The sequence below is a fragment of the Rhinopithecus roxellana genome, chromosome 17, assembly GCF_007565055.1.
Source record: "Rhinopithecus roxellana isolate Shanxi Qingling chromosome 17, ASM756505v1, whole genome shotgun sequence".
Lineage (NCBI taxonomy): Eukaryota > Metazoa > Chordata > Mammalia > Primates > Cercopithecidae > Rhinopithecus > Rhinopithecus roxellana.
Window position 1 is genome coordinate 11,234,652 of NC_044565.1, and position 130,389 is coordinate 11,365,040.

A 130,389-nucleotide genomic window follows, 5' to 3' on the forward strand; every position below is an offset into this window, starting at 1 on the left:
AGAGTGTACTTAAACAAACCTAGATGGTAGAGCCTACTCCACACCCAGGCTGTGTGGTACAGCCTATTGCTCCTAGACTACAAACCTGTACAGCGTATTACTCTATTGAATACTGTAGGCAATTGGAGTACAATAGTATTTGTGTATCTAAACAAAGACAAGGTATAGTAAAAATATGATTTATAATCTTACGAGACTGCTGTTGTATATGCGGTCTGTTGTTGACTGAAATATTGTTATGCGGCACATGACATGTATACACACACACACACACACACACACACTGAACCATGCCACTGACCTGCTTAGTAACCTTTAGAGGGTTCCCATTGAACTTGGAATAAAAATCCCACCTTCCTCTCATAGCCTTTCAGATTCTCTCTGGAGCTGAGGTTCATCTCACGCCCCCTTCATCTATGCTGGCCCCACTCTACTTCTAGCAGCGGCATGTTCTTGCCAAGATATTTCCTGCTCCAGTGACTGTGAGCATGTGGTTCCCTCTCCTGCAAGGCTTTTTGGCCTCCACACTGCCTGGCACTGTGGGATGTCATGCACATTGTATTTTCATGAGCAATGTCCCCTAGAACTGTCCATCAAGGCAGCCCTCTTTCCTGACCATACAACCTGAAATCAGCTGCCGGCTTCTCACGCTCAGAGCACCACATTTTTCTCCCTCATAGCCTGTAACACAACTTGTAATACATATTTATTTGGGTTTTTACTTTTTAAATCTCTGAGGCCTGCTTCGACTGTAAGCTTCCTTCAGGTAAGGATCACACTTGACATGTTAACCACTGTATATCTATGGGCTTGATACCGTGCTTGGCATAAATCGGTGTTCTGTAAATTCTTGTGGAATGAATGAATGAAGGAAAACCCACAAGGCAAGGGGAACAGGGTCTCACAGGGCTGGGTGAGAGTGAATTAAGCAGCAATATGACACCAATACTGAGTGAACTCCAGGCTTGAGGGCATGACATGCTGGTGCTTCTCTGAGAGTCCCATCTGCCAAGGCTCTTAGAACTGTGTGCTGATAGCTCTTTAAGTGAGGGTAAATATTAACACACCAGGATTACCCCAACTGTGAACTCAACCTACGCGGTGGTCTGAGATAAAGGCCTTATCTCTTGCTACGATCACCAGACACAAATGAAGAGAGATCAGTATTCTCTGCTTCTTTCCCTCCTCCCACACTTCCACTCCATATCCTGGTATTCTTTGCCCTTTCAAGCTTCTGTGCTCTGCCTTCATTATTTATTTATTCTTTTGCTTCTCCTTTCTCCATGCCCAGGAGGCTGCCCTTTCTTTTTGGTCCCTGTATTCCAAAGGGATCTCAGGCATTCTGGCCCTTGACTTGAGTCACCACTGCTGAATCAACCACCCCATGCTCATGTCTTTCCTTCTGGTCTTTTGGGTAGTCTCGGCTAGAGAGTCCCAGCAACCTGCCTGCCCCTGCTGACCAGCATGGACTCCCACCGATCACCCTGTTATCTTTGTGCCCTGATCCTCCCTCTCTGAGGCTGCACGTAGCTGTCTCTCTAGAGGGAGGGAGAGCCATTTCTCATGCTTCTGTGATTTAAAAAGGCAGGCAATACTTTATCACAAAGTGCACAGGAAAACCATAGCCCAGAATAAAAACAGATCCCTTTCTCTGTGGTTTCTTTCTGCTTCCTTTTTAAACTTCTCTGTTTTTGGTTGTACATATAGTCAACAGAAATTAAAACCATAAGTCAGTGGACATCAAGTTACTATTGGAAAAACTACTGGTAGCATTATGTGTATTTACTTTTATTCAAAATGTCATTACATGTTATCATAATGCACATACTATAAACTTCAGTGGGTGTGAAAGGTGGACATGAAATGTTAAGTTTCCCTCCTGTGTCCACACTGCCCCACTTTCCCTTAGCAAGTTTCTTGCATAATGTTCTGAAGATCCCTGTGTATTTAAAAACATGCATATAGCTGCACTTTCCTTCCCCTCCTCCCACTCTTGCATTGTTCTGCACCTTGCTCAGTTCTCTAAACAATGTATACTGCATCAGGAATCCAAAAGTGTTCTAACCTTTTTTTTTTTTCCCCAAGATGGAGTCTTGCTCTGTCACCCAGGCTAGAGTACAATGGCTCAATCTCGGCTTACTGCAACCTCCACCTCACGGGTCCAAGCGATTCTCCTGCCTCAGCCTCCTGAGTAGCATGGGCACGTGCCACCATGCCCAGCTAATTTTTGTATTTTTAGTAGAAATGAAGTTTCACCATGTTGGCCAGGCTGGTCTTGAACTCCTGGCCTCAAGTGATCTGCCCGCCTCAGCCTCCCAAAGTGCTGGGATGACAGGCCTGAGCCACTGTGCCCGGCCTCAAAAAAGTGTTCTAACTTTTTATAGCTGCATAGTATTTCATTTTTTGGACAAATCATAATTTACATTAAGAAAATGACATGAAATTTCACACATATATTACAGTATATTTATGAATAGATTCCTCAAAATCGAGGGGTATAAATACATTCATTTTTAATTTGATAGAGATTGTTGAATTGCCATCTGGAGTAATTTATGACCGTGCCTACTCTATATATCTTTGTCAGTATAGTTTAAAAATTTTTCTATTTTGCCAATCTGTGAACTGAAAAATGCAGTTATTATAATTTTAATTTGCATTTTCTTTTTTTTTTTGAGATGGAGTCTGGCTCTGTCTCCCAGGCTAGAGTGCAGTGGTGCGATCTTGGCTCACTGCAAGCTCCACCTCCCGGGTTCACACCATTCTCCTGCCTCAGCCTCCTAAGCAGCTGGGACTACAGGCAACTGCCACCATGCCAGGTTAATTTTTTTTGTATTTTTAGTAGAGATGGAGTTTCACTGTGTTAGCCAGGATGATCTCGATCTCCTGACCTTGTGATCTGCCCACCTCGGCCTCCCAAAGTGCTAGTATTATAGGTGTGAGCCACTGCACCTGGCTGCATTTTCTTATGTGACTTCAAGCATATAAGTGTATGTTTAGAGCAGGCGTGTCCAATCTTTTGGCTTCCCTGGGCCACATTGGAAGAAGAAGAATCGTCTTGGGCCACATAGAAAATATGCTAACACCAACAATACCTGAGGAACTGTAAAACAAAACAAAACAAAAATCACAAAGAAATCTCATAGTGTTTTAAGAAAGTTTATGAATTTGTGTTGGGCCACATTCAAAGCTGTCCTACGCTGCATGTGGCTTATGAGCCATGAGTTGGACAAGCTTGATTTTGATCTTTTATATTTCCTTTCCTATGAACACGTCATATTCTGCTTATTTTTTCAAATGGAACAATAATTTTTTCCTTATTGAGTTGTAAAAGTTATTTATATTTTCAGAAAGTTTGTTTATGGTGGGCTTGTCTTGAGTAATTAAAAAAATTTTAATGTAATTCGATTCAGCCTTTTTTTTTTTTTTTTTTTGAGACGGAGTCTCCCTGTGTCACCCAGGCTGGAGTGCAGTGGTACGATCTCTGCTCACTGCAAGCTCCGCCTCCCTGATTCACGCCTTTCTCCTGCCTCAGCCTCCTAAGTAGCTGGGACTACAGGCACCCACCACCACACCTGGTTAATTTTTTTGTATTTTTAGTAGAGACAGTGTTTCACCGCGTTAGCCAGGATGGTCTCAATCTCCTGACCTGATGATCAGCCTGCCTCGGCCTCCCAAAGTGCTGGGATTACAGGTGTGAGCCACTGCACCTGGCCCAATTCAGCTTTCTTTTAAGGCATCTGGGTTTTTGTGTGATACTTAGGAAAGCTTTAATTGGAGGGTATTACATACATTCTCCCATTTTTTCTAGTAATTTGATTTTTTACACATAAATCTTTGCTCCATCTATAAATATCTTGTTGTAACAAATAAGCTAGGAATCCAAAATAAATTTTTCTTCCCAGATGATCACCTTGATGTTCCTGATGTTGCAACACCCTGATTTTCCAACACCATTTACTAGTTAATCCATCTTTTCCCTGATGACTTGAAAAACCAAAACTTTACCATATACTAAGCCCCTACATGGCTCTGGGCTTTTTACTCTGTCCACTAGTCTGTCTAATCATGTCTGGTGTCATGTTTTAAACTCTTTAACCTCTATTATTATGTCAAAGGGGTTACAACAGTTTTAGGCTAGCGTTGGGGGTGGTGTTGGTATCTGCCAAAGCTAATGGCGGGCTATATGGAGACTGACTCCTTAATTCTGGCCTAAATAACTCTTCATTCAGCTCAGTGCCAACTACTATAAAACAGATCCTGATACTTTCAAGGAACACTGGTCTGAGATGTCTAGACACCACATCCTGCTCTCAATTAAGCCCCACAACCATCCTATGAGGTAATGTGTTCTTTGGATTATTTTAGTTTCAAGAAACAGACTCACTGAGGCTGGTTCAAATAGTAAGAGACATTATACTGATGTGTGTATACGGGAGACATGAATCTCAGCCATTTCATCAGAAACCACGTCACAAGACCTCATAGGAAGGTCTCTCTTCTATATATTTATTTTTTTATTTTATGAGCTTCAATACTTGAATACAGTTTTTTTGTTTATTTGTTTTTTGAGATGGAATCTTCCTCTGTCTCCCAGGCTGGCGTGCAGTGGCCTGATCTTGGCTTACTGCAACCTCCACCTCCAGGTTCAAGCGACTCTCCTGCCTCAGCCTTTCGAGTAGCGGGGATTACAGGCACGCACCACCACACCCAGTTAATTTTTGTATTTTTAGTAGAGACGGGGTTTCACCATGTTGGCCAGGCTGGTCTTGAACTTCTGGTGTCAAGTGATCTGCTCGCCTTGGCCTGCCAAAGTGCTGGGATTACAGGCATGAGCCACCGTGCCCAGCCTTGAATACAGTTTTGAGACAGAGTCTGGCTCTCACCCAGGCTGCAGTGCAATGGTGTGATCACTTCTCTCTGCAGCCTCGACCTCCCTGGCTCAAGTGGTCCTCCCATCTCAGCCTCCTGAGTATCTGGGATTACAGTCATGCACCACTATATCCTGCCAATTTTTGTATTTTTTGTAGAAGTGGGGTCTCCCTATGTCTCAAACCAGCCTGGGCTCAAGCAATCCACCTACCTCACCCTCGCAAAGTGCTGGGATTACAGGTGTGAGCCACTACACCCAGCCTGAATAGATGTCATTTAAAGACCTACTTGAAACATATTAGAATTCTAGCCTATGACAAGGGCTGGGAAGAAAAAAGGTACAGGTATCAGGGTTGAAGGATAAAAAGAAAAAAAAGAAAATAAATGAACTGCAAATAGAGGGGCCTTCCCTGGGCAGATGAAAATGTGTTATGCCTTAAAGAATAGTGAACCACTTACATCTGAGGTCTTTTAAAAAATTAAAAGTCAAAATGTAAGACTCCAAATGTTGGGACATGAAAAGAGAAGCAGGAAATTAGATAGAGGAGAGCAAAAATGGGCCAATATAGGGAGGAGATGTAGGAGAAGGCAGATGACTGGAGGAGAACTAGCATTTCAGGTATTGTATCAGTCAGGATAAAATAGGTTATACTGAGTTAACAAATGACCTCAAATCTCAGTGGCTTAAAATTAAAAGGGTTTCTTGCTACTTGTCCATTGCAGGTGGATGGGGACTCTGTTCCATGTTGTCCTCACTTAGGGATCCAGGATGACAAAGGCTCTGTCTCTGTGCTTCCATGAGAGCCAAAGCTCAACTTTTTGTGTGCCCTTGCTCAATTTTTCATTGGCCAAAGCAAGTCACATGCCTGTATCTAACTATAAAGGGATATGATTATGCAATCTTACCATAAACTTAGAGAGAAAATTAGAAATATTTGGTGAATAGAACTAATGATTACTACAAGTAGTGACTGTAGCTTTTAGGGATATGAGACATAGGGTGAATTAATCTGACTTTAAATGTTAGGACAGAACTCTGGGATGAAGTCATGTTGGCTCAGAATCAGCTGATGTCCACTGGGGAGTGGTTGAGTCCTGGTGACACCAACTGTCTGCACCAGTTCTATAGGTATGAGTTAGTCCTCAAGGCCTTGCCAAAGGCTTAACAATCAGTAACATACACATGCATACATAATTCCTAGGATGGCATGTCAACCCTGATCTTTGCCCTAAAAAGCTGGTCTCTATAATTAATGATTTTGTTTTCAGTCTAAAGAGATAGTGGGTAAGTAACTGCTGCAGAAAAAAAAAAAAAAAAAAAAAAAAAAAAAGAACAGGGACATACTGTTCTTTTGGGTGTTTCAGCTGATACTTTAATCTTAACTCCCTGAGCTCCCATGTCCCCTTGGGATACCAAACAATGTTGCAAATGGGAGCAGCCAACCCCGCATTTTCCTTGCTGGCTAAATTCTACCAATAGTGATGTCATACTTTGCTCTCTGATAAGATTTAGAGAAGCAATTTTGTAACGTTCTCAGACTGACCAATAAGTAAGTGTCTCAAGGCCATTTTGAGTGCCAACCTTCTCGTTCTGCAGAAGTATAAATATTAAATAAAGAATGTTAGACTCACTGGGATGATAGAGTCATATAATCTATTGTAATGAGCCACCAATTTCTAGATTGTCTGTCTGGGTTACCCTGAAGGAGGCAGATGTTGAACCTTAGCACCTGTGAAGCACTGACATGGGGGACATTGCTGGCTGTCTACTACACCCCTTCTTCTCTCTAAAAATCCTAATACTGTTTGGGATCCATCAGTTCACTAAGGGGAAGTTGACCCCATCCTCAGCTCTCACAGTAGGTCCTGATTAGTCTAAGCCAGGGTGTTTCAGGCTCAGCACCATTGACATTCTGAGCTGGATAATTCTTTGTTGTGGGGGCCATAGTAGGTATTAGAGGATGTTTAACAGCATCCCTGCCAGGGGCATGCCCCAGTGCAGTTTAACAGCCCAAAATGCCTCTAGATATTGTCAAATGTTTCCTGGGAGTCAAACTCTCACCCAGTTGAGAGCCACTGGTATAAGCCCACCATGTTAATCCTCTTCCTTTTTCCAGGTAACTGGTTTAAGGATGGGCACGTGACAAGTTGGCTAATGAGATTAAAGGGAAAGAAAGCTGCTGAGGAGTTTCAGGAAACTTTTTTTCTTTATAAGAAAGAGACTCAGGAGGAGATGGTGTCCTTCTCTTTTTTGAGATCTTGTTGTTTACATTCGAAACCTGGTCACATTACAGTCATCTTAGCATTGGTTTGAAGATGAAGCCAACTCAGAGGGAGGCAGAGCCAAGAGATTCTCTGAGAAGCAGGGCCAATGCCCTGATGCACCAGTCTGGAGCCCAGCCTGGAGCCTGGCCCACTGCTGGGCAGCTTTTTATTTGAAACAACAAATATCCTTATTGTTAGAGGCCAAGTGTCCTGTTACTTGCATCAGAAGTGACATTCTAACTGAAGTCATTGAAAAAAAGTGTCACAGAGAGAGGTCCTGCCGGAGCTGCCAGAAATAGGACCCTCGCTCATTCCTACTGGGACAAGCGCCCTCCTAATTAGAAGCAATACATTGCCCATCTCTAAAGTGACAGGAGGTTAGGAAATTAACTTGGGTTTTGGCAAGTTCATAAGAAGGAAACTGAGCTCCCACTGTCTGGAGGGGAGGGATGAGGCAGCTACGAAGATAAGAAGCAGATGCTACTTATGCTGGAAGAGATATGGGCTCAGAGAAATGCAAAGGGATCAAACTAGTGCTTAGTGGGTGGAGGACTCAGATTTAGATGCTAAGACTGACGCTAACTCAACAGATCTCCCAAGCTCTGAATCCAAAGCACTCGCAGTCATGTGAGAGTCCTGGTTTTTACCACTGGCTGCACTTTGGAATTGCCTGGGGAGCTTTAAAAATATTGATGCCTCGGTCCCACCCACAGAGTTACTTAAGTATTGGACTGGGATGTGGCCTGGATATAATCCTTTTTAATTTTCAAATTATAACTTTTTATGGATTCAGATGTCTTTACTACTCTTGTCCTTTCTACTCAATTGTGCTGCCTTCACACCAGTAGGTCCTTTTCTTAATTTACTTCAATTTTGTATGTGTGTATGTGAAGAGATAATACTTGCAACTCGTACAAGACTATACAATAAGATCTCTCTCCCATGCCTGTCTCCCAGTCCCCTAATTCTTCCACCTAGAAGACGGTTTATGACTGTACACAGGTATATGTTTGTTTTATTTTCAGTTACTCTGTATATACCAATGGTGACTTCCTATGCACATTGTTCTACATCCCACTTTTTTTTTTTTTTTTTTTTTTTTTTGAGACGGAGTCTTGCTCTGTCGCCCAGGCTGGAGTGCAGTGGCGCGATCTCGGCTCACTGCAAGCTCCGCCTCCCGGGTTCACGCCATTCTCCTGCCTCAGCCTCCCAAGTAGCTGGGACTACAGGCGCCCGCCACCTCGCCCGGCTAGTTTTTTTGTATTTTTAGTAGAGACGGGGTTTCACCGTGTTAGCCAGGATAGTCTCGATCTCCTGACCTCGTGATCCGCCCGTCTCGGCTTCCCAAAGTGCTGGGATTACAGGCTTGAGCCACCGCGCCCGGCTACATCCCACTTTTTAAACTTAACTGTATTTTATAGACCATTCCATATTAATATTTTGAGAGCTTCTTTTTCTTTAATATGGTGGCAAGTTAATTGTGTGAGTATGCTGTAAGTTACCTAACCAGTCCCCAAATGGTAGCATTTAGCATGGCCTTAGTCTTTCTATGGCAAAAGATGTTGCAATGATAACCTTACACAGCATGTATGGGTGTACCTATAAGAAAAATGGGATTGCCGGGTCAAAGGGCAGGTGTTCTTATAATTGATAGTGTCAAACTGACCTCATGGAGGTTGTGTTCTCCCACCTACAATGTATTCTTCCATTATAATAGTGAACAAGACACAATGCTTGGGAACTTAAACTGTACAAGGAACTCAGAAGGCTAGAATAAGTAGAGAAGGTTAACAGTGCTTCACAAATTTCATTTCCTCTTAGGGAAATCTGTTTACTTTAAAGAGTGCCTCTTTCCCTATGGTAAGGTATGTTGTCATTATTTGATTTTTGTTCAGCTGATGGGCAAAAAATGGTATGTCAATATAGTTTAAATTTGCATTCATCATTATTCTGGGTGATGTTAATCATCTTTTCATATATCAAATAGCCATTTGTTCCTTTCCTGTTAATTCTCTAATGTGTCCCTTACTCAAAGATTGGATTTCTTTTTCTTAGTAATTTGAAAAAGCTCTTTTATATAGCAAGAAAATGAGCCTTTTGTTTCTGATATATATTTTTGTCTAGGTTGTTTTTTGGCTTTGCTTAATAGAGACTCTTTTATGGGTCTTTTATGACACTTAGGTTTTTAGTCTTAGAAATGACTTCACCAGTCTAATATTTATTTATTTATTTTTATCTCCAGTCTAATATTTAAAAAGCAAATGAACAAGCTTCTTGCCATGGTTTGCAGAAATTCTGGGGGTAGTCCTACTTGTTTACTTTTCCATAGGAACATTATAATCAGCCTGGTTTCTTTTTAAGTTTATTATTTTTATGTGGATTGCATTTAACATTTACAGATTAACCTAAGAGGAGGTGAAATTCGTGAAGTACTGTTGGGACTCCCTATTTGTCCTAGTTTTCTTCTGAGTTCCTTGCACAGTTGAAGTCCCCAGGAATTAATCTTTTTTTTCCCCACTATTATAATAGAAGAAAAGATGCCATTAACATCTTTAAAAAAATTTTTATTTTGGCCGGGCGCGGTGGCTCAAGCCTGTAATCCCAGCACTTTGGGAGGCCGAGACAGGCGGATCACGAGGTCAGGAGATCGAGACCATCCTGGCTAACATGGTGAAACCCCGTCTCTACTAAAAATACAAAAAAAAAAAAAAAAACTAGCCGGGCGAGGTGGCGGGCGCCTGTAGTCCCAGCTACTCGGGAGGCTGAGGCAGGAGAATGGCATAAACCCGGGAGGTGGAGCTTGCAGTGAGCTGAGATCCGGCCACTGCACTCCAGTCCGGGCGACAGATGAGACTCCGCCTCAAAAAAAAAAAAAAAAAAAAAAAAGATTTGGGAAGAAAAGTTAAGTTCAGCTTTGTACATGTTACATGTGATATGCTAGTCACTTCAGTGGAGATGACAAATGGCAGCTGGAGAAACAAGCCTGCAACTCCAGGAGAGGTCCTCGCTGTAGATTTACTATCGTGAGTCATCATCGTGTACTTGATATAACAGTCATGGGGCTAGGAAGTTAGTTTCTCCTCAGGGAGTCTGAAACTGTAACTAGTTCAGAGAAGAGGGTGGAGGGCAGCCCGGAATGCCCCAGCATTTACCAATAGAGCAAGCAGGGACTGAGGAGCCTGGGGAGTGAGGTTAGCTGGATACCAGCAGAGTGGAGCACTGGTGCTCTTACTGAGTGAGGAAGGTGTGTCCAGATGGAGGATGTGATTAACTGTCCTCAACATCCCTGAGAGGAGGCGTAAGACAAGGGCAGGGAAGAGAATGCAAGATTTGGCAACAGGTAGGTCATTATGATGACTATGATAAAAGCAGTTGGAGCTCAATTCTGTCTGGAGTATAGGGAAGGAGGGCTGAGGACGTGCATTTAGAAGGGTACATAGTTCTCAAGAAATTTTTCTGAGCACATTTGTAATCCCAGCTATTTGGGACGCTGAAATGGGAGGACTGCTTGAGCCCAAGAGTTCAAGACCAGCCTGGGCAACATATCGAGGCCCTGCTTTAAAAAAAAAAAAAAAAAAAAAGGAAGTTTTGTTGAGAGGCTAGATAGATCGTGGATATGTTTTTTTTTTCCTGTTTATGCATGTCTTTTATTTTTCCACAATGAGCATTGCTTACTTATACAGTAATAATTTTAAGTCTATACACATTGCAGACAGCACCCCACTGTTTGAGAGAAAAACTCCTCCTCAGCAGAACATGGCACACCTTCATCTTCCTTCCCTGAACCTTTTCCAACCTTAGGCTTGCCATTCTCCACCAGTGCTAATGTCATGTCTCTTGAAATCAGTATTGAAGTCAGTATTTCATTCTTGCCAGTTTCCACTGTGTGTTTAAATTTGGAGTCTGGTGTCTAGCATTAGCTGGGGCTGGGGCTTCCACTCCTCTCAGCATTGGTAAGCCCCCTCATCTACCTCATCCCATGTCCAAGATCATCCAGTTACCATCTACCCAGTTCATTCACGTCATCAGTCCCAGAGCTGCAGAGATGCTTTTTTTCCATCTTCTACTTCTCTGGCTTTTAGCAGCATGGGATAATGGAGCAAGCGAATAGGACCTTAAAGTAGAGGGACAGGGGTTCTCTTCCCCATCTGCTACTTATTAGCTATGTGACCTCGTTCAAGTCTCTTTTCTTTTTGAGACAGGGAGGGTCTCCCTCTGTCATCCAGGCTGGAGTACAGTGGTATGATCATAGCTCAATGCAGCCTCAAACTCCTGGGCTCAAGCGATCCTTCCACCTCAGCCTTCTGAGCAGCAGGGACTACAGGCACACGCCACCATGTCCGGCTGATTTATTTATTTTTATTTGGGAAGATAGGGGTCTCACTATATCTCCCAGGCTGGTCATGAACTCCTGGTCTCAAGCAACCCTCCAATCTTGGAGTCCCAAAGCGCTGGGATTACAGGTGTGAGCCCTGGCCTGGCCTCAGTTTCCTCATCTGTAAAACGGGGTTAGTGAAACTCACATCCTATCAGTGGTGTGAAGGATGGGCCGACTCTTGTATTGCCTGCTGTAGTGCAATCAGTCGCTAAGGCGGCTCACTTTCCAGCCGTGCTACAATAGGTAAGAACTAGGATGCTCTAGACGTGTGACTGGGCAATGGGAGCCCCTCACATGATCCCGAGATGCCAGACAGTGTCTCTCCGCACAGGGTGTGCGCTGGTCCAGTGACCCGTTTTTCCAGTCGTCCCACACCCCGGGTCCGCGATCACGCTCCCCCCACCCATAGCCGAGCCTGACGCGGCGGTGGCTCATGCGCCTTTCCGTCCCAGCCTTTAGCCACGGACCACACGTCCCATCCCAGGCGCCCCGCCCCGCCCCCGCCCCCTGTCCCCGGCGCGCCTCCGCAGGCAGCCGGCTCGGGTGTCTGAGCAGCCGCGCCCGCGAGCCGTGAGCGCTGATTGGCTGCGACGCGACGGGGGGCGGCCCGCGGGCGCACACACCCTCCCCGCGCAGCCAATGGGCGTGCGCACGTCACTGACCCGGAGGCCCGCGGGCCGGCAGTCCCTCAATAAGCCACATTGTTGCATGAAACTCCAGCGCAGGAGTCCCGGGCCGCCGCGGGCAACATCGTGTCACCCAGCTAAGAAAATCCGCGGGCCGGAGCCACGCGCCTGTGAACCAGAGAGGTCCCACTGCCGGAGTGGAGCCGGGCTGCGATTCTTCTCAAGTTGAGCCTCAGTGATCCTGTGGCCGAAGTTAGCGCCTTGACGTGGGAAAACCGGACACGTCGCCAGGAGAGAGCTGAGGCGCCTGCTAGCAGTTGTGACACCAAAATCCCGTCTCTGGTGACCCGCGCCCTCCGCCAGCCGGGCGCACTCTCGCCGTTAGCCCTCTTTGTACGTCGTTCGGACTCCCAGCTCCCGGCCCCGCAGCTGAGTCCCAGCACAAAGCAGTCGGACCGCGCCACCCGCCTCCCCGCTCGCGCCCCGGTCTCGGTATCCCAACTCTGCGCCGTCTGGCCGCGGCAGGATGATTGCCTCGCATCTGCTCGCCTACTTCTTCACAGAGCTCAACCATGACCAAGTGCAGAAGGTAAGTCAGCGCGGAAGGGGCGGCAGGCTGGGCTCCGGCAAAGTGGCGTGGCCTCCAGGAGTCTTTTCCTCGACCCTGCGGGGACCTGCTCCCTCCCTACTCGGGGCCCGGGACGCGGAAAAAGTTTGGGCAGCCGGGACACTCCTGGGCGCCAGGAGCCACGTCCGCTAGGCACTGCTGGGGAGTGCGCGCGGGCGGGGAGCCGGGGTCGCGCTCCGCCTGGCGCTCTCCCTCCCTGAGCTCCCGCACGCGCTCACGCTCTCTCCCCCAACCCCTTTTTCCCTGTTACTGGAGGGGCGGGTAACCCCGCAGGTACTCAGGGATTGCTGCGCCCATGTGGGAGGGAGCCCCCTTCTGCAGCGCGAGTTCCGGCGAGAGCACGTGGAGAGAATCGTGGCTGCGGGACGCTGCTCCGCTGCCGCGTGGGTCCGCCGGTGGCAGTCCGCGCTCGCGGACCGCCTGTAGGAGACCAGTGGTTCCCTTCTTCCTCGCGGCCCTGCGGGGGTGGGCTTGGGGAGAAGCTGACCCGGGAAGGAGTAGGAAAGGGGCAGAGGAACTCCGCCCGCCGCGCCCCCTCCCCGGAACTGTGGCGCCCGGAACTGAGGCTCGGCGAGAGGCGTCCCCCATCAACCCCCGCCCCCCCAAATCAACCTTGGGACCGCCCAACCTCGTGTCCTCAGGGCCTGCCTCCGAGTCTCAGGGGAGGACTTTGGTTGTTACTTTCTGGTTTGCCTCAGAAGTTACTCGGAGAGGGCCAACTCTACGCGTTCCTGGATTACTCGAGATTCTTGAGATTTGTGCCTTCCGAAAATGAGCTTTTTTCCCCCTTAGGCCTCGACCTGTCTGTGCCCACCTCGCTCTCCGCAGCTCCCTACGGCTGAGCGCTCGCCGGGGCCGGTTCATTTACATAAGAAAGAGCCTCAGGCCAAGCCGGGATTCTCTCGTTCCCCGCCTCAGGGTATGGGGGTGGGGTTGGGGCCGGGCAGGGCCAGGGGCGCCCTCAGAATTGAGTTTCTGAAATGCCTGGGATTAGGGGATTGGCTCCTGGCCCGGGCCCGGGCCTGGGCTACGATTTGAGGTAGGGGACAAGTTGGGAAGGGATTAGCGGGAGGGAGGTTGTTTTAGAGCTGTGAGGCAACTGAGCGTTGCTCAGTTACATACTTGAAATTTCAATGTCTGACGGGAACACATTTTTGGGAAAATGTCTTGCCTTTATCGTTCTGTGCGACAACCTGCTCATATTCGCATTCTGGCGGTCCCGAGGGCATAGGAGGCATATTAATGTAGCGATGGCGCGTGAACCTCCGAGAAAAGCAGGAGTTACCCAGCCTCAAGTCTGGAGGAGCGAGCAGAGGCGGTTGGTTTACTTGGGTTTTACTGTTTGTGAATGGCTGTTATTCTCTAATTCCTGGGATGTGGCTCTGCACCTTGATTCAGTTTACTTAAAAACGTGCCTTTCAGCTGGCAGGATCTTGGTAACTTCTCAACTTCCAAGAACTCTTGGGGAAGGCTGTCATCTCTTGGCAAGTCCTAAAATACACAGTGAAGCATCCTTAATCCCAGGGAGTTCTTCTCCTTTGGGGATTACCCCAGGACATTTGAATCCTTGCATAAATGCACTCTTCCTCAAACCAGAGGAGGGCACTAGGACTGGAACCCCGTTGGAGTTATACCACTCTCAATCGTGGAATGGGGGTCATCTCTCTGCTCCCAGAGTGGAACGGGAATTAGCGAGGGTATCTGGAAATGAGTTGTAATCCCTGTCTTGTGGTTTATTAACCATAGCACCCTGAGCCTCTTTGGACAGCCCGTTCGTTTCTTTTTGTAAAATGCAATAATAACAGTAGACTTTTCCACTTACGGAGTTGCGATGATTAAGCACTGCAGTGTGCAACTGTCATTCCTGTAGGCTTCTTTTCTCTACCCTTGCAACCACCTGTCAGTTTCAGAAGTGTCCCTGAGGACCCTTAGGTGTATTTCCTCTAAACTACCAATGGGGGCAGAATTGAATCAGGCCTTTAACTCAGTAGGTGTCTGAACCTGGGATTTGACTCCCAGCTTAGTGGCAGTTACATAGAAAGCAGAGAAAAACTCAGTATCTTGGAACCATCTTTCTGAGCTGCCATTGGAAAGAAGAATTAAGAGGGAAGAATGAAAATTTAGTATAACTTTAGAGTCTTTTGAAAAGACCTTTTGATTTGGACCCTTCTGAAATCTCCTGATAAGATATTCTGGGTTGTAGTGTGAGGACAAGGAAGGCTTGGGTTCACCTGCCCAGCGAGGTCACTCGTCGTATCCTGATGGACAAGCCCAGTGTTTTGGGGCATTAGAGATGAGAATAAGGGTTATTTGCTCACTTTTGCCAGTTGACACTTTGGAACTCAGGAGTGACTGTAGAGCACCTACTATGTACCTGGCACTGTTCTAAGCTCTTTAGGTATGTCAGCTTGTTAACATTCAAATCAATCCCATGAGGTAAAGACTGATTGTTATTAGCATCCCTGTTTAACTGAGGCCAAGGGGTAACTTGCCCAAGGTCACCAGCTTTTCGGTATGAGCTGGGAATTGAAGCCATGTATTTGGCTTTAGAGCACCACGCTCTTGAGCACGTACTCGCCTGTCTCTGGGGAACGTGAGCGGACTCCTGGCCTGGGCCTGTGCCCACTCCTGGCTGCTGGTAGCACCCCCACCCATCATGACCACAGGTGCAACTAGCTCTTCTGTTGGTTTGATAAGTGGTACCAGTACCCTCTGGCAATTCCAGCTGAGAGTCCTGGATTCATTTTCATCAACTCTCTAACTTTGTCAACTGGTCTCTGGGTTACCTTGGAGGCCTCCTAAGGGTGTCCCTAAAACTCTGGAGCCAGACTGGATCATTTCAGGAGCCTTCTACAGCTCTTCATTGCCTCTCGCTTCTACCCCCCAGCTCAGCCTCATCTTCCTCTCCATGCTTTCATTCCTCTGTCTTGCCTGTTCACACTGGGTCCTTTTGCCCTTGCCATTTTTGTGGCCCTGAGCTCTGCTTGGCTTCTTTCCACTTAACCCCTTCCAGCTCAAATGCGGTTTCCTCTCTTAATTTTCTTTCTGCCTCCTTCTCCTGCTCCTGGGTGCCAACATTGGTGTGTTTGAACCTTGCATGACATTTGTTTCATTCCACCATCTGTTAGAGTTGGTGGTTTTCGGTTCGGGTTCCCTCTTCAGGGCAGGGAGAATCTCGGCTGTTAGGTTTGTTGCTGCAGTTCCTGGCCACTGGTGAGGTGCTCAGTGAGTACAAGAGTAAAGGAGGAGACCTTTCTGGAGAAAGAAGCTAAACCAGGGCTGCAGGAAGTGGAGGAGCTGGCCGTGGGCGGCTAGTCTTAGGCTAAAGGGATGGTATATGGGTGGACACTTAGAGGGAGGGACAGTTCTCAGCTATCTCTTCATCCAAACCATGACCTGAGTCCAGTTCTGAGGTGGGAGAGAGAAAGGGAGGAGAGTTTCCTGTCCTTCAGTAATCAAGACTGTGTGTCCTCCCTGTGGACAGATAGAGGATTCTTTCTTTCTTTCTTTTTTTTTTTTTTTTTTTTTTTGAGACGGAGTCTCGCTCTGTCACCCAGCCTGGAGTGCAGTGGCCAGACCTCAGCTCACTGCAAGCTCCGCCTCCCGGGTTCACGCCATTCTCCTGCCTCAGCCTCCCGAGTAGCTGGGACTACAGGCGCCGCCACCTCACCCAGCTAGTTTTTTGTATTTTTAGTAGAGACGGGGTTTCACTGTGTTAGCCAGGATGGTCTCGATCTCCTGACCTCGTGATCCCCCTGTCTCGGCCTCCCAAAGTGCTGGGATTACAGGCTTGAGCCACCGCGCCCGGCCAGGATTCTTTCTATTAATTGAGATAAGTTAGTATACAAGATGCAGGATTTTGTCTCTTAAGAATGGAGAATCAGGGTTAACCATAGAGAAAAAATGAAGTATATACTCCTTCCTCTAGCCATGGACCAAATTGTTTTAATACACATAGACTGGTGACATTTGCACTGGAATCCTGTAATAGACATAGTTCATGTAGACTCCTTGTTGTATGAGCAAGGGGTGATCTTCAATGCCGGGCTTGAGAGGAATATCTTGGAAGCAAAAAGATTTAACAGAGACCCCAAGAGTCAAGAAAGCCAAGAATTTTAATGCTTTTTAAATGCTTGTACAGTGAGTGCAAGGCCCTCTGAGTGTGATGTGGGAGACAGAAACCCGGACACTTTTCAGTTGTCTAGAGAGATAAAGCTCCGGGAAGAGATAATTTATGGCCGCTAAGTCAAAAGAATGAATTACCATGAGTGGGGTGGGAGTTAGAGGCCTCAAGAAACCTTGGCACATTTTGGACACCTACTGTGTGCCATGAGTCCGCACGTATGGGATTAGACTATCGAGAGTAAATTGCTGATTAAAACCTTAATATTATTTTTGTCTGCGTTAATTTTGATTGGGCTAACTGACATTGACAGGTACAATTCACCCTATTTGTTCAATTTGTAACATCTTGGTAACCTAACTCTGTCCCTTTGTCTGCTCAGAAGACAACTGATGATAGTAGGAATACTTCGTAGCTTTCGTTAACCATCCATTTGTTTATATTGCCAACTTCTATGTCAGAGAGCTAAGAAGCACTTTGTGTGTGTGTGTGTGTGTGTGTGTGTAAGAGACAGTGTCATTCTGTCTGTCACCAGGCTGGAGTGCAGTGGTGCAATCTCAGATCACTGCAACCTCCACCTCCTGGGTTCAAGTGATTCTCCTGCCTCAGCCTCCTGAGTAGCTGGGACTACAGGTGCGCACCACTACACCCAGCTAATTTTTGTGTTTTTAGTAGAGACGGGGTTTCACCATGTTGACCAGGATGGTCTCGATCTCTTGACCTCATGATCTGCCCACCTTGGCCTCCCAAAGTGCTGGGATTACAGGCGTGAGCCACCGCACCTGGCCTTTTTTTTTTCTTTTTTTTTGAGATGGAGTCTTGCTCTGTTGCCCAGGCTGGAGTGCAGTGATGTGATCTCAGTTCACTGCAACCTCCACCTCCCAGGTTCACACCATTCTCCTGCCTCAGCCTCCTGAGTAGCTGGCGCCTGCCACCACGCCCGGTTAATTTTTTTTTTTTTTTTTTTTTTTTTTTTGAGACGGAGTCTCGCTCTGTCGCCCGGGCTGGAGTCCAGTGGCCGGATCTCAGCTCACTGCAAGCTCCGCCTCCCGGGTTTACGCCATTCTCCTGCCTCAGCTTCCCGAGTAGCTGGGACTACAGGCGCCCACCACCTCGCCCGGGCTAGATTTTTGTATTTTTTAGTAGAGACGGGGTTTCACCGTGTTAGCCAGGATGGTCTCGATCTCCTGACCTCGTGATCCACCCGTCTCGGCCTCCCAAAGTGCTGGGATTACAGGCTTGAGCCACCGCGCCCGGCCAATTTTTTTTATATTTTTAGTAGAGACGGGGTTTTTCACTGTGTTAGCCAGGATGGTCCCAATCTCCTGACCTCCTGATCCGCCTACCTCAGCCTCCCAAAGTGCTGGGATTACAGGTGTGAGCCACCGTGCCCAGGCTTTTTTTAAACATCACTTTTCAAAGATGAACTTTTCCAGTACCCAGGGGAGTTTGGGGCAATTGGAGGTCTTTTTCCAGGGGGAATCAGAGCAACACAAACCACAGTTGGCAGTGGGAGTAAGGAGGTCTGATGAACTGAAAGACCTTGGAGCCCCAGAAAACTGGCTTCCTTTGTTCAGATACTTCCGGTTTAAAAAACCAAATCTTGATAAGAGGTTCCTCATTATCGTCCGTTGAGCTTTGAAGTCAGCAGGTTTGGTTTGTTTTCCAACACTGTATGTTGACTGTCTTTGCCTTTTCAAAGCTGTGGAGGTTGGGGTGTGGCAAATTAAATCCCACAGCTCACTGGACACATCTTCATATCACACTCTGTGGATCACGCATCATTCTTCCTTGCGCTGGAGTGGCTCTTTCTGCTTATCTCTAAAACAGTTTTCTCAGCCTTGGTGCTATTGACATTTTGGGACAGATACTCTTTGTGAGGGGCTATCCCAGCCTATCATAAAGAGCAAGAATTTCCATCTTGCTCAGATTTCCAGAGACAAAGCCTATCTTTTTAAAATTCTTCATTTAGAGCAGTAGTTTTCAACTAGGAGTGATTTTGCCCCCCAGTGGACTTTGGCAGTGTCTGGAGACATTTTTGGTTGTCAAAAAGTTTTGGGTGAGTGTGTGTTATTACATCTAGTAAGCAGAGGCAGGTTTGGATGAGTGTGTGTTACTGACGTCTAGTAAGAGAGGCTAGGAATGTTGCTGAATATCCCACCATGCACAAGATAGCTCCCCACAACAAAAAATTACCTGGCCCAAAATGTCTACAGTGTCGAGTTTGAGAAACTGCTTTAGAAGAACATGGTCCATACCCCCACCCCCTTCAGTTTTCAGGTGTATTGCTGATGGTCATACAGCAAGTTAGTAGCCCTAGTTGGGACCAGAGCCCTGAGTTCTCAACAGTGTGCCATGTCATGGGATGGTCATAGTGGGAAATGGGCTTCTACAAAAGATGAACTTAAGATGAGGTCTACAGTTCACAGCAGTCTGCAGATCCCCACAGTCCCTTGGTGGGGGGCAGGTTTTCAGGGGACAGGAGCTAGTTGCTGTTTCTGTATTCTCAACCAGAGAAATGTGGGCAACACAAGTGCTCCAGAAAGCCAGCAAAGCCAGCAAAGCCAACAAGAGAAGTCTGCTCAGTTGTCCTTGGGAGATGCTCACCCTGGTGCTGCTGGAGTTTCCATGGAGGCTGGGCCTGAGCCATGCTTCCCAACAAGGCAGACATGTGAGCTGGTGGGAGCTCAGAAGGCACTTGAGCCGGGGAGCAGAGGAGAGAGGTCAGTGACATCCACTGAGGGACAGCCTGACAGTTACTGGGAGAGGCTGTTTGATGAGCTGGAGTCAGGCTCCCTGGGGTTGAACTCTGGCTCTCTGCATAACATGCAGTGTGAGCTTAGGTCAGTTATTCAACCTCTCTAGGCCTCAGTTTCTTTTCCTGATAAAATGTAAAGATTGTTTGGATAACACTTTAATATAGTATTTGTAAGAATGAAAGAGAAAGAGGGTTAAAAAGTGTGAAGCTCTGAGAACTGTGCCTGACATATAGTCAGTGCTTTACATATTAAGTATTGGTACTTAACAATGGTTCAACTTAATGATTTTTTTTTGACTTTACAACAGTGCAAAAGTGATACGCATTCAGTAGAACTTGTATTTTCGTGTTCATATAACCATTATGTTTTGTACTTTCAGTACAGTATTCAATAAATTACATGAGATATTCAGCACTTTATTGTAAAATAAGCTTTATGTTCGATGGTAGGTTAGGTGTATGAAATGCATTTTTGACTTACTAATCGGCACATAACCTCATTGTAAGTCGGAGCATCTGTACATAACGAGAGACACAGTCTTAGATGTCCCACTGCACTGTCCGCCTGGACAGGAGCAAAAAGAGGCCCTGCTTTACCCTGGATAATTCCCAATAGCTTCTTTTAGAGTAAGTGGTTTCAGGTCCATTTGAGTCTGTCTGACATTGGATTGAATCAGAGGACAGAGAAGTCAGAAGGATGGAAAGTTCCTGAAGCCAGGGAAGAAGGATGCGCCCACCCTTCTTCTTTGTAGAGGTTTCTAAAACCTTCTCTTTCCTGGGCTTAGGAGATCCATCCTTAAGCTCTTCCTCTAAATTGCTTTTCTTCTGGTCTTCTATGGAGGTGGCACCCCCATTCGAGGTCAGGTGGCACATCCCATTCTGGGATGCCTGGGACATTGCGCCTCAGGTTGAAGCATCCTTGTGATGCCGCAGGAGACATAGCTGTGCTGAATGATCAGTGTTAGTTCCAGCTCCTTTTCACTGGAGAAGCCTAACCTCTCTCTCCCCAGTAACTAACCCAGAGAAGAGCAGAGGCTTCAGAGGGCAGTTGTGGAGGCTGCTTACTTGGGATTTCGTATTCTGCTGTGGAGTTTGTCATTAAATACTTGTTCACTCATCCTCACATCTCTCCCAGACCCCAGCTTTCCACAGGGGAAATCATTTGCAGTGCCCTGTGCTGAAGAATCACAGGACCCGCCAAGATAGGTTTGGCCCCACTGACCCCTGGAATTTCACAGAAGGGAATGGTCATTCTCACATTCTTTCAGCAGATTGGGTGAGATTCCCTGGGCATCCTGGGCTTTGGCAGACAGCTCTTTGCCTCTCATACAGCTGTTGAGCTGAGCCCAGGGTGCTCTGGGTTCTTGATGAAGCCCAGGGGGATTCTGCATGTGGAACCCATACCCTCCATCCCACCTCTTGAACAGCCGTTGCCTTATCCACGTCAGGAGTCAGGAGTCTTGCCCCTGTTCCTGTGAACAGAGAATCTCATTTCCCCTAAAATGCTGCCCTCTTTTAGGGGTGGTCACTCATTTTGTTTGCAGATGGATCTCTAAGCATTTCCCCGACATTCTTTCCCGCCTTGGTTAAATCTTATCTCAGCATTAACCAGGAGAGTGAGTCAGGCTCTCAGAACCTGGCTCTGGAAGCCCTTGGGGCCCACCCAGCCTTCCTGCCTTTCCACCGTTTCTGCCCTGGATGCTTGGAGGTGGTCCATGTTCTTAAAAGGCCTTTTCCCCAATCCCTTCCTTCTGGCATCTCCATATTGTCTGAAGGAATAAAGCCAGATGAACCATCTGACAGCTTTAATTAGGGTTAAATGAGGGCAGTCGAAGCTTCCACTTTTCCTTCTTTCCCATTTGAGGGACTTCCTCTTCCTGCTTCCTGTTTCCTCCCACATTTTTCTGTCTCAGTCCCCTCCACGAAGTCCTGTAGCCTCTTCCCATCAGCTCTATGTATAGTAACACAGGCCACCCTCAAGCTGCCCTCCAGGTAGGTCCTGTTATTATCTATTATTCAGATGAGGAGACCAGGCACAGAATAGGATAGTACCTTGCCCCACGACAAGTCAGAATCCAGACCCACACAGTCTGACTCCAGAGCCAGTGCCCTTAACCCCCAGCACAAAGCTGCAGGGACAACTAGAGACTGTCATTTATGTTTCAGTTTCATGGGGTATGAGTCAGGTATCAGCTGGGAAGGGACCTTTGGGACCACATAGTCTAAACAAACCCTTCATTTTACAGTTAAGGAAACTAGATATTGTGTACTAAGGGACCAGCCCAAGCTCACATAGGATAAACCCCAGATCTGGAACCCAGTTTCTTGATCCCCATCATGTTTTCTTAAAACACCATTTGTGCAGCGTGAACTCTTATCATTTTAAATGGCAGTTTCCTAAGCTCAAAGGCAGGATTTACTTAGCTGTATCTAGGGGGCTGCCCTAATTAATTGTCCAAACTGAGCTGCTTTTGAGAATGGAAGAAAGCACTGTCAGTAGTAGTTATGCCGTGAGCACAGGTGTAAACTGAGATTGTCCTGGGTAAACAGGGAAGTGTGGGTACCTTGCCTGTGGTGGGTGTGATCTTGGGGTGGATGGGGCAGACTGGGACAGACCCAGAGGCATTTGGTCCAGCAAGTGGAACACTGGCAGCAGACAGGAGTGGGGAGTTCAGATGCCACTGTGGGACAAGAGGCTCAGAGGCAGATTCTGGTCCCTGGCCTGGGGCTGTCGGGGGGGTAGGCGGAGTCTGACTTCTAGGGGACCTAGCATCCTAGGCAGGGCAGACAGGTAGACCGGGAGGAAACCATGCTGCTGCGGGGATCCCATGCAGTGTGGCGCAGGCCTGAAGAGCAAGGTCCGACATAGAGCACCTGGTCAGTCAGGAGTAGCCAGCTCGTCCACTTCACCAAGTTACTTTTCCAACTTTTCTCTTTGGTGTTCCCATAGCCCCTTGTGTATAACTATAACAAAGGTTTCTTGAGCACCTATTATATCTCTAGTATTGAGATAGCTACTGCTGTGACTGGAGAGAGGCCATTTGTGCTGGGCTATGGAGGGTAAGTGGGAGTTTGTTAGACAAGGGGAGGGGACATTCTGGGCAGTGAGGCCAACACATGCACATTTCTAACCAAGACAAACACTACTCAGATTCACATTGATGTATGTGATTTAAGTGATTGTAAATCCATGTTTTATTACTGTAAAAGAAGCTGCCCACTGCTCTGCCCTTCCTGTCCGTTTGTAATTACTTATTAATGTATCTGTCTCCTGCCAATACACTGAGCCCCTTGCTGCAGAGGCTGGTGTCTCCTTTATACCAGTATCCTCAGTGCCCAGCCCTGGCACACTCAACTTGGCGCTCAGTCAATATCTGTTGGCAGGTGAACCGTGCCAGGGTCACGTGCATCTGGGACATAAGCCCCCTGCTGCCCCGCAGTTGGAGCAGAATGTCTGAGGACAGGAGGACCCCGGGCTGGATGTCCCAAATGTCCATCTCCTGGACCCTGGACAGGTGCTGCTGCTTAAGGTCTGTCTGGCTGTAACTTGATGCAGCTGAGAGTGAGAACTGGAAGAACAGGAAGCCCTGTGACTCACGACACTGCAACAGGATCCTGGAGGAGTGGCCCGTATGCCTCCCTGGTCAGCTCTGCGCTTACCCGCCGCCCCGGGCTTGTGAGTCTGCAGTGTGTCAGAGCTGGCATTGGCCTGAGGTGGCATGGCTGCCCTGGCGAGGATAAGTTCCTTGTCCCATCTGAAGAAGTGGCATAGCAGATCTGTCAGTTTCGGTCAGTGGGCTTTCAGAGGACAGGAGACTTACAGAATCCATGTTCTGCCGTGTGTCTTCCCCCGGCTCATCTTTTTTTTCCTTTTTATCCGAAACATCTCGCCCTGCCCTGGCAACTTTGTAGAATAAACTTGCTGCTCTTTGTACAGCCTCAGCCTTTCCAGGAGGAGTCTGTGAGGGCATTATTATTAATGAGGTCACTGACAGCAGTTGCCTGGCTTTCCCAGGATAGGCGCACCTGTGCCCTAGGTTAGGGCACTCAGCTGGTCACTGGGTGCTATGGGCCTTACAGGGACTAGGCCTGTGATTTGGGGATGCTTCTCCAAGCCTTGGTTTCCTTGTCAGAGATTTGTGGTAAAACACTGGCAAAGGAATAATGCAAAAATATGAAATTCTTTTGAAATTAAGTTGCAAGCATGTGTCAGCACGGGGTCACTGGAAGTGTTTGTGTGGCCAGATTTAAATGATGGGTCTCTCTTTGTTTGGCCTCTTTTGACCTCTTTAATCTTCTTTGGCTCCTTGACCGTGTATAGTGGGTAAACTAGGGCCAAGTCAGTGCCACCTGCCTTTTCTTCTTCCAGCGTCTTTTGAATTGAAGTATAATGTACATGGGAAACTGAACATAGCAGGTAACCACATCCAGATCCAGTAACAGATCATTACCTGAACCAGCCCCACATTCTCCTACCCACCACCACCAAGTGTAATCACCATTCTCACTAACAGCATAGGTCTGTTTTTGTACTTAATATAAATAGACTCATACAGGATATAAAAGACGCCTTTTGTGTCTGGCATTTTTCACCCAGCATTTTATTGTATTTTGAGATTCACCTATGTGGTTGCATGTGGTGGTAGGTGGTGCATTCTTGTTGCTGTATACTGTCTCTTGCACCACTCTGGCTTGTTTGTTTGTTTTTAAGAGACAGGGTCTTGCACTGTTGCCCAGGCTGGAGTGCAGTGATGTGATCATGGCTCACTACAGCTTTGGCCTCCTGGCTTCAAATGATCCTCCCGCCTCAGCCTCCCAAAGTGTTAGGATTACTGGTGTGAGCCACTGTGCCCATCCCACCACCCTGTTTCGACTGTGGTTGGTTTAAAGCAGACGAAAGTAGTCATAATAAGGCCCCTGACTTCCAGAAGGTATGGTCCTTTCTAAGTTTCTGTCAAAGGGGCCAAATAGGAGTGTTGACCTAATATATAGATGACCTGATTGTATCTTTAGGACAAGAACATGCATGTTAAGAAAGGTGAAGTTCAATCAATTGGTCTTCTAGGGTCTAGAAGCTAAAAGGTAGGATTTTTAGCTGTGGTCATCTAGGGCTGCCTGGAGAGAGGGTTCTAGATAATCAATTAGAAATATCCCAAGACCGAAGAGTTGAAGTTCAGCTGTGCCACAGGCATCCTGCATCCTTTGCTTTGATGCTTCTATGCTTGTGGAGTAACTTTCTTATCCTATTTGATCACTTGAATTCAGCCCTCTACCTGGAGGGTGTGCCCTGTAGACACGAGTGATGAACATTTGCTTATTCATGTATTGTGTATTTTCTACTTGCTTACTAAAAGGATTTGGTGATTTGGTTCAGCTTTCAGTAAAAAGATTTCTAGAACAAGAGTCATCAAACTGGCAGAGATGATTACTGAAAAACTTGACAGGCCAGGTGTGGTGGCTCATGCTTGTAATCCCAGCACTTTGGGAGGCCAAGATGGAAGGATTGTTTAAGGCCAGGAGTTTGAGACCTGTCTGGACAACACAGTGAGACTCTGTCTCTACAGAAAAAATTAAACTAAAAAATCAGCTGGGTACGAGGGTGCATACCTACAGTCTTAGCTACTTGGGAGGCTGCAGTGGAAGGATCACGAGCCCAGGAGTTTGAGGCTGCAGCCTAGGAGTTTGAGGCTGCAGTGAACAATGATTGCATCACTGCACTCCAGCCTGGGCAACAGAGCAAGACTCTGTCTCTAAAGTTAAACAAACTTGATGGAGCTCCAAGCTTCCTGATAGTCAAGGCAAAAAGGATAGCTCTCTTGGAGTCAGTCATTTTCATCCCATCGGCCTATAACAGGAAGCACAGTGTGTCTGGGCAGCCAGACTTTCTCCTGACACTAAACCCTACTGGGGACTGAATGGCTAGGGAAGCGTTAGTGAAAGACACAGCAGCTTTACACGGTGCAGTGGTCTGTATAGTCTTTCCTGTGAGCCCTTGATTAAAAGTGATAGAATTAAACCTGTGAAGCATTTCCTGGGGAGCCAATGTAAAGTTGTGAAGGTGAGGAACTTTCTGTTCTTGGAATTGGTAATTTCCCAGGGTCTTGGGGGCTTGTCCATGCCTCCTGAGCCTTTTCACACTGCTGTCTCTAAGTCAGCATTTATCTGCTGAGATGGCTGAGCTCCAAAACTATCCGCTTTGATTGCCGGTCTCTCAGGCCACTTAAATCTGTGACCCCTCCCATGGGCTGCCTTGTATTGTGCCTGACATTCTTATCTGACAAGATTTATCTCTCCACGCATTCTAGAGACACTCATTGGTCTTATAATATGAGCCAACTTCTTTGATATAAAGTCCTAGAGAGCAGGGCTGTTGATTTCTTAAAATTTTTAAAAATTATAAAAAAAATTAATCACAAAATTTACCATTTTAATCATTTTAAGTGTACAATTTAGTGGCATTAAGTGTATCATTCACATTGCTGTGCAACTGCCACCACTATTCATTTCCAGAATTAATTTCTTATAAAATTATGTTTCTGAACACTGTAGTGCTTTGTATATAATAGCTGTTCCATAAATGCCATAACATGGAAGATGTTGGGTTTGCAACAGTAGTCAGATTCAGGGATTGAATGATATGGATCTTACAGACTCAGACATTGAAATTTAAGGTTTCGTTTCTTCTACACTTTCCTTTTAAACCCCTTAAGGCACTAAGGGTAGGATCTGTAGTACTTTATATGAAAACTGTCAACATTGGAATATTGCTGTCTCCTGGATGTAAATAATTTGATCAAGGCCAGGTTCCCACAGGGACCAGATGGGGTGGGCTCAGGATCCAGGCAATGGCACCAATCTTTCAGTTGCATTGGGCCTGCAGAATGAGATGGGTGCTTCTGGACCAGAAGAGTTGACATTCATCCGGGTGATCCATATTCTAGTTTCAACTGTGTGACCTGGGTTGAGGCTGCTCCCCGATGGGCCTTGGTTTCTCTGAGATCCCTTTCTTGCACTCACCTCCAGGCCATTCCTGGGCTCCCCCATACCTGGCCAGGACTGTGTCTGGCCCATCCTGCCCACTGCATACTTCGAAGTGGAGCCTCCATGAGTGTCCTCTTTTGTTCTCTCCATTCCTTGCTTTCTGACAGTGACACAATTTCCTCTCCTTTTTTAAGTGCTGATCTGGAAGAAAATGCAGGTACTTAAGGGGATGGGTGTTAATGGCTTCCCATTTTGGATATTATCTTAATTCCTAGAGAGTATGGGGTTAATTTCTCTTTAGGGCTTACCCTGACACCATCCCCAATTCTGTAGAGGAAGCGGGCATGTCAGACTGGTATGTTATGGGAAAAACTGAAACTGACCAAAATTACCCAATGAGGAAGCTCTAATCTAACCCTTGCTGAAGAGATATCAACTAACAGTGCTATCTCTTTCTGTCTAACACACGCCCTCTCTTCCTGGACTCGCAGGTTGGCAGACGGGAAGGTAACTGTTCCTCAGCCAGGCTTTGCTCTGCCCTGCCTCTGATTCCCCAGCCTGGAATGCCCCCTCCCCCTTTCCTCCTCTCTCCCAGATAGAGATTTAAAGAGAAACAGCCTCGTCCACGCCTATCACAGAAAGAGAAGGAATAGTTTGGGGAAACAGCCTCTGCTTTGTGACTAAGGAGGGTTGAGAAATGTCTGATTGCCTGCAGGTGCCCCTGGGTGGAGAGAAGCCTTAGAAGAAAGAAGGGGTAGAAGGAGAGGGAAGGGTGATAGAGAACTCGTTTGTCCCCACAGTTATGCTGACTGTGTGTGGGGCTTTGTGGCGAGGAAACTGAGGTTCAGATTAAGAGTGAGTCCTCTAATGTCGCACACCTGTATGAATGCTACCACTAGGATTTGCATACTGGTGTTTCTGATGCCAGAGCACTCCCATCACCACCACAAGCTACAAATCAAGGGTTGACCTGAATGAGTCTGCTTTGATAGTTTCCAGAAACTTACATCTCTTAACAACAAATGTGGGGTTTGTCTTCCCAACTCCCAGCAGTCTGGATCAAAACAGGATTACTTCACAGGGACACACCTGGCCTAATATCTTACTCACCAATTCTTAAAGATCCCAGGTAGAAAAGTGGTATGCAGAGTTGATCAGAACAGGGCCAACCATGAGCACATTATTGGCATATTGGAAACCTGCCAGAAGAGAGGGGAAAGTGTTTGAGTCCCAGCTCTAGAGGTGTCATTTGGTTAGTCTGGAATGGATCCTTGGAATTCTTACTGTTTTTTTTGAAACTCCTCATGTGATTCTGATGTGCAGCAAGTTTGGAAACTCTTATCACAAGTGACAGGATGGAGATTAGGCAGAAGTATCAGAAAGCAGATTTATCTTTGATTGAGGAAACTCTTTGAAACAAGTAGAGCTGTTCAACAATGGAATTTAGAGAAATAGTGAGCCTCTCAGGCTTGGAAGTATTCAAACCTAGGCTGGATGACTAGGTGGAGAGAGACAAACTAGATAAACTCGAATACTATGTTTAGTGGGATTTTTGAATTAGTTACCCTAAGAGCCTTTCCTTTCTGAGGGTGAATACTTTTAAGCTGCATTCCCACTGCTGTGTGTACATCTGCTATCATCTGCTTGGCTTTCTCCCTTGACTTTGGGCCTGGTGCTCCCTCCAATGCTGGCACTGTGGGTGAAAGTTGGCAAGATTCTGAAAATTGCATTCATCTCCTTCCCAATCCAGGAAAATCATCTTTGTATGGTGGCTGCTTCTTGTTTCTGACTTCCACTTCCCTTGGCTACCAACACAGCAGTGCCCACCAACACAGCAATGCCTACCAGGGCTGGGTGGGCTCCACTGCTGTGTTTAGGAAGCTGTGACATCAAGTGATTAATTATTAATTATCCCTTCCTGAGTGGCCCCAATAAGCTGGGTGAACACATCATCTCATGCCCTGGTGCCAGCTATTCTCAAGTTTTGATAGTTCAAAGAGCTCTGATGTGAAAGAGGGAAAGTTTGGGCCAAGCTACTGGCCTGGGCACTTTTCCACTGTTTCATATCCTCTCTCTTAATCTCCTAATGCAATGGAGAGGAAACTAAGGTCCCGGGGTCATCCAAGAAACCACAGGGCAGGCAGGGAGTGCCCATCCACACTAAGAGGGGCCCACAGGACAGGCGAGGGTGGCTGTCCTGAGGGCCTGGCATTGGGGCCAGAGAGACCTCTGTGGAATCCCAGTTCTGCCCCTCATCACCCAAGTGGTCTATAAAACGGGGGTACAGAAGTTTTACAAAGATAATGGAGAACAGGTCAGTAAAGCCGGAGGATGGTGCCTGACAGGTGAGAAATGCTTGAGGAATGTTTAGCTGCTGTAACTATCACCACTACTGTTTTCATCTGTCATTGAACACGTGGAAGATGGTTATCTATGGGACAAAAGGCAAGGTGGATAAAGGGTGACCATTTAATTTGATTCTTCGAGGGTTAAGGATGAGAAGTGTCTGACTGGATTTCCAACAAGTCTTGAAGCAGTTTAAACATCGAAGATAAACTAAGATTGGCTGCTGTAGAATTAACTCTTTTGTGTGCACAACCTCATGCTTCTGGACGTGATGATGATAGGACCTTTTAATGAGGTGGTACAGCCTCAGCTTCTCAGTGCAGGAACTCCTGCGCCCTTTGCAAACATCTGAAGCCTTCTATAGAGGGTGGAGTTGGCGGGGAGGTGGGGAGCATCAGTGAGGCTTCTGGGCCTCTCTTCTCTTTGGGAAAGTAGTGAGGTGGGAGTGTCTTTGTCAGGTGTCACCCTCATGACAATGTTCAGAGACATGTCTGCTGCCCTCAACCTGCTCGGTCACCCCTGTGGGCCTCACTCTCCACTGTCTGCCGTTCAGGCCTGCATTTGGAGATGACTGGAATAGAAGATGGCCTTTTAATGGATATGGCCAGCCTGTATTCACTGCAATGCTGTTTGACCTGCATAGAACCTGCTGTATCCGGGCAGGTAGGGGGCAGTCATCTAGCAGAGTGGACAAGAGCACAGACCAGCCAGACTGCTCTGTCAAGCCAAGCATGGCCCCTTGTGTCTGTGTGACTTCCCCTTTCTGTAGAATAGAGGTGCTGACATTTCCTACCTCAGAGGGCTGTTCTAAGGATGAAATGAATAATCGGAGCAAACCTGGAGAATAGGATCTGGCGCAAAGCAGGAGCCACATGAGGGCTTGCCATTATTACAGTTGCCCATGAGTGCATCTCAGGCTTTTCCTGGATGTGGCCTCACATTGGCCTCTGGTCTGGGTAGCCCCAGACTTTGTACATTAACCCTGAGATGTGAAAGTTGTGAAGTAGCATTCCTGGGCCAGTCAATGTGTCACTGGATCTGGAGTGGGAGGCCTCTGGGGTGGTCAGTTGCCCTTAAACTAGGGTCACTGGAGATTGCTAGAGACTTGTCTGACACTTCACCAAAAAGAAGGGGGCTTGTCTAGTGTCAGGCTGAAGTGCACCCTTTATCCTCCTGGGGAGCCTCAACTGTCCTTGTGGGGGAGGCCCAGGCCTCCTCAGGAGCACCTTGGCTCCCAGATATTGTAGGAACTAGAGGTCAGGGACCCAGCTTGTGGGATGGAGGGTGGGGGGCTAGTGGCCCACAGCCCTGGAGGCTGAGGTAGATTCCAGGAGTTGGAAACAAGCTGGGCAATATAGCAAGACCCTGTCTCAATATAGCAAGACCCTGTCTCAATAATAAATTAATAAATAAAAGATTAAACAAAACAAGCAAGTGAGAGTTATCTGATGCTTCACATTCTCCTGGTTTAAATCTGGGAAAAGTTCATTGGAATTTATGTGGGAAACAGGTTCAGTGCAAGAGCTAGGGAGAGTTGCCTCCACCTGAGCACAGAGGCTGCATTGTCATTTACATAGAGCCTCTCCATTGTGCCAGGTACCTTGCCAGCCTCCAGGTATGCAAAGGTGAACAAGTAGACATTGTTCTTCTGGCCTTTGGTGCTTATGATTTGGACCCTAATAAATATTTAGTTCCAAATTGTGGATAGTCTTGTGAAGGGAAAAGCTCAAGTTCTTCGAATAACAGGGAGCCTGACTGTTGTGATCTGGAGGATGAGAAGAGGCCTCTATGGAGAGAGTCCTGAAGGACTGGTAGCAGATTGGCAGGGCATATACCTGGAGGGCCTGTGTGCATGAGCTCCAAGGCAGGGATGGGCAAGTTGGGGAAACTGGGGAACTGAACCAGGGAGAGAATCTACACAAAGAGTGCAGACCTTAACATAAGGTTAGGAGGTGGGGCCGGGCGCGGTGGCTCACCCGTTTGATCCCAGCACTTTGGGAGGCCAAGCCTGGTGGATTGCTTGAGTCCAGGAGTTTGAGACCAGCCTAGACAACATGGTGAAACCTTGTCTCTGCTGAAAAAAAAAAAAAAAAATTAGCTGGGTGTGGTGGCACACTGCTGTAATCCCAGCTACTTGGGAGGCTGAGGCACTAGAATTGCTTGGTAGGCAGAGGTTGCAGTGAGCTGAGATTGCACCATTGCATTCCAGCCTGTGTGACAAGGTGAGACTCAGCCTCAAAAAAAAAAAAAAAAAAAATCACACACACACACACACAACAACAACAACAAAATTAGCCAGACAAGGTGGCACGTGCCTGAAAGTCCCAGCTACTCAAGAGGCTGAGGTGGGAGGATCACCTGAGGCTGGCTGAGATCTCATCACTGCACTCCAGCCTGGACAACTGGAGCAATACCCTGTTCAAAAAAAAAAAAAAAAAAAAAAAAAAAGATTAGGAGGTGGCTAGAGGCCTGATTAGGAGGTGGGGCCCTGAAAGGATTTTGAGCTTTGTTCCAACGGAAAGCCCCGAAAGCCAGGGATCAGCTGGCTTTCAGGCTGAGTCTGGCTGGGCGTGGAAAGTGGATGGAAGAGGTAAAAGCCGAACTAGGGATTGTAGGAGTCCAGGAAAAAGGTGATGGCTACCTGGCCTAAGGTGAAGGGCAATGGGATTGATGTGACTGGCCGTGTCAGGTGCTAGGGGAACAAGAGGTGAGGGTAATGAACCCTGGCTCCAGTGATGTTGTCACAGGCCTTCCGACTCAACCATTCTGAAAATAACTCTCCTCTGCCCTAATAGGCCTTTCCTCTGGTATGCACCAGTTCTCCAAAAATTAGGTCTATTTTTATAATTTTAATTTTTTTTTTAAGACAAAGCCCTGTCAAATCGGTTGCTACTAATGGTCTTTAATAATAACTTTCTATACATAACAGATTTTGTTCTTTTGAAGGGCTGAGTGGTGTTCCATGACATAGACCTATGCCATAATTTATTTAACTAGTGGTCTTTGCTCTTGTCTTCCTCCCCTTTCAGGTTGACCAGTATCTCTACCACATGCGCCTCTCTGATGAGACCCTCTTGGAGATCTCTAAGCGGTTCCGCAAGGAGATGGAGAAAGGGCTTGGAGCCACCACCCACCCCACTGCAGCAGTGAAGATGCTGCCCACCTTTGTGAGGTCCACTCCAGATGGGACAGGTGCGGCACCTGGGGGATGGCTCTAGCTGCTGCGTTACTCGGGGGTGATTTAGTTGGCTTTGTTCAGGGACCCAAATAACTCAAAAGCCTCAGAATCCAACCCTGGTTAAGGGAAGCATCCAGGGAATTGAATGGAAGGCTGTGTAACGGATGGACAGGAAGCTTGGGAAAAGCTTTGTTTAGTCACCTTATTTGGTTACAGAATCCTTTTTTTTTTTGAGACGAGTCTCACTCTGTCGCCCAGGCTGGAGCTCAGTGGTACGATCTCCATTAGCCAGGATGACCTTAATCTCCTGACCTTGTGATCTGCCCGCCTTGGCCTCCCAAAGTGCTGGGATTTACAGGCATGAGCCACCGCGCCCAGCCCAGAATCCTTATTTTATGGTGCACCACCCAGCAAGTGATTTAATCAGGTAGGGGAAAAAGGATCATGGTGGAGATTCAAGTTGGAGAGGTCCAGTGGATTAGGGCTAGTCACTGAAGGCCTTGAATGCAAGCCTAAAACGTTTAGTCGGCCGGGCGCGGTGGCTCACGCCTGTAATCCCAGCACTTTGGGAGGCCGAGGCGGGCGGATCACAAGGTCAGGAGATCGAGACCATGGTGAAACCCCGTCTCTACTAAAAATACCAAAAAAATTAGCCGGGCGCGGTGGCGGGCGCCTGTAGTCCCAGCTACTCAGGAGGCTGAGGCAGGAGAATGGCGTGAACCCGGGAGGCGGAGCTTGCAGTGAGCCGAGATCGCGCCACTGCACTCCAGCCTGGGCGACAGAGCGAGACTCCGCCTCAAAAAAAAACAAAAAAACAAAACAAAACAAAAAAAAAAAAACGTTTAGTCTCTGCAGTAGCCTTGGGGAATAAACGCAAGTTTTTCAGGGGTGTCTTGGTAACATTACGTCTTTGGCAGTATAGGTAGAGTGGAGGGGGAGCGAGGCCCGACTGGTAGAGCACAAGACATGGCCCTGGTGGGTGGTGGTGGGTGGGCAAAAAGAGGATTCAAGGGTGGGGACTGGGTGTGGAGCCCAGCTGTCTGGGAATGGCAGCATCCCAGAGAAGGGGACCGAACAAAGTTGTGTCAGAGCTTTTATTTAATCCTCATAATAGGTGTCTCCATTTTAGAGATGAGGTGCTTGTGAGGCCTATGAGGGGGTGGAGGGTGGGGGATAGGTACTCACATCTAGAGGGCAGGAGAGAGAGCCCAAGGGGCAGCTGCCAGGGCAGAGGAAGAAGCAGGAAGCACAGTGTCCGAAAACCTAAGGGGGACGAGATCTCCAGGAAGCTGACAGGTCGCTGGTGAGGCATCCGCAGGGGCATTGTTGGGAGGGGAGTTAGGGGCAGGGTGTGGGTCAGGGCTTGCTAATGCCAAGTAAGTGCCTGTGCTATTTCCAGCACACGTGTGTCCTTGAGGCTCATCTCCCTAAGTGCCTCTAGGGACTGGATTTGTCTAATGAGACTGTATGGTTCCCAAAATAAGTGTTTGCTGAAGCCTTGGGACCCAGCCTGGACCCAATGCTGAGGGTATGACCTTGTTTAGGATTGTTTCCTGAGTGTGTTTCTTGGCCCTTCAAAGAGACCCTTGAGGTGAGGGGCCTCTTATCTCTTCCATGTCCTCTAGATTGGCATGTTTATCCACCACTCCCTCTGACTGTGACTGGAAACCACACCCATTTCTGAGATTTTTATTTGACATTCAGATAAATGTACTCCTGAAGGCCAGGGCCTTGTCTTTATTTCACCCAGCACTAGCACTAAGTAAGTACTCTAAATCTTTTCTAAATACATATGGGCTAAGGACTCTTCTGGGCACCTCAATGTATTAACTCATTTACTTTTCAGAAACTCTTATGGTAAGTACAAATTTTATCCACAATTTATAGATGAGGAATTTGAGGCTCGAATGTCAAAAAGTCGTCCAAAATCATATAGCCAGTGAGAGGCCGAGTTAGGAATCAAGCTTGCGGAAGTCGAAGTTCAGGCATCGGTACTACACGTGATGCGTTCTATGTGTTCATGTATGTGTTAGCCTGTGCACTTGGTGCTGGAGCACACTGCAAATGCTCAACTAAAATTTTTTGGAATGGAGTTGAGACTGATTGTTTAGTCTGTATTACAGGCAGGTGAATTAAGTTTGTTGGGGAGAACTAATTATGGGGCAAGCTTTCAAAATTCTCATTGCTTTCCTGAAGCTGGAGGCACCAAGACCTCCTATGCACTTTGAAGCTTGCACTGTTTGCAGCACATACTGGAATGTCTTACTCACTGAAACAAAGGAAGTGGCTCCTGGAATAATGGAGACCAGACTGCAGGAATCCCACACCTAATCCCTCCCTCCCCATCTGCAGGGGGTCCATAGGTTAGCTCCTCACCTCCATACTCTCTGCTACTCAGCCTTTGCTTTTGTAAAGTAAAGAGGTTGGACCCAGTAGTGCTAGTCTGTTCTGCACATCTACTAGAACTAGTGTGCTAGTCTATTTACACAAACACATCTGAGATCCTGTAATGGGAGATAAACCCTTGATGTTCATTGGATGATGTCTTAGTTCATTTTTGTGTTACCGTAAAGTGGAACATATGTATATATAACAACTCAGCAATTCCACTTCCAACTATATGCCCTGAACAGACTCCTGTATGAATCCACGGAGACATGGCCCAATAATGTTCATTACAGTGTTGCTGATAATGGCAGTGTATTGGAATTTTTTTTTTCTTTTTAGGTGGAGTTTTGCTCTGTCACTCTGGTACAATCTCAGCTCACTGCAGCCTCTGCCCAGGTTCAATCGATTCCTGTCTCAGCCTCCTGAGTAGCTGGGATTACAGGCACCCACCACCACACCCGGTTTCACATAGTGAAACCCTGTTTCTACTATAATCCCACCTACTATAATCCCACCTATAATCCCAGCTACTTGGGAGGCCGAGGCAGAGAGAATCTCCTGAACCCGGGAGATGGAGGTTGCCGTGAGCTGAGATTGCGTCATTGCACTCCAGCCTGGGTGACAGAATGAGACTGTCTCAAAAAACAAACAAAAATAGATAAATTAAAAAAAAATAAAGTGGTCAGCATCAGGGCTTTCAAGTTTTGTTTTGTCAGTTGGGGGTATGAGTTATGGATTATGGCAGTGAAAATAGGTGACTCCTAAGTTGATACAGACTATCAAAAATGAAAATTCTCTGTTGTCAGCACCCTAGTGAAGTGCTGAGAGGAAAGGCCAAGGTGAAGTTGTGGTAGCAATTCCCTCCCATGTGGTCGCACACAGCCTGGGTGCCTGCCATTGCTGCTGGGGGTGAAACTGCATCCCTCTCCCACAGAAGGCTCGAGGCAGTTGCTCCAGGGACACCTGTTCAGCGCCACCTTTCTCAGAACCTTCGTTTCTCAGCCTGTTCATGACTAGTATTACTTTTCAAATCTGAAAAATCAAACCCCAGATCTAGAGGAAGGCAATCTTTAAATCCATAGCTTTCTAACTTTTCTGGACTATGTCTTCACATCAAGAAACACATGCATATAAATATTTATATGAAAGGAAATAAATTTGTGGACCAGAATTTATTCTTAAACATGATGAAGTTGGGTTTGTCTTCTAGTCTTTAAGAAGGTTGCTAGTCGGAACCTACTAAATGTTTTTTTACCTTGCAGTTTGAAAGCCACTGCCTTAAATGATCCTTGGCCCAGTTTGGTTCTAGATTAGCATTTCATTTCTCGCTGGCATGAAATGTGTAGTTTCAGGACAGTGTGGGGTGAGAGGTGAGAATCAGAATTATAGGTTCAAATGGGTTTGAATTCAAGCTGTGTGCTCCAAAGCAATTTATGCTGTGATCCTCTATTTCCCCATTTGTGAAAAGGGGAAACTTCATGGAGATTGGTTTTCTGAGAATTAAGAGAGAATCAGATATGTGACTTTCTCACATATGCTACAAACACTCCTGCAACCACAAACCACCACTGCAAAAGTTACGCTCATTGCCAAATTTACCAAGAAAAGGTATGTGAGTTAACCATCCTGGCTAACACAGTGAAACCCCATCTCTACTAAAAATACAAAAAATTAGCCGGGCATGGTGGTGGGCGGCTGAAGCAGGAAGAATGGTGTGAACCCAGGAGGCAGAGCTTGCAGTGAGCCGAGATCACGCCACTGCATTCCAGCCTGGGCCACAGAGTGAGTCTCCGTCTCAAAAAAAAAAAAAAAAAAGAATTTATCTGATGAATTGACAAATACACTTGTTTAATACAACCTCCATCAGAAAAGGGAATGCTTGTATACTGTTGGTGGGAATGTAAATAAGTACAGCCTCTATGGAAAACAGTATGGACATTTCTCAAAGAACTGAGAATAGAACTACCATTCCATCCAGCAATCTCACTATTGAGTATCTACCCAAAGGAAAAGAAATCATACCAAAAGGACGCCTGCACTTGTATGTTTCTTACAGCACCATTCACAATAGCAAAGATGTGGAGTCAATGCCCATCAATGGACAGATGATGGGATAAAGAAAATGTGGCATATATACATAATAGAATACTGTTCAGTCTTAAAACAGAATGAAATAATGTGTTTTGCAGCATCATGGATGGAACTGGAGGCTGTTATTTTAAGTGAAACAGCTCCAAAGCAGACAAATACTGCATGTTTTCACTTATAAGTGGGAGCTAAAACATGTCTCCACATGGACATAGAAAGTGGAATGATAGACAACGGAGACTTGGAAGGGTGAGGGTAAGAGGGTGGGGGCATGAGGGTAGGAGGGTGGGGGACGGTGTGGATGATGAGAAATTACTTAACGGATACAGTGGGTGTTGGATACACTAAAAGCCCTAACTTCACCATTGTGCAGTATATCCATATAACAAAATTAGACTTGTATCTTATAAATGTATATAACTAAAAAAAAACCTCCATCAAGATAGAGAACATTACCATCATCCCAGAAAGTTACCTTGAGCCCCTTCCCAGTCAGTCCCTGTTCCTGACCCCCCCAGAGGCAATCACATCATATTTTCCACATATATCAGTGTTGCCTGTTCCAGAACTTCACATAAATCGACTCATACAGTATTTGTTTTTTATGCAAGTCTTCTTTTACTTTTCATAATGTGGGATTTATCTGTGTTGTGTCTATCAGTGTCTTGTTCCTTTTGGTTGCTGATTTCATAGTATGATTAGAATCTATGATATGAATATTGATGGACACCTGGGCAGTTTCCACTTTTTGACTATTTGAGTAAAGCTGCTATGGACGTTATTGCACGAGCCCTTTTGTGGACACGTTTTTAGTTTCTTGTATAATCAACTAGGAGTGGAATTACTGGGTCATTCATAGAGTTTGGTATACGTTTAATTTTTAGAAAATTGCCAGACCTTTTCCCCAAATTGTTGAACCATTTATACTCCCACCAATAATGTATGAGAGCTCTGCCTGCTCCATATCCTCAACAGCATTTGTTGTCTGTATGCCCTGGTTTCTTTTTTTCAGTGGAGAGTTGATTAAAGAAAGCATTCGTTTGTGTTTGCCAGGAATCACACCATCTTGACCTCTCTGTAGGCAGCCCCTAATCTGTGCCACGACCCTGCGTGGGACTGTGGTACCAGCCCTAACACAGTTCTGTCAGGGGCCCCACCACACATAGGGGCCACACATAAGGGCCTGGCTTTCAGAGGACATTTCCATCTTAAAAGGGAATGTAGGGGCTGGGCACAGTGGCTTACACCTGTAATCCTAGCACTTTGGGAGGCCAAGGTGGGTGGATCACTTGAGGTCAGGACCAGCCTGGCCAACATGGTGAAACCCCCATCTCTACTGAAAATACAAAAAATTAGCCAGTTGTGGTGGCGTGGGCCTGTAGTACCAGCTACTCGGGGGGCTGAGACAGGAGACTCGCTTGAATCTGGGAGGCAGAGGTCGCAGCGAGCTGAGATCATGCCGCTGCACTCCAGCCTGGGCGACAGAGTGAGACTCCGGAAAAAAAAAAGGGAATGCAGGAAGAATTGATAGCATTTAATGAGCACCCATGGTGTCTGTACTAGGCCATTTACATAAATCTATTTTACTCTCTACAAAAACTTTACAAGAGAGTCATTCTCACTTTAAAAATGAGGCAACCAAGGCTAAAAAGGATTGATGGTTGCCAAGGTCACCTGTGGTCAGATGTGATGGTGACAGTGATGATGGTGATGATAAAAATTGTAGACATCGTAAGTGCCAGGTACTGTGCTAAACGCTGTGTTTGAGCTATCTCATTTCTTATTGTCATCCAATGGTAGGTGTGCTGAACTCTACTTCACAGAAAAAGAAAATAGATTTGGAGCAGTTAGGCAACTTGCCCAAAGTCACATAGTGAGCAAGTGGCAGCATTGGGATTGGAACTCGGCCAGCCGAATTGCTAATGCCTGGGCTTTTAAGCACGCCACCAGTGGCACATTTTATGTACCTTCCATGCTGCTAGCACAATGTATGGATTCTTCTCTTACTAACCTAGGCCTAGTTGTTCGGTTCATTCAACATTCCTCTCCCAGGCTTGGTCCTCTGTGCAGCAGCAGTGTGCTAAGCTGCCTCGTGCCCTGCCTTTGAAGCGTGAAAGTTGTACTGGGGAGATAAGGCCCATGTAGACAAAATAATTAGAGATATCGGGCCATATAATGCAAGCACATGATATGATAAAGGGAGACCGGGCTGGTGATACATTGCATGGAAGCTGGTTAAACCCGAAAGAAGCCCTTCTCTTGGTTGCTCTGCATTATATTAACTACTGTACAGCAGAGACATACGTCCAGAGCTAGCACACAGCAAGTTAATTAGTGGACTTACGTAGTCCAGGCAATATAAATTGAAGATTGTACTGACAGATAGCCTCAGTACAGCAGATGGCACTTAACATTGTCAGGCATTGTGCCAAATGCCTTACACTTCCTTGCATTGAATCTTGACAAGGTGCGTGTGTGTATGTGTACATGTATATGTGTGTGTTTTCCTGTGTTCTTGTTCTGGGTTGTGGAGGCAGGTGCTGACTAGAATGAGGTTATCATAACCCTTTTAAAACAGATGAAATCTGAGTGTCAGATTTCTAATAAATTGCCCAAAGCTACATGGCTAATACATGTTAGAGTGGGATTTGAACCCAGGTCTGCCTGCCTAAAAAGCTGAACATGCTCAAAGCCTACACAATATTGAAACGTAATCGTGTTTTAACCCTTTGAAGAGTGGTTTCACACCTGTGGGGCTAATTACACCTTGCTGTGACTGGCACCTATTTTGAACTTAAGAAACACTTCCTGGGTAAAAAAAAGCACCAGAGTGATGCTTTCCAAGAGGTGTCCTAGGAGCTTTGGGGTGCCAGTCATGTGTTTTACGTGTTCCACACCCCTCCCTTCAGTTGGAGCAGCTCTGTTTTTCTCTATTTTACGTTGTGGTATTTGGCCCACCAATTTTATTAGGAAATAAGCATTCTGTTGTGTTTGAAAACAAATGATGTAGAAGATCAGCTCACTCCATTCCTAGTCTGTACCAGACACCAGCATTAACTGTGATTCAATGCCTTTAATGACACGGAGTATTGAATACTTCTGTATGGCTGAGCGCTTGAATGGTGGCCAGCACTGCATTGTAATGGAGTAACTGGAATCCTGGGGGTTAAAAAGAGGCTGCCAGGTGTGGTAGTGATCATGGCGATTCTGGGTACATGGAAAATACGTGCCTTGAAACCTGTGTCTTGCCTCATTACCTGCTTAGGACTTGGAGACGTATCTTTTGCGTCCTCATTTCATTTGGAGTATATGCCATACATTCTCAGAGCAGTCCACTGTTGTGTGCTAGCAGGTGCTTGAAAACTAAAGGAAAAAAAACAAGATCCCCTCAACCCAGAGTCACACCATAGAGAATGATTGGAATGTTCAGTGCAGTTACCTTGGGGCCACTGGAAGTGCTATTGTAGGGCAGGAAGGGCAGGTCCCTTTAGGGGCATTAAGTTATAAATATGGGACAGTTCAGGAACTGAATGTGAAAGTATGTGTGTGTGTCTTTGACCCGACTCCAAGTTTATGGCTGCGTGCCTCAGGCATTGAGTGACAAGGAAGAGCTGGAGGCTGTATGGTTGGATCAAATACAGTCCAGCATTCTGATTCCTGAGCCTGTCCCAGTTTTGGCATTGAAAGTCCCATGTCATAGGCAAACTGGGATGGTTGGCCACCCTCCATGGCCCTGGAGCCCATACCCTCACTGCTGCTCAGCTCAACTACGGCAGCAGCCCCTGAGCTGCCTCCCTTGTGCTAGCCCTGCCCTCCACAGTGCCATTAGTCACTAGAGCCCTTTTGGAAACAGATCTGACCTTCTTAAGAATGAAAGAAAGTCCTTGGCAATGGTATTTGCTGTGCGCTTATAGCCATGTCACATGAGCCCTATGTTGTAGCCACTCTGGACATGCCATTTTTTGGCACCCACAAATTAGTGCCAATCGTAGTTATACCAAACCTCTGTCCTGCCTTGCTGGACACCAGAGCATGCCACAAACCTCCACGGCCTTGACAGGGAGAAAGGGAACAAGTACCTTGATAAGATCTATTAATGGAGGAATAATTACTGTGTTTCTTCTTTGGGTTTTTTTTTTGAGACAGAGTCTGGCTCTATTGCCCAAGCTGGGGTACAGCGGAGAGATCTCACTTCACTGCAACCTCCACCTCCTGAGTTCAAGTGATTCTCTTGCCTCAGCCTCCCGAGTAGCTGGGATTACAGGGCTACACCACGATGCCCGGCAAATTTTTGTATTAGTAGAGACAGGGTTTCACCATGTTGGCCAGGCTGGTCTCAAACTCCTGACCTCAACTAATCTGCCCACCTTGGCCTCCCAAAGTGCTGGGATTACAAGCATGAGCCACCGCATCCTGGCCTGTGTGTTTCTGTATGTTCACATACAACATAGTCCATGTTTCACGTAAGCGTCACAATCGCTGTGCAACGTCGGAATTATGAATCCTGTTCTACAGGTGAGGTGAGAGAGCCCTGTGATGTGCCCACACCATACAGGTAGTGAAACCAGTGAGCTGGAATTCAAAACGAGGCCTGCCCACCTGTCTGAGGTCCAGTGCCTCACCACTGCTCTGTGGGAGCCTCTCATGCGTGGGCATTAGGAGAAGGTCCATCTCAGGACTGCCGAGTCACAGTGCTAGGCCTGCCTCAGATTCCGGGCTTGGAAGGAATGCAGTCCTTGGTTATGGTGGTTGTGGCTTCCTATGTGTGTGGAGGAGAGCTGCAGGGAGGAGGGGTGTCAGGGAGTGTGTGTTCCAGAGGAGTCCTGTAAGCAAAGGAAGAGAGGACCTCCGTCCTGGGAACAGGGTTATCAGCAATACTTTATTATTTGTGTTTTCCCTTCAGTCCATCAGAAAATCCTGCACACCACCCGTTCTTGGTGGAACTGTGGCCTCTGGTGAGTCCAGCTGGGCTGGCCTCAGATGACGACCCACCGGGGCAGCCTTGCTGCCTTAGTCCCCTGTGGTCACTGATTCAGCGGATCGCGTGTATCCTGGACTTGAGAGTGCTGATAAGGCAGTTCATCTTTGATATCCCTTTCATCCCTCATGACAGCCACCACATTGCGTTTCCTAGAATTTGGCTGAGTTCCCACTACCGGGGAAGGCTCAGGGCTGGAGTGTCTGGAAAAGTCAACCATGGCCATGAGACAGGCAGGCTAACCCCAGATGAGGGCGATGTTGCTGTAGTTAGCCCGCAGCTGTAGCTAGGGGTGGGGCCACCTGTAGTCACTGGGCAGGAAATGGAAAAGTAGGGCCCCTAAGGAGGAATGCTGTAGTCACTGGAGCTGATTCCAGTGACTTTTCTTGGACAGGTTTCTGCAATCCCTTCTGCTGTCGTTGGCCTGGGACACTCAAGTGAGGCTGTGGGACAAGGCTTGCCAAGAGCCCGGAGAGAGAGTACCTAGTACTTAGTGAGTATGTCCTGAGTTCTTGGTCCCGCACCACACTTGTCTAATTTTTCCCCTCACAGCAACCCAATAAGATGCGATGTTCCCATTTTAGAGATGAGGCAGCTGAGGCTCAGAGGCTCAGGAACTTGCCTCTGCTGGAAAGTGGCTGGGGTTCTGGAGCAGGTGATGTGGACTCCAGAGCCAGTCTCCGTGTGTCACGCTGCCTGACACACTTCTGCTTGTGTGGTCTCTGGTGGATGATATCTACCCTTTTTCCCCTTGGGACCCTGGGGACTGTGCGTGATGCTCTCAGGGAGCTGGGCAGATGTGGCTTTTCTCAGGGCCTAAGTGCTGGAGGTGCTGAGTGGATCTGGGTGTAAAACAGACATTCTTGGGTTATTGAGTCAGAGCCTCTCCCTGACCTCTGACCTGTTCCGCTTCACTTCAGTGCTGTTCTCCCACCGGGAATGGGGTTGAGTGTTGACAAACATGCCAATAAGTGAACCCCTGGGGAAATTAATTGCCTTGTATCCTTTGAGAAGGTTGTGGCAGGGCAGCAGAAGACTGGCGGTGCTGCTCGCGGTTGGCAGTCACCTGGGGATGCGCCTTGCCTGCTCCACCAGCCCCTGTCCCGCTGCAGGCTCCGCGCCTCTTCAGCACTTTAATTCTGTGCCACACAATGGGGCCCTTCCCCATAGTCGGTGGTATTATCACCCAGGATCTGGATGTTTCCTGTCTACACTGCTGTTTCCTGGAGGGTAGGAACTGCACCTTCCCAGTGACACATGACAGTCTTCACCCATCTGTGTCTGTGGCTCCTTTCTGGAGTCTCACTTCTCCTCTCTCCTGCTCTCTCAGAGCTTTTCTGTGGCATGAGTGACCTGACTCTTGTCGTACATACATGCTCTGGGGTCAGCGTTCTTTTGCATTCTAATAAGCCTGAGATCCTTTGAAGGGGGCACTTGCTTGGCTTATTCACCAGGCCTCTTAGTTTGTAGTGAATTGGACCTCATTCTACTCCATTACTTCACCCCTTTGATCTTGCTGCAGGACATGGGCCTCATAATATGCAAACATTAGAAAGTGAATTTAGTACTGCAATTGCAATACGCAAACATTATATGCAAACATGATATACAAACATTAGAAAGTAAATTTAATACTGTGATCGCAATTTGGTGTTCTGGGGGTAGGAGGAACAGGATGGAGGCATGGACCCCTGGCATGGGGCTTGCTGAAAGCACTGAGGAGATAGTCAGCTCTCAGGAGGGGTGAGTACATCGTTGGATGTAACTGTCTTATTGTTGATTGAATTATAAAAGTAATGCATATGTGATGGAATACTACTCAGCCATAAAAAGGAACAAATTAATGGCATTCGTAGCAACCTGGATAGGACTAGAGACCGTTATTCTAAGTGAAGTAACTCAGAAATGGAAAACCAAACATCATATGTTCTCACTCATAATTGGGAACTAAGCTATGAGGATGCAAAGGCATAAGAATAATACAGTGGACTTTGGAGACTCAGAGGAAAGGATGGGAAGGGAGCGAGGGGTTTAAAAAAAACTACCCCATGAGTTTCTGGTTTTAATAAAGCTCTTGAGAATTAAAAAAATAACAATAATGTAAAGGTGTATGGCATGAAATTAGACTATATACAATGTCTGTAGAGATAAGTGAATCCCACTGGCCACCCCTTACCCACAGATATTCCTGGAGGGACTTGGAGTTTTGAGTCTTGGTGGTTCCTGGAAGAGTTTTGCCCAAAATTAATAGTGGCCCTTCCTTTCTCTGCAGAACACGGAGAGTTCCTGGCTCTGGACCTTGGAGGGACCAACTTCCGTGTGCTTTGGGTGAAAGTAACGGACAATGGGCTTCAGAAGGTGGAGATGGAGAACCAGATCTATGCCATCCCCGAGGACATCATGCGAGGCAGTGGCACCCAGGTATGACCCTTCTCTCAGGGTGGCCCCTGGTGACAAAAACTTCCTTGGGATGTTCTTTCTGCACTTTCTCCAGCCGCTCCCAGTGTTTGGATAGGCAGTCATCCAAGACACTTGTGGATGCCAGCACAGCTGTAAGGGCTCCCTCTCGGCCGGAGCTCAGGCTGTTCTGGTTGTATTTTATACCCAACATGTACTCGTATTAAAAGGAGTGACTAGAGAAGAAGTATTAAATCCAAGTGAGGCACTGTTCAGTGTTGTCACATCTTGGGCCTCAGGACTTGGAAGAGGTCAAGCCCTCTGACTCCTGGTCTGCTGTTCTCTCTCCCACACAAGGCTCCCTCCTGGGAAAGGAATTTCTGACCATGAGTAGAACACGCGGGGTAGATATTTTTAGACTCATTTTGTCTTTGGGGTGGCCTTGAGGTAAACCTGCTTTCCTTGTTATCATGCTGGGGTTGGAGAAGGGAGGCTGCTTCCCTAGGGCTGTGGGCATTTGAGCTTTACCGAAGTTGTCACGTGTCTCCAGTATAACATCAGGAGGGACACAAAGGGTAGAGGCCCTTCCACTGCCTCTCCTATGCCTGCACCAAGCTGAGGTATTAAAGAGGTTGGTCCCTGTATTCAGGCACTCTAGCTATGTGATTCTGGGCAGATGATAGGGCTTGGCAGAGCCTCAGTTTATTCATCTGTAAAAAGGGATGATAATATACAGATTATGGTGTAGATTAGAGGAGATGATACCTGTTAAGTATTTGCTTAGTCCTGGTGCATAATCTAGTGCTCTGTTTTTTCACAGGGGTTTTTGTCTGTTTATCTAATAGCTTCTTGTGCTATCACTCTCTGTGGCTAGTAAATGCATTGTTCCCTGTTGGGGGATGTGGTTGCCTTTTCTTCCCATTGCCTCAATCTCCTGCCTTGGGCCACATCCCCCAGATGATAAATATTTAAGAAACAAGATAAGACAAAACCAACAAACAAAATAACATCTGAAGTTTGGCTATGATTATGTAAAAGACTTGTGACTTTTACATAATGATGTGTTAGGTGGATTTTTAAGTTTTACAAGAACAGCACCCTCCCTGTTGCTTGAACCCTGACAGCATGCAGGGCCCGGGCACCTTGCAGTCCCTGCAGCATCATCCTTAGAGCCTGGCAAGGACAATGAAGTGCATTGCTGCCAATTGAGAAAAAGAATCCATTTTAAACATTCAAGATGTGAGTGAAGTTTTTCTTGAAAAACTTAACCTTAATCGCTCAGACCACCTAGTTAGAGGGTATCAAGAAAATCTACTCTCATGCAATATATAAGCAAAACATTTTAGTCTGGATTAAAAACAAAAAACAACTATGAGACCCACCTTGAAGAACATTAAAACTGCTGGGATGTTAGAAAGATTTTGAGTAAGTGGAAAAAATGCTATCTAAAAATAAAACAGAAAGAAAACTAGAAGAAAATATAGGTATCTTTGATCCTAAGGAATAGAAAGACTACTATACCTAAAAGCAGCAGAAAACACTTGGAAAAAAGGCTGAAAGGAAGTTCATTGTGGCTATTTTAGTAGTGGAATTACTGGTGCTATATTTTCCCCATATTTCCCCCCCCTTTTTTGGTATTCGGTATCAGTATTTTACTTAAAGGAAAATAAATGGATTGTAAAAATACAATTTAGTTGAAACTAAGAACAAATGTTGAAATCCCAAACTTGCGAAGGTTTTTGAAGAATTGTGAACCTGGGCAATGGGGGTCCCTGGGTAAAGTCTGTCGTCCAGCACATTAACTTCTCCTGAAGACCAGTGGATTGCAAACCTGAATATCAGCCACTTAAGATTTTAAAAGTATATCTTGTGGAAAGGGAAGTGAGGAGGTTTTCAGACCAGTAAGGAAAAGGAAACCATTTTAATTTCATAAAATGATGCCCTTTGAGCCTTTTTATGACAGGAAGGTGTTAACTCTTTCTCTGCATCTTACCCTTAGATCCTCCTCAAAGAGGACGAGATAGTCTTTCAATTCAAGGAAGCAGAAGGTCTCCTCTTCTCACCTGAGAAAAGATATAGGTTCTTTGAACCCAGCACTAGCCAGTGGAACTTCTTGCAGCAATGGAACTGTCTTCTGTCTTCCCTGTGCAATGTGATAGGTACTGACCCCGTGACATCGAGCCCTTGAAGTGTGGCTGGTGTGACTGAGGAACTGAATTTTTAAGGTCTTTTCTTTTCTTTTTTTGAGACAGTCTCATTCTGTCACCCAAGCTGGAGTGCAGTGGCACCATCCTGGCTCACTGCAACTTCTGCCCCCCAGGTTCAAGCGATTCTCCTTCCTCAGCCTCCCGAGTAGCTGGGACTACAGGTGTGCACCACCAGGCCCGGCTAATTTTTTGAATTTTTAGCAGAGACAGCTAATTTTTTGAATCACCATGTTGGCTTTGAACTTCTGACCTCAAGTGATCCACCCGCCTTGGCCTCCCAAAGTGCTGGGATTGTAGGCAGGAGCCACCGCACCGGCCTGTTTTAAAAATTCTAATTAATTGACATAGCCACAGAAGGCCAGTGGCTACTGTATTGGGCAGAGCAGTATTTAATGCTTCTTTGCGGCCTATTTTTCTCTACCTTCCTATGTTAGGAGCGCAACTGGAAGGAAAGCAGTGATCAGAGCTGGGGGAGGAGAAACCATTTTGCTTTTCCCCCTTCTAACCCCCTCTCTTTGCATAACTTCTGCAACTCTCTCTCTTTTTTTTTTTGGATAAAAACTATTTGTACTAAAGATCATTTTGACTAGAGTACCAGGAAGAAGGTGCTGGAAATTTGTTTAATATACGTACCATATAATTCAACTCCAGTCACCTTCCCGACAGAATAGAATTTGCTGAATATTTCCCTATTTTCATGTTAAAATACTTGAACTCTGTTCAAGGGAGTTGGCTCACCTGCACTGGTGATCCCCATGGCAAGAGAGCCTTGTCCTCCCCAGCCTTTGCTCTTGAAAATGTTTTGGTTTGGAGGTCGAAGGTTCAGCCTCAGCTGTTGTTAACTTTGCATGGGATCAGACAGAGGGACAGACAGAATGGATGCGGGAAGTTTAGTTAGATCTGGCCATCTTCCAGATTGTGGTGGCCTTGTCTTCCTGGGTCCCTTCTGCTGACCATACCCTAGGCATCAGGAGAGCCAACAGGTCTGTCAGCTTTCCTCTCCCAGCCTCTCAGTTCCTTTATAAATGTAAATACTTTCTGTAGTTTGGCATAGTGGTTCTCAAACTACTGTTCCAGGATCACCTGGAGGGCGGAGGCCTTGCTAACAGATGACTGGGTCCCACCCCCAGAGTTTCTGCTACAGTCAGTCTAGGGGGGGCCCTAGACCCTAGAATGTGCATTTCTAACATGTTCCCAGGTGATGGGGCTGAGGTTGCTGCTCCAGGAGCATACTTTGAAAAGCCACGGTTTAGTTGAATCTTCTTACTCCTTCCTGGATAGGAAAAGGATAGCTGTCCTCTTACCCACCTTGGCTTTTAGATTTTGCCACGTAGTCAACCTGGCCCTTGGAATCTGCCCAGCCTCTTTGGCCTATGCTTACTTTTTACACCAGAATGCCTCTGGTCTCAGCCCTCAAACACCTAGAGGGGTCAGCAGCTTCTCTTTGAGGGTGTAGCGGGGGCAAGAATGAAGCCAGGAGATTGTGGGCTTTGGAGCTGATTGAAAGCCTGGTTTATTGTGAATACTGCTTTTCTAAGGCTTAGGAGCTCTGGGTCCTGCACAGTGAGTGTGTGTGGTCATGGTTGTGAGGTTGCTCACCCACAAAACGCTATTTATTTCTCAGCGCTCTTCATGAACTTACTGGATGTTCTGTTTAGAAAGTTAGAAAACAAAGATAACTTCTTTGAATTGCCCTCAGATTAGTTTTCTAGAATGGAGAAGAAAATGTAAAAATTGCTTGTTTTTGTTAAGTTGGTTCATAGAATGCCAACAGACAATGTTATCCCCGCAAACCACCCCCCACCCCATCACCAGAGACAGGGATACTAAAATACTTCTTGGCAGCAAGATAGGCTGGCCTTTCTGGTACGGTCGTCAACTGGGCATCCATGTCAATGGGTTTCTGACAGGGCCACCAAAGAATGTTCTGTTCCCCAGGCATGCAGTGACTTTGTGATTAATGTTGGCCATGATTTCCCCTACCTCACAGGGTTATCTTGACAGCAGTTTAGATAAATGGCTTAAGTAGAGGACAATATTTAGTGGGCAAAAACTAATGTTAAGCCTTTATATGTATTGACTCATGTACTCCTTTTCATAACTCCATGAGGACAGGTCCAGTTATAATTCCCTTTTTGTAGATGAGCAAATGAAGATATCAGAGGAGATAATGGGTTTTGCACACATTCAGCTAGTTACGTGCTGAGCCAGAAGTGCATGCCCTTAATCTCTATGCTGTTCGACCTCTCTGCTTACCACCCTGTCATGTGTCCTTAGCTGTTTGACCACATTGCCGAATGCCTGGCTAACTTCATGGATAAGCTACAAATCAAAGACAAGAAGCTCCCATTGGGTTTTACTTTCTCATTCCCCTGCCACCAGACTAAACTAGACGAGGTAAGATGGGCTCTTTGGACACTTTTGTTGGGGCTGGGAGGGCCAAGAGGGACTTCTGAGCCACCTGCTGTGGTGTTGGTGGTAGCACTGGAGGATTGTGGAGATGAAGTTCTGCCTCTCTGGGTGACTGTGTATGTCAGTGTGGGGGCTGGTGAAGAAATATTTGGGGGGTTGGGAGTGCTCTTTATCACTCTGTCTCCCACACACATTGCACAGTATCCTTATCCCATCCACAGTGAGAACTCAGGAACTCCCCAGTCTAAAGTGTTGTGATAAAGACACTTGGAAGAAAGATGCTTGGAGAGTTACTGATGTAAGGAAACAAGTACAGTCATGTATTGCTTAACAATGGGGACATGTGCTGAGAAATGCTTTATTAGGTGATTTCACTTATGTGTAAACATCATTGAGTGCACTTACACAAACCGAGATGGTACAGACTACTACTACACACCTAGGCTGTATGGGACTGCCTGTTACTCCTAGGCCACAAATCTGTATAGCATGCTACTGTACTGAATGCTATAGGCAATTGTGACACAGTGATATCTGTGTATCTAAACTAGGCAATAGTAACTATCGAGCTCTATTATAATCTTGTTACCACCACAGTATACACAATCTGTCATTGACTGAAACATTGTTATAGGGCACGTCACTGTGTCTTGTAGTGACGGTTGTCCTGAGTTTCTTTTTCCGGGGCTAGCCAGGAAGTAATACAAATATTCAACCACGACTTTATCCCAGTGGCAGAGGTCTCTGCCAATGACGGAGGTTTGAGGGGTATGGTGTGAGTTTCAGTTTTAGTGGGAAATCAGTATTCACTCCTTGGTCCTTTCCCAGAGTTTCCTGGTCTCATGGACCAAGGGATTCAAGTGCAGTGGAGTGGAAGGCAGAGACGTTGTGACTTTGATCCGGAAGGCCATCCAGCGGAGAGGGGTGAGTAGGGTGGCAGGAGCTTGGGGTCTGTGGGCTTTTCTGGGTCCACCCTGAAGACTCCTTGAATGTCCTTGACTCATCATGATCTGCTTGTGTGGAGCTTAAGGAGAGGTTCTCATTTCCCTGACACAAGTACTCAATAATTTTGCATATGATCTGCTGCTTTGGGGTTTTTTAGATTATTGCAATGGATAAATAATCTTAGCCTTGGCACAAGAAAAACTCTTTAGTTCTTAACCTGAAGAAGACTTGAATATCATTTCTAAGTAAGAAAGTTGGAATGATGTTGACATGGGGGTGGAATGGTACAGAGAGAGAATCAGTTAAAAGTCTTATTACAGGAGGAGTTCTGGGGAGGGAAGGGGAAAGAGAGAGGGAGAGGGAGAGAAGGAGGAGGTAGAAGAGGAGGAGTGATGTACAGCTGGTGTTAGGAAAGTTGCCCTCTGTGATTATGAAGGTCAGAGCCCTCCCTTTTATCTCCACAGGACTTTGATATCGACATTGTGGCTGTGGTGAATGACACAGTTGGGACCATGATGACCTGTGGTTATGATGACCACAACTGTGAGATTGGTCTCATTGTGGGTGAGTGAATACTGGGCATGAGGGCCCGTGCTGGCCAAGAGATGGGGGTGTGGGCCGGAAAGGGAGAAGGGGCCCATGGGTTGGTTGTTCCTTTGGTTCATATTAGGAGATAATAGTCCAATCACTTTGGAGAGCTGAACAGGGACTCATGGAGTTGGGGGTGGCAGAAGATTAGACCATGTATTGTGATACCCCCAGAGTCTGCAGTGAGAAATCCCAGCCACCCTGGCCGGGCAGTCTTGGGACAGTAGTGTAAGAGGGAAGAGGGATGGGAAGGGGCTGGAGCAGGTGTGTGCATAGCCATCCCTTGTTTTGGCAGGCACGGGCAGCAACGCCTGCTACATGGAAGAGATGCGCCACATTGACATGGTGGAAGGTGACGAGGGGCGGATGTGTATCAATATGGAGTGGGGGGCCTTCGGGGACGATGGCTCGCTCAATGACATTCGCACTGAGTTTGACCAGGAGATTGACATGGGCTCGCTGAACCCTGGGAAGCAACTGTGAGTAGGCCTTTCCTGTGTGAGTGGGCTTGGAGGGGGCCTGGAGCTGAGTTTGGGGCTGGTCGGGGCCAGGGGGTTGTTTCTTTACAGTCTTACATCCCCAGAGGTTGCCAAGGCAGCCACTGGTCATAGGAATGTCTGTGACTATAAGTTGCTGAGAGGATCTAAAACAGAGAGCAAGCGAATACACCAGATTATAGCTAATAATGTGTGTCCTTCACAGGAGTCATTTTAGAAGGTTCTATTCTGAGTGTAAGTGGGTGGCCCCGTTCTTTCTTTCCACCTTCTATTTGTAAATTGTCCATGGGAACTGTGAGCCACCTAAGAAAAGTTGTGTTGAGGTGGCCAAGACTGGGGTCTCTGAAAGCTCCTTTCGTAGCTCCAACTCCATCACTGCCCAGAGGACAGGCTGACAGCTGGCTGCTCATTGCTGGTCCCTGGGGTCCCAGGGCCTTCTGCCGCAGCTGCAGGCAGACCCATGGCCTCTGGAGACATTGGCTGAGGAGCTTCCTTGGCCTCTTTCCCTTGGACATTGGAGGGACTGGATGGAGGAGGTGCTCCTAGCATTTTGGATCCTGAATATTGTATTCTCCAGCCTGGCCTGCCTTTGTTTTTAGTCGCTTTTATCTCTTACAAAACCTTATTTCACTTTCACAAACATTTGCCAAATGTGTGCGTGAAAGGTCTTGAAACAGGAAGGTCTGAAGCAGTTGCAAAATATTTTGAGCAATACAGATCATCGTTTATCTTGTGACTGTTGTAGAAAAGCTTTTCGTGCAGATCTCGACTTGGAGAGGAAAATTGAACCCTATAAACCAAGTCAGTGGTGGGTAACCTTTTTCTTTCCAGGAGAGTCCTTGCTTTCTTAAAGCACGGTTTATTTACCTAATAAATAATGAGTCCTTTACTTGGACTTTCTGAGGAACATACTGGTTGTGTCTGCCACGGCTGATGAGAGGTTTATGAGCTGAAAAATCACTCAGTGTCTGCCTCCGCGAATGAGGCACACCCAAGTCATTCCGAGGAACTATAGGCCCTTTCAAATGTCAACAGACAACTTTGCCAGCCAGACCATGACAACACACCCCCGGCTTATCCTCAGACACCCACCAAATTGTCATCCATGGCAGCCCTGAAGTCACCATAGACAATTTTTGCCCCCTGTAATGTATTTCCAAGTAAGTATCTTCCAAATGTTGACTGGAACAAAGTGTTTTTAAAAACTAGAATAAAAACTTATAAAAAATCATCCATTCTAAAAAACCACCCACACTTGGGAGCCCCACTGGCCCTAGCGCACCTCCCCACCTCACTCCCCCCAGCTCCCGTAGAACCAGCTGTGTGGGAGAAGATGTTGGGGCAGACACGGAGTTCCTTACTGTTGAAGCCAGGCTCGCATCCACGCTGGTTTCCTTCTCCTGAAGTTCTGCCTGTGTGGGTGCACTAACATTTAAAATGCGCGCTGTCATCGTCGCAATTTTGCCAGCTCTCAGCTAGCTGGGATGATGCTTTACTTGGCCCTGGGTCTTGAGCAGGCTGCTTCCTGGAGGCCTGGGTTTCCTCTCCGAAAGGTAACCTTGGAATCCCTTTCACATCTCAGTCCTGGGCCCCCTCCTCGCTGGGGCTCATCCTAGTTAGTGGCAGCAGGCCCAGGTGCCTCCTCTAAGACACGTTCTTTCTCAAACACCCAGAAATGGGCCTTTTGCCAAAAAGAATCACCAGGGCTTGGTTTCCTCTCAGTTCTAGCCAGAAAGTCCAATTACCAAAGAAAACAGTGTCACCTAGTGTTGAAAAATTAAATCACCCGACCGCGCTGCCGGTTTGGGGGTCGGCCCCTGCCTTTCTAAAACATGCCTTTATCTTGTCACCTGCTTGCTCAGAAGTGTGTTTCACTCCCAGACCCCTGAGACCTGTCATTTAGAGCTCTTAGCCCAGTGCGGATTTCTCTGTCCCAACCTGCCTTTATAATGTTGCCCCATCATCCCCTGGCCCAGGTGGTTTTCACACCGTTTTCCCTGGAGCCCAAGAACAACTTGCAGGGGTGGACAGTATGAGTTGATGAATTTCTAGGCCTGGGCCACATATTTAATCAGATTGCCATTTTCTCTTGTAAATAAATATTGGGCTATGTAAGATTTTAATTTTAAAAATTATTTCCTGGCTACAGAAGATTTTTAAAGATTACCACCCTATGCATAACTTTACTTAAATACAGGCTGTTCCAGAATGTTCCATACTCCCTGGGTGTTTCATTTGGCTATTTAAGGCTCATTTGTTCTTCTCCATAGGTCAAGGCCCACCAGCCTGCAGGGACAGCCCAAGTCAGCCCCCCTGAGCTGTCACCTCTCCACGTATCTTACTCCTGGGCCATGCAGCACACATTAAGCCTTAGTTGTAAAGTTTCACATGTGCACATCTTGCTTCAACAGGGACTTTATGTTTTTGGTTTGTGTCTTCCGGCAGGTTTGAGAAGATGATCAGTGGGATGTACATGGGGGAGCTGGTGAGGCTTATCCTGGTGAAGATGGCCAAGGAGGAGCTGCTCTTTGGGGGGAAGCTCAGCCCAGAGCTACTCAACACCGGTCGCTTTGAGACCAAAGACATCTCAGATATCGAAGGGTGAGCTTCTGGCTAGCCCCCTCTATTCACTGGGTCACCACAAGACGGGACGAGTAGTTGGGGAACGAGGAGGGGGCACTACCTTTTGACTCTTCAAGTGTAGACTGCAAGAGGGTCTCACAGGACATGGACCATGGCGGGCCTATGGCTTCGCTTTACTTCACTTACCAGTCTCCACTCTTGTCGATTTCTAGTGTGATTGCTACCAGTGACTCATGGTGCTGGGAACGGTGGTTGGCCTCCATATGCAGGGACTTGGGCTATTGCACTGGGTTTAAAGCTGTAGGATCCCAGAGGGCCCCTGAATGACTTAACTGCATCTGCCTCTTTTTCCTTCTCCTGAAGCTCTGACATCTGATTCCCTATTGGCAATTCTCAAAAAGGACTCTATCATGACCCCTGCTTCATAATAGAAAGCTAGGTCTTTGGATGGGCCAGAGATATAGCTACCCAATTAATTCTAATAAGCAGAGCTGGGGCCTGCATTTTCACAGCCCAGCAGGGGCGAGAGTGAGGATGGCTTGATTTTTTTTTTTTTTTGTTAACAATATCCCAAGAGTTGGGCGGGCCTCGTTTGTTGTTCTTGAGATTTCCACTTGTAGATTGAAGAAGTCCTGGTGTTTCAGGGAGCAGATGGTGGAGAGGAGGTGTCTTTGGAGCCAAATGAAGCAGTGGAACAGTTCGAGTGACTTTGTTTTAAGGGGAAACTCTTTAAGGAATGGGGCCTACTTTTTGCTATACCCCAAGGTGATGCAAGTACCCCCAGGTGATATAAGATTTAGTTCCCTTGAGAAGGGTGCTAAGGTTATAGCACTAGCCCCTTACCAACTGTCTTTAGACACAAGCTAAAGCGGTGCCAAGTCCATGGTGAAATGCAATAGACTCCGACTGCTTTAGAGAGAGAAACCAGGTGGGCATCACAGCAGGGTTCACATGTAGAGAGTGGCTGACAGCAGAGACACTGTCTGTCTCCCCTAACACAAGCAAATGTAACACAAACTCTCACACAACTCAGTGGTAAAGCACCAAGAACAGGGCCTTGTTTTTACATAGCGCATGCATAAGAAATACTTGTTTTTTGCCGGGCGCGGTGGCTCAAGCCTGTAATCCCAGCACTTTGGGAGGCCGAGACGGGTGGATCACGAGGTCGGGAGATCAAGACCATCCTGGCTAACACGGTGAAACCCCGTCTCTACTGAAAAAATACAAAAAAACTAGCCGGGCGATGTGGCAGGCGCCTGTAGTCCCAGTTACTCGGGAGGCTGAGGCAGGAGAATGGCGTAAACCCGGGAGGCGGAGCTTGCAGTGAGCTGAGATCCTGCCACTGCACTCCAGCCTGGGTGACAGAGCGAGACTCCATCTCAAAAAAAAAAAAAAGAAATACTTGTTTTTCTTAACTCCCTGTGTCTCTGTGTGTGTGTGGGGGGGCGGGGGGGCTCTGGGAGAGGAGCCTCAGGGTGGCTGTACTGTATTTTGCACCCTCTTCCTCCTCCTCCTGCCCCACACAGGTGGACTGAGCAATGCAGAGGGATTCTGTCCCCACTGGGCAGTGAATTTGCTGGAGCTAAAGGGCTTCCTTACCACCCCCCAACACACATGCTGGCCACAGTGGGTCAGACATGGGCCCACATGCTGTCTTTCTGTTTCCCAGGGAGAAGGATGGCATCCGGAAGGCCCGTGAGGTCCTGATGCGGTTGGGCCTGGACCCGACTCAGGAGGACTGTGTGGCCACTCACCGGATCTGCCAGATTGTGTCCACACGCTCCGCCAGCCTGTGCGCAGCCACCCTGGCCGCCGTGCTGCAGCGCATCAAGGAGAACAAAGGCGAGGAGCGGCTGCGCTCTACTATTGGGGTCGACGGCTCCGTCTACAAGAAACACCCCCAGTGAGTCAGTGTGCAGGGCCTGGAGACGCAGAGTTCCTGGAACACCTGGGGCTGAGTGACTCCTCATGCCAGCTCCATTTTGCTTTCAGGGGCGGTGTGGCGGGACCATGGGGCTGAGGGTCTTGGAATAAAAGTTCCCACCTGGGCAAGGGGGAATGGGAGGGAGTCATATCTGGCGTGGGTGGAGGTGATTTCTGAAGGCTACCAATGACTCGGGCTCTCCGCAGAGCTCCTCTGGCTGCTGGGCACTCTCTTTGCCATCCTCTTTTTTATGCATTATTGTTCCTGTCTTTACTCTTAGAATTCTTGGTGATTCCTGCAGGTGCTATGTCCTCTGCCAGGGGCCACCCCAGCCCAGTGGGGGTTACCAGCTTCTCTGGCTGACCTTGGTATTAAATTGATCCTGCCCTGTCCACATTTTGATCCCTCAGGTCATAGGTACCAGAATGTTCACATTTCAGCTGAGACCTAGAAGATGTCTCTCTTTTGTACCCTACTTATTTCCCCATCATTTTCACCTAATAAGAATGCCAGGTCAATGTGCCTTCGTTTTCTTAACTGGTTGGTGCAGGAGGACTCAGTCCTGAGATTCCCTGTTCCTACTCAGTGATGTAAAAACTTGAGTGTGCACGTGAGTCACATGGGGACCTTGTTAGGAGGCAGATTCTGATCGGAAGGTCTGGGGTGAGCCTGAGATCCCACATCTCTCACAGCCCCCAGTGAGGCTGCAGCCCACAGATCATACTTGGAGTAGGAAGGCCCTAGAGACCATGACTCCAAGTGGCCACTACCTAGAGAGTTCCTGTCTGAACACACCCACTGTCTTTAGCTGTGCAGACACCTTTGGGATCATTGGCAGAAACTGGCAAAAGAGAAGCTAAAGTCCAGAAGAGCATCTCTAGCTTTTAATTTTGGGTCTTTCCCAGATAGCAGCTAGTGAAATAATGATGGAACAAGACAAGTAGGTGGCATCAGAACCACCTCATACCACAGGGCTGCTCCAGCAAAGAGGCTGATGGTACCATGTTGGGCAGAGGAGCAGTGGCCAGGGGGCCTTCTTCAGTGAGGAAGAGGAGGTCTTGTGTGACTGCATGTAGGGGACAGTGGCTTATTAGAAGGTCTTTTCCTTTCAGTGGTGGGGATGAACCAATCCCAGTGGTCATAGTGGATATGTTCTTCTAGTGGTTCCTAACTTGGGAGAGTGGAGAGAGGATATTTAGGGCGGCACCCACTCCTGCAGGTACTTTTTGGCATTTAGGCTACGGCGATGGGCAACTGTCTAACCATTTGCACCATTGACCCTAACCATGGACACCTGTCTCTTTCTCGCCCCCGGGAACTGCAGTTTTGCTAAGTGTCTACATAAGACCGTGCGGCGGCTGGTGCCCGACTGCGATGTCCGCTTCCTCCGCTCTGAGGATGGCAGTGGCAAAGGTGCAGCCATGGTGACAGCAGTGGCTTACCGGCTGGCCGATCAACACCGTGCCCGCCAGAAGACACTGGAGCCTCTGCAGCTGAGCCATGACCAGCTGTTGGAGATCAAGAGGAGGATGAAGGTGGAAATGGAGCGAGGTCTAAGCAAGGAGACTCACGCCATTGCCCCCGTCAAGATGCTGCCCACCTACGTGTGTGCCACCCCTGATGGCACAGGTACGTGGCAGGGTTGCCACCTGGCTCACGTGGTGGGCCTTTGTCCTAGTGTTGATACCCTGGGAGGACTCCCTTAGCATTAGCATTGGACATTTGAAACAGAACACATTTCTTCAGCTGTATTACTAGGGAGTTCTGATCTTTGATAAACTCAGACAAGGTGCTCCTCTGCAAACAGTAATAATGGTCAGCACTTATTCAATACTTATTGTGTGTCGAAGCACTTTATGTGTATGAATTCATTTAATCTTTGTTAACTTAAAAAATACTAGCAGTTAATTTTATGTATTGACCTGTGTTTGACAGAAAACTGAGGCGCAGAGAAGTTACGACACCTGCCTAAATTCACGCAACTAGAAAATGTCAGAGCTGGGATTCAAACCCAGGAATTCAGGTTCTAGAATCTGCTCCTGCAATCATCATGTTGGTCTGAGTCAGGGTTGGCAAACTATGGCCCATGGGCTGAATCTGGCCCACCACCTGTTTTTGTACATAAGGTTTTATTATTACACAGCCATGCCTATCTTACTGTTGTTTTACACTGTCTTGGCAAAGTTGAGTGGTGGCAGCAAAGACTGCATGACCCACAGAGCCTAACGTGTTTGCTGTCCAGGCCTTTACAGAAAAAGATTTCTGACCCCTGCTGTAACTCTTGTAACCTCAGAAATGGTGGTCTTACTCCAATTCAGAGAAGATAGTCGATGAGCAGGCCAGCGTAGCACAGTTGGTAGAGGTTCCAGAGACAGAGACTGGGATTTGGTCCCTGCTCTACCCTGTCCTGGTTGTATGGCCCTGGGCAAGTGATTTAACCTATCAGCCAGATGCCAATCATCCTTAAGAGAGGAATGCAGTGTCTTCCTCTCAGGGCTTCCAAAGAATTGAATCAGGACTGTGTGTGAGGCACGTGGCACATTGTAATTGTCCAACAAGGGAGGGTTTTCTCATTTTAAAAGATTTTCCTTCAGCTTCCTTCAGGGAGCTGGACTCTTCTGTTCCTTCTGTATTCTAGAATGTAATGTAAGCTGGCATTTGATGGAACAAGAATGGTCTGTTTGGATAGTTTTAAGTGTCCTGTCTCGGCATTCCCCATGTTCTGTCCCAACTTATCACCTCCCTGGGCTTACTTTCCAGAGAAAGGGGACTTCTTGGCCTTGGACCTTGGAGGAACAAATTTCCGGGTCCTGCTGGTGCGTGTTCGGAACGGGAAGTGGGGTGGAGTGGAGATGCACAACAAGATCTACGCCATCCCGCAGGAGGTCATGCACGGTACTGGGGATGAGGTGAGCAGGGTGGCGCCTCCAGGAGGGGGCCCCTGGTGAATGTCACCTCTTGCCTTCGAGGACAGTGCTTTCTCTGCTTATCTGTGACCCTGGGGAGGGCTAGTTGGACCCAGGGCTCCAGCCTGGTCTTGACTCAGGTTTGTGCCTGAGCTTGCATTTCTTCTGGGTGGAAAGAAACATTGAGGTCTTGCATGGGCCCTGCTGGGGGCAGCCTGCCCTGCCCAGGGCCCCTCCCTCAGTGTCCTAACTTCTCCCTGCAGCTCTTTGACCACATTGTCCAGTGCATCGCGGACTTCCTTGAGTACATGGGCATGAAGGGCGTGTCCCTGCCTCTGGGTTTTACCTTCTCCTTCCCCTGCCAGCAGAATAGCCTGAACGAGGTAATAACACCTTCCTGGAGGGCTCCCCTGAGGGCTTTATTGACTCTAAACCAGCCAGGTATGCAGCAGGGGAGAAAGTTGAGCTAAGACTAAGGAAAGAAGGATGTGAGTGACTAGTAGTGGGGAGGGACCCCTCAATGGGAATGAGTAAGTTGAGGCTGGTGGAGGTTAAGTAGGTGAGCTCAGCTGTGACAGTCTTTGGGGCAATGATGATGATGTTACTCAATGTTAAAAACTGCCCGGCATGGTGACTCACACCTGTAATCTCAGCACTTTGGGAGGCTGAGACAGGAGGATTGCTTGAGGCCAGGATTTCAAGACTGGCCTAGGCAACATTGGAAGACCCCATCTCTACTGAATATATCATTTTTAAGCACTTACTTTATGCCAGGTACTATGTTAGACTTCTTATGTGCATTATCTCATTTAACCCTCACAGCAACCATATAAGAGACGTGTTTGAATACCCATTCTACAGAAAGGAAAATAAGCCCTAGGGAGGTGCTGGGTATCTTGCTCCAGGTCATAATAGCTTGGGACTGGCCAAGCCAAGATTTGGATTCTGGGTTCCTGATGCCTGAGGCTGTGCTCTCAGTTATGCTGTGGGGCTCCCGAGGCCCTTGTTATGGGATCCGGGCATTTTCATGCCATCTCCTGCTGTTTGGATACCCCGGCTCTTCTCTAGTCTCATCTTTGCTTCTCACTCCTCTTCAACTGACCTTGGGTGTAAAGTAGGTGCGTGAGGATCTGGCACTCCCGGATGTTCTGGACATGAATGCCCCGAGAAGTGGAGAACTGAGTAGGCAGTGCTGGATCTGCTGCTGATGACTGGTAGCCCTGGGCATTAGGTATCAGGAGACTGTTTTTAAGCAGTTGTGTGTGTCTCCGTCTCAGTCGTGAAGAAGCACATGTGCACGCTGCCGGTGTGTGGTATGTTGCACATGCCACTGCTAGGCATAAAAGCTATGGTTCCTACCTTTAGATGCTTACAAACAAGCTGGACTGACGAAGCAAGCTCAGAAAAGGAAGAGCTGCTGTTTGGAATGTGGCCCTAATGGGATGGATACTGGATACTGAATCCCCCAGGACAGGTAGTGAGACAGATGTTGTTAATCTGATTGCATACCTGGGGGACGTCAGGAGGACTTGGAACAAGTCAGAAGAATGAGTTGATGGGAAAGAAAAGCGAGCAGGCTGCCCAGTGTGGAGAGGGGCATGTAGGTGGGAGCAAGTGACAGAAAGAGCTGGGCCAGCACAGAAAAGCCTACCCCAGTGACAAGGAAAGACCAGCATTTCCTATAGGGTCCCTGCAACAGTGGCCCTCTACTTGCTTCACTGAGTTCTGTAAATGCCTCCTTCTTCTCCTTATCTGAGAGAATTCCCCATGTGCACTAGTGTAATTAAGGTTTTAGGAAGTTCTGCAATAGAAACTCTGCTTAGTCTGGTATTTCTCAACACCTGTTAACATTCATCTAGTGTTAACCAGACCAGCATTGCTTTATGCCTCATGTGGACAAATACTTCTGTACTATTTAATGGGCCATTACTTATTATAACAAATATTAGAAACAAATTTGTTCAATAGTGAGATAATAGTTAAATAAATTATGACCCACTTATTGCCTAGTATCAGCCACTAGTTATTTGTAAGAAATTTCAATCACATGAAAAAATACTAGTGGTATGACTAAAAAGTTTTAAAATGATTTTTCTTTAGAAATGGTAATCTCTTTATGATATAGAAAAATATAAAATACAGTTAACGGGATGATAAAAGCATAACACTCCAGTGTATATCCTCTTCTAGACTTCCTACCAAAATATTTTCAAGTAGATACTATCTTAACTTTTCATGCCAACAGGGTATATATTTATTTACATATTTGCCAGGGAAACCGGAAGGTGTGTTAACTGTTTCTGAATTGTGAGATTCCAGGCCATTGGATTAGGTTTTATCCTGTGTTCCAGGTTTCTGTGAGGAGCACTTGTTAGGTCTAGAGCCGTAAAAATTAAGAGCAAATAAAGCAGAAGTCATTTCTCCCTGTGGGCTCTGGCAAGATCCTCCTATGACTGGGAAATCCCGCCAGTGCAGAGGCCCCAGGCTTAGAGGCCCTAGGGCTCAGTGGCCCCCCAGCTGTGTTTCCTAGCTGCTGGCCTGGGGTGAGCCTCCCCAGCTGTTGGGCCTCCACTTGCCTTATCAGTAAGGATCACCTGAAATAATGTTATTTGAACATTCCTTAAATACAAACTTTCGTCAGAGATATGAAGCTAACTTGTGGAGAGCTGGGTAGAGATAAGCACACACTTGTCTGCTCGTGGGTGTGCCAGCCAGTTCTCTGAGGGTATGTGCTCTGTTTTCTGAATCTCCTGGGATCTGAACACAGTGTGACACCTCCAGGTTGATGTGAATGAAATGCCAAGCTGATGGACTGAATCCCTGAGCAGGGCCTGGAGAAATCATGCAAGTGGGTGGGTTATGACCACACAACTCATTTATGGAAGCCGAGCTCTTGGGTAAGGGGTCTGAAGCCCTGAGGCTTGTTTCCTGGTGGGCTGTGGCAACAGAGAGGGCATCAGGGAATAAAACCCAAAGCATTTTCCCCAGGTTCAAAGCCATCATGCATCTGCTCCCAGAGGACCATATTGAAGGCAAGGGGCCACTGAGGATGCTGAGGAGGAGCCCGGAGTTGTTTTCCTCAGTGAAAGACATGGGGTGGTGGTGGTGAAGCCTAGCTGTCACCCAGCTGTGGGCAAAGCACTTGTTCACCAGATGGTGGAGTTTGAAAGTTAGGAGACGTACACCGACCCTTCTGATGTAAAGGATAGGGACAGAGCAAACTGCTTTGCCCAGTGAGCGAAGCAAGCAGATAGGAAGGAGTTGCACAGCAGGGGCAGCTGCATGGTGCTTATGAGCCCATTCACTGGGGTTGGAGGGCCTCGGGGTGCATCCTGCTTCTCTCTTCCAAGCTGTAGGCCTTGAGCAAGTCACTCCAGAGCCTCAGGTTCTTATAAAGTGGCCATAAACCTGATAGATGTTCCACAAGGGTGCTGTGAGGATTAAATGATGTAATACGTGATCTATGCTTAGCCCAGTACCTGCTACACAATAGGTGCTCAATAAATCCAAGTAAGTACCTTAGGAACAGTTTAGACTAATTTGTGGGTGAGAGGATTGGTGACTCCTGGGGATCTGTCTGACCTGGGAGCCCTTCCCTGATGTCCTCTTCATGCTTATGTGTGACTTTTAGAGCATCCTCCTCAAGTGGACAAAAGGCTTCAAGGCATCTGGCTGTGAGGGCGAGGACGTGGTGACCCTGCTGAAGGAAGCGATCCACCGGCGAGAGGTAGGAGACACATGGCACGAGGCCTGATGTGTCAGCTCCTCGATGATTGACCTGGTCTGTGTGTTCAGAAAGTGAGGGCAACGTTAAGTGTGGCTGCATGGGTTGTTGAGTGTGCACTGTGTGTCAAGCCATGCTCTCAGCACTGGCGGTTCAGGAGTGCCCACAGCAAAGCTTTGTTCTATAAACAAATAAGCCCATGACCTAGTGGCAGGTGCTGTTAAGAGCTGTGAAACACACACACACACACACACACACACACACACAAGTAAAGGAGTAAAAGAATGGCTACTCCATAAGCAGAGCAGCCATGAGGGCTGCTGGTTGCCCATTTTTATGGTTATTTCTTGATTATATGCTAAACAAGGGTGTATTATTCATGCTTTCCCTTTTTAGACCATATAGAGTTAAAAAAAAAAAAAAAAAGAAAAGGAGTGAAGTGGAGTGAGGAGAGCAGTTGGAGCAAGTGTGCTGGCAAGGGGCACTGTTAAATAGCACGAGCGGGGAGGGGCTCTCCAAAGCGGTGACATTTAAGCCCAGACCTGAATGGAATGAGAGAGCCAGCCATGGTGTATGAGATGTATTTTATATACCTATAAATCTCCCATGCAAATGTCTGAAAGGAGAATATTGGGTTCACCTGTGAACTGGGCATCTGCTTCTGCCTTCTCAGGAGTTTGACCTGGATGTGGTTGCCGTGGTGAACGACACAGTTGGAACCATGATGACCTGTGGCTTTGAAGACCCTCACTGTGAAGTTGGCCTCATCGTTGGTAAGGACCCAGACTGTCCTTTCCACATGGGGCTGCACAGCCTCGGGTGTGGGAGGGATGGTGCTGAGCAAGGCCCTGGTATCCTGTGATTGGCAGGCACGGGCAGCAATGCCTGCTACATGGAGGAGATGCGCAATGTGGAACTGGTGGAAGGAGAAGAGGGGCGGATGTGTGTGAACATGGAATGGGGGGCCTTCGGGGACGATGGATGCCTAGATGACTTCTGCACGGAATTTGATGTGGCTGTGGATGAGCTTTCACTCAACCCCGGCAAGCAGAGGTAGGCACCCAACTGGGGCCCTGTTAAGTGTATCCCAGGACTGGATGGCAACAAGTGATCAGAGCTTCCACAATAGCATCTCCCAGGATGCTCGTTATCATGAGATGTTAATAAAGGAGGTTTCCTTGGAAAGGGTTTCTTGTCAAATGCACCTGGAAAGTTCTGAGTTAGTAAATGTAAGAAGCATCTCCCACCCCAAAGCCTAGGAGAACAGGGAACAGGTGGGAGAATACTAGCGCCTAGGTCTGGCACTCTAAGGAGAAACAAATAGAAAGTTGAAGCACCTGCTGCCGCCAGCCTGCAGAGCGTCTCTGGGGTGATGCAGACAGGAGCAAATCCTCTCCCTCCTCCATCTTCCATGCTGAGCACTGGGTCAGCCCCAGTGTCACAAGACCCTGCGCATGGTAGGGGAGCAGGGTCTGCGCTGAGACACAATAGTTTAAGATCTAACACACTTCTCATTAAGATGTTGTCTGTAGTGTTTCCTAACTAGATTAATCAAACACCCTCGTTCTGCAGAATACACTTTGCAAAACGTGTCTAGAATAGAAGTTACAGACTAAAATGCCTCTAGGGGCCAAGTAGGCAGCATTAATGAAGGAAGCAGGCTGGGACCCAGGTGAATCAAGTAGCAATTCCTTTTCCATCAGGGGAGTCTGCCTGTCTGCCACTTCTGATGCACTGGGGGTGACTAAGCTGGCCTGTCCTGTCTCAACACATCCCTCCACCTTCCTACTTAACCTCCATGAATGTTACTCGCATTGCAGGTTCGAGAAAATGATCAGTGGAATGTACCTGGGTGAGATTGTCCGTAACGTTCTCATCGATTTCACCAAGCGTGGGCTGCTCTTCCGAGGCCGCATCTCAGAGCGGCTCAAGACGAGGGGCATCTTCGAAACCAAGTTCTTGTCTCAGATTGAGAGGTGAGAGCTTAGGGCTCAGGGTAGCAGGGGGCCATGTCCTTCTTTTTTCTCACTGGCAGACAAACTGAAGGATTTCCACAGCTCAGGGCATGACTCATACAAGTCAGTTTAGTGGCAAACACACTCATGTCTATAGTGTTTACTAAAAGCACATTATGGACAGTTGTCATTTTAAGGGCAAACATAGAGCATTCTCATGAAAGTTTGTGCTAAGCCTGACCTGAGGTCATGTAAAGTGGTATTGTTGGGTTTTAGACCATGTATCAAAGGTAGAAAGATACCTGCTCATAGCATGTAAATTGAAATGCACAGAGAAAGATAACCTATTAAAGCATCCACACTTGGCTTGAAAGCCCTTCCTAACTGCTGGCTGCAGTAATCAGGCAGCCAGGATTGAGTAAATGTTGCAGCGTCAGGCAGTGCAGACATATGCCACACAGTGGCTCGTTAGAACAAAGCCGCCTTCCTACAGTCAAATGGTGGAAAATCTGCTCCAAATTAGAACAGTGAATTTCAGAGCCCTTTAAAAATTAATGCTATGCCATTACTCTCAGGGCAGAGAAGAACAGGAACTAGATAACTGACGTGAGTAGACCCTGCGGGCATCTGCACCAGTGAATAGAAAGATACGTTCTAGCTTACAGGTCTGTTATGTTCAAGGTGATTCCAGGCTTTTAAAATAGCTTTCTTTTATATAGGAGGGTTTATTTTCTTTCTATAACTTTATTTACACTATAACTTTATTTACACTTCCTTTGTAAATAGAAAGGAACTCATTTGAACTGAACAAATACAGTTCAGGCCACCCAGAGCAGCAGAGCAGAAATAAAGCATGAGTCTAATGCTGCTTGGTTAATTCCTGCCTTGCAGACCCATGACCAGCAGCGAGAGAATGGACATGAAAGAGCTTTGTAACTGACCACTGTGATCAACAGTGAATTTGCTTTGTTTTGAGTATCCACCTTGTAGTAGTAATGCTCTACCTCGAGAATGGAGAGTGGAATGAGGAGCTCTTTGTATTCCTGTCACCCTCAAGAAGAGTCAATGTAGTCCAGTAGGATGAGCAGTGCTCTGAATGTAGAAATGGGAACCACGTCGAGGGGTCAGCTCCTGGAGAGCCAGACCCCCACAGAGCCTCCCCTGTCAAGGACTCAGGCCCTGGTGTGGTAGGCTACCAGCCCTCTTGGTGCATAACTGAACATTTGCTGTCTCCCTCTCACCCCAGTGACTGCCTGGCCCTGCTGCAAGTCCGCGCCATCCTGCAACACTTAGGGCTTGAGAGCACCTGTGATGACAGCATCATTGTTAAGGAGGTGTGCACTGTGGTGGCCCGACGGGCAGCCCAGCTCTGTGGCGCAGGCATGGCTGCTGTGGTGGACAAGATACGAGAAAACCGTGGGCTGGACGCTCTCAAAGTGACAGTGGGTGTGGATGGGACTCTCTACAAGCTACATCCTCAGTGAGTGCCTGAGCCCAGCCCTCCCTGCCCACCTTTTTTCTGTCTCTTTCTTCTTTCCCCTTTTTCTCTCTTCCCTTTGTTACTTGATAGTGAATTATCAGCCATTCCAAACAGTGTATATAATACATGTATTATAGTTTAAAGATTCACAACCAGAAATAGGCCTGTGTTTCACCCCCCATCATGGGAAGCCCCCTCTGAGCCCTTCCACAATTGTGTCCTCATACTCCCGTGCCAGGGGTAAGCGTTGTGCTGAATCAGTCCCTTGCTTTTCTTTTCCGCCCCCATATGTCTAGGTATGCATCCATATTGTTTAGTTTTACTTATTTTTGAACCTGCCACAAATGGAATCATATGGTATCTCTTCTGTGGCTGGCTTTTCTCACACAACGTTTGTTTAGAGATGCATCCGCATTGAATATACAGTTGTAGTTCATTACTTTTCAGAGCTGTATATGTATATTTGAGTATATTGTGGTTTTTTCTATCATTGATGTGATATTTAGGTTACTTCTAGATTTTGACCATTACAAACAGTGCTACTGTGAACATTCTGGCAAATGTAATGCTAGAACTCTGAAGCAAGATTTTTTCCAACATTCTAGAGCAGGGGTTGACAGGCAACAGTCATAGACTGTTATTGTACATAAAGTTTCCTGAGGATTGGGAGGGGGACAGAAGCCCAGCCACTAACCCTGGGACATGGCATCTTTAGCTTTGTAGATGGGGAGGGTGTCCTGACCCTGTTGTATTGGGACAGATCACAACTCTCTCTTTCTCTGGTCCATATAGGAAGGATCTGTGATCACTGTGATATCCTAGCAGTGACTCTGTAAGTCTGCTTCTTTTGCCTCCAATGGCATTTTGGAGCAGATGTGGCTCTGATATGAGGTTATGCGCCTGGAAGATAGAAAATCACATTCATGAGTCCTGGTCTCCCCCTGCGGAGTTTGTGAACAGATTGTGCTCCTCTGTTAGGCACACTTGTGGCTTCCATGGCTGTTGAACTTCTCTTTTACTGATTATTAGTTTTAAGAACACAATTTGCCGGGATCTCAGACATTTGTCCCAGAATTGAATCCCAGCTCTCCAATGGCTGATGTGATGTGGAAATTGGGCATAGTACTAGTATCTCCAAGCCACAGTTTTCTGGTACTTAATAATATATAGTAAATATTTAATACATTATAGCTGTCATCCTTCTCCTCTTCTTAATTATTTCTGGGTTTCCAGTATCGCTTCTTAGCTTTCCATTTCTAAGTGCAAATACAAACCAATCATGACTAAGATGGTTTTTCCTGTGTCTTCCTTTCACCTTTTCCAGCTTTGCCAAAGTCATGCATGAGACAGTGAAGGACCTGGCTCCAAAATGTGATGTGTCTTTTCTTCAGTCAGAGGATGGCAGCGGAAAGGGGGCGGCGCTCATCACTGCTGTGGCCTGCCGCATCCGTGAGGCTGGACAGCGATAGAATCCCTGAAATTGGAAGGAACTTCCTCTTTCTCTCCCTCTTCCCTGTTTTAAATTATGTCATCCCCTTGTGTCAGAGACAGACCCCTTGGCTTTTCCTTGGCAGAGAGGACCCCACTGGACTGGGTTTTGTCTCTGCATCTCATCATAGAGCTTGGTGGCCTGAACTTGGCCCTATTAAGATAAATACAGTTCCAAATAAGGATTTGTTCACATGCATCACAACCATTCCCATTGGTTCTCTTAAAACACGAAAATTGTCACCCTTAGTAATCCCCCTTGCCAAATTCCATGTCCCTGTATAATTCTACAGGATGGGGACACTAATGAAGATATGGTTGCTTCACCTTGGAGCCTGAACATGACATTTCTAGGTGGGGTGTATCCCCCAGCTCTGATGTTGTTACTGATTCTCCTGTCAGAGATCTGGGAGGTCTCCACTGAGGATGTGAGCCTGATTGTCCTACAGGCAGATGTGGGGAGGGTGGAGGGGCGACAATGGAGGGAAATCCATGGATATCCATGCAGCAGCCCCTCTTTAACTTCATCTATAAGCATTTGTCCTGTGGATTCCAGCATTTGCTATTCCTGGAATCAAGGAATCCCGAATCTGGGCAGTGAAACCAAAGCCAGGAGTTGACGCATCCTGCAGTTGGGCCAGCTGTCGCATCTTAGCGGGGTGCACACATTATCCACGAGTGATGGACTTTTGGGGAAGGGGGAGTTTTTGGTTTGTTTTACAAATTTTTCCTGCAAAAGTGGAAACACTGTATTTTCATTTTAATTTATATTTGAAATTTTATTTAGTTCTTGAAGTAGATCTGCTCCTTCATCTTGACATGTAATGGTCAGTTGTACGTAATGTATTTATATGTTAATTTGTTGTGTATATAGATATGCAAGTCTTGTCAGAATTGGCCTCAGTGTAGTTAAAGGGCGGCATGGGAAGATACTGACTAGTCATAGAAATACCTCATTCGCCTGTGGGAAGAGAAGGGAAGCCTCTTCAGGGTGAGTGAATGGCAAAGCAGTTGCTTCTGGCTCTTCCTTCCCCTGTGGTCTTGGAAGTGTGGAAGGCAGGGACAGAGATGGAGGCTGAGCCAATGGACTGAAGAGACCACAGCAATTGGTTCCTCCATCTAGAGATTTTCTTGGCAATATTCCATGGGATGTTAAGCAAAGGAAACCAAAGGAATCATTTCAAACGGACTCATGGCTTAGAAATCTTTATTCTTAGGGCAGTCAGTATTCTAAAGCTTTCTGACAAGATAAAGGAAGTCACCAAAAAAAAGTTTTTAAAATTGTATCTAATCCTCAACAACAAACCAAAACAGAACAATTAAACAACCAAATAAAACCTCAGGGACAACATTTTTGGTGTTTTTGTGCCCTCCCAGCAAGCTTCACCTTGGGTTTGTATTTTAAATGTTTTACGAGAATTGTTGTCCATGTGCTTCCCTAGGCTGAGCTGGCATTGGTCTGCTGACCTGTTTTTGTGGGGGTTTTTTTATACACAATATTTATTTCAAACTATTGGGAGGGATGAGAGTGGCTTAAAAACTTCCGTCCCTACTTTTCAAGAGTGCAGTTGATTCTGAATCTGAAAGCCCACCTCTGCTCTAAAATACACACAAGCACAGACATTAAACCTGGATACTATATAATAAAGAGGGATGTAACTCCATTGAATTGGATACAAGGATCAGAATGGAAAGATGGAAAGAAACTCATGATGAAATTGCACCCGGTTTTTGTATATTTATCAAACTTGTGCTGAGAATAGTGTCTGATTGTACGACTTTTAAGCAAAGTCGGGTGTAATTAGGTGAAAATGGCCCAGCTCCTCCCGGGAGCACAGAGCGGCAAGGGGCTGGTCCTCTTTTGCTCTAGTCTCTTTGCTGTCTGGTGTAGCTCTTCTGCTGCGCCCATCTGCACTAATTGACCCAAAATGTGGGTGTTTCCTGCTACACAAAAGCCAAAAGCTTTCACGTAGATTTTAGGTTCACTAAAGGGTGCCCACAAAATAGAGATGAATTTTAACTTAAATTTTAAGCTTGAAGATTAGGTACTATCTATGAAGGTACACTTTTTTTTTTTTTTTTTTTTTAAGGTAGAGATGTGTGTGTGTAGGTATTAAAAATGTGTTGTTGGTTTCCAAAAAGGAACACTGGAAAATAAATTTTGAATGTTTGTGTTCTCAGAATTAGGTTGACAGTCCTTTGCTGACATGGCTTTGCTTTGTGTAATATACATGGGATCTCAATCTTCGGGGTGTGATGAATAGCGAATCATCTCAAATCCTTGAGCACTCAGTCTAGTGAAGATGTCATTATGTACAATAAATAACTAGTTTAATTAACTATGTGATGTTAACTATTAATAAATTTTAACATTTTCCAAAATAATCAAATGTGTGATTCATGAGTGTTTTTAAGAGTGTAGTCATCTTCCGGTCATATCAGTACTTACTGGCCAGCCCGATGAGTAATTTATGGGTGTCTTGATTTTGAGTGTGTGTATTTGAAAGGCATGTGGCCTTTCCGGAAACTCAGTTCCAGTGGAACTAGAAGGCAGCTTTTCCTGGGTTGCCTTTGACCCTTTAGATTTCAAGCCACTGAAGAGCTATGGCTGGTCCTGCGGTCTACTGTTTAAATAGCTTGGCTGAAATTAGCGCCACCCTCAGGGCCTCTGACTGGTCTTGGTTGGCAAATGTGATTCATATTCAGGATATATAACTCTCATGTGAACATCCAAAAAGCACTTGCCTCTGTCCTCTTCCTACCAAGCTTTCCCCTTTCCCCAATAAGCAGAACACAGGTCTGGAGAGTAAATTCATCAAAAGTCCCCAGTGATACCCATTGACATTCACATGGCCCTGTTTGACAATAACCGAGGGAAGAGGATGACCACGGCTAAGAGGATAATGGAAATAGCCAGTGGGTGAGGGAGAGATGAAAATTAGACCCTATTTTTTTCTGATATCAAATTGAGATTATGGGAGCATTCTCATACACTGTTGGTGGAAGTATGATTGGTATAGCCCTTCTGTGGGGAAAATAGGCAATATGCCTCATAGCAGGTTTTGTATAATTTTCTAGAAATTTGTGCTAAGGAAATACATATAGTTGAAGACTAAGATTTAACTTTAAGGATATTGACTGTCATATGGCTTATAATAGCTAAAAAGAGAAACTGTCTCTATATAATGGATCCACTCACCCTTTATCAGGGTACAGTCAGGAAAACAATCCATTCCAGTCATTGCAAACATTTTTTTTTTAAATAAAGTTTTTATTGAAGTATAACAAAAAATATACAAATTATAAAAATAGTTCTTACTCAATTTTCACATTGTATGAACCAACATAAACAGAATCCAGATTAAGAAATACTTTATCAGTATCACGAAGCACCCCCATGCTCATCTCTAGCCCTGTCTACCCCAAAGGAAACCTCTATTGTAACGGTGTCACACTGTGAGGTTAGTTTTGACCTATTGGGGGAGATTTATTTATTTATTTATTTATTTATTATTATTATACTCTAAGTTCTAGGGTACATGTGCATAACGTGCAGATTTCTTACATATGTATACTTGTGCCATGTTGGTGTGCTGCACCCATCAACTCGTCATTTACATCAGGTATAATTCCCAGTGCAATCCCTCCCCTCTCCCCACTCCCCATGATAGGCCCTGGTGTGTGATGTTCCCCTACCTGAGTCCAAGTGATCTCATTGTTCAGTTCCCACCTATGAGTGAGAACATGCGGTGTTTGGTTTTCTGTTCTTGTGATAGTTTGCGAAGAATGATGGTTTCCAGCTGCATCCATGTCCCTACAAAGGACACAAACTCATCCTTTTTTATGGCTGCATAGTATTCCATGGTGTATATGTGCCACATTTTCTTAATCCAGTCTTTCACTGATGGACATTTGGGTTGATGCCAAGTCTTTGCTATTGCGAATAGTGCCGCAATAAACATACGTGTGCATGTGTCTTTATAGCAGCATGATTTATAATCCTTTGGGTATATACCCAGTAATGGGATGGCTGGGTCATATGGTACATCTTGTTCTAGATCCTTGAGGAATCGCCATACTGTTTTGCATAATGGTTGAACTAGTTTACAATCCCACCAACAGTGTAAAAGTGTTCTTTGACAAACCTGAGAGAAACAAGAAATGGGGAAAGGATTCCCTATTTAATAAATGGTGCTGGGAAAATTGGCTAGCCATAAGTAGAAAGCTGAAATTGGATCCTTTCCTTATCCTTATATGAAAATTAATTCAAGATGGATTAGAGACTTAAATATTAGACCTAATACCATAAAAACTCTAGAAGAAAACCTAGGTAGTACCATTCAGGACATCGGCATGGGCAAGGACTTCATGTCTAAAACACCAGAAGCAACAGCAGCAAAAGCCAAAATTGACAAATGGGATCTAATTAAACTAAAGAGCTTCTGCACAGCAAAAGAAACTACCATCAGAGTGAACAGGCAACCTACAGAATGGGAGAAAATTTTTGCAATCTACTCATCTGACAAAGGGCTAATATCCAGAACCTACAAAGAACTCAAACAAATTTACAAGAAAAAACAACCCCATCAAAAAGTGGGCAAAGGATATGAATAGACATTTCTCAAAAGAAGACATTCATACAGCCAACAGACAGATGAAAAAATGCTGGCCATCAGAGAAATGCAAATCAAAACCACAATGAGATACCATCTCACACCAGTTAGAATGGCAATCATTCAAAAGTCAGGAAACAACAGGTGCTGGAGAGGATGTGGAGAAATAGGAACACTTTTACACTGTTGGTGGGATTGTAAACTAGTGCAAACATTTTAATACTGTGACTTGGTTACACAGGTGATGGGAATGCTGAGAAGCCAAGCAGTAGAGAAGCAACCCGGCGATTAGCAACATCAAGAAAAATAGCTTCAATCCCACTGGCTGGATCGGAGTCACAAAGCAAGGACTGGGACCCTGGAATGGAGTGGGAGATGAAGAAATTCTCTGCCTTCTCTCCCACCCATTCATTTTCTGCAGTGTTTCCATTGGCTGAACCTAGCAGGAAGTGTGTTGGCATAGGGAGCCTGGGAAATGGAGCCTCCTGTGATATGGGGCAATTAGGAAAGTAACTGGCATGTGACTTACAAAACCACTATGTGGTTTTGTAGAATATTATTGAGCAGGGTTATAGGATAATATTTAGTAACATAGAAAACATTGCCAGTATGCTGCTTCATGCCAAAGAATATTTCAGAACAGTGTATTATGATCCTGTTTTTGTTAAAAAAAATATATTTTTTGTTAAAAATTATGATATATGACGTAAGAGTTGTAATGGGTTTCCCGGAGTGCCTTCTCTGCCTCACTGAACTCTGGTAGAGGCCTCAGCCCCCTTGCTTAGCAGCTCTCCCTCAAATGACTCACCCCTCTGGGGTCTGTGTGCTGCAGTTCAGCTTGGTGGTGTCCACCAGCCTTAGCCAGGCTGCTGCTCAGTGCAGTTTTGGTGCCACCTACCCTCCCTAGGCCACTGCTGCCCCTACTTCACAGACTCAGGGAAGAGCTGCGCTCCCATTTCCCACTGGGGGCTCAAAGTGGACACAGACACTTATTCTCCACAGACCATAATACTGGACAAAACATTCAGAAGATACTTTTCGAGATGGTTTGGCTCTCTCTCCCTACCCACATCTCATGTCAAATCGTAATTCCCAGTGTTGGAGGAGGGGTCTGGTGGTGGTGGGGTGATTGAATCATGGGGGCAGACTTCCTCCTTGCTGTTCTCGTGATATAGTTCTTAGGAGACCTGGTTGTTTGAAGCTGTATAGCACCTCCCCCTTCTCTCTCTTCCTCCTGTTGGCCATGTGAAGATGTGTTTGCTTCCCCTTACCTTCTGCTATGATTGCAATTTTCCTGAGGCCTCCCCAGCCGTGCTTCCTGTGCATCTTGCAGAACTGTTAATCAGTTAAACCTCTTTTCTTATAAATTACCCAATCTCAGGTAGTTCTTTGTAGCAATGGAAGGATGGATGAACACACTTTTTTTTGTTGTATAATTTAACACAGGTATTTGCACTAGAATGCCCTCCAAGCCCTGGATTCCCCATGCTCATGGCTTCCCTTGGGCTGCCTCCCTGCCCAACTCCCACCTGCTCTGTGGAGTTCTTCACCACAGGAGAAAGCCGTGTCATTTACTGGGACTCAGAAAATGATATTCCAAAATAATGGTGCTTAGACATGCTGAATAAAGAAGCAACCTCAAGGTCTTTCCTCCTGTGGCGCAGGCCATGCAGGAGAGGGACGGCCCGGACCCTGATCGCATAAGGCTGCTCTCGAGCAAGGCTCAGAGCCCTCTGGATGTTGGCAAGGCCACTTCCAAGGCCTGTGCAGCAGGTGGCGCTGGTGGGCTCTTCTGTATCGCTGGAATAATCTATGCTATTTTGCTTCGCATTTGGTTGATCATATATATGCAGATAACTATTGGAGGGGATTCACGGTGAGGTCTGGGGAGTGTTACTCATTTGGTAATAGTACTGCCCACCCCCACTCCAGATCTTGGAAAATGGGGCAATACCCATGAGCTGGAAAGATAGAAGAAAAATCTTACCACATTACCCTCGGAAAATTTGGCCCTGGGCTTGTCCCTACAATATGGGTTAATGGCCAGTGGGGGTATGTGATGGGAACACATAAGGGAAAAAAGGAAATATGGTATTCCCCTAAAGGCAAAAATTCTATGCAAAATTTGTCATGGTTAAGTTCCTAACTTATTTCATATTCTGGGGATTATATAAATGGTGAAAAAAAATGGTGTGGATAGATGGGAGGTTAATTCTATAAAAAGATTTAAGTTTGTGGGACACAGTAAGACGACAAGGATATTAAATTTGGTGCCCTAAACAAAAATAAAAGTAAAATACTAAATTTAGAAAAAAGAAAAATTGTTGTACATAGTTATATAATCAATGTTAAAGTATAACCTTGCACTTAATAGAGACTGCTGTGCCAGTTCTAAGCCTATAACCAATTGTGCTGCTATAATTGTCCCTATGACCATTTCCTCAAAGACCACACAATGGTCCCTTCTAGCACCTGTAACCGCAAGAGCCACCAAGTCTAATATAAGACTTTGTTATGTTAACTATTAAGCTTGCTTATTCCCCAAAGGGGTAACCAAGGAAAGAAGAACAAACTGACCATCCATGAAGAGAACTGTTCTTGATGTACTTCTGAGACTATCCTAATAATCTATATATAATTATGTAATCACCTGATGCTCTGCTGATTGACAATTGTTCTATAATTATGTAATCGCCTGATGCTCTACTAATTGACAATTGTTCTATAAGATACTATATAAGCTTGTAGTAAAAATCATTCGGGGCTGTCAGCCCTTTGCTGGGCTGCAGTCTTGTCTGTGTCCTCTTGCATGTTGTGTCTGGTGTCCTTATTGTCTCTCGCCACCTTGCCTCTCCCCTTTGGGTTACCTTGGACACGCTAGGGCTGGACCCCGGCACTCCTGCCCCACCCTCAACTCTCTGTTTCTCCCAAAGCACAGGATAAGGCTTTTATCTGATATTCCCTGATCTGCATAAAGACTGAACCTCCTCCTCACAAGGAGAACACAAGTGCCTTCTGTCCTTTCCCTGAAATCTCTTAAAGACCGGACCCAGCTAGGAGAACACAATTGTCCTCTCTCCTCTCTCTAAAATTTTATTATCTGTTGCAGAAAGGAAGACTGAGGAATGCAACCACACTTGGATGGATTTTTTCACAAGATAATGTTCGTGGATTCCAGCATTTCATTCAAATTCCAAAGAGAATCATTTACAAGTTAATTTCTGTCTACCTGGCACATTCATTCTCTCCAATAAACCTTTACTGCCCCTTGAAAAAGTTATCACATTTCCCCTATCTCTCCTTCCACTATGAAGAAGGGTATATAAGCATCTGGACTTTACTGCGTTATTGGGTGATCATTCTGTGATTCTTCCGTGTTATGTATGTTAAAATAAATTTGTACACAAAATAAAATTGCAATAGGAGAACAATCCTATTCATCTGCCTTTTGTCAGTTCATCTTCAGAAAACCTTCAGAGGGTGGAGGGGGAAGCGTTCTGTCTTTGCTTCTACAGATTTGAGGCTGTGAACAGGATAAACCAAATCTACTCTGCTCTCCTGGGAACCACAGTCAAGGGAATCTAGGACCTGACAAACTGGCAAAAAGGGTAAGAATTTCTCACCAGTCAGATTCCTAGGTGTCTGTCTGTGGAATCCAATAGAGCAGATGGTAAAAATCACTGTCTCTGTTTCCTTTCCAAATTCAGGTTAGTGGGCAGAAAAGCATTTGTATAGACTAGCCTTAGGTTTAGTGACCACGGTATATTTTTAACACGGGGGCTGCATTTTTTGCACCCATTTAAAAAATGCCCCAGGTTATTTTAAATCTAGAAAGTTACCTTTGGGACTTTCCATAAAGAGGGCTTATTGGTTTGAGTCACTTATGGGATAAATAAATCAGCCATATTTAAACAACTGTTCTGCCAGTTTGTCAAGTCCTAAGTTCCCTTGACTGTCTTCTTAGTACCCATGAAAAGACACAAAAGAAATATAGCCTTAGACACTTATTTGACAAGAATAAAAGAAAAACAGATATTAGGTTTAAAACAAAGTTAAAAATCCTTCAAATGCTCAAACTGTCTGCTTTGGATTTTATAAGCAAGGCACTCTAACCTGTGGTCTAGTGCTTAGAATTCAGTGTTTTCAGTGCTCCAGTCCAGGTTCAATTACTGGTTAGGGAACCAGTTCCTTGGAAATAAAAGTCCTTTGACTCAGGAGAGGGGGAAAAAAGCGTTTATGAGAGTTTAAATTATTTGTCTTGAATTTACATTTTATGACTCTTGACTTTTGGAGGTATCCAGTCATTTGTAATCCTTTCTTCCCTCATGAACAGCATTAGATTTCCTGTTTCTATTTTCCATCCACTGAGTCACATGTGTTGTTGGGTCTTTGATGCAGATGACCAGCTGAGAGGTTAGGACCCTGGAGAATATATCCAGATGGAGGTGTAAGTTGCATCCCATTTGCAGCTAGTGAAACTTTCCTTTTTTTAAGTTGTTGTTGGGAGTAGTCTGGATCTTGGAAATGTCGCAGCTTTTCGCTCCCCTTTTGGAGACCTTGGTTAAAGCTGTAAAGGGCTTCATGGTTTTAGTCTCATATGTGTTAATTTGTTTCAGTTTTGAGTCATTTGAAGTTATGCCTTTGGTTTAAAACTTTGGTTTGTATTTAGAGCGTGATGGCAACTCCCCCCGCAACCCCCCATGCCCTTTATTTTACTTTCTGGGCAGGAGAGCCAGAGCCATGAACAATTATGGTGTCTCTCCCAGGCAGAAGGGGGAGATACTGCTCTCACAGCCACTGCTGCCACAACTACCACATTCCTCAGCTCCAGGGAAGGTCGGTTGCTCATAGGGCAGAAAGTTTACCACTTGCATATTTAAAAGGATTTTTGTTAAGACCTATATGGTCAGAAGTCAGCTTAATTAAAAACTGATATTCAGGTATTTTTGTAAAAGTTATTTTTTAGGTCCTATTTCTCCTACGGGAACTTCTTAGTCAATGAGGCCTCTTTTTCTGGGACCCCTGATAACTACAACTTCATTGGCCTTCTGGGAAACTTAAAAACTCCCCAAACTGGCTCTTCTAAGACCTGTTCTTACACTTACTTAAGTCCAAATGCTTTTCAAGTTCATGTCACTTCAATAAATCTTTGGTAAATAAAGTTAGTTCAAAAATTGTTGGTAAAATAAGCCTGTCCATCCCAGGCAAACAGAATTAATGTTGACAATTTTGAAATGTCATTTCAACATTCATTCTGGCATTTTTGCCTGGGTGTACTGGTTAGACAGGTTTATACTTTCTCTGTAGATGTATTAAGGTCTTACAACTTGCTTCTGTGGTATTTTTGATACTTGCTTGATTTATTGGTTAGCTAAAGCTGTAAGGGCTGGCATCTGGACTCCCCCAAAACCCTACACACATCTTGCTGCAAGCTTACATCTTTGGTTTTGAGCCCCTGAATTCTGGGGTCTGAATAGGTGGCCATAGTGAGTACTGGAGATACGTGTGTGCACAGCACAGGGGAGAGCCAAGCCCAAGATGACCACATCTTCGTTGGCTCAGCTCTACCTCCCAGCCATGCATTGTCTTCACAGCTCCATCCTCTGTCCTGGGCTCTGCACTTGCTATGCAAATCCAGGTCACAAATAGGCCCTACCCTTCATAACTGCTCTGGGTACCACATTGGTATTTGGGACCTAGGATGACTGGGGCTGAGGGGCACATTGAGGAGGGTACCTGTGTCCAGTATCTTAAAGACCTTGGTTAAGATGAGATTGGCTAATACAGGGTTTGCTTTTTCAGAAGAAAAAATAACAGAAATGGCTAACTTTTACATGAGCAATTCAAATATAATTGTTAAGAATGAGTAAATTAAATGGTAAGTATAAATGGGATAAATGCTTTTATAAGCTTGCTATCATTTCAAAATCTTTTTGGTAACTTAAAATCTTAAAGTCGAGTCATGTTCAATTAAGTAATAGATAATCATAAAATGTCTTACTCATTTCTCAGTAAGTTAAAATACAGAAATATTAATTATTAAACATAAATTTCTGTTTATATATTTTGACATATTATTGTACATGGTATAGAAAAGCTAAACATATCTGAATCTGTTAATAAACAACAGAAAAAAAATGGAGGGAACATATATTTCTCAAGCCCCTGGCCTCAAGCACTCCTGCCTCAGCCTCCTAAAATGATGCGATTACAGGTGTGAGCCACCATATCTTGCCAGGAACATATATTTCTAAAAAATGTAAAAAGGTTTTCATCCACAAATACTTATATAAAACAATTCAAAATAACTTACTTCCTAAGTTTTTAATAGCAATTATGGCTACCAAGAGGTAAAATTATAATTAATATGTGTAATTAAAACTACTATCTATAAGAAACAATTCTGTACACAGAGTATATGAGGAAAGTAAGATGTCATAAGGTAAGAAGATAGGTTTTTTGTTGTGGAAAGAAATGTTTTTGTCTAGGGAGAAGTTATTTAAAGTTCATTTTATAATAAATGAATAAAGGAAGAAATGATAATAGATAAAACTAAATGAATATAAAAAGTTGGAAGAGAATAAAAAAGTTATGAAAATGTTATTTTGTGTGGTCAAAACTGAGATTGAATGGATTTATTAGGCTTCATTAAAATTAGCTTTAATACTGATGATACAAAAGTAAAATTTGTTTTTCCCTTTTAAATAAGATTTTCTTGCATTGATAAGCGATAATATAAGACTTTGTTCACTTTTATCACAAAGTACAAAAGAAATTTTAAAACGGAAGACAGAGAGAAACAGATTCTGTATGCCTCATGCTGTCTTTCTTAGTTCTTTTGATTACTTGAAAAACTAAGTCTCTATTAAAGAGTAAAGATTTAAGATTTTTGCCTATTGAAATTTTTTTTTTTTTTTTTTTTTTTTGAGACAGAGTCTTGCTCTGTTGCACAGGCTGGACTGCAATGGTGCGATCGGCTCACTGCAACCTCCGCCTCCTGGGTTCAAGCAATTCTCCTGCCTCAGCCTCCTGAGTAGCTGGGATTACAGGCACCTGCCACTATACCCAGCTTATTTTTGTATTTTCAGTACAGATGGGGTTTCACTATGTTGGTCAGGCTGGTCTCAGACTCCTGACCTCAGGTGATCCACCAGCCTTGGCCTCCCAAAGTGCTGGTATTACAGGCGTGGGCCACCGTGCCTGGCTCTATTTCTTGATTATATACTAAACGAAGGGGTGGATTATTCATGAGTTTTCTAGAAAAGGGGTAGGCAATTCCTGGAACTCAGGATTCCTCTTCCTTTTAGACCATATAGGGTAACTTCCTGATGTTGCCATGGCATTTTTAAACTGTCACGGCACTGGCAGGAGTGTCCCTTAGCATGCGAATAATTATTATTAGCGTATATTGAGCAATGAGGACGACCAGAGGTCATTTTCTTCGCCATCTTGGTTTGGGTGGGTTTTGGCCAGCTTCTTCACCACTTGCTGTTTTATCAGCAAGGTCTTTGTGACCTGTATCTTGTGCTGACCTCCTATCTCATCCTGTCTCTAAGAATGCCTCGCCTCCTGGGAATGCAGCCCAGTAGGTCTCAGCCTTATTTCACCCAGCCTGTATTCAAAATGAAGTTGCTCTGGTTCAAATGCCTCTGACACTTATATATGGACAAACTTTGTGCATGGAAACTACAAACCAAAAAAAATCTGTCAGACTGCCACTCATCTTCTCAACTGACTGCCTTCTAGACTCTAAAGAAACCAGTTTATAGACTACTCCAGACACTTGTTTTTCTTATTTCCATAGAAATGCCTCTTATTAAGGATCTTTTTGCTAAATCATATATGGAGGCCTACCTTTGAGATCCCATCTGCAATGCCAACCATTTACTGAACTGGTCTATTCCCAAGAGTGCAAGGCTGGTTGAATGGGACCTGTTGCCATTCAGCTACTAACCTGATTTTTCTCTCCACAGCTACTCACTAAATTTTTATTTATTTTTATTTATTTAGTTATTTTTTTGAGATGGAGTCTTGCTGTGTCCCCCAGGCTGGAGTGCAGTGGCACAATCTCAGCTCACTGCAACTTCTGCCTCCCGGGTTCAGGCGATTCTCCTGCCTCAGCCTCCTGAGTAGCTGGGATTACAGGCACCTGCCACTATGCCCAGCTAATTTTTTTTTTGTATTCGTAGTAGCGATAGGGTTTCACCATGTTGGCCAGGCTGGTCTCGAACTCCTGACCTTGTGATCCACCCACCTCAGCCTCCCAAAGTGCTGCGATTACGGGCGTGAGCCACTGTGCCCGGCCTAAATTTTTAATACATAAACCTTCTAGGAAAGTTTCAGACAGGGAATGTTGGGTCTCAGAAAATAATACCCCAAAATAAGGTGCGTGGACATGCCAAATAAAGCTGCAGCTTCGGCCGGGCGCGGTGGCTCAAGCCTGTAATCCCAGCACTTTGGGGGGCCGAGACGGGCGGATCACGAGGTCAGGAGATCGAGACCATCCTGGCTAACATGGTGAAACCCCGTCTCTACTAAAAAATACAAAAAACTAGCCGGGCGAGGTGGCGGGCGCCTGTAGTCCCAGCTACTCGGGAGGCTGAGGCATGAGAATGGCGTAAACCCGGGAGGTGGAGCTTGCAGTGAGCCGAGATCCGGCCACTGCACTCCAGCCTGGGCGACAGAGCAAGACTCCGTCTCAAAAAAAAAAAAAAATAAAATAAAAAAATAAATAAATAAAGCAGCAGCTTCAGGAGCTCTCTATAATCCCATCCCGCCCTAAGCCTCTGTCTGTCCAAAGCATAGGATGAGGCTTTTCTCTAATACCCCTTTATCTACATAAGGACTGGACCCACCTGGGAGAGCACAACTGTCCTCTAACCTCTCCCTGATATTTCATTATCTATTTCAGAAGAGAAGCCTGAGGAATGCAACCACACCTAGACAGACTTTTTCACAAAATAATGTCTGCCTCTTAGGCTCATTCAATTTCAAAGAGAATTATTTACAAGTTAATTTCTGTCTTTTGAGTCCACTCATTCTCCATAATACCCACTTACTATCCCTCAAAAAAAATTGCCACATTTTCCCCATCTCTTCTTCCTTTATGAAGAAGGGTATATAAGCATCTGGACCTCACTGGGTTATTGGGTAATACTCTTGTGATTATCCTGTGCTTATGCATGTTAAAATACATTTGTATGCATTTTATCTCCAATTAATCTGCCTTTTGTCCGTTCATCTTCGCAAACCTTCAGAGAGTGAAGGGGAAAGCTTTTTCTCTTTATCCTAAACCTTCAAAGGAATGGGTGGTCTGCGCCCAAGTTGTTTGTGGCTTGGAAATTGCTTTTCCATCTTGTTCCAAGCCTGTTGGGTCCTTTTCTTTCTTTCTTTCCTTTCTACTTTGTTTTCTTTAGTTTGGGCCTCAGATGCAGAAGGCTAAATTACTTATACTTCTGCTTTATTCAGGGCATTTTCTAGTCTTTGCATAAATCTTTCTGGCTTTTTCATTTTCTTACTCCCTTTTATCCTCATTTTCCATTCTCTACTTACAATCAATAACTGTGTTACTGTGTTTGATGTGCAACTTATTTTTGTATGTTTTTATAAAGCATATATTGTTTTGTGTGCATGAAATTTTACATGCACACAAAATTTACAAAATTCTATTGGCTAAAATCTCTTTTTTCCATCCACTAAGCACCATACTTTTAAAGATCCACAGATGCTTCTATGTGTATGTCTCACGCGTCTGTGTGAAGAGACCACCAAACAGGCTTTGTGTGAGCAACATGGCTGCTTATTTCACCTGGGTGCAGGCAGGCTGAGTCTGAAAAGAGAGTCAGCAAAGGCTGGTGGGATTATCATTAGTTCTTATAGGTTTGGGGATAGGCGATGGAGTTAGGAGCAATGTTTTGCGGGCAGGGGGTGGATCTCACAAGGTACATTCTCAAGGGTGGGGAGAATTACAAAGAATCTACTTAAGGGTGGGGGAAATTATAAAGAACCTTCTTAAGGATGGGGGAGATTACAAAGTACGTTGATCAGTTAGGGTGGGGCAGAAACAAATCACAATGGTGGAATGTCATCAGTTAAGGCTATTTTCACTTCTTTTGGGGAACTTCAGTTGCTTCAGGCCATCTAGATGTATACGTGCAGGTCACAGGGGATATGCTGGCTTAGCTTGGGCTCAGACACCTGACAGTGTACATCTAACTCATTACTTCCAGTTGCTGCACAAAGTCCCATTGTGTAGATGCACTGTGTGTTCCTATTCACTCCCTCAGTGTTAAATATGTGCATTGGCTCAACTTCAGTTACACAAACATCATTGTAAAAAGCATCTTTGCACATGTTCTCGTCTTTGTGATAATCTCGCTGGGCATCTACACAGGAGTACGATAAGGGGCGTCACAGTGTGTACATTTGTTTCTTTTGACCCTGAACTACCAGATTACTCTTCTGAAAGTCTGCCCTCCCCAGCCCCTAATCCCACTAGCAGCAAATCTCCACTAACACTGGCATTATCCACTTTCTTTTTTTTTTTTTGAGACGGAGTTTCGCTCTGTGGCCCAGGCTGGAGTGCAGTGGCCAGATCTCAGCTCACTACAAGCTCCGCCTCCCAGGTTTACGCCATTCTCCTGCCTCAGCCTCCCGAGTAGCTGGGGCTACAGGCGCCCGCCACCTCGCCCGGCTAGTTTTTTTTTGTATTTTGTAGTAGAGACGGGGTTTCACCGTGTTAGCCAGGATGGTCTCGATCTCCTGACCTCGTGATCCACCCGTCTCGGCCTCCCAAAGTGCTGGGATTACAGGCTTGAGCCACCGCGCCCAGCCTCCACTTTCTAATTGGTGTTAATCTGTTGAGTAGAAAGTGAGATCTTTTAGTTGTTTTAATTCACGTTTCTCTCATCACTATGAACTTGAGCATCTCTTCATATGTTTCTTAGGCTTTTGGATTTTCCTTAATTGCCTTTTCATATTTACTGCTGATTTTTCAACCAGGGTTCTTTCTTTTTCCTTCCTGATTTTCTGGAGTTTTTTGTTTAATCTAGATTAGTCCCTTGTTGGTTTTAGATATTGCGTGTATCTTCTCCTAACCTGTTGTCCATGGTGTCATTTAATGACCAGGAATCCTTTCTTCTGGTGTAATTCCACCAGTCTTTTTTTGCTTTATGGCTTGTACTTTGGACTTTTCTCAGTCTTAGACCGCTAACATGGCTTTCTATTAATTGTATTTGTAGGTTTACTTTTTACCTTAAAGTTCCTGTTTCGAATCAATTAAATGATTAATAAAACCCTCAGAGAATCCATCTTTTTATGTAACATTAAGTAGCTTCTTGTTTTATTTTATTTTTTCACATGATTAGCGAGTTATTACATCTTTTATTACTGATTTTGGACATCTTTTCTTAAATAGTCTAAGTTTGCAAGGGTCTGTTTCTGAGTGTTTTATTCTGTCTCATTGATCTGTTTTGCTTGTTCTTGGGCCAGTAAGATATTGTTTCTATTATCAGGGCTTGATAGCGTGCCCTAATATCTAGCAGGGCTAGACTCCCCTCTTCTTTTTCAAAGTTGACTTTTGCTATTCATGGCTCTTTATTCTTCCATGCAAATTTTAGAATAAATTCATCTAGTCTCTGAAAAAATTCAGTTCAAGTTTTGATTAGAGGTGTAATGGATGTACTGATCTGGGGATAGAATTGACTTTTACAATATTTGCAAGAGCATAGAATATCTCTCTGTATATTTACAAAATCTTTTCTGACTTTTTATCAGAGTTTCAAAGTTTTCTCTATAGTTTTGTGAATTATTTAAGTTATTACACAGACAGTTCATAGCTGCTGTGCATGGTCCTTGATTTTTATTATTTTTTCTGGTTGGTTATTGCAGATTACAACACAATTTTTCAACTTCAGTATTATTAACATTTCAGGCCAGGTAATTCTTTGTCGGGGTGGGAAGGAGGCTCTGTCCTGTGCACAGTAGGATGTTTAGTAGCATCCTTAGCTTATATCCATCAGATGCCAGTAGTTGTGGCAACCCCAACCCTAGTTGTGACAAAATGTCTTCAGATGCCAAATGTTCCCATAGGATTGATAGATAAAATACAGGATACCCAATGTTTTGTCTCAAATATTGCATAGGACAAAAATTATACTAAATAATTACTCATGGTTTATCTGAAATTAAAATTTAACCAGGTATCCTATATTTTTATTTACTAAATATGTCAACTGTACCTGAGGAGCAAAATCATTCCTGGTTGAGAACAACTGGTGTAGAGAAATGTCAGACTATTTTTTTTTTTTTTAATGTTAGACATTTCTATAAGTTGATCTTATTCCTGAGAACCTTGCTGAATTTTATTATTAATTATAATGAGTTCTTTGCTCTGTTGGTTTTTCTATGTAGATAATCCTACAATAATAGCAGTTTCATCTCTTCTTTTCCCTTCCAAGTAGCTAAACCTGCTTTTTTTTTTTCTTTAAATATTTTCTTTTCTTACAGTAATGGTTAGGATCTCCAGTTCCAAGTCATACAACAGAAGTCACAGGGCATTTTGGTCCCATTTCCAATCTTAAAGGGAATGTGCCTAAATTTTCTCTATAAGAAAAACGTGGCCGGGCGCGGTGGCTCAAGCCTGTAATCCCAGCACTTTGGGAGGCCGAGACGGGTGGATCACGAGGTCAGGAGATCGAGACCATCCTGGCTAACACGGTGAAACCCCGTCTCTACTAAAAAAAATACAAAAAATCTAGCCAGGCGAAGTGGCGGGCGCCTGTAGTCCCAGCTACTCCGGAGGCTGAGGCAGGAGAAAGGCGTAAACCCGGGAGGCGGAGCTTGCAGTGAGCTGAGATCTTGCCACTGCACTCCAGCCCGGGCGACAGAGCGAAACTCCGTCTCAAAAAAAAAAAAAACTAAAAAGAAAAACGTTTGCTGTAGGTTTTTTTTGTAGCAATTTAAGGGTTGTTTTCCATTTTTAGTATCTTAGTCTGTTCAGGTTGCTCCAACAAAATGCCACAAATCTGTAACTTATAAATAGCAGAAATTTATTTTTCAAAGCTTTGGAGGCTGGGAAATCCAAGATCAAGACACTGGCAGATTTGGTGCTTGTTCATAGAAGGCATCTTCTCCCTTCATCCTTACATGTTGGATGAAGAAACTGTGGTCTTTTCGGCCCCTTATAAGGGCACTAATCCCATGTATGAGGGTTTCACCTCATAACTTAATCACCTCCAAAAGAACCTACTTCCTAAAACCATCACATTGGAAATTAGGTTTCAATCTATTAATTTTGGGGGTCACAAACATTCATTCTATAGAACTCGGTTTGCTAAGATTTTTAATTATAAAAAATAGCTGTTGAACGTTATTAAATGGTTTTTCTGCATCTATTGAAATAAATGTACATTTTTCCTTGTTACTCTTTACTGTGATGAATAATATGAATGCATTCTCTGATAAGTCTTCCTTATTTATTTATTTTATTTTTTATTTTTTTGAGACAGAGTTTCTCTTATTGCCCAGGCTGGAGTGCAATGGTGTGATCTTGGCTCACCGCAACCTCCACCTCGCAGGTTCAAGTGATTCTCCTGCCTCGGCCTCCCTAATAGCTGGGATTACAGGCATGTGCCACCACGCCCAGCTAATTTTGTATTTTTAGTAGAGACGGGGTTTCTCCATGTTGGTCAGGCTGGTTTCGAACTCTGATTTCAGGTGATTTGCCCGCCTTGGCCTTCCAAAGTGCTGGGATTACAGGCATGAGCCATTGCACCCGGCCGATAAGTCTTCCTTATATTGCTGGGATAAACCATATCTATTGTTTACTACATTGTTGGATTAGTTCAGTTAATATTTTATTTGTTATTTTTGCAGACTTATTAGTAGTCTGTTTTCATGCTGCTGATAAAGACATACCCCAGACTGGGAAGATAAAGAGGTTTAATTGGACTTACAGTTTCACGTGGCTGGGGAGGCCTCAGAATCATGATGGGAGGCAAAAGGCACTTCTCACATGGTGGCAGCAAGAGAAAATGAAGAAGAAGCAAAGGCAGAAACCCCGGATAAACCCATCAGATCTGGTGAGACTTATTCACTAGAACAAGAATAGCATGGGAAAGACTGGCCCCATGATTCAATTATCTCCCCTGAGTCCCTCCCACAACATGTGGGAATTCTGAGAGATACAATTCAAGTTGAGATTTGGGTGGGGACGCAGCCAAACCATATCATTTTGTCCCTGGCCCCTCCAAATCCCATGTCCTAACTTTTCAAAACCAATCATGCCTTCCCAACAGTCCCCCAAAGTCTTAACTTAAAAGTCCACAGTCCAAAGTCTCATCTGAGACAAGGCAAGTCCCTTCTGTCTATGAGTTGTAAAATCAAAAGCAAGTGAGTTACTTCCTAGATACAATAGGAGTACAGGTATTGGGTGAATACAGCCTTTCTAAATGGGAGAAATTGTCCAAAACAAAGGGGTTACAGGGCTCATGCAAGTCCAGAATCCACTGGGGCAGTCAAATTTTAAAGCTCCAAAATGATCTTCTTTGACTCCAGGTCTCACATCCAGGTTATGGTGATGCAAGAGATGGGCTCCTATGGTCTTGGGTAACTCCACCCCTGTGGCTTTTCAGGGCACAGTCTCCCTCCTGGCTGCTTTCATGGGCTGGCATTGAGTGTCTGTGGCTTTTCCAGGTGCATGGTGCAAGCTGTTGGTGCATCTACTATTCTGGGGTCTGGAGGACAGTGGCCCTCTTCTCACAGCTCCACTAGGCAGTGCTCCAACAGGGACTCTGTGTGGGGGCTCCAACCCCACATTTCCCTTCCACACTGCCCTAGCGGGGGTTCTCCATGAGGGCACTGCCTCTGCAGCAAACTTTTGCCTGGGCATCCAGGCATTTCCATACATCCTCTGAAATCTAGGCAGAGGTTCCTAAACCTCAATTCTTGACTTCTGTGCACCCGCAGGCTCAACACCACATGGAAGCTGCCAAAGCTTGGGGCTTCTACCCTCTGAAGCCACAGCCCAAGCTCTATGTTGGCCACTTTCAGCCACGGCTGGAGCGGCTGGGACACAGGGCACCAAGTAGTAGGCTGCACACAGTATGGAGACACTTGGCCCAGTCTCTGAAACCACTTTTTCCTTCAGGGCCTCCGGGCCGGTGGGAGGGGCTGCCGTGAAGTTCTCTGACATGGCCTGGAAACATTTTTCTCCATGGTCTTGGGGATTAACATTAGGTTCCTTGCTACTTATGCAAATTTCTGCAGCTGGTTTGAATTTCTCCCCAGAAAAAATGGGTTTTTCTTTTCTATCGCATAGTCAGGTTGCAAATTTTCCGAACTCTTATGCTCTGTTTCCCTTATAAAACTGAATGCCTTTAACATTACCCAAGTCACATCTAGAATTCTGCTTAGAAATTTCTCCCGCCAGGTACCCTAAATCATCTTTCTCAAGTTCAAAGTTTCACAAATCTCTAGGGCAGGGGCAAAATGCCACCAGTCTCTTTGCTAAAACATAACAAAAGTCACCTTTACTCCAGTTCCCAACAAGTTCCTCATCTCCATCTGAGACCACCTCAGCTTGGACCTTACTATCCCTATCGCTATCAGCATTTTGGGAAATGCCATTCAGCAAGTCTCTAGGAAGTCCCAAACTTTTCCACTTTTCCTTGTCTTCTTCTGAGCCCTTCAAACTGTTCTAATCTCTGCCTGTTACTCAGTTCCAAAGTGACTTCCACATTTTCAGGTATCTTTTCAGCAATACCCCACTCCTGGTATTTCTTCCCCATTGGGAAGAAAAAGTGGTTTAATTGGACTTACAGTTTCACATGGCTGGGGAGGCCTCAGAATCATGGCAGGAGGCAAAAGGCACTTCTTACATGGTAAGAAAAAATGAGGAAGAAGCGCCTGGGTGCAGTGGCTCACGCCTGTAATCCCAACACTTCAACACTTTGGGAGGCTGAGGTGACTGGGTCATGAGGTCAGGAGTTTGAGACCAGCCTGGCCAATATGGTGAAACCCTGTCTCTACTAAAAATACAAAAATCAGCTGGGCATGGTGGTGGGTGCCTATAATCCTAGCTACTCAGGAGGCTGAGGCAGGAGAATTGCTTGAACCTGGGAGGCGGAGGTTGCAGTGAGCCGAGATTGAGCCACTGTACTCCAGCCTGGGTGACAAAGCAAGACTCTGTCTCAAAAAAAAAGGAAGAAGCAAAAGCAGAAATTCCTGATAAGCCCATCAGATCATCAGATCTTGTGAGACTTATTCACCATCATGAGAATAGCACAGGAAAGACTGACCCCCATGATTTAATTACCTTTCCCTGGGGCCCTCCTACAACATGTGGGAATTCTGGGAGATACAATTCAATTTGAGATTTGGGTGGGGACACAGTCAGTATCACTTATTCAGAAATACAATGAGCCTGTAATTTTTGCGTGTGTGTATTGGCCCAATCTAGTTTTGAATCAAGATTATATTAGCTTCAAAACAGGCTGGACAATTTACTCTCTTTTTTCACTTGCTGGAACAATTTGTGAGATAAAAAAATCTGTCTCTTGAAAGTTGGGTAGAGCACATTTGTAAAGCTATCTGGGCTTTAGGGAGAGGAGCTATGATTAGCATTTCAGTTTCTTTAATGCTTGTTAGTCTATTCAAGTATACTATCTCTTGACATTTCATATTTCCCCACAAAGTTATCTATAATATCTAAAGTTTCACATTGTTCAGTATACAGTTGTCCATAATACTCTAAAAACTTTTTTTTTCTAGAAAATTTCAAATACATTCAAAAGTGGATTAATACACCTCTGGTGCTTCAGCAGTTATGGATTCAGGGCCAATCTTGTTTCCTCTAGAGCCACACCTGCATCCCCTCATAATTCTTTCAAGTAAATCTCTGACATTATATAATGACACCTGAAAATTGAAATTTACTCCGATAAAAATCTTCAAAAGACAAAGACTCTTTTTCAACCTGTTCACAATGTCATTAACCTCCTCCCCAGATAATAATTTATCAACATCAAGAAACCCCCAATTAGTGTTTAAACTTCCAATTTTCTCACGAATATCTTTTTCATTTTTTTTTTGGCGGGGGAGATAACCTTGTCCTTTGAATCAGAATCCAAAGTTTACACATTGCACTTGGCAGACCTGCCTTTTAATTTCTCATAACCTCTGTTTCTCTTCAGCTTTCCATTTTCCTCCCAGTTTCCCATGATTGCATCTCTAGTTTGACACGTTCCCTTGTCCTCTGTATTCCTGTAAGTTGGTAGTTAAATCTCAATCTGATACAGAAGGACTGGGCTCCCAGCTAAACCTCACCCCTAAGCCAGAAACCACGGCCCTAAGTGAAAACAGGTGATCCTGTTTTTCCACGCAAAAGTTGCCTTTTTGGCCTGCCCCGCCCCTATCCTGTGCCCCTAAAAGACTTCAGCTGGCAGAGCAACGCAAGCGGCTGAGCGGCGGGCAGAGAAGCAACTGAGTGTCAGAGACAATGGATAGATGCAGCTGACCAGACGGTGCAGCCTTGGAGAGGGACCTGGCCGGAGACTGCCGGGCTTCAGGGAAAGATCACCTTCCCATCTCCTTTCCAAGCCTTCCTTTCCGCTGAGAGCCACCTACCGCTCAATACAGTCTTCCGCATTCATCACCTTTGAAACAGTTCGTGTGAGCTGATTCTTCCTGGACGCCAAACGAGAATCCAGGTGCCAAGAGGGCAGGGGCTACCACCCTGACTCTCTACTGAGCTGGTTGGCACTTGGCCGTCCCTGGACGGCAGAGCTGAAAGACAGCTGGTTGTAACATGCTTGTACACTGCTGTGTAGCATGCATAGAGCCTGATCCCTCCAGAGAGGAGCGACCTGCGGGTTCTAGGGTTCCTTTGCTCAGGTTCCTGCACCCGCTTGCTCTTATGCTCCCTCATGCGAGGAGTGGCCAGTGACGGGCTGAGTGAAAGGAGCCACTCCAGTTTCTGCCCATGAAGGGGGTCAAAGGAACTATCCCATCTCAAATCCATGATCAGGTTTAGGTTTGATAATTTGACAAGGCCACTTCAGAAGGGTTACTGCAATTACATTATTCTTGGATCTTTGTTGTGCTCGTAATTGTTTTCCTCCCTTTTTCATTGTAGGTTTTTATCTATTTGCAATTTCATTTTCTCTTTTTCTTTTCTTTCTTTCTTTTTTTTTTTTTTTGAGACAGAATCTCACTCTATTGCCCAGGCTGGAGTGCAATGGTGCGATCTCGGCTCACTCTAACCTCCGCCTCCCGGGTTCAAGCGATTCTCCCGCCTCAGCCTCTGGAGTAGCTGGGATTACAGGCGCGCACAACCAGACCCAGCTGGTTTCACCGTATTGGACAGGCTGGTCTTGAACTTCTGACCTTGTGATCTGCCTGCCTTGAGCTCCCAAAGCTGGGATTACAGGCGTGAGCCACTGTGCCTGGCCTTTCTCACTTTTTCTTGATCAGTCTTGCCAGAATTTTATTTCATTAATCTTTTCAAATAATTAGCTTTTGATTTGGTCATTTTTTCTGTTTTTTCCTTCTCCACTCTGATTTTTGTCTTTCTTTACTTATTTTTCCTTCTTTTTCCTTGGATCTATTGCTCTTATTCCAGCTTCTTGAATTTACAGTTTTACTTGTGTTTGAAGTTGTGATTTCCCTTTATCTACTGCTGTAAGTCCTACACATTTTGATACATTGCCATTTCATTGACACTCTAAGTAACTAGCAATTTGCTATACTATTATTTTTTACCTTTTAAAATATATTCTCTTAGTTTCCAGTAATATGTTTTTATAAACTATCCCTCTGTTATTTCTAATTTTTTGGCATTCTGGTCTGAGAACATGATCTGTATGACATTGATTCTTTGGAATTTATCAAGTAATCCTCTATGACCTGTATATAGACAATGTCATAACCCTTATATATGTGCTTGAAAGCTGTGCTTTCTGTGGTGTTGAGCATAGAATTAGAAGGCGAGGGGGAGAGACAAGCACAGAGGCAGATATATATTCCACAGCATTCACAGATGTTATTTCTGGGATGGGAAAATTACAGGTGATTTTTATTTTCTTCTTGGACAGCAGTAGTCTTTACTTGCCTATGATTCCAGACATGTTTGAAAACAATCAGAGATTTCACAGGCCTCCCACTGCCCTGGGTGGGTAAGAGCAATGGTGTGGACAAGAGGGAACATTTGCCATTGCCCATCATCTGGGTGGTTCACCTGACCTTCTGGGCCTGCCATCCTGCTCTATGAAATAAGGATATTTGGCTGGGTGCGGTGGCTCACACCTGTAATCCCAGCACTTTGGGAGGCTGAGGTGGGTGGATCACTTAGGGCCAGGAGTTTGAGACCAGCCTGGCCAACATGGTGAAACCCCATCTCTATTAAAAGTACAAAAAATGGCTGGACATGGTGACACACGCCTGTAATCCCAGCTACTCAGGAGGCTGAGGCAGGAGAATCACTTAAACCCAGGAGATAGAGGTTGCGGTGGGCCGAGATCGTGCCACTGCACTCCAGCCTGGGTGACTGAGCAAGACTCCATCTCAAAAATAAAAATAATAAAAAAAGGATATCTAAGCTCCTACTTAACTTAAACATTTGTATTCTGTTATTCATAAGCTCCATCTGCTGCTGGCATGAATACCTGAAAATCCTAGGACTGTGGGATGTGGTCCAGGCTCTCAGGTGTCAGCATTGCAGGGAATCCCACAAACATCCCTAGAGGGAGTGCAGAATCTTATGCATGAAGGGGCTGGGGTGAGGCCTTTGTCATAGTATTATCTAGAGAGGGTGTGGCCTTTCCCCTTCTTTCATTTTGGGATAAGCGTGTTTTTTTCTCCCGCTGCACTCTGTTTTCCAGGCTGCAACCCCATTTCCAGGGAAAGCAGACAAGAAGTGCCAATCAGAGCATTGACGTAAATGGGAATCAGTATCCTTGGCAGTGTCTGGACTTCAAGGCTGCTGAGCGACAAGTGTGTGTTTTGTTTTATTAAATGTTTTCCTTTTTATTTTTATTTTATTTTATTTTTGAGACGGAGTCTTGCTCTGCCACCCAGGCTGGAGTGCAGTGGCCGGATCTCAGCTCACTGCAAGCTCCGCCTCCTGGATTTAGGCCATTCTCCTGCCTCAGCCTCCCGAGTAGCTGGGACTACAGGTGGCCGCCACGTCGCCCGGCTAGTTTTTTGTATTTTTTAGTAGAGACGGGGTTTCACCGTGTTAGCCAGGATGGTCTCGATCTCCTGACCTCGTGATCCGCCCGTCTCGGCCTCCCAAAGTGCTGGGATTACAGGCTTGAGCCACCGCGCCCGGCCAATGTTTTCCTTTTTAATAAGCAGTGGAAAATGTCAGGAACACCTGCAGTTGCCTGCTGACCCTGGGACTGGGGTAGGGGATGCAGCACTCAGCCTCCAATTGTGTTTTTCTTCTCTGATAGCTCAGTTGTGCCAGGAATGTACTTGTTTTGGCGCTCCAGAATCAACCTAGGGAACCAGCTCCGCCTTCTATACAATCAGAATTCTACCTCTAACAGGACCAGGCGACCACTTCTTTGGCAACTTTCTATACATTTTTAAGCCTCTGATGTTTTAAGCCCCTAAGGCCATTTACCTATGCTTCACAGGATGAAAATATCAGGAAAATGGTTTTTGCATGTTTATTATTCAGTTTATACACATTATGCATGAAGCAAGTATGAAATTGCTACACAAACACTGGGATGCAAGAAATGTCATACTGCTGAAATCAGATTAGATCTAGTTCTGAGCCCTCTCTCACCAGGGGATCAGATGTTCCATATCAGGTATTCCCCAGGATGGAGCAAGAGTCCCTGGGGGATGACACAGTCCAGAGCCACCTGAGAAAGAGCCTCCAGTCTTCAGCCTATTGTGGTCCCCTGATTTCTGAGCCCAAGTGGCCTCTTAGAGGCTCCCAGTGACTGCCAGTCAGCTGCGACCCCTGTGCTGGGGTATCTACCCCACTTCGTACCAGACGCTGAACCAGACCCTGATGAGAGATAGCACCCCTGGAGGCAGCACTGGGCACTACACGTGGCAAACGACCTATTTCTGAGTCATCAGCAGCTCCGCCTCAGAGGCGCCCTCGTGTGGAACCATCCCAGCGTTTACATCCTGATTATCCTCTCCTAAAACTCCAATGTAGGCACCCCTCAAAGACAGGAGGCTGCTCCAGGCTTAGACACTGGCTGGATCTCTTTCATTTAGATCCCTCCAAACAAGCAGATTAGTTTAAAGTCCTGTGTGTTTTCTCTGTTTCCTAAGGTATAGACAACATAGCAAGGGTGGAGGAGCTGGAGGAGGGGAAGGGGAAGTTGCTAGGAAGGCTTGTCCATCCCAGAGGGTGGGCACGGGAAGCAGAGGTGAGGGTGGTGAGGTGTGGGGGGAGCAGGCAGGGTTTGTCAGGACACTGTCCACACCCACTGACTCCTGTCACCTCCAGTGCCTCTGGGCCCCCTTCTGTGTAGATCACCCTCGAACGCCTGAATCTTCAGCCAGAGCGAGCTGATTATCTTAAAAAGATGGGCAGACTTCTCGAGGTAAGCAGTCCACACTGGACAGTCTAAACGAAAAGCTGCAATTGCTTAGGTTTATTGTAAAGCAGTAATTTAAACGCTCTCACTGAATGCTGTGGTGGCAGCGGAGATTGGGCTGGTTGTGAAGGTACATGTTCTGAAATATGCACCTAGACATCCCCTGGCCTTTTGCTGGGATGCTTCCAAGGCCTTGCTCAGCTTTGCTTGGCATCTAGCCAAATACAGAGACTTCTGGGTTCTCTTGTCTTCTATTTATGGAAGCCCCTGGGTGCTTATCCCCCTCCTTCACATTGTTCATCTTTATATCATTGTCCATTCCTGCTCTCTGGAATAAATACCCTTGCTTATGATTTAGTGATGAATCCTGGCTTGTGTGCAGATTGGACGAGGTATACTTTTGTAGACTACTAGGAAGGAACATTTTAATTGGAGAGTCTGGGACAGGGGAGGGCTCCATAATATTTCCCGTTGGTAATGCCTCACCAGGCAGAGTGAACTCAGGGGTCAACACCACCTCCTCCAAAGACTAAATAAGAAGTCTGTAGGCCCCTCACCATCCTAAGCCAGCTGCCTAAAGTCCACTGTTTCTGAGCAGAGGCCACCTTAAACAGGAAGCACCCAGTCCCTTGTCTTTTAGCTCTGGTATCTGCCCTATTTAAGGCTAATGGGAAGCTCACCTCACATGACACGTGACTTCATTAGTCAGTGCTGCAAGCACCCCTCCCTGGAGGACCTAACCTTTTACTCCTCTCTTCCTCTCAACCCTTCCCTTGTGCCTCCTGGAACCCCACCATTAGCAAATTACCCCAGATGTTCAACCTTCTCTCCACGTGTACCCTTTTCTCTCTTGCCTGAATACACTCATTCATTCAGTTATTTAACAAACATTGGATGAACCATTACTGGACCACTGTTTTAGATGCTGGGGATACAGCAGTGAACAAAACACACAAGCCTCTGCCCTGCATCCTAGTAGTGAGAGAATGAACATGTAACGTGTGTTATGTCACTTGTGCTTAGTGCTATAAAGAACAATATAGCAGGGTAAGCGGCTAGAGAATGATGGTGTGGGGCAGTGTGGCTATCCCATACAGAGTGAAGAAAGGTCTTTCTGAAACAGTGAAAATGGAATCGAAACCTTAGGAGGTGAGGGAGAGCCACGTGGCTATGTGGGGGAGGAGAGCTTTTGAGGCAGAGCGAGTGGCAAGACCTGTTGAGGAACAGAAAGGGCCAGTGTGGCGGGGCACAGTCAGCACATGGGAGAGTGAGGAAAATGGGCAGGAAGAGAGAGAAAGGCCTTACAAACCGCTGGGACATGTTTGGAGTCTTGTTTTTTCTTTTTTCTTTTTTTTGAGACAGGGTCTCACTCTGTTGCTTAGGCTGCAGTGCAGTGATGCAAACATGGCTCACTACAGCCTTGACCTCCCAGGCTGAGGCAATCCTCCTGCCCCAGCCTCCCATGTAGCTGGGACTACAAGCATGCAAAACCATACCCAACTGATCTTTTGGTACTTTGTAGGATGGGATTTTGCCATGTTGCCTAAGCTGGTCTCGAACTTCTGGGCTGAAGTGTTCTGCTTCCCTCGGCCTCCCAAAGTGCTGGGATTACGGGGGTGAGCCACTATGCTTGGCCGACTTTTGGATTTTAAGTGAAATGAGTAGTCACTGGAAATGGTTTTGAGCAAAAGAGTGCCAAGGTCTGAGTTAAATTTTAAAAAGTGCACGTTAGCTGCCATGGAGACAACAGGGAGACACAGAAAAACCAGTCATGAGGCGACTGTGAAGGCCAGGTGAGAGATGATAGACCAGGGAGTGGTGGTGTCAGCCGTAAGAAGTGGTCAGGGTCTGGGTGTGTTTTGAAGATGAAACCAATAGATTTGCTGATAGAATAGATATATGTGTGAAGGGAAGAGAGACTCAAGGCTGACTCCGAGGTTTTTGTCTCCATTCCATGACAGAATGGAGCTGCCATCTACAGACATGGGGAAAACTGAAAGAAGTATAAGTTCTGAGAGGAAAATCAAGAGACTTCTTTTGAACCAACCTAGGAGCAGCAGTGACCCGAGCACCCGATTGTGGGCTTGAACACCGTTTGCCAGGTTTGCGGATCCACAGTCTGGGGCAGAACATGGACTGGATGTCTTGGAGCTTCTTGAAGTACCAGAGAGCAAGGAAACCATCAAAGACGATTAGGGTCCTGTCAACAGGACTAAGTAGCCAACTAGGAGGGGCTCCTGCTTGCTGAAAATGGGATAATGCGAGCATCAAAAGCATAAAACCACAGTGGATGGAAACATCATCGAATGTGTTTGGTCCGTGAATTTATGGTGATACTAACATTGGTCTCATAATTGATATCTTTTGGAGAATGACAGGGAATCAATTCATTATTTTAAAAACTAGTTAAAAATGGAAAGAATAACCATTTTGTACTGCCTTTCCTGTACAAACTTTACCTCAGGGTAACCAAATAGTAGATGAGGGGACATTTCTTTGCATGAAAGGATCCCAGTTAATGAATGAAGAAGAATGATAGGTTTTGAATGTCACCATCTGGCAATCTTCATGAGGTAATAGGCCCAGACAGTGAACGTAAACTTCTCTAAATATGGCAAAAAGAGAGAAAAACAGACAATATATGCCTCTTGATGGGAGACCACACCATCACCTCTAGAATCCAAACACCAATTTGCAGATACTAGAGCAGGGGGTGGGACATGTTAGACTATAGCATGGGGTGCATTCAGGAAAATCCGAGGTAAGGAAAAGTCTCTAGATCCTTGTTTCAACAAACAAATTGAAAAGAAAAAAGAGATGGAGAGAGAACCTATAGATTAAAAGAAATATAAAAGATATAACATGCATTACACTGGGAGGGCCTTATTTGGATTCTCAATCAAGCTTACAAAAAATTATGAGACAATGAGAAATTTGAACACTGACTGGATATCAGAGATGTTAAGATTTTTTAAATGAATGTAATAATGGTGTGATAATTATGTTTAGAAATGAGGCCTTATCTTTTTGAGATGTAAACTGAAATATATACAGATAAAATGATCCAACATCTATAGGACTGGCTTCAAAATAATTCAGGCCAAAGGGAAAAGAGACAAGATTGACCATGAGTTAGCAATTGCTGAACCTGTGTGATGAGTATGTGGGGATTCACTATACCAGCCTGGCTTTCTATTTTTGTGGATGTTAGAAATTCCCTATCATAAGAAGCAAAAAAAAAAAAAAAAAAAAAAAAAAAAAAAAAAAAGAGAGAAAGGATAAAAAAGGAAAAGAAAGAAAGAAAGGAGGAAGGGTGGCAAGGAAGAAAGAAGGGAGGGAGGAAGAAAGGAAAGCAAGGAGAAACTTTTGTGTGTGTTAAGTTTGTGCTGCTAGGTGTTGCATAGGTAGTTGAGTCATGGAGGGACTAAAGTTTAGGAGAGTATTAAGGTAGAATTGAAAATTACAGAGTCTTAAATTGATAAATGTATTAAAATCACAGAACTGTGTGAGATCACCTTAAAAATGAATATGAGTAAGAGAAAGAGATTTAGTATGGCTAAATCTTGGAGATTTTGGGGATTTCCAAAATTAAGAGGTATGAAAGAAGAGGCAGAAAAGGTGCCATGCGGATGCAACTAGAATGGGAGGAGAGAAGAAAGGGGTTTTTTGGGGACCGATGTGTCGGACACCATGTCATCAAGGAGAGGGGCACGCGTCACCCTCTGTGTCAAATGTGGGCAGGGTGGAGTGGATGTGGCTGAGGGCTGACCAGGGCATTAGGCAGAGAGGAGGTAAGTGTTGACCTGGACCAGGGAAGTTTTGGGGAATTGCGGGGAGAAACCCTGGTGTGGATTCCTGAAGGCAGAGATGGAGATGAGAGCCATGAGCATTGTTGGGTCTTTAGGGGTGTTTGGAATAAAGATCAGCAGAGAAATGAGATAGAGGTGTGGGTGGGATGTGAGGCCAATGGGGTTTTTTTGTCTTTAAAGAGATGAGGGAAATTACAGCATACTTTATTCTGATGGAAGTGATGAAGGTAGAGGGAGAGAAAAAGAGAGAGAAAGCGCGAGAGAGAGGGAGCGAGAGAGAGACTGAGAGAGAAGTGATCAGTGATGATGTGAGAGGCGGACAATTGCTATCCAGATATCCTGGATTACCCAGTGGGCCTGAAACAAGTTTGCAATCAGGTCAACTCTGATACATTTGGTGTTAGGACATATATTTCACAGTCAGAGGCCTGAATACCATGCCCAGGGTCCCCCTAGGGACTTCATGGACGTGCTGATGCAGCCTTGATGCTCATGTGGCTATTCTGAATCCATGTCCACAGTGAGGGGATGGGCTGGGCCCCCAGGTGTGCGGCTCACAAGCCAGCACAGGCATGTCAGCCCAGCTGAGCTTGCTTGGAACCATTTTCTTGAGCAACTGGTACATGTTCTTAGTAAATCCCTCACCTTTCACTCACTGGGTGGCACTGAGAAGCTGCTGATGCCTTCCTGTTCCAATGGGAGCATGTGCCTGCTGTTTCCAGCAGGATCCTGACAGCTCTGGCTGTGCTCTTGCTCTTCCACTCCTTGTGGCTGCCCATCGCTGAGGACAAAATGGTGAGGTGAGGCCAGACCACACACTGGGGAAGGGCCAGCTTTTGGTGCTGGGGCCTGTGCTGAGGCCAGGTTCTGCAGGGGCAGGAGGGCGAGATGCTGCTGCTAGGTCTGAGGATGAGACCAGAGGCAAGGCTGAGGTGGAGCTGGGAGCAGAGCAGGTGCTGGATGGAACAGCTGGAGAGTGCTGGTTGCTTGATCAACATAATGTCTCTCCCCACAAACATTTCCCTGCAGTAAAGTCTCATTTTATTTCCACCATGTTAATAATAAGAAGAAGCCTGGTAGCCTCTTGGGTACCAATCACAAGGATCACCACCAGACTGAGACATACTTCCCAGGTGTCTGCATGTGGTTTCTTCAGCACACAGAACAGAGCTCTGAGGGCTTCCCCCAGCTGCTGCCCATAGCCACATCCCACAGGGAGGGCCTTCAGTGCGAAGTGTGGAGCAGTCACTCCAGTTTCCCACACTCTGGTATTAGCTCTGGCTCAGGTCACCCGCCAGCTCTTCATTCCCCAAGTGATCTGTGTCCCACTACATCCTTTCAAAATGCCTCATGGCACACTGAGAGGTGCCCTGGACAGAGGGTCCAGAGAGTTACAGTTTACTTCAAGCTCTGCACTGACCAGCCTTGGGCCTCACTTCTTCACGTTTGATACATTTTTGTTCTAAGCATTGGAGATGCCATAGGGACAAAAGAAAATCCTGCCTGCATAAAATGTATATTCTAGTGGGGAAACAGATATTAAGCAAATTAAATCAAATATATAATGTGCCAGACAGTGACAAGGTCTATGAAGAGAAATAAAACAGGATAGGGCGCAGGGACATGTGAGTGGAGTATGTGTGTGTATGTGTGTGATTTTACATAAAGTGATCAGGGAAGGCTTCTAGGAGGAGATATTTGAGCAGAGGCCTGAAGGAGAAAGGCATATGGTTACCTGGGGAGAGCATTCCAGGGAGAAGGAACAGTGGGTGCAAAGGCCTTGAGGCTGAGCACCCTCGATGTCCCAGGAAGAACACGCTCGATGTCCCAGGAAGAATTGTGGCTGGACGAGAGGGAATGAAGAGGAAGCTGGCAGGAGATTAGTTTCCAGAAGTGGGGACAAAGTGGGCAGGTTGTGTAGCATCATGGGTCACTGGAAGGTCTCTGGCTTTCACACTCAGTCACATGGGAAATATTAGGGGGGTTTGAGCAGTGGAGTTACATGTTTAAAAGAATTGCTCTGGTGCTGTGTGGAGAACAGGCTGTAGGGGGTAGGAGGAGTCAAGGGCAGGAGCCAGGGGTCCAGTAAAAGCTATTGTAATTACTCAGGTGAAAGATGTTGGTGCTTTGGAGGAGCTGTAGAAGAGGTCAGATTTCTGGATAATTTTGGAAAGTCAGACAAGGTTTGCTGGTGGATTGCAAGTGCAAATGGAGGGGCAAAAAAGGAGTTGAGCATGATGTGGTCATCATTAGAATTGTTCACAAATATTTTGGTTGTTTTTTTTTTTTTTTTTTTTTTTTTTTTTTTTTTTTTGAGATGGAGTCTCGCTCTGTCGCCCAGGCGGGAGTGCAGTGGCCAGATCTCAGCTCACTGCAAGCTCCGCCTCCCGGGTTTACGCCATTCTCCTGCCTCAGCCTCCTGAGTAGCTGGGACTACAGGCGCCCGCCACCTCGCCCGGCTAGTTTTTTGTATTTTTTAGTAGAGACGGTGTTTCACCGTGGTAGCCAGGATGGTCTCGATCTCCTGACCTCGTGATCCGCCCGTCTTGGCCCCCCAAAGTGCTGGGATTACAGGCGTGAGCCACCGCGCCCAGCCTCTTTTTTTTTTTTGAAATGGAGTCTTGCTCTGTTGTCCAGGCTGGAGTGCAGTGGCACAATCTCGGCTCACTGCAACCTCCGCCTCCCGGGTTCAAGCAATTCTCTGCCTCAGCCTCTTGAGTAGCCAGTATTACAGGTGCCCATCACCAAGCCCAGCTCATTTTTGTATTTTTATTAGAGATGGGGTTTCACCATGTTGGCCAGGCTGGTCTCGAATTCCTGACCTCGTGATCTGCCAGCCTCGGCCTCCCAAAGCACTGGGATTATAGGCGTGAGCCACCATGCCCAACTGGTTGTTTCCTTTTTGGGCACTTGGTAAGTTTGTGCTTCCAAACGTCCTTTAAGTTAGGTGTGGCCATATGACTTGTTTTGGACAATAAAATGTAAGCAGAAGAGGTGCATGGGGCTTCTGGACAGAAGCATTTCACTGCAAGTGCAAGACCCTGCAACATGCCCCATCTTCTGTCTCAAAAAACATGGAAACATTTTGTCAAGATACAGCCTCCATCAGCCTTAGTCCCTCAGTGAAACTGATGAGTGGAGTCTCCTGTCAACTCAGCCTGGACATCAGCAAAAACACGAACATTTGTGGTGTTAAGACCCTGAGATTTTTGGGGTTCTTTGCTACGGAAGCATCACCTAATTTATATTGACAAATACAGATAACATGATGAAAGCATTTATTCTGAACAAAAGATTAGAGTTTTCATTTCCTGAGATGGAAAAGGCTGTGGCAGCAAATGGGAGCAACAGGTTTGAAGGGGGAGGATTAGGAATTTGCTTTTGGACATGCTACTTTTGAACGCATTACGCATCCATGTGCAGATGTTGAGTCGGCTTTTGGGGATGTATGGGTCTGAAGTTCAGGGGAGAGTTCAGGCTGGAAAGAATACATTCGGAGTTGTAAACGTGAGGCCAGTCAGGATCACAAGGAAGTGAGTGTCAGTAGAGAAGAATGTGCATGGCCTTAGGCACTCGAGTGAAGAGGCTCAACTGTGTGGAAGGCTGCTGATGGGTCATCTAAGATGAGGACTCTCAACTGCCCTTTGGATTTGCAATGTGGACCTGAAGAGTAATTGTGGCGAAGTTGTGAGAATGAAACTGATTGAAGTGGGTTCAAGAAAGCATGAGAGGAGAGAAGGTGGAGTTTGAGTATAAATAACTTTTGGAGAGGATTGGTGTAATTGAATGGCGGGGGTATGAGATTTGAGGTCAAGGAAATATTTTTATTTTTATTATTTTTTAAGATGAGACAAATTGTAGTACACATGTATCTTTATGGGAATGACTCAGTAGAAAGACCAAAAATTTCATATGTGAGAGAAGGACCAATGGATGAAGTGATGTTCTTGAGTGGGCACAAGGACGGGATCCAGTGCACAGCAGAAGGCGGCACTTAGGAACATGCAGCACTTGTCCATGCCAGCAGGAGGCAAGGTAGAATGGTGAGTACAGACACACGTGCGCTGATGTGGTGTTGGGAGTGTGGGTAGAATAGGCAGTTGTTCCGGATGATGGATAAGGTTTTTCTCAGCTCTTAAAAATATATTATTTCAAAATCAAACTTTTCATTGTAATCTTGTCTTCAGTTCTTTCCTATTCTTCATCTTGCAGATCTAGATAGCCATTAGGCTTTGTTGATTTCACCCATTGAGTGGGTCTTCTCTGTAATGTCCATCTGGCTCCTTCAGCTCAGTGCGATGGAAGGGCTCTGCTCTGTAGCGACTAAAATTTAAAGCTAGCTCGAATTTATCAGGCATTTGATGGCTACCTGTTTAGGGGCCCTAGTAGGGAAGTATTCCAATAAAATTGGGATAATAATATGCTTACCCCATAGGCCCATTTAGAGAATTAAGATAAATATCAGGTGCCAAGAGCTCAGCATTTCCCTGGCACATAGGAGGTTGAGCTGTTGGTATCTTCATCCACCGTCACTGCTGTACTTTATGGTGAGCTTTCTATAGAGCAGGTCTCTGCTTTAGAACCTCTGACTCTGCCAGCTACCTGGGTCAAATTTGAACTTTTTCACCTATTAAACCAAGGCCTTCACGATCTGGCCCCAAACTCCTTTTGTTGCCCCATGTCCCAGCACTTCTCTTTCATGTTCCTTGTATTTCAGACACAGAACTAGCCCTTTTTCAACCTATACCCTTTCTTTTCAGTTCCATGATTTTACAGAAGATATCTTGTCACCAAGCCTGGCAAAATCCTGCCCATTCTTTAAGATGTAATATATCACGTTTTCCTGCAATACCTCCTCGACTTCCCTTCGGACACCTCTGGTCCCCAGGCTGGCTCCTTCTTAGGCCTGTTGCATACTTCTAAGCTTGTCTGACTGTCCCTCCACTATGAGCTCTTTGGGATCAGGAGCTCTGTTTAGTTCCATTCTTTTTTTTTTTTTTTTTTTTTGAGACGGAGTCTCGCTCTGTCGCCCAGGCTGGAGTGCAGTGGTTGGATCTCAGCTCACTGCAAGCTCCGCCTCCCGGGTTTAAGCCATTCTCCTGCCTCAGCCTCCCGAGTAGCTGGGGCTACAGGCGCCCGCCACCTCGCCCGGCTAGTTTTTTGTATTTTTTAGTAGAGACGGGGTTTCACCGTGTTAGCCAGGAGGGTCTCGATCTCCTGACCTCGTGATCCGCCCGTCTCGGCCTCCCAAAGTGCTGGGATTACAGGCTTGAGCCACCGCGCCCGGCCTAGTTCCATTCTTTTTGGTGCCTTGAACAGTACCTGGCACCAATGAACATCCTAAGGAATGAGTGCATTCCTTATTCCTTCCTTTGTATCCACCTCTTTCCTAGCCCTTAGTGTTGCACGTTGTTGATGGCCTGTCTTCCCCATCATGCTATTAATGTCGTGGGAAACAAGACATTATCTTTATTTCTCCCCACGTCACCAGAGCCTAACACACAGTGGCTCCATTTCGGTTCACTGCAACTTCTGCCTCCCGGGTTCAAGCGATTCTTGTGCCTCAGCCTCATCATGAGTAGCTGGAATTACAGGTGTGTGCCACCATGCCCGGCTAATTTTTGTATTTTTAGTAGAGATGGGGTTTCGCCATGTTGGCCAGGCTGGTCTCAAACTCCTGACCTCAAGTGATCCGCCCTCCTCGGTCTCCCGAAGTGCTGGGATTACAGGCGTGAACCATCGCGCCAGGCCTCGATAAACGTTTAATGAATAAAATCATGAAACGACCTGTCACCTCCTAAATGCAGATCTCAAGGGAGCCTCCAGGTGGCGCTCGCCGCTCGGAGAAGCAGGGAGTGGGCGCGCCGCAGCTCGGGCGGGCGTCTGGGAGGTGGTAGCCTCCGCACCTACCCAGCGCACAGCCCCGGGCGGCCGTCCTCCGGGAGCAGGTGGCGGGGACCTCAGGACTGACGCGCTGCCTCCTCCGGGTGGGTGCGCAGCCTGCGCCAGGGGCGCTGTTCTCCCTGTGCTCTTGGACCCCGCAGATGTTTTAGGAACGTTCACTGGGGAGCGAGAAGGGGGCCGCCTTCTGGTACCCGGTGGGCAACACCTACGTCAAGCCGCCGTGCTTACTGGTGAGGGAGTCACCAGTAAGTCTGCTGTCTGCTGTCACCAGCTGTCTGCTGGCGGCTGTGACAGCTGCAACACGCCACACACAAAATGTTATTTACCTGTCATATGAATGATAGTGTTAGCAAGTGTGTGGCATGTCCAGCTCTTTTTCTTTTTTTTTTTTTTTTGAGGCGGAGTCTCTTTCTGTCGCCCAGGTTGGAGTGCAGTGGTGCCATCTGAGTTCACTGCAACCCCCGCCTCCCGGGTTCAAGCGATTCTCCTGCCTCAGCCTCCGGAGTAGCTGGGATTACAGGCGCCTGCAAGCACACCCGGCTACTTTTTTGTGTTTTTAGTAGAGACGGGGTTTCACCGTGTTGGCCAGGATGGTCTCGATCTCCTGACCTACTGATCTGCCCGCCTCCGCCTTCTAAAGTGCTGTCCAGCACTATTCTAAGTGCTATGTACACATTTACTCAAAGGTACATAATACAAAATGAAAATTTCCATTTTATAATGAGGAAACACAGGGGCAGAGGTTGGATAACTTGGCCGAGATGGTCCATTTAGCAGTAGCAGAGGCAGGGTTAGAACCCAGGTGGTCTATACCAGAGCTGGCAGATGCCCCTTTTATGCATCCCTGCCTCCCTCTCACTGTCCAACAGGGCTACCATCCGTGTTTCCAGCTGGCCGGCGCTCAGCCAGTCAGACACCATTTATTAAGCACCTACTATGTGCCAAACACCTTGCTTAGTGTTGGGGATGAGCAGGTAAAGGGGAGAAAGTGTCTCCCTTTCAGGAGCCTCCAGGCTATCCAGGGAGACCAAAGTGTTGTGGAGGGGGAGGGTTGTGCCAAACGGTAACGATGGACGGAGTAATGGGCACCCACGGGAGGAGCCGTGGCAAAGGAGATGCTGACCTTCCCAGGCAGCCCACCTGGCCGTTTTTCTTGTGTGCCATTCTTGTTATGGGCTTTTCTGGGGGAGGCATGGGGACACTGGTGCTCTAGCCTTGGTTCTGAGAACCTGTCCAGGCCCGAGTCCCTCTAGGGCTCGGACACCCCCCTCTCCAGTCTTGTCCTTGAATCCCTGCACAGTGGCTGGGACCCTTGTCCTTAGTGACCCACTTCTCTGGTGCTGCCTGCCTGCCTACATTTCTGAATATCAGGGACTGTGCTCCACTTGCTTCTTAGACACTGCTCCCATCCTTCCACCAGTTCCCATCCCCAGCCTGGTCCCATCATCAACAGCCACAGCTTGCCTTATCTTCCCCTAAACTCTGATTTTTGTGGCCCCAGACTAGCCAGCTCCCTGTCCTTCTGGTGCAATCACACTTCTACCTCTACTCCAACTAGTGGTGTCTGTAAGACCCCCAGATCCCAGACTCTTTCCTTTTCTTCTGATACATTAGTTCCCTGCTGACTCCACCCATCCTAGATGCCTTCTCGGTTGATCACTTGAACTGATTTCTTGCTGGCCCCTCAACTTTTCTGTCTCCTTGTAAACACTTGCTCTAGAAACCCCCTCCTTTCTCCACTTCTTCACCTGGGGTGCTCGGGGATGCTGCAGGAATTCACAGAGCTGGCAGGTTGGTGCTGGGCGGTTTTGGGAACATGATTTTCAGGCCCCAGTGTAGAAACATGTAGGGCCAGGCACAGTGACTCACATGTATAATCCCAGCACTTTGAGAGGCAACTCGGGAGGATCACTTGAGGCCATGAGTTTAAGACCACCACCAGCCTGGGCAACATAGTGAGACCCTGTCTCTGCCAAAAATTAAAAAAAATTAGCCAAGCATGGTGGTGCATGCCTGTAGCCACAGCTACTCGGGAGGCTGGGGTGGGAGGATGGCTTGAGTCAAGGAGGTTGAGGTTACAGTGAGCTATGATTGCACCACTGCACTCTAGCCTGGGTGACAGAGTGAGACCCTGTCTGTAAACAATATATTTTTTATTGTCTGTAAAAAGTAAATACATAAACAAACAGACAAATAAATAAAATGAACACATGGGGCCCTTGTTCAAAAGTTTTAAGAATTTCAAGATGACAACAGTAGACAGCAGTTAAACCAAGTTCAGGGCCCATCTACGCATGGAGCTTGTGTGACTGCATGGGTCATAGCCCCCTGAAGCGCTGGGCCAAGGCCCCCACCTTCTCAGAGCTTCCAGGGCTATCTGATTACCCTGAAGTCTCAGACATGTGGTGTCCCCTGTCTTCCCAAGTGGACTGCCACCACAGTTGTCCTCAGCTCTCCCACCCCATCCCATCCCAGGCCCAGACAATATTCCCTGCAGCCTCACTTGCATTCACACAGGCTTTCTAGAGTGGAGGAGAAAGCCTGGAGTTCCCAACAGTGGAAAAGCCACCTGGACCAGGTGGTGTGGTTGACAACGACTGAGAATCTGTCTTCAGGGATCCCTGCAGAGGCTGGTGTCCTCAACTTTACAGGGATTGGATCCAGATGTCAAGGGAGAAGATAGCGGGTAGAGAAGGAACAAATGAGCAGGCTCCTTCCCGTTCTGACTAACTGGGCACTTTCCACACCTTCCTGAATCTAATTCTCTAGGGGCCTTTTACTTTTCCTGTTTCATAATTGCAGAGATGAGGAAACAGGTTCAAAAAGGTTAAGCAGCTTGCAAGCCCACACAGCTAGTAACTGGTGGCAGCAGGCTTTAAGGCTAGGTTGGTGTGAGGGCAAAATCCCACCCTTTCCCCCTTGAATCTCGCTTTCCTAAGGGGCAGAGCTAGGCCTTGCCAGTTATCCTCTAATCAAATCCAACTGCCTTTCCTGCCCGCTCCTCCCCTGCTACCATCACAGTGATTGCCTCCTGAGGAAATGTAATCTCATCCTCAGAACCTGCCAAGCTGAACATTTCTGCTCGCTGATGATAAAAAAAATACCCAGCTTTCAGGAAGAAAAAGTCACTTGGCTGTTCTCTGACAGTCCCTCCTCATCTGAACCTTACCCTTCCAGAGTGGGGGGGAATTTCGTCCCTCTCTGCTCTCCACTTGCCCCTGGCCCCGGTTCTCTCTGGGCATCTCCCTTTTCTCTTCCTTTCTTCCTTTCATCCTTCCTTCCTTTTTCTTTCTTCCTTCCTTTCTTTCCTTTCTTCTCTTTCTTTTCTTTCTTTCCTTTCTTTCTTTTCTTTCTTTCATTTTTTTTTGGAGACGGAGTCTCACCCTGTTCCCCAGGCTGGAGTGCAATGGCATGATCTCCGCTCACTGCAAACTTTGCCTTCCAGGTTCAAACGATTCTCCTGCCTCAGCATCCCAAGTAGCTGGGATTACAGGCAGCTGCCAGCTAATTTTTGTATTTTTAGTAGAGACGGGGTTTCACCATGTTGGCCAGGCTAGTCTTGACCTCCTGACCTTGTGATCCGCCTGCCTCGGCCTCCCAAAGTGCTGGGATTACAGGTATGAGCTGCCGTGCCCAGGCTTCTCTCACCCTTTTGTCCCCCATTTGAAACTTTACCACCAGCCTGGTCCTGGCCACAAGCAGGGCGACCTGTTTTCCTGTCTTACTTCATGCCTCTTTCTTTTTTTCTTGAGACGGCGTCTCGCTCTGTCACCCAGGCTGGAGCGCAGTGTTGTGATCTCGGCTCACTGCAACCTCCACCTCCCGGGTTCAAGTGATTCTCCTGCCTCAGCCTCCTGAGTAGCTGGGAGTACAGGCGCCTACCACCACACCCAGCTAATTTCCATATTTTTAGTAGAGACGAGGTTTCACCATGTTGCCCAAGCTGGTCTTGAACTGCTGACCTCAAGCAATCTGCCCTCTTCAGCCTCCCAAAGTGCTGGGATTAGAGGTGTCAGCCACCATGCCTGACCACCCCTTGCTTTTTGATTGTGCTTCAGCCAGAGCCCCTCCCGAGGCAAGTAAAAGTGGTATTTAAGAGACTCTTGGAAATGAGATCACTGACCAGATACTTGATCATGTTAGGAATTTGTGTTATCTAGGTGTGGTGAAGGCATTGAGGTTATATAGATATTTAAAGGAATCAGTTTTTGAGATACAGCTCAAAATATTAATTCATGAAACCAAAATATTAATTGATGAAACCAATCCCAAACCATATATTTGGGATTTGCCTCAAAATAATATCAGAGGGGAGAAATAAGTAGGATTTTTGGGTAAAACAAGATTGACTATAAATTGATGGTTGCTGAATCTTGATGCTGGGTACGTGAGGGTTCCTTGTGCTATTTAACCTACTTTTGGATTTGTCTGAATTTCTCCATGATTAAAAACTTTTTTTAAATGTTAGGCATTAAAATGAAAAACAGTAAACTCAAGAGCTCTGTGTATGTAAGAGTGGGAATGGGGTGGGCAGAGCTGGGAAGGTGCCTAAAGTAGGTGAGTGCAACAAGGCAAAGTACTGCACGTTTCTGCTTTCCTGGAATAAGTCTGTAAGCAGCCACAGCTCTCCCGACCCTGCCCCAGCCCCGCTGTCCTCAGCTATGACTAGCAGGAGCCCAGTGTCCACCTCTGGGAGCCCACCTCCTCCACCATGTCTTGCTGGAATCCTGGGGGCTTATGCAGGCCTGAATGGGGCTCCCCCAGACTTCTATCTAAGGAAGCCATGCCCTGGCCAGCTTCATGGCTGTGGCTGCTCTTTCTCTCTCTGGCACAGGAGGCTTTTGCTGGGTGATGGCCCCTTACCTTGGCTTCCGCTGATTCCTTTTCCAGCAAAGGGTGCTTCTCTGGGTGGGGCTTCAGAAAGAGGCTGGACCTATAGTGCCTCTCACTTCCAGGATCCGCTCTGCCCCAGTAGTTTCTTTTGTTCTTTCAGGTGCAACCCTGGGCTGTGGTTTTAGGAGCCCTGCTCTGGTCTTCACGGGGCTGGCCCTGCTCCATAGGACAAGAAGTTCGTGGGCCGTGTCTGTGTGCCACCCAGGGCTAGTCCTCCTTTTGGTCCATGGTTCATAACCCAGGACCCAGAATTCCCTGCTCAAATGTCCCAGCCTCTTCCAGGGCTGTGTGAACCTTTTCCCATCTGCCCCGTCTGTGGTGAGCTCACCGAGGTCTCAGGGATAGCTAAGGGGTGGCTCTTGTTAGCAGCCTTTGCACAGAGTTTTTGGGTGTGTGGGCTGAGGTGTTTGTTCAGTGCCTGCTAGTGGACCTGAGGGTGGGAAGAGAAGGTGGGGTGCTGACCAACTGCCTTCATTTATACTCTTGCCGATATTAGAGGCAGATGTGGGTTTGGGGTCCATTTAGGAAAGGGAAAAATGTGATTCCTTTTCCCAACTGTGTCCCCCCTTTCCCTATCCTTCCTTTCTTGTAGGGTGGATTAACAGGTTTTTCGCAGAAAAACACACCAACCAACAAATGAACAAAAATCAACACCCCAAACTATACATACAAAACAACAGGCCCAACCCACACACCGGATACTCAGCAGGCCAGTCTGCCAACATGCTTTGAAAGGATACTCTTAAGAGGTTTTGGAGGTAGGGTTAACCTTGGAAGGGGACAATAGGGACTGATATTTGCCTCAGGCTGGTAGGGACAAAGGGCATAGCAGAGAAGACAATGGAAGTGAGCCTTGTGGGCTTATTTGGTGGCTGGCAGCTTGAAGGTTTCTCCTTCTAGGGCAAATGTTTCCAAGCTATTGTTCACTGCAGAACTTCCTCTTCAAATGTAAGCTTACCTGGAGACCCAGTATGAGAAACGAATGTTAGTAGAGATATTCTGGCTAAAACAAGGTTGGGGGCAGGGTTACTGTCCTGCTTGGTGACCTGCCTACTTATGCCCAAGATACAAAACATCCACATCTCAGGAAATGCTCAGGTCAGGCTGCATCAGGCTGTTCCTCAGGCACTCAGGGACAAAGTAAAAGCAAAGGACACCAATGCTGGGCGCTTGGGATGGTGTCTTGTTCTCATGTGGTGGTCAGTGCCAGCACACATAGGCAGTTTTCTGCCTTTAAATAAGATAACATAAGAAGCTCTTCGTAAAGTGTAAAGAACTGAGCACACATTAGATGATTTCTTTTCTTTTTTTTTTTGAGATGAAATTTCGCTCTTGTTGCCCAGGCTGGAGTGCAATGGTGCAATCTCGGCACACTGCAACCTCTGCCTCCCAGGTTCAAATGATTCTCCTGCCTCAGCGTCCCCAGTTGCTGGGATTATAGGCATGTGTCAGCATGCCTAGCTAATTTTGTATTTTTTTTTTTTTTTTTTTTTGAGATGGAGTCTAGCTCTGTTGCCCAGGCTAGAGTGCAGTGGTGCGATCTCGGCCCGCTGCAACCTACGCCTTCCGGGTTCAAGCGATTCTCCTGCTCAGTCTTCCAAGTAGCTGGGACTACAGGCGCCCGCCACCAAACCCGGCTAATTTTTTGTATTTTTAGTAGAGATGGGGTTTCACTGTGTTAACCAAGATGGTCTCAATCTCCTGACCTCATGAGATTGAGGCCTCAGCCTTCCAAGTGCTGGAATTACAGGTGTGAGCCACCACGCCTGGCCCTGTATTTTTTTTTTTTTTTGTAGGGATGGGGTTTCTCCATGTTGGTCAGGCTGGTCTTGAACTCCCAACCTCAGGTGATCTGCCTGCCTTGATCTCCCAAAGTGCTGGGATTATAGGCATGAGCCACCACGCCTGGCCGCATTAGGGGATTTCTACCAGTGGAGGGTAGGTGTGGGTATTTTGGGCCTGGCTGTTCTATCTCAGGGCCTACCATTGTCATCTTGTTCACACTCCCTGTGCTGGTTATGAAGCTGATGTCTGTAAGGTCAGACCCACCTGTCTGTACTCTACCCTGTGAGTACTGGGGCTGGGTGATTCTGTGATTCTGGGGCTGGGACTTGGCGAACCACATTGCTCTGTGGCCAGCTGGCTCCACGTGGGGCTCTGTCAGTAAGGAGGGATGGTAAATTGGCAGAAGGGAGCAAGGACTTGCCTCTTCCTCACTGCTTGTCCCTGTGAGCATCAGCCCAACAATGACTTTTCACTTGTAGTGGCAGTTTATCTCAATAGCAATAGGTTCCAGTCTCCAACATTTTCTGGACTCTCAACTCCAGCCTCAGAGATACTATGCAGTCACCCCTCCTTGGAAGCCTAGGTCCCAGCTCCGCAGGTCTCCTCTTCCAAGCTTCTAAATTATTGCAACCCCAGTATCTTCCCTGTGTTCTTCAGCCCCAGAGGTAGAGCTGCCTCTGGCAGTTACCATCCCTGTGTTTATCTTGATACTTCCTTTTTGCCTTTCAGTCTCTAATACCTGCTTACTCAATTGCCTAAATTAAATTCTTTCTGTTAAAATACAGGTCTGTTTCCTGTTTTCTTTCCTAACTAGACCTGACTGTTAACATGCCCCTTGGAGGCATTGCCTGAGAAGCACATCAGGGTGTAGGCTTACCTTGCTGCGCTGTTCTGAGGAGCCTGATCTCAGAAACCCTGCCAGTGGCCCCGACAAGTCAACCATCATGGTAAAAGAACTCCCTCATCACAGGAAAGTCCCCTAATCTAAGACAATGTTGATAAACAAGCTAACTCCAGGAGAGAGTTTAATTTAAGAAAGCCATAGGGACCCTAAATCTTTTCATTCCAATCAAAGCTGTCAAAGCCAGTTATCATCAGAGCCAGTCAGGTGGCCCCAAAGCTGCTATCCACCCGGCAGCTGTCCTGTCACTACGGAAGCCACAAGTTGGTGAACAGGGCCCCAAGGAACCCTGCTGCTAAAACTCAGTTGCTTGACATATTTTTCATTATCAAGTCTGCCAGAGTGCAGCATCTCTTGCAAGAGTGATTCCCTGAAAATTCTCCTGCTTTAATCCTTCTACCCAATGTTTCCCAAAGAGACAATATGCCCACTTCTGAGAAAGACATGTGCTGGCAGGCATCATAGGCATAAGAGAAGGCACTGGTTTACTCAACAACAGACAAGGCGACTGTCTGCTGCATTGGCACCAGGACTAGCATTCTTTGGGCACCCCAACTACCTTTTCAGGCCCCCGTGTCTTCGGGCTGTCTAGGTCCTGGACTGGTGGTCGTCAAGTCTGCCCACCCTCCCTGTCCAGCAGCACCAGTGGAGCATGCTTCGTAACTACCCTTTCCTCTCTCTGAACTGAATTTGATGTCAAATCCCCATTTGATTGATGACTGATAACTTCAAATGTGACAAGAGGATTCATTCCCTTATTCAATCATTCTGCAAATATTCACTGAGAATCTCCTATGTGCCAGGCACCAGCCTGGGCATTAGGGTCAATCATAATTTTTAGGTAATGGATAATGCCAATGGGCACTTAGGATGATCAGGGAGGGCAGTTTTGAGAAGGGGACATATGAGCTGTGTTCCAGTTATCTATTGCTATGTGACAAACCGCCCCAAAACTTAATGGCTTAAAACAATGACAGAAATTACTCATGAATCTGCAATTTAGGCAGGTGGGGACAGTGTGTCTCTGCTCCACCTAATATCAGCTGAAGGTGGGAACTGGAATCATCTGGAGGCTTCCTCACTTACATGTCTAGTGGTTGACGCTGGCTGATGTTAGCTGTTGGCAAGGACCTCTGCCAGGTCTGTTCCCTGAAACTCCTGAGTGTGGTACATGGCTTTGCCACAGCATGGTGGCTGGGTTCCAAGGGTGAGCCTCACAAGACAGAGAACCAGGTGGAGGCTGTGCCATCTTTGGTTACCTAGTTTAAGAAGTTACACAGTCACTTCTGTACCATTTAATTCATTAGTAGCAAGCCACTGAGGCTAGTGCATGTTCAAGGGGAGGGGAATTGGATTCCCCCTTTTTGTAGGATAGAAAAGAGTTTGTGGACATGTTTTCAAATGACCACAAACTATGACCTAAAGAAATTAGTGGAAGAGCCGGGCGCGGTGGCTCAAGCCTGTAATCCCAGCACTTTGGGAGGCCGAGACGGGCGGATCACGAGGTCAGGAGATCGAGACCATTCTGGCTAACACGGTGAAACCCCGTCTCTACTAAAAAAATACAAAAAACTAGCCGGACGAGGTGGCGGGCGCCTGTAGTCCCAGCTACTCGGGAGGCTGAGGCAGGAGAATGGCGTAAACTCGGGAGGCGGAGTCTGCAGTGAGCCGAGATCCGGCCACTGCACTCTAGCCTGGGCGACAGAGCGAGACTCCACCTCAAAACAAAACAAAACAAAAACAAAAACAAAAACAAAAACAAAAACAAAAACGGAAATTAGTGGAAGAGCACTCTAGGAAGAACTATAAAGTCTCTGAGGCTGGAAAGGCTTGGTGTGTTTAAGGAAATGAAAGGCCAGAGAGGCTTGAGCACAGCAAGGGCAGAAGGTAAGATTTGAGGTTAGAGGTGGACAGAAGCCATATTAGGCAGTTATAGGAGCTTGGATTTTATTCTGGATGCAGTGAGGACTGTTGAAAGATTTAAGGTTTGTGTTCACTTCTTGAAAGGATCACTCAAGCTAATATGCAGAGAATGGATTGAGGTGAGATAAGAATAGGGAAAACAAGTTAGGATGCTATTGGATGGTTGGGGGAGAGATAGTGATGGCTTGGACAAGAACATTGGCACTGGAGATGAAGAGAAGTAGATAGAAATGGTGGAAGTAAATGAACACGTCTACCAAGAGACTGAATGTGAGAGAAGGAAAGGAAGGCAGGAAACAAGAAGAATTCTTGGGTTTTAGGCTCGTGTCTGTCTTGATGGTGGAGCTCTTTCCTGTGATTGGAAGACTAAGAGAGGAACTCATTGATATGCACAAAAGGTAAAATCCAGAGTCCTGTTTTAGGCATATCAAATTTGAGAGGTTTGTAAGATATACTGATGGCAAGAAGTAGACATTTGGATATATGAGCCTGAAACTCAGTGGAGAGCTTGGGACTGGAAATATAAATTTGGGAATTATCAACATATGGATGGTATTTAAAGCCATAGACCTGGGTGAGGTCACCTGGGGAAAATCTAGAGAGAACAAAAGAGTGTGGAGACTGAGCCCTGTAAAGGATAGCCTGCAAAAGAAACTGGAAAGGAGTGGCCAAAAAGGACAGCAGGGAAACTAGGGCACTGGATGTTATAGGTACCCGAGAAAGCGTTGGTCTGAATGACCGTTAAGGCTCCTCCAGATACGAATTTCTATAACTTTACGGATGTTTCAAATCCCTTCAAGCTGGGAAATTCTGTCTCTGCTGCATCTTTGGATCTTTGGGATAACAAGCGTCCTGAAGAATCACTGGGTCTTTTCAAAGACTGAAAATGGATTCCCAGCAATGTGAAATCTTGTGCCTGGGTTCTACAGTGATCAAAGGTAAGGTTGAGCCCAGGACAAAATGAGGACCCCCTGGAGGGAAGCTAGGGCGACACAGTAAGTGGCAAAAGAATACAAGTGAGGTTATTTGACTATCCTCTTCCAGTAAGGCTGGCTCAGCTGTGGCAGACCTCAGGGTGGTTAGGACAAATGGCAGCCCCATACAGGGACGTACATGGACCCTGATCCTTGTTTTTTTTTCTTTCTGGGGCCTTTCTGAATCTCCACTCCATGTGCAGCGTTGACCCGTTACCTTGAGGAACTCTAAAATTTGCATCAATGGATTTGTCTGAGGGCTCTGTGGCTTCGGCCCTGTCCAGGAGGGCAGCCTGGCAATTGGATTGTTCCTGCTGGCTGGTGCCATTGTGTGATATTGAGCCACCAGAATGGTGCTGATACACTGCTTTTGAGTGATCCTCACATCAGGCACAGGATGAATTCAGGGCTCTGGGCTACGGATGGTCAACTGTTAGCACATGGGCTTGGGCTGTGTGTGGGGACCCCTGCCTCAGCTCTCACCTGTCCATGTTCCTCCATGATACCATCTCTGATTTGCGGCATTCAAAGGCATAGGATGGCAGCAAGCCTTCTTCACCCTGTATATCCATCCCCTTGCTGCTGGCTCCTAAGATTTTCACCCCATGCCCTCATCAGTCTCTGTACCACACATCAGGAAGTCCTCCAGTGGTGGCTGTGCCTGCCTTCTCTGAGGATTTTAAAGACCTTGGCTTTGCCACACCAACAGGCTCTTCCAACCAGTGCCTTGCCTCCAAATGATATGGCGATACCTATAACATCCAGTGCCCTAGTTTCCCTGCTGACCTTTTGGCCACTCCTCCAAATGATATTTGCTTTCTCAGGTCGATCTTAAGCCATTCCCAACAAGGAATGGACATCCTTGTGTGAAAAACACCGTTTTTCTCGCTCCAGTCACGTCTCCTTGCCTTTCCTCTCTTTTGGTGGTGGTGTGCAGAAACGGAGGTGCAGGAAATGTTGAAAGGGATCACATTCTAAGAATGTAGTTATAACGGCCTGAAGAATTCAAGAGAATACATGGTTGGAAGATATGTCACTTTATGTTAACACTATAAAACTCCAAATGAAAAATAAATTATTGTGCATACTTTCCTGAATATTCTGGATAAGGCTTACATTTTGGTCATTATTAATGAAGTACAGAAACAACCTCTGAGAGAGTGGTTGGGTGCCAGTATTTGCAGGTGCCATGAGGAATGATGCAGCACCATCAGTAAAGATGCAACCAACATTACACGAATGGTATCAGAGAACCACAGAGGCAAAAAACCAAAACCCAAGCCCAAAACTATATTGTTTCAATAGAAACAGATTCCAAAAGCCATGACATTGTGAGTGACAACAATGTTGCTGCCTCTTTCTCACAATAGGAAATAAAACATTAACCAAAAGAGCATGGGCAGATATTTCCTGGATCTGAACAGGAATATCTGGTGTCTGAACTCTATGAAGAATCTTCACGTGCAGTGATAGAACAATAAACACATTTGTAAGTACCTCTTCTCTATGGATTATTCTAAATCTTCATTGACAAATGTCAACACCTCACATAGGCCTGTACATTTTGAAATACCTTTTTAAATTAAATTGTTTAGATGGACAAGGGTCCTATAAAATATTTTTTCAGGGCTTTGTATACTAGGGGTGGCCCTGGTTACTGGTGACCTTGAAAATACTGCCTCAGTGGTCTGGTGGTGATAAATACCTCACTGAAGTAAGTGCAAGGGGAGTTAGAAGAGAAAAATTGCAGACAATGAATATAGACAAGTTAATAAAAAAGACTTTTTCTATAAATAAGAGCAAAGAAATGAGGCAGAAGTCGGAGGGGTGGGGGGTAAAGAGTATATGTATTTTTTAGATGTATTTATGTATTCCGTTAGGAATGGTCCAGTAGAGGGGAGAAATTGATGCTGTCGGGAAAGGAGAGAGAGAGAGAGAAAGAGAAAGAGAGAGAAGCGGAGTGATTTTCTTGAGCAGGCAAGAGGGGATGGGAGTCTGATGAGAGAAGCAGAGGGGATGTCCTTAGAGAGGAGCCCTGACATCTGTCACTCAGCTGGTGAGAAGGAAAAGGATGTGGGTGCAGATATTGGTAGGTGTGCAGGTGTGGTGGTGCGAACTTGAAAAAGTTCCCAATGCTTTTATTTTCTTTGTGAAATAGGAACCAAGTTCATCACGGAGAGAGTGAGTGGGTTGGGGAAAAGGTGTTGTATGTTTGAGGAGTGAGGAGAAGGTGTCAAATAATCATCCAGGTCAGCAGGTTAGTAAGCAGCATGAAAATGTGATAGGATTGCTGGCCACACTAATGACCATTTGAGATCTAATGACAAGACCAGTTGGACCAGTCAGTTGGGTTGTTGTTGTTGATACTGTTGTTTTCTTTCCCTGCATATAGCTGCACAGAGGCCAGTGTGGAATAGGCTTAGAATTTGACTTCACCAGGATGGGGGCGCTGGTTAACACCTCTTGCCTCTCAGCTCCAAATCCACCTTCATTGCTTGCTTGTGATGTTGGAACCTTTCCCCTTGGTTAGCTAGTATGATGTTATATGCTTCATCAGTAGGGGACACCAGAGGATGAACAGTATTTCCTAGTTTAGTGTTTTTTTTTTTTTTTTTTTAATCTAGGCAGGCTTTTGTAGTGCACAGTGGCCAGTGACCAGCAGCATGTGTTTCCATAGGCATCTTCTCCCAGGGCCCCAGAAGGTGAATTGCCAGTGAGTCCTGCCAGCAGGCCCCTCAGTGACTGCACTGCTCAGTAAGTCATGGCTGTGTACTTCCCATTGAGGTCTGGATCTAAGCTCGGGTAGTGGGGGCTGCTCTTCCATAGTCATTCCATCCTTGTGTGCTCTGCCTCAGCCCTGGGGATAGTGGCCACTTTCTGTACATGTCAGTCCTCTATTCTTGTTGCCATATTAGCAACCAATTCTCTTTTGTTACTGCTTAGCAGCCAACTTTTTTTACATTGAACTTGCCCCAACCAAATTATAGTATGGTTTCTGTGTCTTAATTGGACCCTGGTTGATACAGTTTGGGTTTTGAAAGTGAAGAATTGTCCAAGTGATGTTCATCACTTCTTTCTTTTCATTTCTGTATTTTTATTGCTTCTACTTTCTGTCTCCTTCCCCAGTAATATATAAACTTATTCAAATGTCTCCTACCTGAAAAATAAAACAAAATGGAAGCCATAGTTGGCTTCTTATCTTCCTTTAGTTACCGCTCTGTTTACTTTTACAATCCAGTTCCTCAAAAGAGTACACTCTAAATCTGTGGTAGAGAGAACTTTTGTTCCCAACTCCTAGTTTCCCCCTGTAATAGGATGACACAGCCCTGCCCATGGTGTGACTTGTCCATCCCCCCTGAAGGGACCATGTGCATCTCTGCTCCACTTACGTGGGGCTTGGCCTTAATTGTTGCTTTGATCCATGGAACATGGGTGGAAGCAACCAAGTGCCAGTTCTAAGCACAAGGTTATGAGACAAGGCATATTTTGGTTTGTTCCTCTTGAGCTTCTGCTCTCTGCCATGAGAAGGGCATGTCCCACAGTATGGCTGCTCCTTAGGCCTGGGACCTGGAATGAAAGACAGGCAAAGGCCAGCTGAGGGCCTGCTCTGTGGATAGGGCTGTGACCACTCTCCCACTCTTTTCCCTGGCACCACCTCAGGTCCAGGAATAAAGAAAAGCAACGAAAGTTTTCATTAGACTTTCAAAACTTTGAATCTTACTCATATTTAATCCTTAGTTGCTGAAGAAGTGACTTTCATATATAGGAGACACTAAGGGGGTACATTCTCAGTGAAGTGACAGCCATGGGGGAGGGAAAGACTGATCTATATGAGGACTTCAAGGTCCTGGCATATCAGGGCAGGTCTTTAGGAGTCTTGTTGACATAAATAAAATAGGTAGAGAGGATATTAAGACTGAGGCCGGGCCCTAAACACTAGTGTATTAATTTGCTAGAGCCGCCATAACAAAATACAACTGGGAGATTAAACAATGACATTTGTTATCTCAGCTCTGGAGCCTAGACTTCTGAAATCACGGTGTTGGCAGGGTTGGTTTCTTCTGAGGGCAGTGAGGGAAGGATCTGTTCCAGGCTTCTCTCCTTGGCTTATCGGTGGCTATCTCCTTGTTTATATCATATTCCTGCTGTATGAGTATCTGTCTCTATATTTCTCCTTTCTGTAAGGACACCGGTCGTACTGGATTAAGGCTCACTCCTTAATGACTTCATTTTAACTTAATGATCTCTCTAAAGACCGTGTATCTAAATAAGCTCACATTCTGAGTTACTGACAGAACTACAGCATGAATTTTTGCGGAGACAATATTTAACTCATAAAAACTAGAATTAATATTCCTAAGAACAAGGGGTGAGCCAAGCCTCCTCCTTCATCTGGGGTGAAGGGAGTCTTCTGAGTAGATAAAGAACTCCTTTTAGGGTAGAAAAGAGCTGAAGTTCATCCAGTGCAAGTACTGAGTGAATTTATTCTAAGGTCCCAAGACAAGAGAAAGATAAAAACAAAAACGGACGTATCACTGAAGGAGATGTGCTCTGCCACCTTCCAGCAGCAGCAAGAACAGTGGGTATATAAGCTCCAGTGGCCAAGGTTGCCCAGGTTACCCTTTTCAGGGGGCAGTGGGGGCAGCAGTAGAGGCATAGTGGGTTCTGGAGTCAGAAAGACCCAGCATCTTCTGCTGATGCTCATGCTGTATGTTTTTTTCCAATCCTCGCAGCTACAAATTTTTATCCCAATGGGGAGCACTGTTTATAGGTTGGGGGATTAGATTTCATAGTGAGCAAAGAAAGAAAATGAGGAGAGACACGTTGGACAAGTTGGTGAGAGACTGTGCCATTCGCCCTCTAGTCTTTGACCATAGACAAAGATTAAATAAGGTTATATGGATAGGAAGAAAGAAATAGAGGGGGCAAAGAATCAGGTAGGTGATTCATTTAATCCTCCCAAAAGGGTCTTTCTTTTTTTTTTTTTTTTTTTTTTTGAGACGGAGTCTTGCTGTGTCGCCCAGGCTGGAGTGCAGTGGCCCGATCTCAGCTCACTGCAAGCTCCGCCTCCCGGGTTCATGCTATTCTCCTGCCTCAGCCTCCCGAGTAGCTGGGATTACAGGTGCCCGCCACCTCACCCAGCTAATTTTTTTTTTGTATTTTTAGTAGAGAAGGGGTTTCACCGTGTTAGCCAGGATGGTCTCGATCTCCTGACCTCGTGATCCGCCCGTCTCGGCCTCCCAAAGTGCTGGGATTACAGGCTTGAGCCACCGCGCCCGGCCAAAAGGGTTTTTCTTATTGCAGCTTCTTTGCAACTCTGACCATATTGTAATATTAATCAATCAATCAATCACTTGCCTTTGCTGATATTTGTGTACCCTCCCCCTGCCCTAAATTTATATATGGAAGCCTTAACCCCCAATATGAGTGTATTTGGAGATAGGGTCATTACAGAAGTAATGAAGGTTAAATGAGGGTATATAGGTAGGGCATTAATCCCACAGGATTAGTGTTCTTATAAGAAAAGTCAACAGAGAACTCCTGCTCTCTCTCTCCTCTCTTCCTTTTTGCACATGCACAAAGAGGAGGTCATGTGAGCATGGAGCCAGAAGGTGGCCATCTACAAGCCTGGAAAACAACCCTCATCAAATTGGCTGACACCTCGATCTTGGACTTCCCCCTCCAGAACTGTGAGGAATTAATTTCTGTTTAAGCTACTCAGTCTCTGGTATTTTGTTATAGCAGCCCAACTGAACTAATGAAATTTATTTAAATTATATTTCCCCCATTAGAATGCAGAAACCAAGCATCTCTATTTCCCAAATACCACCAGTACCTGGCATGGTAGCTTTCACATGGCAGGCACTCAATAAATATTTGTTGAATGAAGGATTAGTAATCAATAACATAATAGATATTATTATCCTCATTTTAAAGTGGAGAAAATTGACAGATATGAAAGGATGCTTAATACTCACAACCTAGGGACACAAATGGCATTTCCTTAACCGAAGTTAGCTGAAAGTGGGCCAGGATCAAATAACATCTTCAGACACAAACTACACTAAAGATTGCTTTAGCTGATCCATGAGAAGGGTCATATTTGTTCCAATTTCACTCTAGTGTCCTCTCTGTAAAAGGGATTAGAGATTTGCCAATCCACATCTGGTTCACTCCCTGTAAATCAATGCCCTCAGAGTCAGTAGACAGATGCAAAGCTTGAAGGAATTTAATTGCCAAAGGCAATATGGGGATATGAGAGGATGAGCATTTGCTGTCTCCTGAGAGACCTCACAGGGTGGCATTGCCCCGTTCCAGGGTCTGGTCTATGCCCTGCAGGTTTAGAAACTGAATCTGTCAGCACACTGAGTGTGGATCCATTTCTCAGCTTCAACTCTAATTAATTAAGCTTAGAGAGCTGATGCATGCAACCAGCATGTCAATTTATTGATTCACAAGAGGCATAAAACCGCCACTGTGTCTGGAACACTCGTCTCCATACAGCTTGCACATTCTTTCAATGAAGTCAGACCTCCAAGGAGGGCAAGTTATCAGAAAGTTGCTTAGTGAGCATGGAATTCAAAAGAGCGAGCTAGTTAGATGATTCAAACGTTTAATGGCATTAAACTGGGAGAGCCGATACTGCCACGTTTACTGTAGGAACAGTCTTTCCAAAGGTGTTGGATTATTCAAAGCTGTTGGCTGAGGCATCGTCTCCAGTGGGCATTTCTTACATGGGCTCTGCTGATGTTCACCATCCTCATGCTCCTGTTTTTATGCTTTTCATGGCTGACTAACCCTGCTTTGACTGACTCTTTTAGTCTTTTTACTTGCTAAACTGTCAGACACATTCTGTCTGTTTCAGATGACTTTGTCCGTTGGTTTTGATCCCCCCCATGCAGTTGAAAACCCATGTATAACTTTTGACTCCTCCAAAACTTAACTACCAGTAGTCTACTGTTGACCAGAAGCCTTGCTGACAACAGAGTTCATTAGCACATAATTTTGTATGCTATATGTACTATATACGCTACTCTTACAGTAATATAAGCTAGAGAAAAGAAACTTATTAAGAAAATCATAAGGAAGATAAAATATGTTTACTATTCATTAAGTGGAAGTAGATAATCACAAAGATCTTCATCCTCATTGTCTTCACATTGAGTAGACTGAGGAGGAGGAGGAAGAGGAGAGGTTGTTCTTGCTGTCTCAAGGCCAGCAGAGGGAGAAGAAAATCCATGTATAAATGAACCCATGCAGTTCAAACCCATGTTGTTCAAGAGTAAACGGCAATGTGATCCATAACCTGGGACATTCTACAAGATAACTCAGTTGGATATTTCAAAATGTTAATATCAAGAAAGAATGGCTGGACTCCTCTGTTAAGAGTCATCATAATGAAGTATAACGCATGAAATGTGATTGGGTTCAGGTTAAAAATATAAATGCAACTATAAGAGATATTGTTGGGAAAAAGGTGGAAATTCAAATATGAACTTGTTATTCAGTGGTGTTATGAACAATTGCTAATTTTATTTGGTGTGATAATGGTAATGTAGGGGACTGTGTGTGCCCCAGAGATGTAGGCAGGGTGTTTAGCGCTGAAGAGTTACAATGTCTGAAACTCAGTGTCAGATGATTCAGCCCAAAACTAACAAACAATGTCTACCTATCTACACAGAGAGAAGCAAACACGGCAAAATATTAGCAATGTCAAATCTAGGTGGAGAGTAAATGAATATTTATTTTACTTTTCTTTTTAATTTTACTTTAAGTTCTGTGATACATGTGCAGACCACGCATGTTTGTTACATAGGTATACATGTGCCATGGTGGTTTGCTGCACCTATTAACCTGTCATCTAGGTTTTAAGCCTTGCATGCGTTAGGTATTTGCCCTAATGCTCTCCCTCCCCTTATTTTACTATTCTTTCAACTTTTCTCTATGTTTGAAATTTTTCATATTACAAAGTTAAATGAAAGAATATAATGTATTATAATAAGTGGTTTGTAAATGTAGTGGTAAGAATAAAAATTAAGCAATATTTACTAAAAAGTAACATTTGAGAACCTAGGAGATGATTCTCTCTTGGGTAATTGGGTAATTCCTTCACCTCCCTAGGTTTCTGCTTTCTCACTTCAAATCAGGGACGTAGAGTTGGGTTAGGACAATCTTTGGTGTCTATTGTGCTGTAATATCCTAGAGTTTGATGTAAAGTATGAATGTACTCAATTTTGTTTGCTCTCTCTTCTTAGGTAAAAAGACATCCCTCAACTATGGTAAACAACAACAACAACAACAAAACAAAACAAAACAAAAAAACCCTGCATCAATTTGATAAATAATCCTCCCCGTTGATATCACTGTTTTTTTTTTTTTCTTCACATCTTACTGGTATTTAAATGCTGAGCTTACACTTTCCATGGGCATGCTTAAAGACTAAACAATAGTTGAATTCTAAATTAATCAACTGACCAACCAGTAAGCATTTATTAAGCAACTCCTTTGGAGCCATCTATCTGTTATGTGCTGTGGGAGCACAAAAGAAGTAGGACATCGGCCGGGCGCGGTGGCTCAAGCCTGTAATCCCAGCACTTTGGGAGGCCGAGACGGGCAGATCACAAGGTCAGGAGATCGAGACCATCCTGGCTAACACGGTGAAACCCCGTCTCTACTAAAAAATACAAAAAACTAGCCGGGCGAGGTGGCGGGCACCTGTAGTCCCAGCTACTCAGGAGGCTGAGGCAGGAGAATGGCGTAAACCCGGGAGGCGGAGCTTGCAGTGAGCTGAGATCCGGCCACTGCACTACAGCCTGGGTGACAGAGTGAGACTGTCTCAAAAAAAAAAAAAAAAAAAAAAAAAAGAAACTATCAACAAACCAAACAGACAACCTACAGCATGGGAGAAAATATCTGCAAACTATGCAGCTGACAAAGGTCTAATATCCAGAATCTATAAGGAACTTAACCCAAAATCAAACAACCTTATTAAAAAGTGGGCAAAGAACATGAACAGACACTTTGCAAAAGAAACATACACACAGCCAACAAGCATATGAATAAAATGTCCAACATCACTAATCATTAATGAAATGCAAATCAAACTACAAGGAGATACCATCTCATGCCACTCATAAAGGCTATTATTAAAAAGTTAAAAAATAACAGATGTTCGTAAGGTTGCAGAGAAAAAGGAACACTTATATACTGCTGGTGGGAATGCAAATTAGTTCAGCCACTGTGGAAAGTAGTGTAGTGATTTCTCAAAGGACTTTAAACAGAATTACAATTCTATCCAGTAATCCCATTATTGGATATATACCCAAAGGAATCTAAATTGTTCCATCATAAAGACACATGCTTACACTATTCACAATAGCAAAGACATGGAATCAACCCAGATGTCCATCACAGGTGGACTGGGTTAAAAAAATATGGTACATATGCATGGAATACTAATGCAGCCATAAAAAGACCAAGATCATATCTTTTGTAATAACGTGGATGGAGCTGGAGGCCATTATCCTAAATGAACTAACACAGGAACAGAAAACAAAATACTGCATATTCTCACTTATAAGTGGGAGCTAAACATTGAATATACATGGACACAAAGAAGGGAACAACAGATACTGTGGCCTGCTTGAGGGTGGAGGGTGGGAGGGGCATGAGGATCAAAAAATTACCTCTTGGGTACTATGCTTATTACTCGGGTGATGAAATAATCTGCACACCAAACCCCCATGACATGCAATTTACCTATATAATAAACCTGAAAAAAAAGTCGAGACCAAGTTTGAGAACTGCTGCCTCAACAATTTATTTAAACACTGAATTGATTAAGAGTAACCTTTTCCTTTGTATCTTTGGTTTCTCCCTTTTCTTTTTCTCAACATGCTTTCCCCTTGTAATTAGTTTTTAAGTGCTTAAGTAATTCCTGCATCCCAAGATTTCCATGGACAAACTTATTTACTTCATTTTTGTTCTCTTTATTTTTTCCTTTTAAACAGTCTGGTGATTTGTTTTTAACTTTTTGTTACCCTAGTATGCCCTCTATTTTCCCTGTGATTTATTTAATCACTAACCTTCCAAATATGTGTCTGTATATGTATACATTTATGTACACATATATATTCATGCACAAATATACATACAATGATGCCCTGTTAAAATAAATAATTGGGAGGCCATTAGGCTGAGATGGTTCCACTGTCTTGGGTTTCTATATCGCCAAACTGAAACCTAACTCAGCATGAACAGCCATATTGCAGGAAAACAAAGCTTAAGCATAACCAGTCAGAAACTGTTGAGATGGAATTTTTTTCCTTGATCTTGACCTTCTTCGTGGGAGGGAACTGGAGTAGCTCATTTCATTCAGCCTGCCACTGGCCACTCCTCATGTGAGGGAGTATGTGAGCAAGAAGAGTGTGGGAACCACAGTGAACTAATGCTGGAACTGGCCAGTTGCTCCTCTCTGGCGGGAGCAGGCTCTGTGCAGGGCCCTGTAGGAGTGTCCCAGCCCTTGTCCTCTTGGCACTTGGATTCTTGTCCAGTGTCCAGGAAGAATTAGGTCACATGAATGAATTGAAGGGTAGTGTATGCAGAGGATTTTATTGGGTGATGGAAGTGGAAGTGGCTGTCAGCAGAATGGGGACTTGGAAAGGGGGTGGTGCGAGAAGAAGGAGATCTTTGCCTGAAGCTGCACTGTCTGAAGTTAGCTGCATCTATCCGTAGTCTCAGATGCTCAGTTGCTTCTCTGCTCACTGCTCAGCCATTTGTATCCCTGATGCTCAGCCTCTTGTATCCTCAATGCTCAGCTGCTTGTGTCCCTGACGCTCAGTCGCTTGTATTGCTCTGCCAGTTAAAGTCTTTTTATGAGCACAGGATAGGGGTGTGGCAGGCCAAAAAGGTAACATTCAGGTAGAAAAATGGGTCAGCTGTTTTCACTTAGGGCTGTAGTTAGTTCCAGGCTTAATGGTGGGGTTTAACTGAGAGCCCAGCCATTCTGTATCACTGCCAACTCACCTCTAACTGGGAACTTTATGGCTACCGCTCTACTTTAACCAATCAAATATTTTCTTTGTCTTGCTTCCACAAATACTTTATAAAACATTTCCCCTCCCACTGCCTCAGTGGAGCCCAGACCCACATGTGGTTTGGCACTACCTGATTCATGAATCACTATCTGCTCAAATAAACTCTTTAAAGTTTTAATGTGCCTAGGTTTATCTTTTAACAATACACACATGTACATATAACACATATATGATTGTTTTTTAAAAATAATTCAGAAATGAAGTGTTACTGGTTCCTTCACATACTTATCTCCTGGGTAGGACACTTACTCCAGTACGGTAGATGGCAAGCTGTGTTTAATCTCTAGTTTATTAGATAAAATACTTCACAGGTTAAAAGAAAAACTTTAGACAAGTTAAATTTTACAGTTTAATTGAGTAAAAAATGATTCTCGAATCAGACAGCCCCCAGAACCAGAATAGATTCACAGTGACTCTAGGCCTGCTGCATGGTAGGATAACAAGGAAAATGATGTCCAGAAAATGGAAGTGAGGTACAGAAATAGCTGGATTGGTTATAGTTTGATGTTTGCCTTATTTGAACCTGGTTTGAACAGTTGGTTGCCTGTAATTGGCTGAAACTTGGCTATTTCTTACAAGAGTAGGTGACCGTTTTCACATCAAGTTAACCTTGCATTTCTCCACATATGAAGAAACCTTTAGGCCAAACTTAAACTATGTACAGAGACAGCTTTAGGCCAAACTTCATTTAACACACATCTTTTTTTTTTTTGCACTAATTTTCATCACGTAGCCTTTTAAAGATATTGTTTAGCCTTCACTCTGTTTGGACTGGAATGTAAACTCTGTGTATGTGTGTGTGTGTGTGTGTGTGTGTGTGTATGTGAGTGACTTTTTTGAGCTTTTCAACCTTTGTCTTCCTGTTTCCTCTGCCTTTTTTCCACTGAAACTCAAAAACTGTGAAACGTGATTTCCCTTTCTAACACACCTTAGTGCCGTTCAACACTCATAGCCAGAAGTCCTGTCTGGTCTCCATAAACTCTTGGTTAGTCATAGTCAAACCAGGGAGAGAAGGAGGGACTGAGCCAGGTGGTGAGACATTCAAGTGATGAGGGGGGGAAAAAAAAAACATGAAGGGGAACAAAAAAGGAGAAAAGGAGGAAAGGCAGGGAACATATGAATGAGACAAAATTGGGAAGAAAAGGGGGTTGAAATGAGAATCCTCTGAAAGCCAAGTTGACCCAGCCCTTTCAAGAAATCTTAACTCCTCCTGCCCCTGTTAAAGGCATGTGAACCACAGCAACTCCATCTTGAATAGGAGCTGGGCAAAATGAGGCTGAGACCTACTGGGCTGCATTCCCAGATGGTTAGGGCATTCTAAGTCAGAGGATGAGATAGGAGGTTGGCACAAAATACAGGTCATAAAGACCTTGCTGATAAAACAGTTTGCGGTAAAGAAGGCAGCTAAAACCCACCAAAACCAAGATGGCCAGGAGAGTGACCTCTGGTCATCCTCACTGCTATACTCCCACCAGTGCCATGACAGTTTACAAATGCCATGGCAACGTCAGGAAGTTATCCTATATGGTCTTAAAAGGGGAGGCATGATTAATCCACCCCTTGTTTAGCATATAATCAAGAAATAACCACAAAAATGGGCAACCAGCAGCCCTCAGGGCTGCCCTGCCTATGGAGTAACCATTCTTTCATTCCTTTACTTTCCTAATAAACTTGCTTTCACTTTACTTTATGGACTTGCCCTGAATTCTTTCTTGTGTGAGATTCAAGAACCCTCTCTTGGGGTCTGGATCACGACCCCCTTCCTGTAACATTTTTCTGGTGACCACGAAAGGGACTCTAGCAAGGAAACTCCTGACCCAAAGGCTAACTTTGGGTAAGTGGTGGGGTCTGGTAACACCCCCACCATTGTCAACTGTCTTACGTTAATTCAGAATTTAGGTCAATTTAGTACTTAACTACTTTGCGATTGCTGGAATACAGCTCTCGTGAAGTGTTCTTGTGCACTGTGACACAAGAATCTGGCCACGCTTTTATGAATTTTGTGTGGAGCTTTCCATGAGCGAGAGTGTCCACAAATGTAATTTGAAGAGAACTCAGGACTAAGGCCCTAACAGTGGCTCTGGTTCAATTTTCTGCAACTCATATCCTCTTCTGCAGATTTTAATTCTGGGCCAAGACTCTTATTCTGCTATAGTAGAGTGTCTCTGTGCAAATTCAGGGTTGGGACTCATTACATGATACCCCAAAGTATGGTACTTTGGAATGCTGAGTACTTTGAACTGAAGAAAATTGGAAAGGCCTCAGAAGTAAGGTCTTTCTTTTTTTTTTTTTTTTTTTTTTTTTGAGACGGAGTCTTGCTCTGCCGCCCAGGCTGGAGTGCAGTGGCCGGCTCTCAGCTCACTGCAAGCTCCGCCTCCCGGGTTCACGCCATTCTCCTGTCTCAGCCTCCCGAGTAGCTGGGACTACAGGCGCCCGCCTCGTCGCCCGGCTAGTTTTTGTATTTTTTAGTAGAGACGGGGTTTCACCGTATTAGCCAGGATGGTCTCGATCTCCTGACCTCGTGATCCGCCCGTCTCGGCCTCCCAAAGTGCTGGGATTACAGGCTTGAGCCACCGCGCCCGGCCAGAAGTAAGGTCTTTCTGAACTTCTCCTGTCCTGTTTTCCACTGTAAGCAGTGGAAGTTACTACAGCTACTGGCAGCGAATTGCAGCAACTTCGATTCTTGTCTCCTCAGAAGATGTCGACTGAAGGGCATAAGGCAGAAGAAGAGACTGAGGCAAGTTTTAAAGCAGGAGTGAAAATTTATTAAAAAGCTTTAGAGCAAGAACGAAAGGAAGGAAAGTACACTGGGAAGAGGCTCAAGCGGATGACTTGAAGAACAAGTGCAAGGTTTGACCTTTTGACTTGGGTTTCTATATATTGGCATACTTCTGGGGTCTTGCAACCCTTCTACCCTGATTTTTCCCTTGGGGTGGGCTGTCCAAATGCACAATAGCCTGCTAGTGCTGGGGAGGGGAGCGTGTGCAGTGTATTTATTGAAGTTGTAAGCATGCTCACCTGAGGCGTTCTTCCCTTTTTTGGTGGAATGCCCCCAGAAGGTCACATACCAGTTAAATTCCACCATTTTGCCTCTTAGTGTGCATGTGTGAGCCCACTCGCCCCACTCCTGAGCTCTCATCAGGAAGCTCCTGATCGTAAGTTTCAGGATTTTTCTATCTATAGGGAAACTGCCTTTCCCTGGCGCTGGCTGTGAGCAATTACTATTTTAGAGAGGCGGTGTGACCACTGTCCGACCATCACCTGATGATCGTCTGACATTCCCGGTGGAGTGTGGGGGACCTATCTTGCCCTGTTTGTGTCTAGCTACCCACTGTAACACCACCACTCTTCACAGTGAGTCATGGAAACCAGAATTCCTCTTTCCCAAGCCAGGTCATAGAAACTAGAACTTCCCTTCCTCCAAGCAAGCCGTAAAACCTAGAAAGTTTACTTTCTGCCTTCTCTCTTGAAGACCCTCATTTCAGAAGGGTCCTGCCCTAATACCAGAAGGAAGGCTACACAGAGAGGCCAAAAAGAATATGAACAGACAGGCCTTGCTGGGTTTCCCCATTCAGTCTATTACATTAGATCATTATCATTCTGTTTTTGTCCAATCACATTTCTTTTTCTTTTTAAGACACAGGGTCTCTCTCTGTCGCCCAGGCTGGAGTGCAGTGGTGCAATCATTGCTTACTGTAAACTTGAACTCCTGGGCTCAAGCAACCCTCCCACCTCAGCCTCCCAAGTAGCTAGGACTATAGGATCACAATACCCAGCTAATTAATATGTGTATATGTGTGTGTATGTGTGTGTGTGTGCGCGCGTGTGTGTGTAGAAATAGGGTCTCCATCTGTTGCCCAGGCTGAGGACTCCTGGGCTCAGGCGGTCCTCCTGCCTTGGCCTCCCAAAGTGCTGGGATTACAGGTGTCACCCATTGTACCAGGCCTCTAATCACATTTCTACACAGCTATCGCCTCTTCATATAACCTAAGCATAAAAATAGACAGTTTCCTCTAGGTTTTGTGGTCTGCATTTTTGGACTCTCATGTCATGTAAAACTTTGATTGAATAGATTTGTTATGCTTTTTTGTGTGTGTTATAGGAGTGTCAGCTGTGACCCTTAAAATGGGTAAAGAAATGTTTCACACCTTTCCACCCGTACACCAGTCAGAGTTTACTACATAATTTTGGAATTGAGTGATTTCAGATGTCATTTAATTCAGCTTCATCTTGGCTTCACCACATTCTGTCGTGTGTGTGTGACTCAGTAACCACTCTGCGCCTCAATGTTTTCAAGTAAGGTTTCAATAATAAGGTTAAGCTTATTTTGTAAAATGAGGTTAAAATATATAGGGTATTGTGAAAACCACAGAAGTTATGATTTACATAAATGTAAAACACTTTGAATCATGCACATAGTAAATGCTCAAAAGTGTTCACTATTATTATGGTTGACTTAGATTAAACCTATTGTAAATATTAACTGTTCCTCTATGGTATCAGACCTCAAAGTGTGGTGTGGGGATTCATGGGGGTGGGAATTTTCTGGAGACCCTTTTCAGGAGTCCATGAGGTCAAAATTATTTTCTTAATACTACTAAGAGGTTGTCTTTTTCATTCACATTCTCTTAAGGAGATGCAGTAGTTTTTCAGTTACCTGAGAAGTGCTAACGTTATCAACAGAATCAGCTAGAGAATCCAGTTCTCACATGAAATCAGACATTAGAGACTTTTCTTACTAGATTTATTTTTTAAAAAGTTACTTGTCATAAAAACGTTGTTAGCTTGTAATGCATTAGTAATTTTAAATCAGTATTTTAAAACTTTGTTTTAATTCTAATAAAGTACTGATGTAACTGACAGAAACAAAAGCTACTTGGGGCTCTTTAATAATCTTTAAGACCGTAAAGGGATCTTGAGGTCAAATTTGAGAACCAAAGCTGTGATGCAACCTGTTTTTGAACAAACGTGGAAGCCTCACAACCACAATTTCATCCTTTCCAGCTTCCATGACTTTTTCTTGTTTCCTCTGGCTGGGCTGAATTTCTTCGTATCTGCCTGCAAAACCCCTATTCCTCCTTCAAGAGCATCCATAACTCAATTTGGTCCAGACTTCGCTGCCTCCTTGGCATCCTCTTCCACGATGCTGGCACCTCCAGTGCCGGGCCTCCCTCGGACACGTGCCCTCCTTAGCCTTGGAGTATAAACATTCTGTTTCCACGGAGGCTCTCTTGCGAGCTCGGTCTAGATTTCTCCCCTTACCAGCCTGGCACAGGTACCAAGGGGAGGTGCCTGGGCTCCACAGGCCCAACGGGCCAGAGGGTCGCCGGTAGCGTCAACCAAGTGCACGACGGCCCAAGGGTGGCCAAGCGCGAGGTAAGAGCCGAGCTCAGTCCCAGCCCACCGGGTTTCCGGCACCGCCCTGCCGCGTAGGGGCGGAGTCGCGCGCCTACACAGGGTGTGGCCTCCAGCCCGCGCGGGAAAGGGCCTGCGCCGCATGCGCGCGCACAGTCGGCGGCCGCGCGCAGCACGCTCAGGGCCGGGATGGCGGCGGCGGCGGCGGCAGGAAGCGGGACACCCCGAGAGGAGGAGGGACCTGCTGGGGAAGCAGCGGCCTTGCAGCCCCAAGCCCCAACGAGTGTGTCTGGGGCTCGTCTCTCGAGGTTGCCTCTGGCGCGAGTGAAGGCCTTGGTGAAGGCGGACCCCGACGTCACGCTAGCGGGACAAGAAGCCATCTTCATTCTGGCACGAGCCGCGGTGCGGCAGCAGCGCGAGGGCACGCGGGGGTGGGGGAGGTGGAGCGCGGGGCGGAGCCTCGGGGCCTTCCGCGGGCGGGGCTTAGGGCGGCGTGGGCTGGGTTTTGAGATGTAGGTGCGGACCCGGAAGGCGGAGGAAAGGGGCCGGGGACCTATGCGAGTTGTATGTTTTGTTAACACTCCTCCCTCTTGTTGAGGACCTGGTTAGTGAGTGACTTTAATTTGTATCTCCAGGGCCTCATACAGAACTTGTAGGAGTCTTTAGTGAATGAAGGAAAATACTGGGAAGAGGGTAGCGGAGTGGTACCCTCCAGGACAATCTTAGCTTCCAGAACATTTTCTTGCCCCTGAGCCTTTCTTCTCCCTTTCTGCCCCCACCCACAAACCAGAGCCCTCACCTCTTCAGTGTGCTAGAACCCATTACTAAAACTTTGCTTTTTTACTTCACAGGAACTGT

At 45.8% G+C, this 130,389-nt stretch overlaps 2 protein-coding genes and 1 long non-coding RNA gene across 4 annotated transcripts in view; all 3 read left to right on the plus strand.

The window, feature by feature from the left end:
- Window positions 1–12,074: 12,074 nt before the first annotated feature.
- Window positions 12,075–69,100, plus strand: HK2 (hexokinase 2). Of its 2 annotated transcripts, none has more exons than XM_010379269.2 (18): window positions 12,075–12,730; window positions 32,007–32,169; window positions 43,882–44,030; window positions 48,491–48,610; window positions 49,454–49,549; window positions 50,035–50,134; window positions 50,454–50,637; window positions 53,101–53,256; window positions 54,908–55,141; window positions 56,487–56,791; window positions 57,923–58,071; window positions 58,332–58,451; window positions 61,700–61,795; window positions 62,466–62,565; window positions 62,662–62,845; window positions 63,613–63,768; window positions 64,994–65,227; window positions 66,552–69,100. In XM_010379269.2, the coding sequence occupies exons 1-18, from the start codon at window positions 12,668–12,670 to the stop codon at window positions 66,694–66,696; spliced, it is 2,754 nt and encodes a 917-aa protein (XP_010377571.1). In that variant the 5' UTR covers window positions 12,075–12,667; the 3' UTR covers window positions 66,697–69,100. The 2 variants fall into 2 exon arrangements, with proteins under 2 accessions (XP_010377571.1, XP_010377572.1); XM_010379270.2 differs by lacking the exon at window positions 12,075–12,730 and adding an exon at window positions 42,004–42,102 and having other exon boundaries at window positions 32,054–32,169; window positions 66,552–66,823.
- Window positions 69,101–88,951: 19,851 nt separating this feature from the next.
- On the plus strand, window positions 88,952–121,438 carry LOC104674834. The gene is made up of 5 exons (XR_749691.1): window positions 88,952–88,992; window positions 114,451–114,569; window positions 115,239–115,329; window positions 115,705–115,834; window positions 121,336–121,438. It is a non-coding gene; the product is annotated as an uncharacterized LOC104674834 (long non-coding RNA).
- Window positions 121,439–129,664: 8,226 nt separating this feature from the next.
- POLE4 (DNA polymerase epsilon 4, accessory subunit) overlaps window positions 129,665–130,389 on the plus strand; it is a 7,316-nt gene continuing 6,591 nt past the window's right edge. The window contains exons 1-2 of the mRNA XM_010379273.2: window positions 129,665–129,933; window positions 130,383–130,389. The exon at window positions 130,383–130,389 is cut by the window's right edge and continues 78 nt beyond it. Of these exons, the coding sequence (XP_010377575.1) occupies window positions 129,721–129,933; window positions 130,383–130,389 (220 nt within the window). The 5' untranslated portion in view covers window positions 129,665–129,720. The remainder of the gene's footprint in view (window positions 129,934–130,382) is intronic.

Bases quoted from the DNA above. Each gene is read 5' to 3' on its own strand.
- HK2 (XM_010379269.2), top strand. From the start codon at position 12,668: ATGATTGCCTCGCATCTGCTCGCCTACTTCTTCACAGAGCTCAACCAT. The intron at 58,452-61,699 runs GTAATAACACCT...TGTGACTTTTAG, and splicing joins AGCAGAATAGCCTGAACGAG to AGCATCCTCCTCAAGTGGAC. The intron at 65,228-66,551 runs GTGAGTGCCTGA...CACCTTTTCCAG, and splicing joins CTCTACAAGCTACATCCTCA to CTTTGCCAAAGTCATGCATG.